Source organism: Anabas testudineus, chromosome 6, assembly GCF_900324465.2.
Source record: "Anabas testudineus chromosome 6, fAnaTes1.2, whole genome shotgun sequence".
Taxonomy (NCBI): domain Eukaryota; kingdom Metazoa; phylum Chordata; class Actinopteri; order Anabantiformes; family Anabantidae; genus Anabas; species Anabas testudineus.
In genome coordinates this window covers 16,020,221-16,128,664 of record NC_046615.1, presented here as the reverse complement: position 1 = coordinate 16,128,664, position 108,444 = coordinate 16,020,221, and the positions used below count along the sequence as shown (strand labels likewise).

General features: G+C 39.0%; 4 protein-coding genes across 8 annotated transcripts; all 4 read left to right on the top strand.

Moving 5' to 3' along the window:
* The first annotated feature begins 5,531 nt into the window (after nucleotides 1-5,531).
* LOC113165989 (LHFPL tetraspan subfamily member 3 protein-like) lies at nucleotides 5,532-26,797 on the top strand. The gene is made up of 4 exons (XM_026365849.1): nucleotides 5,532-6,591; nucleotides 22,924-23,160; nucleotides 24,810-24,838; nucleotides 25,393-26,797. The coding sequence occupies exons 1-3, from the start codon at nucleotides 6,165-6,167 to the stop codon at nucleotides 24,824-24,826; spliced, it is 681 nt and encodes a 226-aa protein (XP_026221634.1). The 5' UTR covers nucleotides 5,532-6,164; the 3' UTR covers nucleotides 24,827-24,838; nucleotides 25,393-26,797.
* A 1,601-nt stretch (nucleotides 26,798-28,398) lies between these two features.
* si:dkey-29p10.4 (E3 ubiquitin/ISG15 ligase TRIM25) lies at nucleotides 28,399-33,837 on the top strand. The gene is made up of 7 exons (XM_026366571.1): nucleotides 28,399-28,690; nucleotides 29,974-30,926; nucleotides 31,072-31,167; nucleotides 31,556-31,804; nucleotides 31,923-31,945; nucleotides 32,175-32,329; nucleotides 32,558-33,837. Exons 1-7 carry the CDS (start codon nucleotides 28,441-28,443, stop codon nucleotides 33,100-33,102), a joined length of 2,271 nt encoding a protein of 756 aa, XP_026222356.1. The 5' UTR covers nucleotides 28,399-28,440; the 3' UTR covers nucleotides 33,103-33,837.
* A 15,374-nt stretch (nucleotides 33,838-49,211) lies between these two features.
* LOC113166071 (tumor protein p53-inducible protein 11) lies at nucleotides 49,212-81,268 on the top strand. 4 transcript variants are annotated; one of them, XM_026366004.1, is made up of 8 exons: nucleotides 49,212-49,354; nucleotides 52,848-52,957; nucleotides 70,451-70,590; nucleotides 75,464-75,522; nucleotides 75,657-75,705; nucleotides 76,049-76,145; nucleotides 77,792-77,893; nucleotides 78,644-81,268. In XM_026366004.1, the coding sequence occupies exons 3-8, from the start codon at nucleotides 70,462-70,464 to the stop codon at nucleotides 78,775-78,777; spliced, it is 570 nt and encodes a 189-aa protein (XP_026221789.1). In that variant the 5' UTR covers nucleotides 49,212-49,354; nucleotides 52,848-52,957; nucleotides 70,451-70,461; the 3' UTR covers nucleotides 78,778-81,268. The 4 variants fall into 4 exon arrangements, with proteins under 4 accessions (XP_026221789.1, XP_026221791.1, XP_026221790.1 ...); XM_026366006.1 differs by having other exon boundaries at nucleotides 52,848-52,926; nucleotides 78,644-78,777; XM_026366005.1 differs by having other exon boundaries at nucleotides 52,848-52,940; nucleotides 78,644-78,777.
* A 900-nt stretch (nucleotides 81,269-82,168) lies between these two features.
* Nucleotides 82,169-100,596, top strand: cd82b (CD82 molecule b). Of its 2 annotated transcripts, none has more exons than XM_026366435.1 (9): nucleotides 82,169-82,357; nucleotides 87,140-87,209; nucleotides 88,854-88,926; nucleotides 93,600-93,724; nucleotides 95,143-95,217; nucleotides 96,846-96,941; nucleotides 97,557-97,730; nucleotides 98,955-99,038; nucleotides 99,498-100,596. In XM_026366435.1, the coding sequence occupies exons 2-9, from the start codon at nucleotides 87,147-87,149 to the stop codon at nucleotides 99,573-99,575; spliced, it is 768 nt and encodes a 255-aa protein (XP_026222220.1). In that variant the 5' UTR covers nucleotides 82,169-82,357; nucleotides 87,140-87,146; the 3' UTR covers nucleotides 99,576-100,596. The 2 variants fall into 2 exon arrangements, with proteins under 2 accessions (XP_026222220.1, XP_026222219.1); XM_026366434.1 differs by having other exon boundaries at nucleotides 82,171-82,357; nucleotides 87,137-87,209.
* The last annotated feature ends 7,848 nt before the right edge of the window (nucleotides 100,597-108,444 follow it).

Genomic DNA, 108,444 nt, shown 5'->3' with positions numbered 1-108,444 from the left:
TAGAGTCTCACAGCAAAAATACAATCCAAAATCATGAATAATGTGGCCTCCTCTCTTTAACAATATGAAACTTGTGGAGCACCACAACATAATAAAGTTTCTAACAAATGCTAAGAATTTGCCAGGATTTGTTTTTCTAAAAGCGACTAACTGGACTATTTGTCAGTTCAGGCTTTCCAAACATTGCAGATAATTCTACTAAACTGTAGATGGTCTAAACACTCACAAACATCAAGAGACACACATTCTCCCTCTGTAATCAACAAATTGTGACACCAGCCAGCATCAGACAACACAGTACCCCCGCTACTATTCAACAACCCCTCTCATTGTGTTGATTTTGTTCCCTCTCCAGCTTTTATTTGGGTGTTTTATCTTTTGTTTACTGGTGGGTTTTATTCTCAGTGGCTCGAGGAAGCAGTGCGTTGGCAGTAGCTCAGTTTGATCTGCGGTTGTGGATGGAAAGCACCAGTGGGGGAATACAAGGGCATTTTGGAAATATGAAAACACTGCCATGTAATTACAATGAAAATACATAAATATGAGTCCTCCTGACAGCGAGGGAAAGTGCCAGTGTCAGCATTGTGATGGTAAACAGTCTGCAAGGGAGTGTTTGTGTGACTCAGTGGGGGTCACCTCTACAATAGACAAGCCTGAGTTTCAACTGGGAAAAAAAAGTCCGGAAACTTCTTCACAATCCAACCAGCCCTTTCAGCTGTTGATGCTGCGAGTCGGCACTCAGCAGGCTAGTGTGATCTAGTGATCTAGTGATCTAGTATCAACAACACCCTGAGACAACTTTGATTTCCAGGGGAAAACCAGAAAAACAAAGCAAACAGGACAATGATTTGCCAAAATAATAATAATAACACAATTTTCTGAACGGTTTTCCGCACAGACTGGATAAAAGAAAGTCTGATTTGATTATTATACGATACATTTTCATATTTATCTCAGAAACAAGACTTATAGGGATAACTTTGATGTGTTACATCTTATTTCTGTTAGATTTGTCTAAATCAAATACAGTTTACATTTAAATATTCTGTCATGAATTCATATAGGGACAGCTGGGTGACTAAATGGACTCATAGATGAAAAACTCAAATTTTATTGTTGTCTTTATTGTTGTCTAATTTTGGACTGTTGGATTTCTCATTGTGCTTTTGCAACGAGTAATTGTTGTGTGATTTGTTTACTAAATTAAACATAAAAAACATGAATTCATGAATAATGACAATAATTTGTATCCGCCCATGTTGGCCGAACACTTGACTTGTTGCTTTTGTAAATTTGAGTCTATTAATTTATTTCTGTTTTAGGAAAAGTTAAGTCTGCAGTTTTCAATAAATTTCTGTACACAAATTTGATTTGATGTCCCCAGAGTGAATTAAGTACCCATCAACAGATGGCCAAACCCCGATGTTCTGACATCCACCATTACAGAGCACAAATTCAGTTTTACCACAGAGTTTATTCAACGCAATGGGCCTTGAAGCAGTGATTTCAGCAGCTAAAGAAGAAAATAAGAGACACTTTTGGCTACATTAAAATGTATACAACATTGCAGATACTTCAAAACACGCAATCAATATATATTTTGAGAGAAGAAACTGCATTTGGCAAAAGCAGCAAACCAAAAGAGAGAGAGGAAGACGGCGTCGCTTTACAAAGTGGCGCCAGTGCAGGTCAACATTTGAAAAAGGACTGTGTGTAGTCCACAATCACTAATCAACAACTAGTTAAAACATTTATGTGTACGTTTACAGACAACCGCTTACATAAGCACAGGCACACAGGCACATATGCACAGTGTGCATGGAAAACAACAACCTCCCAACGACCCGTGCTTATCTCAACACACCCAGGCTTTCTCTCTTTGGCATTCACTCCCTCGCTCCCTCAAACATACAAACATATGCACACACACATAAACACAAGCCTATCTTTCATCCCAACATTCATGGAGGCAAATCTCTCTTATCCTCTACCAACCATTCATTTCCTTCAACTCTCACAGGCACTGTTCCCTCTTCTGTCCCAGTGTTGCCTCTGAAATCTCTTCATTTTCCTGGCAAACGCTGACCAAGTCGCAGTCATAGCACACTCTGCACCCTTCGATTTTTGGCCCTCTCTCAGCCCAGTGGCTTTTCTTCTCCTGAAATAATCTAGTTCAAGCTAAAGTGACTATAGTTATCAGCCAACACTGGGCAAGACGGACTATTCAGGCATCGTGTGGCACAGGTTTGTTGGGGTACAGCTTAGATGATGCAACAACAATTGCTCCAAATTAAATTATTGTGCATAGTGACTTTCTACTTCAGCTGGGCACATTATTATCGGCTCTGTGTCACTCGTTGTTTTAATGCAGAACAACAAAGCTAAAGCTGGCTCTCAGTTTTTTGCACAGCACCAGACTTAGTCAGGGTTTTAGTCCAAACTCCAGAGAGTATGAGAGACATGGCCTTTATATGTGGATCATGACTCTCAAAGGGATCCAATGATAGATTACAAGAGATTAGTGACGTCATAAATCATCTTCCGGAGCATTTGGCATCTTTTAAAAATTAAAATGAAACATGTGAGCATTCTAAAATACTAAATTAGAGTGGAAATTGATGCTTTTTGATATGTTAAATGCAATAATATAAAATTTATGGTAGAGAGTCATCCTGAAATCCTATCCTGTACCCTACAACACGGTCTACTGTTATGTTATACTGGTCCTTGGTGGTCAGATAAAGTACTACAATGGCTGAGTTCAGGTGGGTTTACAGTGAGGTCCGTATGAAGCACTAACAATAAAAAAGCCTGGTTGGCACAAGTCATCAAAATGTGTATTAAAATTGTAACATTTACAATTATAAAATGTAATAGTAAATAAATTCTTACAGCGTACAGTTTATAGTGTACATCACTACTGTTGTGCACTGAATGTTTTGTAAATGTGAAGAAGGCCTGCTGTAAACAGTGGTATAGCGCCATCTACAGGTAAATATATGTATACTAAACATAAACTATAGTTTCTGCAAAAGTAAAATGCATAATTCATTATTAAATCATCATCTTTAAACAAACTAAAATAGTCAGATAGACCTGCAGTAAAAAATGTAACTAAAGACTGTTATAACCAGTAGAATAAAGGATTATTAGATTAAATTAAGTGGCAACTATATGAACGAACAAATTCAGTCCATTAAAAACAAATTGGCAAAAGTTTTTTGAATATGATTCCGACCAGCACATGGCTAATTTGCATTAAACTGCTAAACTCCCAACACTAAGGTTATTTAGCTACAATGGAGATGTTAGCTTAAGTTAAGTCAATTAGTTTGGAGGTGTTGACTAGAGCTACTTTAACTGACAAAAACCATTCAACCTTTTTGAGTTTGCTCCGCACGAGAAAAATACACTTATGTGAGCCATGTCTCGTCAACAGGAGCATTTAGAGAATGTACGATCAAAAATTGTTGATTTACAGAGACCTGGAAAGGGTTCGAAGTGATTTCAAAGACTTTAGAAATTCACCAGTCCACAGTTATGCAACAATCTACAAATGGAGACACTCTGGGACTGTGGCTACGCTACCAAGAAGTGAGCAGCCAGTTAAAATTCATTTAAACTGGCTAATCATTTTACCCATGAGGTAAAGAAACAACCCAGAGTGACAGCAAAAGATCTGAAGGCATCATTGGAACTAGCTAACTATCTGCGTTCATGCTGCTGTTTACTAAAATGAACATGATCATGATGTTTGGCAAAGAGCGCATGGATACTCAAAGCAGTATTGGCAAAATGTTTTGTGAACTATATTAAACTATGAACACAACCAGTTATTAATCAACCAGTTATTAATCAACCAGTTATTAATTCCAAGGGTTCACATAATGTTTCCACTAGCACTAGAGGTTTTTATGGTTGTTCTCAATAAAGACATGAAAGATCAGCATTTCTTTTGTGTTATTATTTTAGGCACATTATATTTGAACAGATCACATTTTATGACAAAGTAATGCAGAAAACTATGACATTTTAAAAGGTTCACATACTAAATACACAATGTCACACAACCAAATGTAAGAAAATGAAAATACAGTTACAGTAGAATGAAATGTTGAGTCATTCATGTCTACAGAGTGAAGACTGACAGGGAATATTATCTGTGTTTGTTTGTTTGATTATTATTTCCTACTCATGTAGTACAGAGAAGGTCCAGAGAGTGTCCACACAGTGATTTGACACTTACAACAGGCAGCAGAAGTTGATTGTTTTTGTCACTGCGTTCATCTTTGCAACAAATGAACAAAGACAAAGCTCAAAATAAGACTTGCTGCTAGTCCTTGTGGTCTGTGACCATAGCACTGACTGTTTGGTCCACACTTATTTATATAGCCTACAGTACATGGGCAAGGCAGGATTTTAGAAGCAACTCTCAATGTGCTGCAATGCATGCAACACCTCTTTATCATAGAGGACTATTAAAGTTTTCTGTTGTTCATGGTTGTATCACTCTTACTCTATACAGTATATGTTGCCTGTTATCTCCCAATAAGTGTTGTACTTTATTTGACTTTTCAGTCTGATTTACAAAAATGTTCCTACATTTGATTGTTCTTAAATGTTTCTGGCATCAGTACAAACGTCTGAATTAGGCTCATACATCTTTGTGTCGTGATAATGACACGATCTGTGTCACACAGAAACAAAACAAAGGAAACATCTGTTTTCAGTGTCGTGACACCAATGAAGCAGCAGCTGTACTTTCTTAAACCAGTGTTGAACTCGAACAACAATAAATTATCTGACCAATAATTTATAAATAACCTAAATTATACGGGACTAGGTCACACTAGGATTCATTGCTACCAGTGTGATTTGGTGAGAAATGATTATCAATGAATTAATCCAAGTAGATTATAACATATTAAAATCATAACCAAAAGTCAACAGCTGTCAAATTTATACTAGATTTAAAGGTGACACAGCTCTACCTGCTGGATTATCTATATGGACGGGTAGGATTAATTGCAAATTACAGTAGCTGCATTTTATATTTTACAGTTTATTGTAGTATTCTTGCAAAATAACTAATTATTAAATGTCATTTAATTAAAATAATCATCATCATGCTGCCACCACAAGGTTCTTATGTTGGAATGTGATTTGGTTGTGGTCAAATTTAATATTTAAGTAAGTTCCACATTCTCCTGTTTTTCAGGGCGTCATGTGCGCTTTCATGAAGTGTTACGTAACCTGGCTGCGCATCATGACGCCTGTCGGCTGCGCCTTTAACGCGGCAGGTGTCGCTCACACGGGACGGCCTGCTGTTGAAAAATCCAACTCTTCATGAGCGCTCCGATTTTTATTGATGGATTCACCGGCGAGATAGAAAAATCGCACCGATACTACGTCGTTCCTGCGCATGTTGACGCAGCGTTATCCAGAGGGAAGGTGTGTGCCACCGCACAGAGACGCGCATCACGGGCTTGCCTCTGCGTCTGCCGTCTGCGCCCCTCCCTCCCTGACTCCCAGCATCACTTGCAGCCCGGTGATGCTCTCATAAACCGGGGAATTAATCCCGCTTTTAACGATCCTCAGATGGCTCGTCGTGTTTTCTGAATGGTCCTAACAGTAGGCTGCCTGTAGTGTGCTGTTGGATCAGACTCCTTCATAGACACCTGCCTGTTATCGGCTGTTGCTGTTTGGGCTGGTGCGGATACGCGCGCGTCTTCTATTGCTGAACCCGACGTGAATCATAATCTGCATCTCCTTTATCAGCGGGAGCTTTTCCAAGGGCATCAGCCGGGCGATGTGCACGACTGAGGGCTAGAGAGCCAGCCTGTGCTCGTCCGAGTTATCGGTCATATCTAGGGTTCACACACACACACACACACACACACACACACACTCAGCTCCAGCTCCTCACTCGCTTCGCTGCCTGGCTTTAGGATGCGACGTCATGAGTTGATCGCGCCTGACAGATGCTGCTGTGTTGCAGTTGCACAGGCATAGATTCCTCCTTCTCCTGTTCTCGCCGTTTGTTTCCTTGGTGGGGGAGAGAAGAAGGATGGTTGTGAAGACGCTGTTCGTGTGCTAAATGTCTAGTGCTCGCGTTTGCGCTCGGACACATCGCAACATTCATTTAGTCTTCTGGTTTGCGTAAAATGATACCTGGATCTGCCGCATCAATGCTACCATCTGCAGAAGCTGCGAAATTGTACCAGACTAATTACGTCCGCAACTCCCGTGTCATCGGACTTTTATGGGCCATCTTCACTATTCTGTTCGGTATTGTTAACGTGACCATCTTCTCACAGCCCTATTGGATCGGAGATGGCGTGGATACGCCGCAGGCTGGTTACTTCGGCCTTTTTCACTATTGCATTGGAGACGGACTCTCGAGAGAACTGGCCTGCCAGGGCAGCTTCACCGAGTTCTCCGCTATCCCCTCCGGTGCGTTCAAGGCCGCCTCCTTCTTCATTGGAATGTCCATGATGCTGGTTGTCACCTGCATCGGCTGCTTCAGTCTCTTCTTCCTTCTCAGCACCTCCACTGTGTACAAGATCTGTGGCTGGATGCAAGCAGCATCAGGTAAATAAGAGTTTATTCTAATTGTTTTCTCAAAAAACAAGAAGAGCATGTACAAATGTGACATATGTCAACTCTGGATGAGTACACTAAAAGGAAAATCAGGACAGTGTTGAAAGATGAGCTGGGGCCTTTTTGCAAACACTTTCATTTCCGAACATTTTGACTGAGCAGTTGAGAAGATCAACTAATGAAGAGAGCCCAGGATCTTATTATGTTCCAGACTGAACCTGTGATATTAATTACAGATATGATCAAACCTTTACCACAGGACACGTGAGGACATTAGTTACCTCAGGAGTGACTTTTCTAATAGTCTGGTAACAAATAGTTTGTTTGGATTTATTTTTCTAACACTGCCCAAACACACAAACACTATTAAGTTACAATGGAACTTGATGTAAACTCCCTTTAGTACTTTATAATCTGCTGTCTGTGTGCTGATGTTGTTTAAATGTTGCAGAGGTCAGTGGATCGACTGCTGGCAACATTTTGTCACTGAAGCTGTGAGTTAATGTTATGTAGTGTGAGCGGAGACCTCTATCGTCTGAATACATCAGTCCTCCCAGCTGTACCAGTTGCTGAAGCAGCCGGATTTGCAACAAACAGAAATGAGGGGGATTATTTGGAAAAACTCCAGCTCAGTGTGTTATGTTGGGCCGAATTAACGAAATAAGTCTGTCTAATGAGGAGACCGATGGGCTTTGAGCTTCTGCGGCGAAGAGATGAAAGAGAAAGCCAAGAGGAGAGGCCCTGACCACAGCAAGCTGGCAAAGGGACGCCTAATGAGCAAGCCTGGCTGCTTAGCGCTGTCAAACTTTATTACACTTAGCTGAAGGTTAAACTCATGCTGCCTTCACTTACCAGCTCTGTGGAGGACAGGTGGCCCAGTAGCATCTTTAATGAGCCCCTTACTGTCAGCTAATGTTTTGATAGGGAGGCAAAAAAAAAAAAAAATCACCACTGTAATGATGGTGATAAATAGCCGGCCAGGATTTGGCTTGCTTGTGTTTGCAGGAGGAGGCAGTGGAGGGAGTTCGAAATAATTGCATTAATTTCTTTAGTGCATCCTTTTCTTTTATTGATTGTTTAAACATCTTGGCAACACAAAGTATACCCCATCTCAGTCCAATAAAGCAAACTGTGGGTCACACAGTAATCCAGCACTAGCTTGTCGTCACCGATCTCTGCTGCTAGACTGGTCCAAGGACGTGAATGACACAGTCAGTATTCAGAGCAGTGCTCCCTGCTCTGTGGCACCCATCCTTCTGTCTGCTACAGCAGCCATTGTCAAGTTTTTGTTTTTTTTTTTTCTAAATGGGAGGCCACAGGTGACCGCTTTGTCTTGTTTATGGTTCCTTTGTACAATGATCATATACCACTACCATGGCTCATTGACTAAAAGGCTATTCAGATACACCAATATCAAGGTCATACTGTGTTTTTAGAGGCTGTGTAAATACACGTTCATACCGACTGTGGCCAAGTACACGTACAGTACTTTAAGTGATGTACTGCATGCTACACATCTCCCATGGGCTGAAGTTAGAAGGTTGTGGATAAACAGTGTACAAATGCACACGGTGCAGTCAATCGGTTAGCGAAAGCACATCTCTAGGCATCTTCTTGACGAGAGTTTTCCGTGAAGCCCAGGTAAAATCCTGAATGTTTGATGAGAAAGCAAACTAACTATAGGACACATTAGAACTGTGGTAGAAATGTCCGCCACAGCCAAATGAAGCTGCGTGCTGACCTGCTCCTGCAGCCGGCCTGCCCTAAATGGACTGGTATCCTTCTCTAACCTCACTCTCCAGAGCTATTTCCATCTGTGCATCTGTTCAAATCCATAACATGCAGATGTAAGTGCCTGTTTTTTTTTTCTGCTGAGCCGAGCACAGAAAAACACCTGACATGCACACACCTTATAAATTTCTGTCACCTTCGCACATTTCTTTGATCATTTTGACCCATTTCTTTCGTTAGGTTCTGTTCTTTAATTCTTTTCGTCTTCGCTCTTCTTTCCTCCTCACAACCTTGTGTGAGTCCAGTACTGTACTATATGTGCTGTCCATTTCTGTCTGCAGACTTTCTGTCTTGGTTAATTGGTGTGCAGACCTTCAGAGGTCTGCACACCAATTAACTAAAAAGTCTTTGAGGTCAATAATAATTACTTCAGTGATTTATACCCAGTCTATCTACTCCGTCATGTCGGCTGCCAGGTTTTCTCTACATTTGATATTTCTTTTCAAAAACAGACATGAGTCACGCACGAGGTGTGAGCTTTGTTAGTCACAAGGGTAGACTAAGGGTAGCCTATTTGGAAATACTCACTTATATCTCTTAAATACACACGTTTACTTAGGGTCAGACTTTTATTTTCCTCCTTGTGCTCTATCGAATCAGGTCTATTATATTCTTTGTTTGTTCTGTGTGGGGATGTTTTTTCTTCTGAAGGCAAAAGCTTGCACTATTCACTGGTGAATCTTGTGTCATTGAATCGTGTCTTTCCCTCATGAGAAAAGACGCTTCAAACTAAACATTCATTTTATGTACATACTGTACGTCCAATGAGAATAATCAGCAGATCAAAAATGTAAACTGTTACTGTCCGAGAGAAAATAAAAACAGCAAGAAGGTGAAAGAGAAATGGCGATGACAATGATGGTAAAAAAGGAAGATATGATTTGACAGAACTGTGTGAGGTTTGAAGGTAAAAAGAAAGACAAATCAGTAGAGACAAAAGGCCGAAAGCAAAGTTCAATGAATGCATACTCATCCTCTAGGTCACCTCTCTCTCTCTCTCTCTTTCCATGTCCTCTGTTTTCTCTGTGGCTGGCTTTCACTCCCTTGGTCCATTAGCTCTATTGAGAGGCTGTTCTGAAAGGAGCATTAAAGCCTAGTTGAATGCAGAGGTGGAAAGTGGTGAAGCTCTGCATGAGAGCAGCTGTTACAGAGCAGACCCGTGTGCTCCAGTTCTCCAGAGTTAATGCTTTTGTCTGGATACCTTTCAGGCCTTCAAGAGTAGATTAATGCTTGACTCTGGAAAACACAGACTCTTTTGCGTTTGCCTGTTGATTTGCTTCCTCTTTGTGTTTGTGCATGCTTCAAATAGCACCATCAGTTCCTTTGCTAGACATAATAGATGCACATCCTTTGTCTGCACGCTAATGCATGATCATCTCTCTGCCCAGGGCTTGATGAACGTTTTTGGCCACATGCATCTTTGTTGAGAAATAACTTCCTCGTGTTGCTCATTTCAAACAGCATTAAGCTGTAGCAGAAAATTAGCATATAAATTAACTACATTTCTATTAAAATGCACAAACAAGTTAACTTTATTTTGATGATATGCCGTTAAGCTTTGTCCATAATTGCTGTAATCATCATTCAGGAGTAAAACAAATAAAAAGAAAACTTGTTCCCGACCTTTCAACACATTCAGAGATTTTAGGTTCAACTTTGCAGTTTTTTCAATCCTTGAACGACCTCCTGCATCTTAACTGAAAGTCTCTTTGAGTTCAAGTGAGTGAAACTGAGACATTACAAACATTATAGTTGTACTGCTCCATCGCCTCCAGTAAATTATTATTTATTCATGGTTCAGTTCACCCCAGTCTGGTTTGACATTGTAATGTGGACTTACCTTGCAAAACGGAGCTAGTGCACTAAAAGAAGGCTCAACACTATTGACTGAGGAAGCTCCATGGATGAGTAGTGAAACAGTCCAGCTGTTATGACTCAAAGTCCAGATGACACCACCTTGACTGAGAATCTTCCCCGACCAACTTACTATCTAAAGGAACACAGAAACATCAGGTTAAAAACAACCTTTTGTTTTATGCACCATTAAAAGCAGCCAATTTATTAGTGTTTCCCCTTTTTTCTGTCTTTTCTCTTTTAAAAGGTTTAAATGACTATTAATGATTGAGTAACTGTGTAGTGTAGAAAGTATTAAAAAATCATGAGTTGGTTAGCTCCTGGGGGTCAATAAGATGCCAACGCAATGGAAACTCTCGTAGTGAAAGTACTGTAGCTTCCTGAAATCCTTGTGGAAGTCAAAGTGTATTTATTTATTTTTATTACCTGGCAATTGTTCAGTCATGAGAGTTTTCCATCAAGAAAATGAATACTTGTCTTTGGACAAAATGTACAATACCTCATGTAACTGAGCAACAAAGAAACAAAACAAACCTGTTTTATATTTGCACAAAGCAATGCAATGTATATAAACCTATGTTGTAGAAGTAGGCCAGTCATAAATATGTCAACATGCATCAATAACCTGTGTCCTGTTCATCAATAACGTGCACCTCCTCTCTGAACCGTCTATGAAAACTGAATTTGTCCAATTGTAAGAGGTAAGAGTAGGACTGTAGCTTATGACAGGAGGCCACTCTTAACTTAGATCTTTTTGTCTGTGGGAGCTGACAGTGACTATCACCATGTTACAATCAGTCTGATGTATTCAGTCACTTGCGCTGCTGCAGCTACATACAGAGTGGGGAGCAGTGTCTCTCTGTAGCACATCAAGTCAGATACTGAGTGGAGCAGATTTGTGTAACAGAGATAGTGAACAACATGGGAGAGGACTGTCTGCTGTTATTACAGTAAGGTGTGTTAGAGCTTTTAAGCATCAAATACAAGTGAGAAATGCAAACTGTTTCTGTCCATATGACAAACTGCACTATTGAGTTAAGTGGCAGAACAAACTGGAGAAAGCTATGTGAGATTTTGAAGCAACAGAAATATGAATTTTCTGAAGAATGTGTCCTAAATAGGCTTCAGAAATCTTTGGCGCATATCCATGCTTGGTTGCGTAGGGGGAGTCAATCTGTATTCTCACTGGGTCTTTTGAGAGCATCACTGAAACTAAATGTGCTGACCCACAACACTTTTTGATCAGCTCAAAGCACAACGCTTCCTTGTGCAGTAGTCCACACACGAGACCTTCACAGCAGGAAGCCATACATTCAAAGGAGGGATAGTGATGATTGCTAGAGTACAGGCTGATCAACAGTGTCTGTCTTTTCTCTCACAATTCCCTTTGTTTTAATAATTGATTACGCTGCAAGGTTTTTGCTTTCTTGTTTGTTTTCAGTGCATCTCTGCCTCACCACCATTAAACCTCTGTGTTTTTCTAATAAACTATCACACACAGTCGTGTGAACCATCTAATTACAGTCAGTGGGGGACGCTAGGGAACAACCATATATTGCAGCTCTATGTCCTGATGATAGTGGTCTACAAGAGGAGAGGATGGAAGAATTTATTAAGTGTGGAATGAACCCATGTTTTTAAAGGTCCCATAATATAACCCCCTGTTAAGGATTAAAAACTAGGATTTACATGTGCCTGTAAATTTCTAGGCTGAAAAACAATGAAGATAATAATTACTATCCTGTCTTTAAATCTGTGTGAGCAGACTCTCTCAGAAATGAGAGGTCAGTGTTAGTTTGATTCATGGCTGGTTGTCCTGAACAACCAATGCCCTATTACTGCGCAAATACACCCTCTGGAGTTGGAGATACCACTTCCCAAGCCCTTGATAACATATTTCGCCATTCAACAAATACAAATCATTTCATATCCTTTGCAGAGAACTGTCCTGGTTATAGCTGCTGCAGATCTCAGTTGTAAAGCAATAAAAGGGAACTCGTCTGCATCAACTAAAGCCAGTGAGGGCTGGTCGGGGTCCACTGATATGAGAAGCAGAAGGAGAGAGGGCAGAATACAGGAAAAGAAAGAGGAGGAGGAATAGAGAGTGCAGGTCTGTCTGCTCCTCCGGTGTGACTGATAGCATTTAACATTGGCGTGACAGTGCTAGCCAGCGGTAGTCGGGATCACTTCACCAACTGTGTCTCAAATACGTGCTGCCCTGATAAACCGTTTGCACATGGACCAAAGAGTATGAATACCACAACCTGAACTTTTTAGTTACTTCAAATAACCTTCCATACAAGCTGTAATAAATTAAAGTTAGCCAGCCTTAGGTAAAGCTCAGTGCTTACCCAGAAGAAAATCTGTCAACTCTGTGTCCATCTTAAAACCAGTCTGGGCTCTAAGCTGTTTCTTTTCTGGCAACTTCTTGTTCCTGTTGTTCCACAGAGGCTGTATCATTGTTGTCTGAGAAGGTTTTCTTCTCTCTGGCAAGACATCATGGTCATTTTTATCATTAGCACAGTAAATATATTAGATATTGTTCCTTTAATTACATACTACAGACTATTGTTTTCAACACAGCATTGCATTTAAATTCCTGACAGTGAGCTGTTTTGCAATGCATACTTGTTGATTTCATGCTTATTTATGAATACAGAACAGTGCAGAGCCGGACCCTGAGGTCATGTTTTAGACATCAAACCAAACAGATCAATGCTGATTAATTAGCCCACATTTTGTGACTTTATGGAATACAAACACTAAATGTCAGCCCAGTCATTGTCCTAACTCCCCAGCGTTAAGTGTCTCTGTAGGCCTGCAGGGAGTCAACTATAGATTTGCCAGAGTTAATCCCTATGATCTCAGAATTGGCCTGACTCAGGCCCGAGCTCAGGCAGGAGAGGCTACTGATGTATTTCACAGAGGGAGGGATGAGGAGGGACAGCAAGGACACTGTGACCCGTTACAAAACTTTCCACCCTGTACTGAAAATAATGGTAGACATGTATATTTAGAGAGAGAGATATGCACATATAAAGATGCAGTAGAGGGAAACAAACTCAGTACTCAAGTATATGTGCAATTACTTGCCTAGAAATGTACTCCACTACAGGTAAGGACATGTACTCAAATTGATGCTGTTGATGGTAAATGTGCAAAATAGTTTGACAAACATTAAAAGGTAAAAATGATGGCAAAGAAAAATTATAGTTATTTGCTGTGGAGGTGGCGCTGATTGTAACCACTTTACATACCGACAGGTACTTTTACTCAGGTAATCCAAACCTTTCTTCCACTCATGTATATGCAACACACACACTGCACAAAACTTGAATGCATTTATTTGTGTTACTTTGTGCTTAAGTCAGTCTTACCCTTAAGCACTATTAGAAAGCGGTTTAGCTGCAGGCAGCAGTTATAAAACATAGCTTTTTTAATTTCATTTAATATTTAATTTATGATTTTCACAGAATATGCTAATATAACTATATAACTGCAGCCTCTCAGTCCTATGTTTTCTGTCAAAACAAGCACAGTCCTGCCTCCATCGTCCCTGAATCAGTGGCTCAGTCAATATTTTCACAGAAAATTTAAAAGTCTCTTTTGATTACTGCTCTTGCCTATCTTTATCCTCTTTGGAGGTACAGCCTGCAGCTGGACCTGTTACATAAGCCCTCCACCCCATCCTGACTGCCTCCTGCTCTGTTCACTGCAGTTGACGGTGCACTCCTCCCTCCACCCTCACCGCCGTTTTTATATAATTGGTATCATGTTATATCTATTATAAAGGTGCACGTTTCACTCCAGTGTCAGTGTTAGGTGGCTTGATATACACTGCCTGTACAAAAAAAAAAAATCACACACTGTAATATTTTGTTGAACTAGCTTTAGCTGAGATTACAGCACACATTCACCGTGGCATCATGTCGATAAGCTTCTGCAATGTCTCATCATTTATTCCCACTCAGAGTTGCAATAATTTTTTACCAATATCTTGTATTGATGATGGGAGAGTTGGACTGCTGCACAAAGTCTTCTCCAGCACATCCTGAAGATGGGATTAAGGTCTGTGGTGGTCAATCCATGTGTGATCATGATGTGTTATGTTCCCTGAACCACTCTTTTACAATTTGAGCCTGATGAATCCTAGCATTGTCATCTTCCATTCCAAAAGTCCATTGATGGAATAACCTGGTCATTCAGTATGTTCAGGTAGTCAGCTGACCTCATTCTTTGGGCACATAACATTGCTGAACCAAGACCTGCAGCAACCCCAGATCATAGCACTGCCCCCACAAGCTTGTACAGTAGGCACTAGACATAATGGGTGCATCACTTCATCCACCTCTCTTCTTACTCTGATGCACCCATCACTCTGGAACAGGCCACACATCAGACCACATGACCTTCTTCCATTGGACAGTTCTTAACCCAGTTTTAGTAGTTTTTATCAATCTCCTTAGATGTTTTCTTTGCTTGATTCACGTCAATAATTTGATTAATAATAATCTTTTCCACAACCACAGGATGTGCCTTCAGACATGGTTGTTTAGGAAATGAGAAGCTACTCACTGCATCAGTTAGAGTTAAATAACTTGTTACCAGCTGAAACATAATCATCCATGCAGTAATCATCTTACGGGAGGCTCTTACCTATTTGCTTAGTTAAATCCAGGTGGTGACTTTGGACAGGCAGTGTATTTGATCATACACCATACACATATAAATATACACCTTACCATATGCAGTAAAGTGAATGAATACATAATAGTGATGCAGCCTGGGCCAAACCAGATGTAGGTAAAAGTATATTTCATCTACCCTCCATTAAAAAATATCACTCAGAAAGCAGTATGTATCACTTGAGTGATTCTGAAAGGTCTCACCCTTACTATGTAAAGAGAGAATGGTGTTGTGATTCGGCACTATATGAATAAACTGAATTGAACTGAATTGACTATAGTCATTCAATAGCTTAATTTCAAAGTACCCAATCTCCTCCAAGGAGGCATATGGCCGGTCGCTCTCTTCAACTTCAATAAATCTGTAATATTGCAGTGCCGTCTCACTGGACTGGTCTGTTTGGAGATTAGAAGTCAGAGCATACACTCTGTCTGAATATATAGCATTTTGCCAAAGTAGGCAGGATTTTATAGCTTTCAAAGATGCTGCTGATCATTAGCTCACTGTTGGTGTCTGTCTATACACTGTACATAGCTAGATGCTAGCTAAGATATTGATTTGCTTTAATTATGAAACCTGTTGAAGGGTTCTTGCAGGACTCTTTCTGGCACAAAACAGATTTGATATTTATTTGATAATTTGATGAAAAACCAATGTCTTGCTCGTTCTAATCCTTTGAATGGAATTGATATGTGAGCTGTGGGCATTATGTGCTTGTTGTGCAGAAATTTGCTGAAGATGTTGACAGGGTGGGATACAGAGGATGCCTGGAAGCTCTCTGCTTCCTTCTACCAAGAGTTTTGCACAACACACTTAAAAAACAGAAATAGATTTGGACTCCTGTTCTACATCTTCCTTGGGAGATAGTTGGACTCTGTTTTAAAAGTTTTTTTTGCTCCACTTTTCACTGAATCCTTGACACTTTATTTTTCAGAGACTTTAGAGTCTTGAGCCAACTGTCTAAAACTATGTTAATCTCCTAACTATGCCACATGAGTTGTGGTTAGAAATCCTTTGTATTTTTCATTATTTTTATCTTAATAAATATTATAAAAATAGCAACAAAACACGTTACAATCCTACACTTTCTGTAATAACTCTATTCCCTGCATTTATAACTGTCCTTCTCTTGTCACCTCATTAACCTGGACCATGAAACAGGCCTAAATGGTGACACATTTTCATAATTGATTTAGTCACACTATATAGATCACATACTCTGAATTACCCCATTTATCTGGATGCAATTATTTAGCATTATTGTTATAGTCTTCTTAGGCCATCTTTCTTGGGTACTCTTCTTTGGAGCAGGGGGAGCTAAATCTTAATTGTTCAGTGTGAAGAGGGAGTCAGTGCTGCCCACACTTCATTAGAGTCTGGACTGGTTATGGGAGAGACAGGATTAATCAGTCTTATTCAAAACCCTCATCAATGGACTACTCACTGATGTAACACTGTAGGTGAATTTTGACCCATATTTTCTTCATCATTAAGTTATGATAATTATAAAGACGAAAGCCATTCATCCTACAGCACATTATGGAAAACTGCATTCTATAGCAATGATAGTATTTAGGAACCCATTAGGACAAATACAATCTGAAATCCCCTGCAAAAAAATGCGGGAATATCCAATATAACACAGGAGCCTGCATCTATGTCTGTGGAGCATCAAACTGTAATGACAGGCTCGGATGAAAAAAGCCCAACTATAATAGTTCAGTTTTAACTATATTAAAATCGTCATTGGTACACAGTGGGTGCACACACAGAAACACACACAGTGGGTAGAACAGGTCCATTCTCTGTCCATTCAGGTCCATTATTTGCAACTTTCTGTCCACACATTAAATTGGCCCAGAGCAAAACACTTAACCTCATACTGTTCCCCATAGACAGGCCAGCGCCTTGTTTGGCACCCCCCCGGTGTGAGCATAGCTAATACTACAACTAAGATTTAGCATTGTTGCAGTCCATTTTGCAGTGCTACTGTATATTCACTGTAGACTTTGTTTGGACATGCCACTAAATAGCATAAATGTATGTCACTAGGACATGAAAAACAAACAGCATGAAGATGTGAACCAAGTTAACATTACCTTAACTTATGTTGCTTTATCTACTTATGTTTTTTTATGTTTTTCATGGTAATTAATGGTACTAAAATGCAGTTCACATGCTGTATCTTGAAAACTCATTTGCTGGTGCCAATAAAAGCTTGCCCAACATACAGTAGCGATTTGAACAAAGACCTGTAGAAAAGTACAACATAAGCAGTTTGTTGTCAAACCATTAAAACATGTAGAGACAACTGTGTGGTTTTTCAAACTTTAGGCTATTTCTACCACTCCCACCTCTCTCCCACAGTATGCTGGCCTTGGGCTGCCTGTCTCCAGTTTCAGCAATGTGAGTCATGCAAACACCCAGCCACCCTGTCATACCGTCCCTCAGCACCGGCAGGAGTCTCAATCTGCCTGGAGCTCGATGCTGAGAACAGCCACGTACACAACAAGCATCAGGGAGAACGTTGACGTGAGGGACGGTAGATCACATCACTTGCCAAAGAAGAAGAATCACAAGTTAATATGTTGTTCCACTTCGATGCAAGTAATAATGTTGCTGTCTCTTTGTAACTCATTTCTTGTGCTGCCAGCTCAGATCAGTTGCTTTCTTTAGGAAGGAAAGTAAAAGACTGTAGGTCATCTTTCAACTGAAGTGTGAAAGATTTCACATGCGTTCAGGTCAGTGTTTCACCTGTGGGAGTGTAACATTAAATTAAACATACATATTTTTTCGAAGCCCCGCTGGAATAAACAACATCTGCGCCAACTTTTCTTTTTTTAGCTGACTTTTAAGTTTAACCTTAAATGCCATTTTACCAGCCACAGGCTCATTCACCATGGAGGTTGATAGTTTAGTAAACCCACTCTTCTAATTATCACAACCAAGACGTGTCACTATGAAGAGTGACAGCTGAATAGGCAGTTAAACCACTGTATACATTACACAAAAAAGGGGCTTGTTATATGGTATTTATGTCTATGAATATGCGTGTTTGTGGTAGAACTGAATCCATACGCATGGGGATGTGTGTATGCATAATTCAGTTTGCTAAACCGATTTAAATGAGAGCAGATAATGGGATCCACAAAGGACTGTGGGAGTTGGAAAATGTGAATCCCTTTTCATGGCTGATTAGATGTGCTGCAGATGTGTAAGTGATGAAAGGAGCAGTGAATGCACAAAACTGTATTTTTCCATCTGCCACCCAGAGCAGTCAGTGGCATACCGAAACGCCGAAGACACACTCAGACGTGCAATTGCATTGATAGGGTTACAGTAAAACATGAGGCGGATATATGTGATTTATTTTCTTTGTATGCAAACCAGATACACAAATCCTGTCAAGCTGCTGCTTTGGAGGTCATGTTGGACCACCAGTCATATACACTACTTGCAAGTGGCACAGAGATTATAGCAGGAAATGGGATTCTTTCAGTGTCGATGGGATTTGGTAGTCTCTTTGGGAAAATGAGCCAATGTGCCTCTGACAAATCTACTGCCATCATAACGTTCTGTACCATCTGCCGGTCTGCCCCCAGACTTTCCTGTAGCGCTGTTCGCACCTAATCTGCCCTACCTAGGAACTCTTACATAAGCTGCTGTTTGCCAATAAGCATTTCTCAGTCCAGTTTCCCACTTGCAGAACCCCAGTGTTCTCAGGAAGAGGAAAAGACAACAAGAAAGAGTGTGTGTGTGTGTGTGTGTGTGTGTGTGTGTGTGTGTGTGTGTGTGTGTGTGTGTGTGTGTGTGTGTGTGTGTGTGTGTGTGTGCGCGCATAAAAGACAAAAACAAATAAATGCTGAGAATAGCTTCGCCAAGGGGCCCCAGCATATGGTAGCCAGTGCTTGTGACGTTAGTGTGGTGCTGGCGGCTGCACACAGGGCTGGAGCACGACACCCTACATAGGTTCTGTCTCTCACCACCTCCTGTCTCTCTCTTGCTCTCTGTATCTCTACATCTAGACCTCTCAGTGCCTTATAATCTGTCTCTCCTCCGTCTTTAGCTGCCTGTCTGCTGCTCTGTTCCTGCTCTCCAGAGACAGCAGAGAAAAGGGCAAAGCTGAGAGAAGAGGATAATGCAATCAGTTAATGTCCAGTATCTGCTCTGACTGACAGCTATATTTTGTCAGGTGTGCTGCTATTTCTGTGGCGAAGATTTGAAGCACACCATTTACAGTATTGGTGCAGTAAAAAGTCGTGCACTATAGCAATATGAATCAGTGAAGTCAGCAAATACTGAGACATACTGAGTTTTACTTTTTGCCCCCTGTTTAGGATTTATTAATAATATTTAAACATGTAATAATTGGGCTATAGCACACTATAATATCACAGTGGGCTTACATAAGGACATTTTTTACTGTCTATTAATTTGCAGCATTTGTCAACAAATATCCCATTTATATATGCTAGAAAGAGGATAATGTATTAAAATGTTTTTTTTTATCTTTATATACTGCTTACGATTAGGGAACTTAAAGTAAATTGTTCTGCTTTTTGACCCCAAGTAACAATTATTATTATTATTATTATTATTATTATTATTATTATATATATATTATTATATTATATATATATATATATATATATATATATATATATATATATATATATATATATATATGCTCTGTAGTATTAATATACTATAACATGTATGACTGTACTGTATTGAGAAAGGCAATTAACAGGAATGTTGTTTTTCTTTTGAGAAGCACACACAGTAAGTTGCGGACCAGAGTGGATCTCAAAGCAATCACACACTTCAACACTGGAGGAGAGTGACATACTTTAATATTGATAAATACACAGGAATGCTCGATTACATTTAGTGGTTTTGCAGTTACGGTCACAGTATTTCCTTTGGTAGTGTTAATGTGAGTATAGGTTGTGTAATGCTGTAGTTTCTGTTTCCTCTGTGAATTTTAATAAAGCCTCTCCTTATGTAAGTGGATGTAACTCTGTGATGCAATGGGTCTTCTGCACTGGGTTGTGCAGTTATGGATTAGCTGACTCCAGGCTTTGGCTTACTGCTACAGTATATAGAGGATACATGTGTTCCTCCTCTTACCACATGGTGCTTCTGGAAACAGGAGGGGCATATGTGGCACCCTCTGTTGGTATAATCCTGGCCACTGCATCACACATAGATATTCATCTGCAGGGATATTTTTACTGCACTTGTTCTCTTATGGTCTCTTGGCCTTGATGCTATCAGCGTTTGTTGGTGTACACCTCTTTCATCTGTCTTCTTCCTGTCCCCAAACTCTTCTTCGGTTTCTCTCTCACCCGGCTCCGTGGGCCTCTTCACTCTCCTCCTGAGTCACAATGTAATATTTATGATGGTGTTGAATCTAGCCAAAGGAACAAAGGAGACACCCAGAAGGATCAGGGAAAGTGTTTGTTACCTTTGTAGTAAATGCATGATGAGGAAGAGAATAGTAAGTGTACAAAGTCTCTCAGTATCAAATGGTATTTGGTGTTCTATGGAACGCTCTCAATTCATTTAATGTTGTCACATAAATTCCCATGATATGCATAGAATTTATACAGCTAGCAGAAGTGTGGTTGGTAGAAATTCACTATATCTACTAGGTGAAAAATGTTTATTTCAAATTTGTACTGTAAGGCTGCATGAATGAATAAAGCAAATAGCCCTTTCAAACCAATCGAATCTGCCGTTAAAGCTCCCACTGTTGAAAATGATCTGATTTATTCATGTATTTACTGAAATAAGAATAGAAAAATTTGCATATACACACACAGTCTAAGGGTTAACATGTTCAAATTATTTTAACATGGCCCCAAGGTATTTAAACATGTAGTTCACGCTCACTGCTCTCAAACTGAAAACAATCTACTGCTTCCCTAAGAACAAACCCTGGGTCATCAAGGACTTGAATGAGAACAAGAAGGCTTTCAGGTCATGTGGTAGATGCAGCTAAGGGGGTCCAGAGACTGCTGTCTGTCAGGTATCATGGATGTATATTCTAGAGCCAGAGACAGTACAAAGACAACCTGGCTTGACTTGAACCACTTTACAGATAATATTAAAAGGTGATTTGGTTCAATAACACTGTCACTGTGTAAATGTATTGCAAGCGTTGGGCCTGCTCTGCAGTATCTGCAGCCATGATTGACTTACTGCCAGTGTATCAGTGACAGGGACATCGGACACTTGTTGGCTGGCGAGAGGTGGACAGGCAGGGGGATTGTGTTTGGTTTCATCTGTTGCAGGCACAAGTGGACTTGTTCCCTCTCAATGGTCACGCTTGACATGAAGGCCTCAGTGACACTCATTCAAGAGCTGAATCATGTACTAGACTCTTGAGGATGTTTGACAGACGATAGACTGTGATGCTATACTGCAAACATCTCTTGCGTGGGATGAGTGACATAAGTCCTAGTGAGGCCCTATCACAGCCTGTCAAGGCCAAGTTGAGCCAGCAAGTGTGAAACGTTTGTCACTTGATTTAGTGGTAGATACCTGGAAACTACAAAAGACACAAACTATCTATTCATTCATAAAACAGACAGACACTGTAAAACCAAAATGTTATTTGCATACACTATATGTCAGTATGTTATGTTGCTCAATTATTTATATTTTTGCTCATGTAGCTGTTAAATAACAGTAGAGGACAGTTATTAGGCAGAAATGTCCTCCATCTGTGTATCTGAGTTTGAGCAAGTACCTAAGTCCTTGCTCTCTGTACCACTGTGTGCATATGAATTTGTTATGACAGCTGGAGCCACGGGGAAGGTAGAAGAGGAGTCGGGGGTATGCTCTGCTCTATCAGATATGCAGTTTGTCTGCAGCTTGTGTTGCTCTATAATTCCTGTCTTACTCACTTTCTCTCTCTAAAATGTCTCTCAACATCCCCTGGTATCTTTCAGAACTATTAAAGGCTGCAGTATTACTGTACGAAGCCGCAGTGTGTCAGCTTTATGCATCTGTGTGGGCAGTGTGTATGCATATGAGTACAGAAAATATTTTTGCTTTTGATTGTAAGACTGAGAGTAAGTGAGCAAGAAACTAAAAATATGAATAACATGTTATAGACATATTTCTTTATATTAAATTTGTGCAAATAAAAGCAGCTAATACACAAACATTCAGCATTCAGGGAGGAAATACAGTGAAAAGCGCTCTGGGGATAAAGAAATAAGGAGTATGTTTTATTATTAATGCGCTCTGTGCTTGATAATTGTGCAGTCAGCTTCTTTTTCCAGGTCTTCTGCTATTCTACTGCAGCATCACCTCAGAGGATAAGCTCATCCAGGCTGAAGACGAGGAGAGAGATCAGAGAGATTTTATCCTTTGGGCAAAAACTGAGAATTTGGAGTTATTTAAAACCCAAAGAGGGAGAAGGCTGTAAGGCTGCGCACCTTCTCTCTTGAGCTGTTCTGCTCCATCATCATCTCAGATAAAAAATTTTTTTGAACTGAACATGAGAGGGGTCCACATTGAAGATGAGAAAGGTTTCAACTGTAGGCCAAGGACCACTACATAAAATACAAGCTGCAGAGAGAAAGCAGAGTATGAATAACAAAGCATGAGGGAAATCTGGTCAGGAGATTTCATATTGTCAAAGCAGTAACTATAAATAATAATAACACATAGAAATCTTTTGGTATTCTTGTGTCTGGCAATGTGTGTTTGTAGTTGTTTACTGCTTTTTTCACAGACGCTCACTGTGTCTAGACGCTTATTTGCTGCCTAAGGCAGGGAATGAAAATCAATGTGACAGACAAAGATTAAAATCTCCAGAGAGGAGAATATAAGGGTATAGATTTATTTAAGCAACAATAACAATAATAATTCTTCTTTTTATTTCCCATTTTTCCACAAAACATCATCAGTTCCCAAAACTTATCCCTCTAATGATGCCACTTGTTTTTACTGAGTCTTCCCCTCTCTGCATCGCTCCAGGTGTCTGTCTGGTGCTGGGTTGCATGATCTATCCTGATGGCTGGGACAGCGATGAAGTCCGGCGGATGTGTGGAGAACAGACAGACAAATACAGCCTGGGGGCCTGCTCAGTGCGCTGGGCCTACATCTTGGCTATTATGGGCATCCTGGATGCACTCATCCTGTCCTTCCTGGCGTTTGTCTTAGGGAATCGGCAGGATGGTCTCATGTCAGAAGAGCTGCTGGCAGAAAGCAAGGGTGAGAATATAACATGTGATCTGATTTAAATGTGAAGATATGTTATTGCTCTCCTTTGGGAAAAATCTTTTATCACTTGTGAGTCATACTTCTTTAACTATTTAGCAAATATTCCCACCAAATCTATATTCTAGCGAAATAAGAATGAATATTTCCCCACATATTAATACAACTAAAATTGGGCAGTGATTCCCTGAAGGTGATAAATCATGTATTAGGTTATAATTGTAAGAGTCACTGATGAGGAATCGATCAGTTTCCTTTTTTAATGGCTAGGCGGTACCAGACAAATCTCTCGAAATGCACCGTCAATACAATTTGTTCCATAGTAGGCTGTCAAAAGCATATATTTAAAATAATTTAACACACAATAAAGCTAGCTTTAACAATAGACTCTTGATTTATCATGTAACTAGCTACAAGACTAAAAATAGAAAGTGCACATTCATAAAGGTAGTGAAGAAGCAAATAGCCTAATAATCTGGCAGACATATATTTATGACAAATGAAGGTTAAAGTTTTGATGTATTGATCTTTTTATGCAGACTCTGTAAAAGCAAATCTACATTCATCAAGCTCCAAATGAACAAAATAATAGGAAAGACATTGTTCAGATCTCTCTTTTTTTTTAAGATGCCTGTTTTTGACCCCTTTTGATGAAAAGTCATGATATCATCATAAAAGGAACTCTCTAGATCAACAATTAAAGAGACACAAATATTGCATTGTCATTAACAAACTGCAGTAATCAGATAATTGATATTTTCTGTCTTCTATATTTTCAACATAGTTTATGCAGAGTCATGGGACTCTTTGTTCATTCCAGTCATATACACGTTGAGGATTTGAACAGTTGGCATCAAAAATAAGGCAATAAACCTTTGCTGCATGTAATTTCCACTGTCTGTTCACATGTCTCCTGTTCCTGCTTGTACTCAAAAAAGGCACAAATGCATCCAAAATAAATTTTAAACCATAACTATCTTGAAAAACAAAATCTGGCTTCTGATTGCACAATGAGCAAAATACAGTAGAACGTTCACAGGGTCTTTTTTACTGACAGACGCTACTAGTCTAATCAGACATCTGCATTACATTCAGGAGAAGTGATGGTTTAGTCATGGAAATAACATGGCACTGCACCACTATTACATATTTATACATTCAGATGCCATGTTTAATCACATTTACCTGTAGCTGGTAATATTCTGCAAAGAGTAATGTAACAACTCTCACAGTAGATGCGTGCAGTTTTTGTTTTGTCATTGGAAACCCAGTGACCTTCAAGTGACAAATATGATCTACAGAGATTAGATGAAAGGCAACAACATAGAAGAGATATTAAATGGGATTATCAGTAACTTTACCAGTCGATAAATATCTTTATTTGCAGCCCCCAAAATGTGTCATTCTTTAGTTTAGAGCTCAGGAGAATCTGTCATTTATGAATAATTCATCAAAGCTCAGTAGCTTTTACCATTTAGCTCAGCCCTGCTGCTATCTGCTGGTGATTCTGTGCAGTACAGCCAGTCATTGTGAAGGACGCATGCATCTGGCAATGTGTGAACATAGAAGTCTATTAATAGCCTGACCTTGATAACCATGTTGCAGCACTATTATATATTTCTCTGTGATTCTGTTTTTTGCAGAGGGAGGCAATGCCTAATCAGATCTATAGGTAAGTAATACATCTTGGAATTTACTGAATTCTGAATGTACATGTTGATTTATTAAGTCAGCTCTGGTTATTTAAGCCATCATGAGCAATGTCATCATTCTTTTATATTTGACAGAGGTGAAATGTCACATCTATCCCTGTGGACACTAAACCCAAAGTATCTAACAGATTCAACACTATGTCTCATATTGTTATATCATCCAGTCCTCCCCAGATACAACAACAGTTCTATCAAAAGTACATACACTGTATTTATTATTAGGTCATGCATTGCATGTATATAAGGTATTGGATTGTTAATAAGTATAGTATTGTGTGAGCAGTATTTTCTATTCTGAGACAACTCATTGTTGTTTGCAATGGATCAGAATGCAATGACCTGACCTAATCTGACAATGCATTAAATTTTATACAGCAGATTCTTGTGTAAAACTTTAATCTGATAAGTAACTATAGCTGTCAAATAAATGTAGTTAAGTAGACTAAGTTGCATACAATGGCAATGCAGTAGTGCATCACACAAGTGCCTCAGAATTCTACTGTTTTTCTCTCAGGTTCCTGAATTTCCATGTGTCAGTTTTCATAAAGTACCAGCCCCTCATTATCAGCTTTGAAGAGGGAGACGGTGAAGGTCTGCAGAGGAGAGAAGTACTATTGAACCAGCCAGCCTGCCTTTCACATCTACCTGCCAGAAACCCAATGTAACCTATTCCATCCTGTTCACAGTCCCTACGCCACCCCCAGCACTTAGATGGAGCCCAATGCACTTTTATTCCAGTGTGTCTACAGAGCTAACATGTGAACATCATTGCATAGACCATGGCAGGGGCAGAGACTGTTATTCCATTGAGAAGTATATGGACTATCCACTACCTACCTGAGAAGGCACAGGGTTGACATTGTACACGTGCAGTACGAACACAGACACGCATACACACATGCCGCCTCATTCTTATACGCAAACACAACTCTGCACACGACATACAGTAGATTCAAACGAAACATTAACAAGCTGTAATTACAAGTATTAAACTATGTTAACACTTAGCTGTGTGTATCACCGCCAAAATGTGTTTCATGTTTTATTTGTGAAAAGAAGAAACTGCTCATTTTCAGATTATATTTGGATGCTGTAAATCTATTGTGTTTCATATGTGAGGTTTGACAATGAAATGAACATTTTAGTTTCTTCTTTGGCTCGTATGCCTCTTTGTTCCTCCTCATTTACTAGAAAAAAATATTTAAGACAGTTTTATAAGAATACTACTATCCAAAAAAAGAGAAAACCCCTTGTATTGCAAAGTATGTACAGTGAATATTAAAGATGTTCTAGGCATTTTAATTAAATCCATCCATTGCCCTGCTAGCTAACTTTGCACAGTGCTTCAGTTTGAGAAGAAGTTCAATAATTTATAGTCTTTGGTGTCTACACTGTGATGGAGCTATTAGGACTGTGTGCTGCAGGACTTGTAGCTGCTGTGTGAGTGAGCTTCTGTATGTGTGTGTATGTGTGTGGGAGGGGGGTTTAGGGAGGTCAGTTTGAGTGACTGCGAGTGCATGCACATATGTGTGTGTGTCAGTGTGAATGTGTTGCGTGTGATCTTTTGTCAGGCTAGTGAACCAATATGCCTGCCTCACACACAATCGTCCTGTTGTGTAGCTAAATCTGTTCCGGTCTTTGTCTCCAGCTTTCTCTTTATGTCTCTCTCTCTCTCACTGACTCCCATTATTTTGTTGGCACATACAGGGTAACACAATGAAGGTGGAGTAGTATCAATGTAAAGCAACTGGTGTGCCTGAGGATTGAACTCAAGCAGGGCCTGTCCCAGCCTCACCTGTGGATATGTTTCTGTGTAAATAGATATTCTATACATACCAGACAATTAGAAAATAAGGAGGAGGACAACTTAACAGCAATTAAAGAGATTCCTTTAAGAATATATGAACACTTAATAAAGGTTTTCACTGTAAAACATTGTTGTGTTTTTCTTTCTTTCTTCTAAGTTGTTTTGAAAAAGGCCAAAACCGTAGATGGATTATACTGAACGGGCCAACTGGGCACAGAGCCTGTTATGTTGTGACTGCTTATATTTATACTTGTATGGCATTGTAGCTGTCTGTGCCTACATACTGAAAAATAATTAAAACTGTTGGTCACAATCCAAGTAGTCAATTTACTATTATTATGAGCGAGAATTGACGTAGATATGAGGTCTAATATGAGGTTCAACGACAAGTCTAGTACAGAAATGAACCAATTTTAAAGTGTAATAGTCAAAAATAGAATTGCATGTGTCTGCACGTCAGATAACACGTAGCACTGAAAAGGGGGAAACAACGTAGATGAAGGAAAAAGGCTGAGAGGAACTCACTTTATCCATTTACATGTGTCTTGATTCTGCTAGACTAGTTATTAGATCTGAAATTTAAAATTTAAATAAGCTGGACAAAGATTGTGTTACACTAGTAAATATTTTTATACATAATTTATTATATTTTTCAAACATTTATTGTGTTCATCAAGCTCCAGGATTTCACAGGAAATCACATTATAATAGCCTTTTTGATCCAAATCACACGTCTAAACAAGAAAACAATGTTATAGAGTGATAAACATGAAACAAACTGAGACGATACCACTTCTAAACATTACTGCATTGTTCTCATGTGGTGATTTAACACAAACAGCACAACAAAACCCTTATTTTTTCTTGCAGCTCTGTTGGCTTTGTAATCAGGAAGAGAAAAGAATAGCTGAAAATCATAGTACTATGACTCACAACACTTAACACTGCCCTCTTGGGGAGTCTTTTAGAGAAACCAGAGGGTGGGAGAAGAATACCTTAATTTAGTTTGACCACAGCACAATGGGATGGAATTATATACACATTTCACTGAGTTAAAGAGCTGCAGTATTTTCACTTGAAGTTTCATTGGCAAGTAAAATATTAGTTATGGATCCTGTTATCAATCAATGAATCAATCAGATTTTATTTGTATAGATTTGCACAGGTTCATTCAAAGTTCTTTATAGATGATAAATTAAAAAAGTGGACAGAACATATAACATTAAAAACAAACTTAATGTAATGTATAACATGATATACACACATTAAATTTACAAAAAGCAATAAATGTGCAATAATTTGTATAAGAAAATAAGAAAATTTACTTTTGACAGTGAGAGATATAAATCATCCACATGTGCCAGAATGAAATCTTTTAAATAAAAATACCTTTTGTAACACAACGATAATGATGATGATGATAATGATGATGATGATAATGATGATGATGATAATGATGATGATAATGATGATGATGTGGCATCCAGAGTCCTGTCTGTGCAAAAACCTCAGAATTACTCACATTATGTGGATATAGTGATTTATCTATGCCACATATGATCAGGAACCAGCAGGACCTGTTTCTGATGAGTTTAATCTTTAATTGGGAACCGGTTTCTGCAGTGAGGACCTGCAGTTTTACAGAATGTCCCTTTAAGACCGGAACCTCGGGGAGGAAGCGGGATTCAAACCTTTAGCTCCGCCTTCGGCTGTTTGACATCGCGGAAACAGAAACTAAACATCGGCCACATCAACATGGGAGCATCGCTGGAAACTCCGGCCAAGTGTCCGCTGTGCAACGAGCTGACCCGGGAGCCTCTGACTCTGAGATGTAACCACCGCTTCTGCCGACGATGTATCGGAGACTTGTGGAGCGTTAGCCCGAACGGACCGTACCACTGTCCGGAGTGGAGGTGCAACACGGTGTACCAGTCTCTGCCGTTTGATAGCAGTTTGATTCCGCAGCCCGCCTCCAGTCCAGGGGCTCGGCCTCGCAGCTCCGCAGGTACCTCTACCTACAGTAAAAGATATTAGGTGTCGTTGAGATTATTTCCGGACAGGTAGAAATAACACTTTAATCAAAGTCACGCTGTCAGTGGCGGTTCATACAAGCTAAGGTACTGTTAGCTAACACCAGCAGTCTGCAGGTTAGCTAACACTCGTTAGAGTGCCGTTAAACGTGACACGATTTGTTTAACTTTATGTTTTTAATGATTATAATATCTGAACAGGCTTGTGTACATTTATTTAATCTCATTCTAACTCGGTGTAACGGGTATTGCTAGCTATCGTTATTCTGTAACCTATAGCTAGCTATAGCCCCAGCATCTACCGATTAACAAAACTTGAACAGCGACCTTTTCTAAATCCTGAACCCTCGTTTAACAACACTCAGCCCAGTTAAAGATGTTTCTACACTCAGCCTTAGTTCTTCTAACGATCCGGAATAAAACTGTATTTTTAAACTCAATATCAGTTTTTAAAAAACTCTGTTTCTCGGGAAGCAACTTTGGACAAACGTAGCATTAGATGATGCTAGTCAACAACTGACCACTGGCGGCGCTGCCATCGGTTTTAGATCTATCACTACCACTACTACTACTACTACTACTACTACTACTACTGCTGCTGCAACTACTACTACTACTACTACACAAAACAAACACCCTGGTACCGGTATATCATTTAATCATTTACAGGATAGGTACTGAAAAAAGTCAAAGAGATCCAGATAACCATTTTGTTAAAGTAGTATAAAATCAAAATACAGTAACTTAAATGTTGAAGTACAGAAAGAGAATTGTTGAATAAAAGTATATTGGCACTTTTCACCACTGTTCACACCCTTAACTCTTGTGTAATTGAATGTTGGATGTTTGTAGTGCCGTGTGTTTGTTTGCAGTATCAGGGGTTAAAGCTGATGTTTGTAGTCCAATTAGACAAATAGTCAGTAGTGAGACTGAAGATCTAACTATTTTATGTTTGTTCATACACATGTGCTCATGTATTCTTCCTGTGGTAGATGTAAATTAATGAGATCTTTTTATTTTTAGAGTTTTACCATTTTCACATGATACTACTTCTGTATAAGTCAGTCAGTCAAGGCAGCAAAGATCAGTAGTCACTGCTTGAACTGCTTCTGCTGCAGCTGCTCGGTGGTAGCACGTTGAATCCAGCTGTACGGGTTAGAAGAAAGCTTGCAGGTGTTAATGGGATGTGCTGATTAAAAAAAAAAGTGCTAAGCTCGCTTTTTCTCTGACCTGCTTTGCTTGTATGCTGTTTTTAAAGGCACATCCAGAAACAATGATCAAACTGCATTCGACTCAATACTGAGGAGGCCCTCACTCACCAGCAGACTGCTGGGGAAGAGAAAGGCGAGCACACCTGTAGCAGAGCAACCTGATAGAAAGCGATCAGCTGGGAAATTTCTACAAGAGCAGTCCAATGACACTGAGACTCCCAGCACTTCCTTCTCAGATAGACCTGAACAGTCAACTGGTGTGGAAAGATCTAAGAAAGCAGTGGACACTAAACCTACACAGTCTGAGTGTGGTGATGGCAAATCCTCTGACAGCAAGGCAGTACCTGCAGGTGACGTGCCACAAGACATCCCAAAACAGCAGAACCAGCGTAAATCAGAACAGCTCATCTCACTGGATGACTCTGACAGCTCCAATGAAGTAGATATTTGTGATGCACCACCTCCTGCAACCACCAGGAAAGACATACCAGTGACAGGAATCCATGCATCACCAGTTAAACCTGTCTCACCTGCCAACTCCAACCTCATTCCTGGCATCTCAACTCCAGGAAAAGATAAATATCCCGTACATCATGACAGAAAGTCACCTGTGAGCAACCTGAAACAGTACCCTGCTGCTGCTTCAGGTTCCCCAAGTAGCTTGATTGGCATCAGGTCAGGCAGCAAAAGCACCAGCCCTGTGCCCTGTCATTATTGCCCGAAAAGTGGCTACCAGCCTGCGGTGAAGACATGTCTGATTTGCGGCGCCTCCATGTGTACAGAGCATCTGCGTCCTCACCTGGACTCCCCTGTCTTTCAGAACCATACCCTTGTTCCTCCCATGGAGGATATTTCTCCATGGAGGTGTCAAGAGCACCAGGAGATAAATCGTATCTACTGTCGACAGTGTGGCGTCTGTGTGTGCACAGTGTGTACAGTCATAGGCTCCCATCGTGACCATGTGTGCATCAGCATCAGGGAGGCAGAGAGCGAGCTAAGAGTAAGTGAGAAATCATAGAGCAATGTAAACTGTAGATGCAAAGCAATTGTAGTTAAAGTTGAGATGGATCTAAATCTAACCAAAGCAATAAATTTGTGACTTTGAAGAAACATGTATTAGAGTTTCTGTTCACCTTTTTCTTAAGGGGAACCTGAAGGGAGAGATCAAACAACTGCAGGACACTGAACATCAAGTGAAGAATAGAGTGGCCGAACTGACAGAGAAGAAGGAGACTTTCACAGTAAGAAAGTTGACTTTTCTAATGACCTGCTACTTCCTACATTGGCTCATTGCTCAGGATTACATTATTATTTACGTAAGAAGCTGCTGCTTACTAAAAAGATGTTTGCCAAAGGGCACATTGACAACAAACAAACTGGTCAACCTGTTTTTAATTGATGATTCTGCTAGCACTATGAGGTTTGTATGGTTGTTCTCAATAAAGAAGAATTTTTTGTGTTATTATTTTAGGCACATTACATACACATTCACATACTTTTTCTTGCCACTGGATATCCTGCATGTATAAGAATGCATGGTCTTCAGTTCCCTAAGAGCAATGAAAAAAGCTTTTCATATAAACTGAAAATATCACATTACATGACTTGGTTTCCATTTTGTCTGCCCAGGTGGTTTTAAAAGAAGCACGAGAAGGGGTACAGCAGCAGTACACAGCCATCAGAGAGGCCCTGGAGCAGGAGGAACAATCAGTACTTAATTGTGTGAAAAAGGAGGAGAACAGTGTTCTGGGGGGACTAGAAGAGAAACTCGGTCAACTCCGGAGCTCCCTGCAGTCCATCCAGGAAGGCCTCCACACCTTGGAGGAACTGGCTGATGCCAGAGGAGACAAACGCATTCAGGACCAGGCCTTCATTATGGTGAGTTGGATATTAGAAGAGGATTTTTGTGTTATGTTTATTGGTAAAACAAAGTTTCCTCTTGGCTTATTAATACAAATATAAGAAATTGTTTGTTTTTTCCCCTTTCTTACAACAGGAGTACAACAAGATTGCCCAATTGTGAGTTAAACTTCTACCTTCTTGCATGGAAATCGGCAATTTACCACAATCTGCTTGTTTGTACGCTTGTATCCTTAATATAGCGTGTTCTTTTTTTATTCTGTTGTATTTTCAGTTAGTTTCTTTTTGATTCTAGCTTTGTCTTATACTTGACTATAAGGAATCATCAAGGAATGAGTCTGTAGGCTGAAGTTTTCATGCTGTCTAAATCTTCTGTTCCTTTTCCCAGGGCTAGTAAAGTGGGTAGCTGTGTGGACCGGTTTGAGGCTCCAGAAGAAGTGGATGAGGCCAAGCTGAAATGTTTGCAAAGGTGGACTGAGAAACGGCTGGACACAGTCGTCATCACTGTGCCAGGAAAAGACAGAGACCTCTACAGACTGTTCTGTGAGACATGATGTTTTTTGTTTTTTTTTAAAGCTGAACTTGTTTGTATCAATCACAGCTAATCAAATTAAAGCTTGTATAAATAAATACATCCTTTAGGCCTAAATGTGTAAGATACAATTTGTCAAAATGTCTTTCTAATTGTAATTATTATTTTTATTATTTCTATTATTATTATTATTATTATTATTTATTTATTTATTTTATAATTTCCTATCTTGTACACAGATGGTACCATCCCCCTCTTGGATGAAAATACCGCCCATCCCAAGCTGCAACTGTCTGATAACAACAGGAGGGTGGTGTACAGCGAGGCCCAGCAGTTCTACACAGACCACGAAGCTCGCTTCAGCTCCTTCCCACAGGTTCTGGCCACAAGTCCCATGGAGGGGGGCCGCTGGTACTGGGAAGTGAACGTGTCCGTTGATGACGGCCGCTGGAAAGTAGGGGTGTGTGAGGGTCAGATAGAGAGGAAGGGTCAAAAGGACAACTCTCGTCTGGGCTTCAACAGTTACTCCTGGTGCCTGGCGTGTGACAGGAGGAAGGTGGAAGCTCTGCATAACAAGGCGTCCGTTCCTGTGGATGCAGACAGGCTGCAGAGGGTAGGAGTGTTCCTCGACTTTGAAGAGGGTGTTTTGTCATTCTTTAATGTGACACCAGGGGGCAGTCTAGCTTTAATGCATTCTTACAAGCACAGCTTTACCGACCCTCTCTACCCGGCCTTGTCTGTGTCTAAGACTCACCTGGCCATTTGTGATCTCTTCCAGTCATAAATCACACAGTGCTGCCATGTCTATTCTGCTGAAGATTTTCCAAAACACAAAGCCCAGTGCCTTTTTTAATGTGTAATGTTTCTTAATTTAAAAATGTGCTATTGTGAATAATTCTCGGGGATGATAGTTCTGTCATGCTATACTTCAGGAAAACTCCTTTAATGTGATTTTATATCAGTCGATAGATCTAGAGTTGAATCATGCTAGAGTATTTTTGGCATTGGAATTTTTATTTTTATGTTTTTTACATGGAAAGTAAATTAGCACCGTCAATCATAAAACATTTCGTGGATTGTATTTCTATTGTGAATGTATGTGTAAATGTCTTTAACACCTCTTTGATCCTGTGGTGAATCATGTCTTATTACTGAACTAATGTTAACATTTCAAGTACATAAGTAAAACCTACAATAACTCTACCTTGACATTGTCTGTTTGCGTTTAAATCGAAACACAGGTGTGTGTGTATGTGTGTGTGTGTGTGTGAGTGGGTGGTATGTTTCCCCTCAGCAGGTGACAGTTGGTGTGCTAACTTTGAACTCTCACTGCCCCCACAGCATGTGAGCTTTACTGTCAACAAACATCGCCTTTGGCACAAACTCCTTATAGCATCACAGATCGCTACTGTTGCTGAATTGTCCTCCTCCTTGCGAGCTCTGAGCCTCATTTATTCTGACTAGAGGTCTGCTTGTTTGACGTCATAGTGAAGCGGTGTTTACACAGACTCCTCCCGGATGATTGGTAGAACATCAGCTTGCCAGTGGTTCCATGTGCAGCTGGCTTTGGATCAAGTGTGAATCAAACCTGATGGCCAAGAGTCTTAAAATCCTCAGGATCTAGAATTTCCAATTAAATGAAATTGAAGGGGACTGAATGAAACTGTTAATTGAGCTAGTACGAGAGAGCTCGTGGGAATAGAGCTTTGTAAGATCTAATCCCCCTCTGCAATTATTTTTTCACAGTTTAATAACTCCCTTCTTTTTTCATCTCCAACGTGGCTACTTCCCCTTTGAACAGACTTTTATTCCTCATAATTTCTGACACTTTAGACTCCATGCAGGTGCATTACTCAACTATGGCAGCAATTTCACACTTGCAGCCTGATCCAAAGGCAGTCAGAAACTCTCTATGGGCTTTGCCGTCTTTCTCTTCCCCAGCTGGCACATGGAGGCAGAATGAAAGACGTGTCTGAGAGGGAGAAAGGAGGAGGAGGGGACTTTAACAGTCAGGATAATTAAATTCTCCTCTCCTTGTCCATCTAGTGGTCTCTCGAACTCAGTCAGGCTCTCATGCTTCTCCAGACTTGTTACCATTAAATGAGATTACCTAAGGGCTCATAGTATGTAGGCAGTAGGGAGCTGTGTGTCAAATAGTTATCGAGGAATAAAATGTATGTGATGAAGTGTTGAAGGCACTGACAGCTTCATGGCTACCAACGTACATCGCTAAATCGTGGGACAAGGTCTTCATTAGTTACCCCATGAGCCTTTGTCCTGAAGGACTTAAGGGCCTGGATGTAAATTCAGACAAGACAGAGGTTATTTTTTTTGGTCCTAAAAATCTCAGAGACACTGTCTAATCGCATTCTTACCCTAGATGACTTGACATTGGCCTTAAGAAATACTGTAAGGAATCTGTTATCTTTGACTAGAATATCTCCTTTACATCGTACATAAAAGAAATATTGAAAATATATTAAAACATATAGAGAGGAATATTAATAAAATTAGAAGCATCCTGTCTCAAAATGATGCTGAAAAACGAGTCCATGTATTCATTACTTCCAGACTCGATTATTGTAATTCACTATTGATAAGATGTTTCAATAACTCTTCACTTAAAAAGCCTCCAGTTAATCCAAACTGCTGCAGTCAGAGTTCTGACTGGATTTAACAAAAGAGATCATATTGCTCCTACATTAGCTTCTCTCCATTGTCTCCCTGTTTAATCCAGAATAGAGTTTAAAAGACTCCTCTCGTCTATCCATTCAAATGCCACCATTGCATGTCATTAACTTTGTCTTCTCTCCCCCATAGTTGTGCTTCCTCCTCTCTCTTCCTCCTGTCTCCCTCTCTGTACTTTTCTGCAGGTATCCTCAGCCTTGGAGCTGTATATCTCCAGAGTGCAGCTACTGGTTCTACCGACGAACCCAATGTTTGTGCCGCTTCTTGTTGTGTTTTTGTTGCCTGCTGTTTTTTTCTCTCTCCTCTTTTCACTCACTCCCAACCAATCGAGGCAGATTGCTGCCCACCCTGAGCCCACTTCTGCTGGAGGTTTCTTTTTCTAAAGGGAGTTTTCCTCGTCACTGTTGCCTAGTGCTTGCTCAAGTGGGTTTTCTATATAATTCGGGATACAGTTATATTTTGTAAAGTTTTAAACTTAAACCTGGAGATGAGTCCTGTTGTGATTTGGCACTATACAAAAAAAATTGAATTGAATTGAAGGTAAGAGCCCAACTTGTCAAAATGTCCTCATGTAGTAAGATACACATAACTACTTCTGACTGCCGTGGTTAAATGCACATGGCACCATGTCAATAACATGACAGCGTGCACTGATACATTACTGAGTGGATGTAGTCTTGTCTTGCAGCTAAAAAGGCAGTGAATTACAAAGATGGTTACCTTCTGGGAAAATAATCAGATGTTGATTTATGGTAATATGTTATTCCTTTTCACAGCTGTTCTCTAAAGGCAAATAAACAAAAATCAAATACAGCTTGGAAGCAGAAAGGAGTCAATAGAAGGTGCTATTTGCTTTTAATCAATATTTAATTATAAGGAATCTACACTCATCCACTTATTGAGAACAGTGCTACATTAATGCCATTTGTTTATGTAAAAAATGCCTTTCTACCGCAGTCAATTCAGTCTGAAGAAGTACAGTAAGCGGTCTCATTTGCAAAGCTTTCCTTCTAAGTGCTCTCCTTTAGATTGCATGCTTTTACCTCTCATTATTGTTGTCACAAGGAAAGCGGAGTGGCATGAAATAACCAAGGTCATAGATTTTCAAACCAACAGGCAGCCAGTCTTCCTCTTAAACTGTCTTCTTAATGTCACAAAATGTCACCCTTCTTCACTTTTAGTATTTTTTTTGATTTGCGTTGATCTTGCGTTAGATTGCTGAGGTGATAACATTTCAGAGTTTGATATATGGTACCATTCAGTGCAGGCTTGTTCCTAGTGGTGTCTTTTATGTAATTTGTAAAGGAATTAGTGACTGACAGCACAGATTGTTGTTGCTCCTGGGCTGGGAACAGAAGCCGATTCCATTTCCATTCTTCCTTGGGAAAATCTCTCCTGAGTCAGTTCTCTCCGTTCTCAGATCAGTTAAACCCACTGTTTAGAGTCACAATAGGTTCAGTAAAATGCTTCTTTTATAGTCAGCCAACGAGTCATAATCAGGTGTCTTCACGGTCTATAGTTTGCACATCTCGTGTTACAGTACCTTTCTGGTAAAGTAACCCATATTATCATCTTTCACAGGATGCACAAAAGTAAAAATTTTATTGTGCAGCAATAAAAAAAATTTATTCAGGTGGTTAGAAGAGTCTTTGAGGATTGGAGTAATACATTTGGAATAGTAATATATGTTATTTCATCCCCTGAATAATTATTTTACAGATACTGTTTAGCTTGGTGACTCAAATGTAGTAATAATACAAAAAAAGACTAGGGCTAAATGTCTTCATAAAACTTGAGCTGACAATTAGTTTTCCAACGTACCCTCTCATTAACATAAAGCTTTATGTTTTTCTAGCAACACCAACAACACCATTTAAACTGCTCTGACAGCATACTGGTAAACAGGGTCTGGAACCTGAGCTATGAGGTAATTGGATGTATGCTAATTTGGGTTTTGTGCTCATTAGAAGGCATATTCTCATTAGATGTATGACATCTTCTTCCAGAAAGGGCAGAAATCAGTTCGCATGCAGCCCACTTTACCAGCTTGTCAACAGGCAGCCGAGGTGTGAGTGCTGATGCATAATGAACATGTTCACTGCCTCCTTGACTATTGACAGATACACTATGTATCAGCTGTTACTGATACGATTTATTGATAACTGGCTTGAAACCATAACGCCCGGGATTTAACACAAACCCCTTTAAAATAAGAAATTGATTAGTACCTTGGAGCAAAACACAAGGGATCCTCTGTGTGTTCCTGTTGTTAATGATCTTATTATATTTTTAGATTTAGTAAACCAAAACTAGCTATAATTTTTATTGTGCTATCAAGTGTTATGTGTGCTGACACAGCATGATACAAATCATATCTGTACGCTATAAAACTTCATTGTTTCACATTTCTCTCCTACAGAGGGAGAACTGTTGATAAATAAAAACACTGGAATATCACTTTAATATAATTATAGCATTAAAAGCTTCCAAACATATGAAACACTTACTGTATCCTATGGTTAGCTGAGCACCACTGTTTCATCTACACTATCTGTGATCATTTGTATCTTCAGTCGTATATTTGATTACATACTGTAATATTTACACAAGTGCCGTGTCTATGATGTGTAAGTATGACCAGAGGTTGGCACAGACTGTGGCCATATCTCCTGTTGGCATGGCAACAGTTGGCGAGCTCAGGTGTCTCACATGGCTGACCCAGTCACCTGCCAAGCTTGGCATGGTCCTTGGAAATCTGAGACAGAGGACGTGAGGGGCCTTTTGTTGAGTGACATGCTTATTCTCTTCCTTCACCTTTCCCCAAGCAATTCAATTCACTCCTGTCTGTTCCACTGACCACACCTCATGACTTTCATGAGCGAGTCTTAAAATAAAATTTCACGAAAACCAAATTCACATGTGTCTGTGTGGCTCTAATGTGCTTCTGTGCTTATGTACGTCTACTGTGGACACATCCATTGTCTAAATGCTTTCTTTCGGTATGTTTTCTTTGGAGAAGCACGCCCACTGCATCACTGTCTGCCGTTCAATTTAAACACTTGAATGGCAGATGATTATATCTTTCAGTGTCAATCTGTCTATTGCTAGATGTTATTTGGTGGCGTTGCCCTTCACCCATTAATGTGTCAGCACTTTAAGATTAGAAGGAAATAACAGCAGCATCTATTTCAAACACTCTGTTGTCAGCTACGGTGCCTGTCTGTCTCTGCCTCCTCCTACTCTTCCTCCATCCCTCATACTTTAGCCCATCTCCATCCCACCCCCATTTGTCATCTCTCAGAATATCTGCAGTGTCTGTAGCGTTGTTTATTTATTTGTCTGCCTTTTTGTCTTAGCCCTCTGCAGGAAGGTCGGTCCAAGGTCAGTGGCAGATGGAGCCTCAGAAGGTGGTTCAGATTAAATGTCTTGCTCAACATGTTAGCTGTTAGGTGAGGTGATTCAGGGGGGAGAGTCTTACCGTACTGTACTGTACAGTAGTCAATCCAGGCCTTCATTACGCCTTTCGATGTCTAGTCTTTGATCATTTCTAATTCTGGGAATACACACTGGGAGGCATAAACTAGTGTGAGCAGCAAAATTTAAAGATTTACAGTTCACCTAAATACACATGCAACCTCATTTTAATAAAATATCTTAGTTTATAATCATTTCATCTGATTTTCTCTAGTATCTCTCTTTTCTATGGCTTGAAATAACTCATAATATCCTAAGATGATCTACAGTAACTAGTATTTGCAAAAGATTAAGATTTGTCTTTTAAATGTCAAAAGCATTAGGTTTATTGTTTGAGGTTAATTCAAACATACCAAGCTGAGTAGTCAGTCAGTAAAGAGACAGCTAGATTTACACCATCTGTGCTTATTTCTGAACTTTTTGGCTTCTTTTAGTTGTCTTTTGGGGCTCCCTTATGGCCTTAGTAGGATTTAATGAAACAGTGTTTGCAGAGATCTGGGCTCTAATCATTCTGCACCTTCCTTTTCCAAATAGGCACATTTGGAGTTCTCTATTTCTCTGTTTGTACCTCAGAGAATGCAGGTTTCTCAGCACAGAGATCTTTATTGCTATCATGGACTCCTGTGAGCCTGGTATATCACACAGTATATGACTTACACAAGCACACATGAACACTGTTCTCAAGTCATTAAAGTCACTCTATTGAAAGGAATATTTTGACATTTTGGGAAAATGTGCTCAAATACCTGCTGAATCATCTGTGTGGCGACTGCGATAAACAGCTAACTTGCCTCTGTCTCACATCTGTCTCACAAACAAAATCTCTTTACCAGCACATATAAGAGCTGGGTTATGCTAGAAGAGACTTTGTTAGTGTTTATAGTTGTTGCGAATGGCCAAGCTTAAGCAGTAGAGTGAAAGATTGTTCATACGGGGGACACTGTACCTCTCTCCTGGAAGTGATTTATAATACTGGACTACTTCATATACATGAAAAGTGCCACACATATCTAAGCAACAAGGAAAAGCTAGAATGAGAAGTTCAAAGCCTGCTTACTTTCTCTGGTCATCCACTGTGTGCCGTGTGTGTGAATGACATCTCATCCGTTTCTGGGAGCTCTGGAGGTTGTTAAACACAGACCCCAACTCTGATGTCAGACGTGTCAAACACGTTTCAGAAGCTCTCCAACGTTCTGACAAGCATTTCTGAAATGTATACAGATGCCTTTAAACTAATACGTTACTGTTTCATCGGTACGTGCCAAACCCACCTCACACTTCATGAATGTTCTGAGAGACTGGTACTGACCCATTTGAAGCCTTAGCTTGAAACATCTTTAGACCCAGTACAGTTTGCCTATCACCCCGGGTTGGAGTAGATTTTAGCATCATATACCTGGTCCAGAGAACTCTCTCTTACCTGGACAGAGCAGGCAGCACTGTGAGGATCATGACTTCTCCAGAGCCTTTAATACTATTCAGCTTGTCCTGCTGAGAGAGAAGCTCCTGAACATGCAGGGGCCTGGTGGACTGTTTTGTAAAGTGGTGTGAAAAACAATCACCTGACCTTGAAAGTATCAAGGATCAAGCATATGTCAACTTTAGGAGAAGCAGAAACAGTTTAACATGTTCTTCATTTTGAGAGAGGAAGTCGAGGTGGTGTAGGGCTACAAATACCTGGACTTAAAATGCAACACAGAAGCAGTTTAAAGGAAGGGACAGACAAGCAAATCTTTTGAAGTCTATTGTAGCCAGGGCAATTTTCATTGCTGCTGTCTGCTTGGGGAGCGGCATCAGATCTAGGGACAAATCCAGCTCCAGCTGAGATAAGGAAAGGTACAGGAAGTCATTCCTGCCAACAGCCATCACCCTGTACAATGACTATATTCAGACAGTGGAGAGCTCTGCTCCAACTTAGCCAAACTTAGCTGGTGACAAATTTCCTTTATTATTGCACAATCATCTCAGCATACAACTGCACAGAAGGCTTAATAGTTGTTTGTTTTGTTCTGTAGATTTAACTGCGTGGACCTTAAGGTGCAATTTGTTTTCTGTTTAGTTCTATTAGATGTGTTTATTATTATATTGTTTATTGATGTATGTTTCTCTGTGTATTGGCTACTGCAACACCAGAATTTCTCTTCTAGGATTAATAAAGTTTATCTCTAACATAATCTAATCAAACTATTGCAGTCAAATGTGTCTTTTCAAATCTGTACTTTTTTAACTGAATTAAACACAAAATGAAATACGTTCGTTGTCCTCAGTGAGCTCTGGAGATGCTCATAGGTGAATTTTCCGGTAAAAAGGAATGACACACATTTCAGATCAACATTCTGGTATGTGCGGACAGATTTAATGTTTTGCTGTACCATAGGCAAAACATGAACAGTCATGATTCGAACTGTAAACAAAACCGTGAGGACAATTAACCTTCATCACTTGTTTGGCAAGTTAAGCTTTAATGATGATTATGGGAGATGTGTCATCACTTTTACCTTCCACCTACACTATTAAAATGCCATCCAGGAGAGCTCTTGACCCCGAGCAGGTGCTGAGGCACTGAACTATTGCGAATGACAAAGCGTTTGACATTTCCACATTCCAGCATTGTGACTGAAAGATAAACCAACCAGGCCTGAGACCATGAGCGCTGCATAGTGCAATCAGACCTTTTTGGTGTGAAAGCGTTGCATCCTCAATGTAATCACCAAGCGTTTTCATTTCCCCCTGCTTTCCTTCTCTGCCTACTTTCAGCTGTCTGGTACATTTTTCTGTCACTGATGCAGATTGGGGCTTTACAGTTTTCAAGGTAATTGGTGTGGTGCTGCTTGACCTCATAGATAGAAACGTTTTGGATAAATCATAACATTATTGCTATTTTTATGAACACTAATTACATGAATGCACATAATGCAGCCAGAGCATCTTAGGTCCACATATCACAGATCTCTCAGAAGCTAGAAATCATTATTGTATGGGCAGGCTGTTCTTTTACGGACCTACAGAAGACAGAAAACCTTGAGGTGTGCTATTTTTTCACACGTTCCCAAATCCCACAAACAATGCCAGCTCATTATAATGAAATTTCCACTGCTCTTGATATTTTTCTCCCTTTTATTTTGAACTTTTTCTTTTGGCACCTTATGAATGTCTGTATTTCTCTCCTTCTCATTTGTCTTCTCTGAGGTGACTTGAATGATTTATTCACCCAGCCTCATGGTGAAATTTGAATAACGTTTGTGTACCTGGGGCAGCTGGCTCCTGAATCCACTTTACCGTCGTCCCTGCCTATCATTTACGTCCTTATTTTACCTCAAAATCCGTAAAATGACATTGATAACCTTCTGCAAAAGATAAATACACGCTGACTCATATAACAACACATTCTTTACACCAGCAAGCTTCCTATGTTTCAATCATTTTAGTTTTGCAGACATATCAAAATGTTTCTTTCAGGCTACTTTGTTTGAAGATCAGTGTGTAGGTGGCCACAGTGGTCCATAAGTACCTTCAAAATGCATTAGGTGGAATATTTTATTTAAAAATAATACACTTCACAAAGCACTTATCAAACATAACATTCACTCTAACAATCGAAATCAGAAAGCGACACTATGATAGACAATGGTCTTTCTGTGTAGGTGCTGTAATCTGCTCCATACTGTGTACCCAAATAGCGTTCTGGTATCAGATATAGCTGGACAGATCCTGTTTTGTTAAATAAAAATTCAAGGAGGACATAATTTGTCTCCTTTTCACAACAAGCACTGTTCAATATTAGTTTTGATTTAATTTGCAAAAGTCATTTATGAACAGTGCTCGATGCGCCACTACCAGCACAATGATGTTGAGATATGTCATTTTTTATCAAAGTGGTGGACACATAACACTGTCATGCCACAAATAATAAAAAATGGAAATACAAATTTAAAAAAGAAGTTGGACTCACATTTCCTTTCCAATTTGTTTTAGCATAAAAACCTTTTAAAAATGATGACCTGAAAAAACTGCAGTAACATTTAGAAGCAGCTGAGCAAAATGACTTTGCTTTTAGTTTTAAGGCACATCGAAGGAGAACTTATCTTGATTCCCAGGTGGGGGGGAGTAGTGTAAATGTAAGAGAAGACGGCTGTCCTTCTGTGTCCTCAGAGAGAGCTGTCATATTTTCACTAGGCAGAGTGGAGACTTGGGGAGTCAGCAGTCTCGTCTTACCTCCTGTTGGAGAGGAACGGAGGATACAGTGCTCTCACTTCTCATCAACTCAACCAGCAGCCTGTCAGCAGGATGAGGGACAAATCAATGTGTGCCTTTACATGGGAACGTCTTTGATGAGCTGAGGTTGTCTAAACTACTTTGAACTTGATATCAATTCATGAGACAGGTTTGTTGCTGACTTGGAGATTTCTTTTCTTACTTTGACTTCTCTTAAATGTAAATCAATTGTGCCCATACATTTGAAAATGCCCTTTTTCTTTTATTTTGCTTGCTCCTGTTTTTCCTGCACCTGTGGGCCGTGGGGTGTTTGCCGAGGTGTGAACCCTGACAAAGACAACCCTGTTCACCCACTCACAGCCTCAGCTCTAATCTCTCAGCTTGCTATAGATTCAGTTTAAGAATCTTGTCCTTTATCACTGGCACTGAGCTGCAGTCTTCTCTAATCTATTTTTCACATTCTTCTGCACACATTAATTTCCCTGTGGACCACAGTGCAAGCTCCTTTTCAATTGCTGAATCATATTATATAAATATACATAATCTAAAAGGTGTTTTTCCAGATTTCTAGGACCGTGACTCATAGTAAATGTCAGAATATAATGTTATACATGATATATTGGAAACACTAATAGTACTAGTATCACAGTAATCACTGTTGCAATACTGAGAATCAGGTATTTTCTTTTTTTTTTTCATACATTTTACATTTCAGCAGCATATTAACTGTTACTGAAGTTATGTAATAACTCTATCCCTAGAGTTATCTTTGGCATATTTGGCAATACAAAGTACAGCTGATGCTAACCGAAATCTATGTTTTAGAAATATATATTTTAAATATATTTTATGGGCTAAATGACAAACTCAACCTGCTGGCACACACAAATGAAAATGAACTGAATCACCAAACTCATCAGGATTCATCCCCTCAGGACCATGGATAGTGGTGTAAAATGTCATGGAAATCCATCCAGCAGTCTATTTTGTTATGGGCCAAAGTGGCAGACCCACCAAATGACACCTCTATCCCTAGAGCCATGCTGCTAGCTTCACTAAAAAGACATTATTAACATGTCATAATGCAGTCAATAAACACATAAACACAGTGAAGCTAATTGTGCTTGGTAATAATTTAGCATTCTTAGATTTTGGCCATGTGAAACATTGCACGTGGTCATACTGTACTGCCCTTCCTGATCTTGTGACTTGTGACTATTATATCGCGATTCCTGTCATACTGTGAGATTCCCAGGCCTGCAATACGTAATGCTTGGCTATTAGGCGGATGGCAGTTTAAAATCGCTGTGATGCTTTCTGCTGTTGCAAATACCTCATTAAACACTCCTAGTCTGTGTAGTACCAACAAAACAAAGTGTCCTAATAAAATATTTAAAAAGTGTTCAGTTTCTGTGCATGCTGCAGTGTGAATGTGTTATGTGTATCTGCAGCTCTCAGGGTGGAGGAGAGAGAGAGAATCTATCCGACATCAATTATGAAGGTTTTCAACCTCTTACACGGTGTCGTTTTCTTGCCTGGTGATGAAACATCATGTAAATAGCAAATGCAGCTGTGTGCAGGAAGTCATATATTCATCCTCAAGGCTGACGTGTGTGTTGATCCCAAGGGATGTGAGTGTTGTAGGAGTGGTCAATTACACGTGCATGTGTGGGTTTATATGGTTCACACTGTGTTGGGGTTTTTAAAGCATACAGCCTTGTTTGTGCATCCAGTCAGCTGATGGCACAGTCAACACTGCATTTCATTAAAAAGGGAGTTAATTAGAATAATAATAATTTTTAATTAGGTTTTTAGCATTTATTTTACTTCATATCTGTCAACACCTTATATTAAAGCTTCCATTTCCCATTATGCTTTTTTTATTTCTTCCATAACACCCCTGGGACATTGTTTGAAACAAGCTTGTAAAACCTTTCATCATATAAAATCTTACCTTGGTCCTTTTTAATCAGCTGAGCCTCTGTTGTCAAAGCTGTAAGGTACAAAATGCCCCCAAATCTGAATGAGGTCCATGTTTGGGTTATTAATTTCCCCCTGTTTGGAGCTAACAAGAGCCAGGTTCTCAAATTAGCTGCTGGCTGCAGCAAAGAGGGCATTTAATTATAAATGAAAGAAGGGACACCATTGTTTTCATAAGACGACTGGCTTATGCGTGAAATATTTAGTTGGATCCCACATACTCTACAGTAGCAACACAGCGTGCCAAAACATATCAACAGACTATTTCCATTTACTTAATCGTTTTGAATATACTCAGTTGTGCAATCTGAATGCAATGCCGTAAGGAGTAGATTTCTACAAACACATTCTGCTCTGATTTTATTGTGTCATGTCATTCACTTTTTGTGAAAGTTATTCAATGGAAAGGCAATTCAGTCTGTGCCCCATTTGTTTGGACAAGTGGGTTTTCTGATTCTGTCTAGGACCGAATAGAGAAAATAATGATTAATCTCAAAGTAAAGGATGAACCAGGGAAATGATTAACTGGCTCAGCATTTGTCCAGTCTGGTGAAGGCCAGGTCAATATGCCTGCATGCAGATCAAGTGGAGAGAGGGGCTTTTGCTCGCAGCAGCATTTAACTAATACTTGACCTTGGCCTGCTTCCACTTTCGAGCAACAGCTGAAAGTGAGCCGCACAACAGATTCTCGCTGACAGCATCGGAGGGTAGTGAACTACATTTATGAACGAATGTCAATAGAGTTAGTTGCATGCTATTTTAGAAGTTACCTGGCAAAGTGAGTAATTCAGCCCCAGCTGGAATCTAGTTAAAAGAAGGCATGAGCGATGTTTACAAAAGAGACATTCTTGCACTTTCCCATGCATAGTGCAGCTTTGACCTGTAAACAAGCAGGCATTTTTTGCAATAACTCCATGCGTGGAATCTTTTGCTGTTCCTTATGTAGTTCAACTTCTTCCTGTGTGAAGTAATTGGTAGTCAGCAAAGCTTTCAAAGTAGCTTCCCGACCACTTCTCATTAAAAAATAAACAGCCGAACCTTCTCTTCATGTGCAACCCCTATCTTAGCCACAAAGACAGTCGTTGTCTTGATATAGTAAGTTCTATGGATAACAGCCACATTGGACAGTGTTTCCTGAGGGTGAATCTCCTTGTCACCATGTGATCAAAAGTTCAGAAATCCCTGTCCTCGTCTTGCTCTACTGTGTCTTCTTCACACGTCTTTTCACCTGTCATGACTGGCTGAGGAGAGTATTGGTTGATTCTTGTTCTTTTTCAGGAAGTCACTGTCCTCATTGATTTCCCACAGTCCTCCTGTTGTGATGATTGGTTTCAGTTTTTTAACCCCCTTGGCAGCAAGCCGAAATAATCCTGTCCCTAACATGAAACAAATATCACAATCTTGCTCTTAAACATCACATCCTGCTGCCTCGGGGCAGGGAAGGATTAAGAGGATAAGATTATTTAGTGCTCTTAATACATTTTTAGGGGCACATTATTAAAATATGCAGGAGTTATCACATGCTTTAAAAACATCCTGGAATCCTGGAAGTGAGATGAAGCAGGCGGGATGTAAGCCTGGAAGGCTGTTCAACGAGATTCCCTGAAGGGGTAGGATGTCTGGAAGTGAACTGATAACAAGACCATTGTGTCATCAAGGTCCACTGAGGTGTCTTGTATGTAACTCAATATCTGTGACTAGTCGATATCAACATTGCATGATAAAATGTTTTCTCCATTTTCACTGGAGTCAATACATTTTCATTTCCTCTTACAGAATTTTCACTTTCCAGCAGGCAAATATGACATGTGTTAGTGAAAAGTGAAAAAACAAGGTCATTGTTAACAAGGACTATCTGAGACAATTATTCAAATTCTACATTACAGTAAAAACCTGCAAATTAATTAAGTATTGCTTCACTCTCCTCTTGTTTTGTTGACTAGTCATCTGAATAAAAAATCATGCCTGAGCACTTCTACTCCTTTGTTCACAATAATCAAACACCATTTTCTAGAAAATGTTCTTTGTAAAAGACTGGACAAGAGGCAAGAAATTGAGGTTTGTGCTATTAAAACCCGATTGGTTGCTGCAGGTTGGGGGTGGAAGAAGAACGTTGTTTGTTTGACAGGTTTGAGTGTGAGTGAAGACAAAGCACATATGCCTCCCACATACCAGCCCCTTTCTTAGAGCCCATGTTTTCTCTCATTGCTCAAATTGCACACAGAACATGAGCATGTTCCTCTTGTCTGCAGGCTAAAAATGGTACGCATTGAAAAGTCTTACGATAAACAAAAGAAAGTGAACGCATTGCTCTCTCTCAGTCCCTCGTGTATTTCCATCCAAACCCTGTCTTCTCGCTTGTAAGAGGGAGAAGACAGATCATTGCTTCCCTCACAACGGTCGACTGAGACACCTGCCATCTCCTGCACTTCTTATCTCTTAAAAACTGCCCCTGCCTGTCAGTCGCCTGTAACCTCCACCCACTGCTATCATCCCTTGCTCTCTCAAATGGCACTGTTTCCCTTGAATGTCCAATATCCTGATGATGTGGCATGTATACAGGTGGGTGAAAAAGCTGCTGAAACATGAGTTTCAAACGTTCTTCATTATCCTTATATACTGTACGTTATTCCCACCACTGAGATTATTAATTAACACAAAGTCCCATCTGTGGTGAAAAGAAAGACATTTAGAGGTAAATAATTAACTATTACTGGAAACAGACTTCTTCAGCAATGCTTAAGTTTTAACACCGACAAAACTGATAAGTTGCTAAATCTGTGTTTTATCTTTGTAAATTTGCTTTTTCACTGATCTCACATATTATTGATTAATCTTTTACTAACCTACATGTGCAAAAGAACAACAACAAAGACAAATTAAATAAGAATGTGAACCGTGTCATGTCATCGTGTACCGCTGCTGACTCATGGGTAAAATATTGTCAAACTAAATAAACCTGCCTTTTATATGTTTAATCCTCTCTTACAGTTTGTGGAGGGCTTGAAGCAACATCCTTCATAATTACAGTAGAGTTTTAGGTTTCTTGTACCGGAGTAAAATTGTGACATGACTGCTCAGCCACAGATGTGATGTGATGTTGTTATTTTTAGCTTGAGGTATCAAACAGGACTACACGAAAACTGCCTCATTCAGGTTCTAAAAAAATAATCAGTGTGACTTTCCTTTGGTCATGGCAGAGGAAAAAATAGACTTGTCCCACTTCAACCTGTAGTACAAATGTACAGCAGCCTCTGTGATGTTTCTTTCAGAAAAAATGTGTGTGTGTTGCCATAAAGCAGTTCTATTTAATGTGTGCTACTCCTGCCAACCTCTGTGTACCTTTTCCCTCCCACGTGTTTCATTCTGCCTTTGCCAGCGAATCCACAGAGATCCTTCCTCCAATACTAATTCGGCACCCCTATTCAAAGCTGAGGAACTTGTTTTATTAGCACCTGCATGAGTATGCTTGATGCTGTTACAAAAGCAATTAAAGACAAATAACCCTGCTTTTTTCAGCCAGCCTCGGAAGAAAAAATGTGGAAATAGATGGCTGTTGAGCTGTAACTGTTTTGCAATATTGGAAAAGGATTTATGCTGAAATACCACACAGGCACTAAGGAAGCAGGAGTAAAATAATACCAACTGTACATTTGGTTTCTGAAAACACAAGTTGTTGTTGAGAGAGAGCAATATGTTCAAGCATTACCTTTAAAGAACCAAATGAAAAGCTTATTCATAAGACACTGTGCCAAATTCTGCTAATTTTCTCACAGTCATGTGCTTCTTGTAGCTGTCTTGTAGAAATATATCTGAAGATAAAAGGAAGTTGCCCACTTTGCTCAGTTGGCTGAAGTACGTAGTTCTTTTATTTAAGTAAAAGTAGCAAAACTACAGTGAAGATATGCTTCATTACAAGTAAAAGATTTGGGTTAATTTTAATTTAATTTTGGATTGATACAAATGTTGTTTTGGAAGAAAGGCAGATTTTAAAACATCAAGTCAATCGGAAGTACAATGTTGACATTTTTAATGTTGTAAAAGTTTTTAGTTGCTATTATGTTGACAGACACATAATATATATGATCACATAAAATGAGTATCACAAGATCTATAGCTATCCATGGTGGTCCTAGGTGGTGGAAATTAAACAGCCTTAGTGTGTGACGTAGTGTGTGAATTTCCCAAAAGATTAATAAAGTCTCATATTACTTTAAAAACAATACATAATGTGTTATTTTATTTATTGATTATGATTTATTTTGTGGCGTAATGCTCAAAGTGAAACGTAACTGAAATTACAAAGCAAATGTAGTGCAGTAACAAGTATGATGTTGTCCTCTAAACTGTATGGTCACCAATACTCATGTAAAGTAAATCAAATGTGCACTGTACTTGAGTAAATGTACTTAGTTACACTCCACCATCACTGAGGATGATATTCACTGTGTTCTGCTTGTCCACACTTTACGGTAGAGGCAATCGGGCGTGCGCCGCGCGCTGAGCCCGCGTCATTACGGTGAGCGGCAGCCTCAGCGGAGTGTTCGCTGCTCCGGGTTTGTGAGAGCACGGAGCTGCGATGAGCCACTAACGATACACGCTCCTTTTTGTTCATTCCGCTTTTTAACGGCGAGTATTTCATCCCGAAACTAAGTCTGGACATCGGTCTGCTTCCCAGTGTAAGTTACACCTTTATTATCTTCACTGCTGCCTTTTACACGAACTACAGTTTTACTTTGAGCTGTGTTTTCTATCTGCCAACGTCTTGGAGAGTTAACAGTCAGTAACTGCTAGCTAAAAAATAAGTCACTTCGCGCCGCTAGTTCTGTTAGAGATTTTTTTTATTTGTAATCGTTACTTATTTTATAGCAGTGTTTTGTCTGAATGATTTTGGTTAATAGCACAAAAGCTGGGGAAGAAGTTGAACCAGACCGCAGTTCAATAAATCGTAAAAACTGTAGCATTAACGTTGCTAACATTAGGAGATGGAGCCATTCATTTTTATCTGTCTGTAAATCCAATTAGCCTCATAAGTGTATTTACAGTGTGCTATAACCTCCTATTAGCAGCCGAAGGTCATCAGATTATAAACCCTCTAAAAAAATGTGTTGTCTATAGTCAACAAGACAAACTACGATGTTTCACAGTTAATGACTTACTCAAAAGTCTCCACCTTTTTGTATTACAGTAATAAACTGTGTTTGTTCTGATTAAAAGTAGGCTGTCAAGTTGGATTTGTGTTTAGTTTTTCAAATGAGGTGGCAGAGATGATTGCCTAACAGGTGGAAGAGGAATATCCGATGTGGTGAGATAGCTGTGAGAGTCATACCACACCAGAATCTGGTTATATGAGTGATGGAAATTGCACATTCACTCAGGAAAACACTTGAGAGGAAACAAAAGGAAATGGCATGGTGCAAGCCATTCATCAGAAGAAGACAGGAGACATACATTGTGGTGAGCTGTGCTGTCATATTTAAATCTTTTATTTTGCTTTACATTTTTATTAAGATTAAGTGGTATAATCAAATGACACTGACTGCAAAGGTAATGAGGTGCGGTGGAGATGGTGCCTAGGAGATGCATATTATTCAGTGTGAGTCTTAGCACTTTGGGATCGTGGTGTGTCAAGACTTGTCTCCTGAAGTGCAGTTAGGCAACGCTGCAGCACACTCAGAATAAACAGTCATGTTGCCAGTGGTGTGAACTGAGTTACAGCATAGGGTTGAGCAGTCTGTTGGGAAAAGACTCAGCCTTTTTTGTCTGTATTTCCCATGAGGTTTGTTTATTGGGTGACTGAAGTGTAAGCTTAACATCTTTAACAACGCCTAGCTGCTGAGTGTTTTAAGTGAAAGAACAGACAATCAACTGATGTACATTTCCCTCAAAATGACAACACTGCCCAGTGCATGATTGTGCATCGACATGCCCACATTTGTAATGCTGCAAGTGATTCAACACACAACACCACCTGACCCAAGAGAAGACAGGTTAAACAGAAGCCAGTAACATTAGTGAAGCAACATGGTGGCTCATACATAACTAATATCTCAAAATGTAGAGTGAGGGGGAAAAATGGAGGATTTTAATCCTCAGCATGAAGCCTTGTAAATTGCTTATTTGCTTTGTCTTTTTCATGAATCAAGCCTTTTCCCACGGCAGCAGTCGCACAGTCTTTCTCTAATTGCCTTCTGATCAGGAATCAACATTTCATCCAGGGTTTGTGGGCGGGCGGGGGTTTCTAATTGGCTGAGGACAGTGGAAATATGGAACGGGGCTTCCTTCTGTGTGCGTTGTGCCTGTGGTGACAAAGTTTTTATCTTTGTGGAAAAATAATAAAATTCAAGTGGAGTGGGCTTTAGCTGATGTCTGTTGAAGATACTGCTACTGTGTTGATGTAGCCATCAGCTATTTTTTCTCAGTTACGTGTTACATCTGTGTTTTCTTAACCAAAGAAGCTATTTTCAAACCATTAGATATTTTCACTGTTGACATGCTAGTACCCTGTCTGAATACAGAAGTGGCTCTAGTAAATGGGTCAGATCCGGCCTGATGATGACCTTTTAGACTGTTTTCTTTTTCCATGAACGGTTGTGACTGCAGGATATCGTCACCTCAGTCAACCCTTTTTTTTGCTTTTGTTACGAGCTCTTCTCACTAATGGCTCTCCTGCAGAACAGCAGTGTGGCTTTTTGTGTCACATAGAAGTAGTACACATTGTCCTGTAACTGTATCACAATACCTGTCTGACTAATGGAGGTACTATATTATATCATGACCTTCCTCTTCAAAGGGGCCAGATTGACTGCACAAGTACTATTCATGGACGTACTAGCAAACTAAGTGAAAAATAAGAGGTGTTTCTCTTTGGAAGTTTTGAACGTGTCCCAATGCTCTCCACCAGACTGGATAGAGTGTTAAGCAAGGTCTCAGTGGAGTCTGGCTATGGGGCTGAAATGCTCCTTGGAGACGTAAGCAGTAGCATATGTAGATGGTTATGTGTCATGGTGTAGTTTTTGTGAAGAGGCATTGAGGCAGGCAGTAGCACTCTGTACAGCCCTGGGCAGTCCCACAGGTCCTTCACCCACTCTTGGCATGCTGCATGCCGTGTAGCCAAAGCAGATGGTGACCTCTTTTTTTGTTTTAACCCCTCAGTGATTAATTAACACTTCCATCACAGCCCTTCAATGACACAACTATAGGTATTATAATTGTTATGGTTATTTTAAGTTCTGCTGTACCAGTGTGCCTTTGCAGACCATTGGGCTGTCAGGAGTAGTATTTATGCCGCCTGAGGTACTTGAGAGATCAAACACAGCAAGACAAGGTGATTTTTCTCTGTACAGCTGCTGTGAAGCATCTTTGCCTCAATACCTTTTTATTATTATATTTTTGATACTGAGACAAAATCCACAAAGGGTGGATTAGTCTGCATGATTTACAAGCGGAGGTCTCAGTATGACTATTGTTGCTTTTCTAATTGTCTCTATAGATTTATTCTTAGAACACCAACAGATATGATTTACTTCAGTTATACACTGGTAAGCTATATTTAGTTTCATCTTTCACTGCTGGCTTCTGTTGTGTCTCTAGGGACCAAAGTACTGTGTACCAGCATTATTGCACTTTCAGCCAATGCTTTCGTCCTTGCATCCTTGCTTTTAATTTCCTATTTTCTGGTTTGGCTGTGGGTTAACCATACAGTAGGTTTTAATAACAGTCCTACGACAGATATGCTTCTGTTCATTTAGAGTGGACAAGATTAGAAAAAACAAAGTACATGTTGCTTCAGACCTTGCTGTTTTATGGCAACGAAAGGTTGCTTAACTCATTGATTTCATCTGGGAAAGACAGAAAAGCAATTCCATTGTTGAATGGTGGCGAAATATTATGGCCATTTTCTGTGTATATTTGGCAAGTCATTTCCCTCAGGCATTTTCAGTTGTCTGCTCAGACCCATGGAAATCTCATTTTGAATTCATTATCTTTGATAACCACTCTCACTTTTGTAATGTTGTGTAATCTGGAGCTATCTTTAGGTACTTTTATCTTCTTTTTTTTTGTCTTTAAAATTGTTTCATGGGTTTTATGAAACTATTCTCATGTTTGAAATTTGCGAAAATCATTCCAAACTGTACATTTATTCTTAAAACATACCATAATTTTCAACAGGTTAACTACAAGGGATCCTACAGGAGGAAGAACGGAGTATTGGCAGCAGCAGCAGCATCCTGTTAGTGTTAGGAACAAGGTGTGGATTCCACTGTTAGTATCTGTATTCAGTAAGTATTATTTTTATCTGATGTCACAGATGTATATATTTTCCAGTAACTGACACTCTGCTAAAAGGCTTGGAGTCACTTGAAATGAAGAACATGTCAGGCTGTGCTAGTCCACTTTTCATAAAGTTGTGCCTTGGAGACTTGTTATTCTTGGTCACAGTGGAGCATTGTGCTTATATTGGCAACTTATGTGTGTGCGTGCGCATTGAGTTTATTATAGGGTTTCACATTTCCCCTATGCACTTTGGACAAAGTTGCCTTTCAGGTCTCCTCAGCAGCACTCGTCCACCACATCTAATATTTTGAATGCTTGCATAGCGTGTCTGGTAGGCTGACCTCAACTGATTTGAGCTGAACTGATAGTTGTTGCTAGTTCATTGGATTTTAGATCACTTAATGCATCCTGAGGGTCCTGGTTTCATTAGGAGTTTCTATGTTATTTAAAGAGAAAATGAGAAATTTTGGTACACAAGAAGAAAGTAAACAGTGCCTTTTGAGCTTCACTTTTTATTAATAAGTCTAATTACTTTCTTCTCTGCTTAATTGTTAAGTCTAGAAATTAATGAAAAATTAAAGAACATACAGTGATGTATTAATTTAGCTTCTCTCAACTGACCAACAGTCCAATACCAATACGCTGATTATAGCTTATATTATTATAGCTAGTCTCAGCTCTAAATTAATATTGATATTGCTTATTTTAACATTAAAATGCACCAATATCTTGAAATAGAATAAAGATTTGATAGATTACTGAAACTAGACCGGAAGCAGCTGTGTTTGTGAGCAACATAGATATCCTCCGCCCAAATGGGCTGACCACTGTTCAACAATATGTTTTTAGATGACATTTACTTGTGATGGTTTAGATAAGGATGGAATCTCATTCTTATGACGCAGTTCTTAAATAGTTTTTTGTCTGTGTAATGTACTCTGACTCTGATGATAAAATTACCAATATGTCTAGCCAGACTGGTCAGCAGTGCCTTCTCAAAGCTAGTTCAGTGCCGTTTTTATGAATGACCTGTGTAATTTCATGTGATATTTCAAATGAATTAGAACTTTACCTGATTCTTTGTCTTATCCACAAAGAATAATTGTAACTACACTGAATTTGAAAAGCAAATATGAACATAGTGGAAATATTAGTAATATCAGGGGCTCTTGTTTTGCACCATTTCACTTTTGACATGCTGCGCAGAATGACACACATTTTTAGTTCCAATACAAAATGTGCTCTTTGGCAAACTTCAGGCATGCAGCAATGTTTCTTTTAGTAAGCAGCGGCTTCTTTTGTGGTGTCCTGCCATAGACACCCTGGTTGTTCAATGTTTTACGTACTGTAGACTCAGCACAGATGTTAGCCACTTCCAATGACACCTTCAGATCTTTGGCTGTCACTCTGAGTTGCTTCTTTATCTCATTAATGAGTGTTTGTTGTGCTCTTGGGGTCATTTTGATTCGCCACCCACTTCTTGGTAGAGTAGCCGAAATGCCAAAGTAGTCCCATTTGTAGATTGTTTGCTTAACTGTGGACTGGTGAATTTCTAAAATCTTTGAAATCACTTTGTAACCCTTTCCAGCTCTATGTAAATCAACAATTCGTGATTGTAGATCCTCTGAAAGCTCCTTGTGGTGAGGCATGGCTCACATAAGCACATTATTTTTGTGCAGAGCAAGCGCAAAACAGTGTTTTTTGTCTGCCAAATTAGCTGTAGTCAACACTTCCAAACTCATTTTCTTAACAAGACTCCAGGTATGCTAGCATCTGATTTCAGTTTTTTGAGGTCATTATTCCGATACTACATACAATATACTTTTTCTTCTAGGTTTTTTATGATTGTTCTCAATAAAGTTAAATAAGTGTTGATACTCTTGACTTAGATGAAGATCAGATCACATTTTTTTGACAAATTAATGCAGAAAACCACAACAATACTTTTTGTACCTAGCTCCCCATTGTGCAAAATTACTGGAACTCAATGTCATGCACCCAAGGCACACACTCTACTGACACATAAACACATACAGTCATTTCTTTGTGGGTGTGTTAGTGTGGGTATGGGTGTGTTAGTGTGCCAGACTCTCAAACACTGTTGCTTGACATTGCTACAAAGAGCCCTTTTCCTGTTTTAATAGGACACCTTAGGTAACAGCTTTGATTCTTAACTTCCTCTCCTTGATGATAGAGCTCAACAACCGTAACACAGTGACTTTGTTAAGACTGCTTTATGGTCAAAACATAAGGGTTTTTTTTCTTAATTTTGTTTCAAAAGAACCCCCAAATGTCCATTCTTTAAAAAAAACAAAAAACCTTGGTGAGTTATGTTATTTTTAAAACTGCATCCATTAGATTTGTCAGTGATACTAGTGTTTTATGAAAGGTTTTCAGCACTTAGCGCAACAATGCTTCACAAGATTCCCCAAAGTGTTTCATTGTTGAGGTGTCTCTCTTTGTCAGAAATAAAGAGCGCATCTGCTAAGAAATTATTATATCTTCAAGAGATGATATAACATGTGAGGGAGAACAAAAAATGTATCGCTGCAGTGTAGATAAGATAGCAGGCTGCTTACCACCTCTACTAACCAATTTCCTGGGAGGAACCTTTTTTTTTCTTTGGGCTGCATGTTTCATCACATACTATTTTTGTGTTTAAAGAAAAACTGCTCACTGGTTTATTTGCATGCTTACATGTAACAAATCTTTATGCTGGGACACTAAGTTCATATTGTTTACTTTAACTGTAGCTTTGACCTTTAGTGAAATAATAACAAATTTTTATAAACCAAAATTAATATTTTGTTGGACCGGCTTTAGCTTTGGCTACGGCACACATTCACCGTGGCATAGTTCCGATAAGCGTCTGCAGTGTCACCACATTTATTCCAGTCCAGAGTTGCATTAATTTTTCTCCAATATCTATGTATCGATGATGTGAGAGTCGGACCACTGTGCAAAGTCTTCTCTAGCACTTGACAAAAATTCTCAGTGAATGAGTCAGTATATTCAGGTAGTCAGCTGACCTCATTCTTTGGGTACATAACAATGCTGAACCTAGACCTGACCAACTGCAACAACCCCAGATCATAGCACTGCCCCCACAGGCTTGTACGGTAGGCACTAAGCATGATATGTGCATCACTTCAACCATTAACATCTTTTCCACCACCACAGGATTTGTCTTTCGACATGTTTGTTTAAGAAATGAGAAGCTACTCGATGCATCAGTTGGGGTTAACTTGTTGCCAGCTAAAACGTAATCATCCATGCAGTAGAGCCAATGAGAGGCTCTTACCTATTTGCTTATTTAAATCGGGGGGGTGACTTTTTTGTGTACAGACGGTTTATATCTGAAGGAAAATATTAATAGAATGATTTCCACAATTATATGGACCAACCTTAATAGTATTTTTATATTCTATTGATATTTTGTTTGTTTGATGAGGCAGAGAAATTAGAAACTTTTTGCTATTGAAAAGTAAAATGTTTTTCTAAATGGATTAAAAACACAACCAGGCTTTTCCAAGGGAATAAATAGAATCTAATAGGGCCAGGAGACAAATGCAGCCTTTTCTCTGATTAGATATCCACCTCATTGTGCTTGAACATTAGCCATCGTGTGCAGGCATTGATCGCCACTGGCTAAGGTTGATTCCTCATTTATTTCTGCGTAAACTCAGCTGAGCCCTCATGGCATTTGCAGTGTTTAGTGAAAACCTGATTAGCAAGCAGCGTGGGTGTATTCACATTTACCAAGAGGCAGCTTTGGCATATCTGAAGATGAGTTAACAATATAGACTATGACAAAAATTGATGACCCAGTGGTAGGAATATTTTTAAGCATATAAGTTGGAAGTATCAGCTTTACATGTGTACATATTCAGAGCAAGCATCAAACATATTATTCAGCAACAGTTCCGATTTACTGGCTATGGCCTTACTGTTCATTATACTGTATAACCAACATGTGATCAAATTAGCTTCAGGTCTTCACAGAGACCGACTACTCAGCAGAGCAAAGTTCACCCACAATTTAAGTAACAGACTGTCTGAGCCTCCTTTGGCAATTAAATTTGGTTAAATATGCCTTAAATGCATTTAGGACAAAAGGGTGATTTTCCCTACATCAAAAGCCTTACACACACACACACACACACACACACACACACACACACACACACACACACACGAACAAATACCCAGACAAACCTTAGAGATATTTTGGAGAGTTAGAGCTGCTTTGGTGCTTTGGTGCAGAAAAAAAACAGTACCTCTTATAAACAAAGACTTTATTAAAACCTGTCTGCCAATCTTTAAAGTTGGCTATGTGTACTACTCCCATCAAGCTGTAGGGCATGCTACACGTCCTGAACAAGTACAAAACATTTCAGAGAAGAGATGTAATGACTTCTTAATGAAAATCACTGAAATTTTGTTGTCTGTCACCTGATTGTTTTGCACATTTATTGCTGCTCACCGTCAAACTAAAACAACATAACTCCCCTATAATTACAATATATTTGTGTTGAATGATATGCTATTTAGAAGTACTTCACATTATTATGGATTTTCTGTGTAAGGCAGAAAGTCAAGATTGAAGTTTCGGGGAGGTTACAACATGCTGCGTTCCTATTATTGATTTTCTGTCACAGAACCTTTATTTTTTGTGCTCTGTCTGCAGTGTGAGTGAAAGGCAAAACAGACACCGAATAGTAATAAAGATGGTATGTGCCTGTGTTGGAATGGATGATACTGCTGTATGTTTATGGAAGGTGCTTTGCTTACCGATGGGGGAATGGATTCAAGTGTTTCTATCATTGCATCAGAGCAGTAACTGAATATATGGTTTTGCACAGTGTGTAAAAATTGCAATGTGATAGGCTGTGTTGAATTTTATGGTTATTCCAGACTACTATTTCATCCATCCATCCATAATTTAAATAGCATATTCTGTTAAGCAGGCCTCTAGTTATTTTTGCTTCATTTAAGACACAATAAGACAAGTCTCCTAAAATGAACAACCAATTGGTTTTCTTTTTAAAAAAGAGATGGCATTCTGAGTTTTAAGGAAACATTTTCTAAAATGGAAATACAGCTACTACTAATATAAATTAATAATGTCTTGAGTTGTGCAACTTTCCGAATTACAAGTTTCAACCTAACTACAGCTCAGGGATGACATCCTCATTTACTGCATTCTTGGAGGATTTCTGGCATTTGAAGTAGGCTAAAATTGGCAGGTATAAGGGATAAAAACAAGAATCCACACGGACCAGAGTCCTCAATGGTGCAATGGCCAACCCAGTAAGTCTTCTTACTGAGTTTGTTGCTTGTAAAGTCTGAGTGGGTATTTTCATTGCTTTTACAAGCTCTAAGTGAGCTGTAAAAACGGGTAAATGTTTCTAACTGAACAACAGGCAAAAGCTGTCATTCAGTTTGCAAATCAACATCAGTCCTGATGTCTACTTGATCTACTAAAATCAGTAAGTACAATGAAATCTGTACTGAAATTTGTTCAATGTGAGTAGAAAATGAACAACCTGAGTAGCATTTCACTGTTTGCTTACCCTGTTTCTCTGTGCATGCCATCTGTAATGTAAACTTCTTTTTTTTTTTTTTTTTAAAGGCAGATCATTATGTATACACAGTCACTTATCATGTAAAGGGTCAGTCCACACTGTTGCTAAATATTCAAGTGTCTGACAGCAGAAGGTTTACTCGGTCTAGTGCCCTGAAGTTGCAACCACAAACAAATGTAGATGTTGGTGGGTTTTATTGCGCAACCCTCTTGTTTCCTCATTTAAACATTATAGGCAATATAAGTGTGTTTATTGCTGCCTGCCGTGCGTGTATTATAGCCTCTGAGATGGTGAGAACAGGATTATATGACAAGCTCTATTACACATGTTCAAGAGAGATAATGAGATACCAGAAATGCAAACGTATAACAAAATGAACTGAGTTGCTAGAGGCCAAAATATATTACATGTTGGAAACTTTAAGGATTTCTTTTTGACTTATACTGAGCAATTAATTCCACGTGAAGAGATCCTTAGTGACGCAAATTGAGCCATCAGATGAGTACTCTTCGTCATTCGGCAGAGCTGCTTAGCAACCAGGTAGGACTTTAGCAATGAAGACAAGCTGAATAAGGAGGGTCCAAGTCGAAGGCTTTAAATAGCCATATTGTGGTACCTCAGATCAATCTTCTGAGAAATCAACATAGTTTTATTTCAAGATTCAAAAGGTTATTTATCCCAGAGGGAAATTGTTTAAATGTAATGTGATTTGTGCTAATGGTAGTATAATTCTAGTAAGAAAGGTCAATCAATAATGTAGCACATACTAATATATTTTTATGTGTCATGACTTCAGAAATCAGCAGATATTGCTCTTTAATTGCTGTTCACAGCCTCTGGCTTCAGGAGGTGGGCAACCACACAGCCACACTGTTTCAGTTGCTTTATCACTGACTCATTGGCTTGGAAAGAAAGTAAATGTCCCAAGCCCTGTGGGTTTCCTTAGGAACACAGAAACAGATCTGCTTTAGTTTTAGTAATTGAAGAATTTTTTTTTCCTTCAGCATGATGATCAGCGAGATCAGAAAAGCAGAAAAATGTAAACAAGACAGTTAGAAATATGGAGGAAAAAAGGAGAACAAGACAGATGAAGGTGATTTTTCCCATTCTACAAATATGTGCCGTATTTGGACGTATTTAGTATTGGAATATAATATACTTCATATGCAAAAGAAGTAAGCTACATAATGTGAAATTATTTTGCGCGTGTGTGTGTGTAAGAAAGCACGAGACAAACCACTGGTAACCACTGCCGTAATTTTTAAATGCCACAATTACCAATTATTACCCATTACTAAAATACTTAATACTTAATACAAAGCAAAGCTTAAATAATTTTTAAAGTTTACACCACAGTTGCCTGGTTCTATTTTGAGTTGATTGTTAACACACAACTTATAAAGAGTTTAGCATAAGCTTGTAGTAATGTAATTCACTTTAAGCCAGAAAGCTGCAGTCACACTACCCTTTTTACTGTAATCGTGTTTTGTATTGTGAAAAATCTGTAGAGTTTTATTCACTAATAACCATTTGCTGTGCGTCATTAAAGCCTGCCTCATTAGATCATTTAATTAGTCTTGGTTAACAGTTACCCTGGACAACAAGCATTTGACATCTGGTATTTCTAGCTACCTGTGACTCTAAAACACCAACAGGGCCTTTATTTTCTGACTTAACTCTGCAGAGACATGTAACATTAGCAATGAACCATCCCTTTATAGTTTTAAAGTGAAAAGTTTTGTTTGAATTTTTTTAAAGCTGTAGTTTGTGCTACTTTTGAACTGACTGGATTACACATAAAGGCGTTTCTGACTAGGCTACAGTATTTATTCTAGTCTTATTGTTATAAATAGGGTTGACAAAGTACTAGAAATAGAAATACTAGTATATTGCAACACAAATTAACAGCACCACAAACTACGTCTTCCAAAATTATCAGTTTAACACAACTGAAAATCTTCAGTAAAAGTTTTGCTGCTTGCTATGCAATTATAATTATTGCATATCTTAAAATCATAGTGACAATGAAATTATATACCACTGTAGAGATGAGCAAATCAATAATAACCCTGTTAGTCACTGGGTAACAGTAAAAATAATAATTATATATAAGTAGTAATAATTATGGGTTGGCTGTTTCTCACAGCATGAGTACAGCCGAGACAGAGCTTCGAAGCTTTGTGTCAGCTTTGATGGTGTGCACATTTGAAGGCAGGACGTTTTTCTTGTCTTTTGTTCTCCATGTGTGCTGGATCTCCTCTGATTATTTAGCTTCTTGGAGAAGATTATTCACCTCCCAGCTGCGTGTGCATTAGGTGTCAAATCTGCTTTACTGCATTTTTGCAATTTCTGTATTATCCTGTCAGCGAGCCTGCTGTGTCAAGATGCCTCCAGAGGTCCCAAACGCTTTCTGGCAGTGACTACTACAGCCTTCCTACATTAATCCCCCACATGGGCCTTTTATAGCACCACCTGTCTTTAATGCACCCTATTATATATTATAATAGGGTATATATATATATATATATATATATATATATATATAAAACGCAACACCGATGCAGCGGTGGTTGTTGTATACCGAAGATGCGGGTTTAAGATCAGAAGATAGATTAATATGAGACAGAGGTTCAAAATCTTCAACTTTTATTTGATGGCTTTTATATCTACATATCATAAATAACATAGCACTGTGATCTTTTTTATCAGATCACCCAAATGTTAAGTGAACAAAAGTACTGGAACATATAACTGACAGATATTTTTGTAACTCAGCAACAAATAGCTCTAAATGACTACTCTTGTTTTTGGCCTTGCATTTGTTGTTGAAAATGATGAATAAACATAAAAATTAGAGAGATGTCTGTAGGTGAAAAGCAGGCTATTTTAAATCTGAAAAAAAAAAAACAGATGACAGAAGGATTGTGAGAGCTGTAAAAAAAAACCCAAAAAAAACAAAAAAACATAACAACTTCCACAGAATAGGGGTAAAGGTATCACAATACTCTATTCGAAGAAGACTTCATAAGCAGATATATAGGGCGTCACACAAAGAGTTGCAAACCCCATTTGGGCGAGCCACAGGGGGCCAGGGACGGCCATCCAGATATCTGAACTTCACATATAAAATCAGAATTATTAATTAAGATTAATGATTATTTATTATAATACAGTGCTTCTGTCCTCACACCAGTATACAGGTTATGGCCTAGCAGCGAGGCTTGCATAGTGTCTGTCTGGCCTTACTCACCACTGAAACGCCCATGTTTTTTTGTACGCTCCAGGGATATTTTTTCCGTCCTGGTCCGTTTGAAAAAGCGTTAACTCCTCAGCTGTTTAAATCTGTGTAAAAGCTGATGCAAACTTTATAACAGTATATGCAATAACTGATCTTATTCCCTGTGTCACGATGAGCTTTCTGGCTTCACAGAGAATAGAATAAGTAATTAATGAAATCTGACATAAAACATCCCAGATTTCTTTCTGCTGAGCAGACACGAAGGCTACGTCGAATAAATGTCTGCTGTCAGTCAGTTTGTGCATCTGCTGTCTTTTTGTCCTGCTGACAGACTGACACATCACAGTTCTGATGACAGGGACGCTTAACACAGGTTGGAGGTGGTTTAGATTGAATGCGGTGGTGCTTAAGTAGCGCTTAAGTGCCACACACATTTCAGTGTGAATTCTCAGTAACAGTTCTGTAGATTGTAATGGGAACTAGTATTAATGATATTGCCAAACTAGCAACAACAACATGAATGAATAAAGCTGGCACTGTACCATCTCTCCCACTTTCTCCAGTGGCTGGTGTGATGCGAGTTAGGAGGATCATCTTGCAGCAAAACAAAGATACAAAACACATTGCCAAACCAACAAAGCACTTTATCAGAGAGTAAAAAATGGATTATTGGCTGGCAAAGTCACTCATCAGACCTTATTTCAGCTGCTTAAGAGAAGATTAAAGGACGCTGCAATAAGAGCCTGGAAATGGCATGTGGAAAGGAGAAACCAATAATTTAATGATGTCAATGATTCAGAGGCCTGATTGCAAACAAGACATTTGCAAACAAATATTAAAGTTTTACATCAATTTACTTTAAAACTACCTATTCCTATACTTGATCTGATACGAAGGTTTCTATGGTCTGTGTTTTTATAAAAGTATCTAGATGTTAATATCATCAAATAAAAACTGAAATTCTGAACTTTTGTCTTATATAATATAAGTAATCTTTTAATCTTACACATTAATGTCTATAGCAAAAACAAATTAATTGATGTAGCCAATCCCTCTTGTAAGGGACTGTGTATGACATCTACTCACTCAAAAATATTTTAGAGGAAAACAGAGTTTCATACAGTAACTCCACATTTAACCACAAAAACAAACCGTTACTACAGTTATGACTTTGTACGCCTCATGAGTTTCTAGTGTATTTCTAGGTGTTTAGAGGAAGCTGTTTGATGTCTTGTGTAATGTGATTTTTTTTTTTTCTTTTTTTTTTTTACTCCTAGCACCTATTGCTTGCTAGGACTAAGAGTTGATACAACAGTGCTCAAACCAACCCTGCAAAAATAATGTATTCCAGCTTATTTCCCTCTTTGTATTTATGAAGGAGTAGTTATAATGCATGGAGGATACATGGGTGCCTGCCTCGACCAAAATGAGGGACCAGCAGGGAGTCAACAGAAAGCCAGCTGGACCTCTATACTGTGAACTCAGTTATTATCCACAGTGGGAATGGCTGAGGACAGTCATAGGACAGTGCCTGGAATTATTCAGAGATTGATATCCCACTTTATAAGGAGGGCTAAATGTAGAAATCACAACTGTAATACCAATAAATTTGAAACTGGTTTTTGAAACAGATTTGCAAAAACATTTCCCTAACAGATGTAGTACTACCATCTCATTACTGTGTCACTGTCTACAGGGATTCTCAACTTTGTAGGTAATTGTGACTCCCCAAAGAGCTTCAGTACCCAGACTGGCAAAACTCTTACATAATCACATTGGAGAAGGTCAGTCAACAAGAGGGTAAATTCCTTTGCTGCGTGATGTAATAAATTAATATTAGTTAGGGAAACTCCAAGTCCCAGGAATCATTAGGACTTCTTCATTCCATGTTTACTGTCCCTAGATAATTTAACAGTATTAATCTGTTCAGCTCGGTACAATAATCCATTGACAGTAACTGAGGAGCAGTTCTCTCTTCAGACCACAGACGTGGACAGATTGCCTCTGTGTTGTGTAGAGTACAGTTTCCAAGTCATGCATTGCTGGCCTGATCTGAATCAAGATAGGAATTCACTGGCTTCTCCACTGCCATTTGTTTATCACTAGCTGTCATAAACACTGCTTTCTGTGTTCATCTTTTTTCTCTGCCCCTTTGCCACAACTGAACGTCATTTGTAATTTCCACTACATCAGAACTACTATAGCATCTTTCAGGCAGCAGAACCATTACTTTTGGTGATTTGCGTTTCAAGCACCCGTGGATAGTTGGGTGCATCTACAAGATCTATCTCTCCACTTACACAATCTAATCTCTGTTGTATCTCTGTGGCCAGTACTGGAGCTTTACTGACGTCACAGTCAACTGAGTGTGTCAAATGTGTGATCGCACAGACCACAGGAAGAGAAATGGCTCAATTTAAGACTTGTCATGTTCATCTGTCAGTTGTGGTGCGTCTGTATAACATGAGGTGTTTCTGATCTTACAGTTCATTTAACAAATTCAATGGGTGACACCTGTATAAAATTACAATCATTATAGTATAACTGCACCTTACTTACAGTGTTATTTCTTTCTTCCGTAGTATTCTTCTGTGGTTTATTCAACTCTATAATAAAATGTGTTTTGCCATCCACTGTGGGCAGACAAATGAACACTAGATAATGCTAAAACACTACTGTATACATAGCATGATACACAAACACTAGAGTTATGAGGGTATTACAGCAGCCAGTGTGTCACCACCTTGTATGAGTCTTAATATTTAAGCTTCTGCTCTTAGCAGTGCCTAATTGGAGCTATAATGACTTTGTTGAAGCTGTAATGAGGTCCATTCTTCCCTTGCTGTCTAAATTGACTGTTAATGAAGCACAGAACACACTAAAAGCCTTCCACTAGCACTCTTTTGTTGTTCCTGCAGGCATTTTGTTCTATTTAATTCAGTGTTAGACAAAATAGGAATATTGTGGAATTGGTTTATACAGCAATGACAGAGCCATACAAGAGTTTTATCTACAGAATCAAATACTTTAAAATGACTAAAAGCAGTGTTGTGTTCGTCACCAGTGTATGTATTGCTTGATAAAAGTTCTTGATGTGAGTATTGTTTTTGTACTTCTTGTCTGTCACTTTTAAACTTTGCAAGGAAAAACATGCCTTTAGTTCAGTTCTGACAGATACAGACCTTTTTCTGTTGCATGAATAGTAAGAACTGGAATGCAGGGGTATAACAACATAAGATATAACATATTATTCTCTAAGTAGTTGGGACAGTTTGGGGTTTTGAAATAGAAATATTTAATTGAATATTAAAGATTTTAGAGAAATATATGTTGGATTGAGAAAACCATTTGGGACAAATCTTTATTCATAATATTGCAAAGTACAATCATATATTTTCTCCTGCATTTCTATTCTGTGGTAACTCTACTGGTGCTGCAGATAGATATATCTATCCATAAACAGATATTGTAAGAATTTCCTGGAGGTTGTGGGAGTGATTCAGTTTATTATTGCTGAGTATGTATCTGAGGTTGTTGAAGAGATTTCGAGCTCAGTGATTTCAGAGTGGAGTTATCACAGTAACCCAGCTTCACCTACCCTGGGGCACTAGACAGTCATGTTGGCCTGCATCAAGGAAAACTTGTACTCTTGTCTTCCGCAGTGATTAGACGTGGTGACGCATAATCAGAGATGAAGTGATTTGGTAACACAGCTCCAAGTTCTCTTCAGAATAATTTTCCAACTGCTTTGCCCAGCAACAAACACGTTAACTAGATCGCTGATGACTGCTTTTCACTGCATAGTAATGATGCAGTAGTAATGGCAAGACATGATTTGGTCCTTGTTTACAACTCCAGCCTCAGCGGCAGAGGCATGGCTTAGTCTGTTGCACAGACAACACAAACAAGCACCTCTTAACACTGTTAGGACATCTGGAATCCAATAAGTGTCAGAGATGCTAGCTCTAATTCCATCAGAATATGGGAGACTGGATCCTCATGTCGTCAGCTTAAAGTTATACTGCGCTGAAGCTCCAATATTCCTCAGGACAGTGAGAAATCCAAACCATTAATAGTAACCATTAGAGGTAGTACATTCACTAAGGTCAGCAGATTATGGACAGGAGACAAACATTTAATTGAGGATTATCGGTTTGCGATTGTTTCTTGCAATTGTTGAGTAAAGGTGTTGCTTTGTGTGTTATCTCCTCTCAGCACTTTGGTGCTGCTAGATATCTCGAACATGGTTGCGAAGGGATTTAGAGACTATTGGGCAACTGTGTCTCGTTATTTATGGCAAAGAGGAGGAGATGAGCAGGCCGTAGAGTGTGCTTCTTATTTTGAGTAACACATTTGTTCACAGTTGCTCCATCACACCCACTCTCTGCTTTGTTCGTATGATACAATTAATTTTTACACAATGTCTTTCTAGTCACTGACCAGATTTCTCTAGGAGTTCACACCTTTTTTACAATGTCTTTTTCCTATGTTTAGCAGCTTTTCATTTCCAAAGCACATGTTCTCTCACAAAAACTGCAGAAGGAGCAGAGAGATTGTTGTTTGTTACTGTTATTGCTGACTCAACTCCTGGTTCACTCTTCACTCCAGGTGGACTAACCTGGCAATTTTCTCTCACACATCAATTAACATATAAGTTCTTCTATGACTCTTTTCCTTGCTTGTTTATCCCACAGGGAGGTCAATGCAGTGATATTCTGCAAAGACATTCTTACACATTGAAAGTGAAAGGCAACTGTCTCCTTACACGAATAACAGGCTTTCCAGAATACATACTGTACATCTGTATTTTTTCTGTTTTAGTTGGGATATTACTGTTAAGTGTTTTAGTTCTTTCAACAAATGTATGATGGAAATGGAAAATAGGATTTCTCAAATAGAAATTGCATATAGAAACTATCCTATTTTCCCCAAAAAAGCTGGAACTAAATAGTGTTTGACACTTGCATCGTAAGTTAAGAGACTACCCCACAGCTGTAGAGGACTTTATGACTGGAATTTACAGGAATATTTGTGCTGTCACTGGAGAAACATATCTCTTCTAGTAATCACAAAGACTATAGATATCAAGATTTTAACCATTTAAGGCCTTTTTGCATTGTAACAACAAACCAACCCTGCAGACAGCTCCCAATCCTTTGCACACTTAATAAGGTCTATCTGGATAGCATCTCGATATATTTTCCATGACTTCCATAACAATAGTTAAAGATTGGACTGCTTCAATTCAGCTTCTCTTTATTCATCCTCTACAGCTCACTCAATAATTCATAATTACCAAAATTATACCTTGTTCTCTTTTTAACTCTCTTTCCAGGCGAGAAAGTAGTTTGGTTCACACATACTGTATACACTGTTACTTTTAATTGTAGTAGTTATTAAAACGACCAGCTAAATGTCTATATTTGAACTTTAAAGAGCTACTTAGTCCCTTTTATTAGTCTTATTAGAAAAGCATTTACCTACTTCACTTGAATGAATACAGATCAAAGTCTCCTAATTTGTCCTAAAACGTCAGCTCTGACAGCAAGGAGAACGACAGCCGAGTCCCAGTGGCTCTTAGCAGAGACCTCATTATCAAAGGTGGTTTCAATCATGAAAGGTGCTTTCAATAATGAAGAAGCAGTTGGTCCATTGGTAGTTGCTAGGCAACTGCATCAGCATTACGTTGGCAAGTCAAGAAGCACTGGTGGGGAGATTCAAAGGGAGAAACATGCAAGGGTATTTTAGCATGTGGGAGAAATATGTGATTTACCAGTGCATGCAGTGAGGTGTATTATTTATTGCTTTATCAAAGATATTGATGGGGTCATGGTGGGGAAGTGCATTGTGCATCCATTTTTAAGGGACTACAGTGTCATTTATGTAGTTTGGTATCATCTATAGAGATTTAATACAATGCATGTTTGTGCCTCAGACAAGCTTGCTTGTTGTGACTATTCTAATAGATGGGCATGATTTCACCTAATAATTAGCCTATTTTAGCCTGAGAAAAATCTATCATGACAATTTTTCTGCAAGTGCATATATATTAGGCATATAAACAATCATATAAATGTGTCATGAAATGCTTCATTACCTTAAATTTAGTGAAAACTAAACTTTTCATATTTTGTTGTGAAGTGCTTTTTGTTGTGTTTGCTTTTTTAAAGCAAAAAGTTTTGCCTATTTTTCTTTGATAATTGAGTTTAAAAAGTATTAAGTTCATACTGAACTTCTAGTGAGACTATATACCTTTTTAAAAACATACATTGTAAAAAAAAAAAATGGAAATGAATTCTCTGCCCCAGTTGTGAGAAATAGGCTTGACTGCATATTTACTGGTTTCCCTTCACTTTTCTTTTTACTTCTGAAGTCCATGTTCCTGCTGATAGTTACAGAAAAGGGACAGCCTAGTGTTGCATGCACTGTGTGGGCATCCATGTGGAATGGTTGACAACAGAAGCCTGAACACATATTCTGTAACCTTAACTGACCTCTGCAATCCCATCTATGCATGCTACTACATGGGAATGTTGCCAAGCTTTCCAATGGGTTTCTGAGACAGAAGTGTCCTAGCAGACATTGTAGTTCCCACCTGTTTTCCCTCTCAAACACATATGGGATGGCAGGAAGAGTGTAATAAAAGGAAAAAGCTATAAAATTGTTACAGTCAGCAAATCATCACATTTGAGATACTGAAACCAGCATGTTCGATAAAATTTATCTGTCAGTTGGATAAATTATATTAAGTTAAACTAGCTTTTCAAAAAATAATGTAATTAAATTGTAAACAACTAGTGGAATTAAATCCCCTCTGTCTGATATTATAGCTATAATAGATATCATCCACTATTACGTTTTTATTATTTTCTGTTCTCTAATAAAGCACAGCTCTTAAACATTATTTGTTTATTCTTACTCACTATGTGCCTCTAACTGTGACGATACACTTCCCATTTGGCACTTTGATTTGTTTCCTGGTAACACTGATTGTTTTTTTCCCTTTCCTGGGGACAAGCCTCTCAGTTATTGGTGCTGTCCTCATCCTTGGGAGAGAAGTTCAATAATTGCTCTTGTTTTATTCCTCTAGAGAATTGCCCTGTGGAGTACCATCAATTTTTAGACAGGCTGCCCCATTATTAGAGTGCGTGCGTGCGAACACATTTTTGGAGGCCTTTTTGCTTCCAGTTGAACCACAGTAGAGGTTACATGTCGATGATGATCTCACTTGATTTGACTATTGCCTCTCCCCATTGAATTCACAGGCACCATTCATTAACACTGATCAATAGGACCATCACATAGTATCATGCTATCACAGTTAACAAGCAACATAGACAGAAAAATACAAAAGACATGCATAAAGTTGGTATTTATGTTAATTTACTTTATTATTTCTAGTTTTATGCACTCTAATAAATACTGGAGGACATGAACCACTGAAGCTTATGCAAGAGAATGTTGGAATCAAAGCTCTATTGTTCAGGTTTTAGAAAATGTATGATTTATGAAGTACAACAAGAGTTCCTTTCTCTACAGTTCAGGTTTTTTTTTATTACACTAAAGCTATCAAAGGTCACTGGCTGAACTACAGAACTTTTAAACATCACTCTGTGTCAAAAATAAGAAGAAAATATATGATGAAATCATTATTGTAGTAAAGGTTCACGTCTGGTTAGAACATGTTGGTGTGTTGACTGTGCAGTCGTTATCAGTTTAGCTCATCTCTGGTTGCATACGGTGAATCCAGAAAGGATTCACAGTGCTTAACTTTTTCCACATTTTGTTATGTTACAGCGTTATTCTAAAATAGATAAAATCCATTATTTTCCTCAAAATTCTACAAAAATACTACATAATGTCAAAGTGAAAAATGTTTTTATTGTTGCAATTTTATTCAAAATAAAAAAACAAAAAATCACTTGCACATAAGTATTCACAGTCTTTGCTCAATATTTTGTTAAAGCACCTCTAGCACCAATTACTGCCTCAAGTCTTTTTGAGTATGATTGTACAAGCTTGGCACACCTATTTTTGGGCAGTTTCTCCCAATGTTTTTTTTTTTTTGCAGTACCTCTCAAGCTCCATGAGGTTGGATGGGGTAATTGAGCATTGGTGCAAACCCATTTTCAGATCTATCCAGAAAAGATCTATCAGGTTTACGTCTGGGCTCTGGCTGGGCTACTCAAAGGCAGAATGTTTTTTGTGCCCTTCCCTACATTTGTGCCTTGATACAATCCTGTCTCGGAGTTCTACAGGCAATTCCTTGGACTTCATGGCTTGGTTTGTGCTCTGACATGACCTGTTAACCAAGGGATCTTATATAGACAGGTGTTTATCAAAATGCCTGGCTGGCCTACAGGACATGTGGCTTCTAGTCTGACTTAAGAGGAAGGCTTTATGGGTTGTCTGTTTTTGCTATACTGGTGGTATGTAATTGAATTACATAAGTCAAGTTTTTAAGGGGATTATTTGTAGATTGGCAGGTACCTTCCATTAGAATTGTGTTTTCTTTTGAGAGAAGGGTAAAAACAGAGGAAAAAAAAAAAAAAAAACATGGTTTTACTTGGTCTGGAAACTCTGAATGAATATCTTAATATTTTTATTTTTGTATTTTCTTTCCCTTTCTCTTTCTGTTTAAATAATTGAACCATTTCCATCCATTTCTATGTCAGGTGTATGTGCAATGGCATCAAAACCTCATCCTCCTCTGATGAAGAAACACAGTCAGACAGACTTGATAAGCCGTCTGAAGAGCCGGAAGATCCTGGGAGTTGGCGGCGAGGATGACGATGGTGAAGTGCACCGCTCAAAGGTCAGATCACTTTACATATTCCAGTCATTTGTATGCAGTATGGGGAGTATTGCAGACAACAAAGTCAACTTATTAATTATAAAATTACATAGCACCATACTTATTAATGTTATTCTATTCTGTATTATTTTACAAAATTTCCCTGAAGACATAAATAAAGGGTTATCAAACAAAACCAAACAGCAGAGTTATAAATTTATAACTCAGCTGAAACCATGTAAGTGCATGTGTTAAACCATTATCAGGCAAATTGATTAAATTGCAGCATTATCAACCACATATGCATTCATAAACCCAGAGAGGAGCTTTGGATTGCTTTTAAAAGCTACAATGGGCATCTAATTGGCTCATCACTCTCATAGTGTCCCATTGTGTGCATTTGCTCCCTATGCATCAGTGAATCTAGATCACGTAATCCTTTCAGCTCCTGCAGCTCTACTGAGATATGACTGGCTCCCCAGGAAGATTCGTTGCCTCTTGCATCTTATATATTACATTCTGCACGTTCATATGGATAGTTCACAGTGATTTATAAACCAAATCACGACAGCATACATGCTGGTTCACGCAAATAGACAAAGAACATGCTAAACTCGCCATATTCTCATATTCATGCATCTCAAGCTCCACAGACTGACAGTTTCTTGTTTCATTTAACAAGGATCAATATCAAGATACCAGTCCTTTTCTTTCTTTATCAGATTGCATTAGAATGAGCATAGGCAGAGCACACTGTTCCTCACTGAAATATTAATCAGGCAAGTGGGAGAGGGGAAAAGAACAGAAGAACGCAGGCATACGGTTGGTGGCTGATGGCTTGTGATGAGATGTCTGCCCCCTTTTCTCAGCCCTCCTGAGTGTTTGTTTTCTCTCTGTGTGTTTTAGCAAGGAGCCTAACCTAGACATCTACCACACAGGTCCCTTTCCCAAAGCATTCGGATTCAGACAAGATATATAAACTGATAAAGAGACGCACGTAAAAAAGATTTGTTGTGATGTGAACATTCTTGGGGTTAGACACTGACTCTACAGATAGAATGGTGATCCATCATCTGCATCTAACACAATACTTTGGTAATTGTGGTATATTGTGTGTGGTGTTTTGAATAATAGATTTCCCTATTTAACTGTGACATTGACCCTAATTTAGAAATTAAATTGTTGCTCTTACAATGTAATTGTTCCCTTGCCCCTCCAGTATTGTGTTGTTACTCTTGAGTTGTTCCATTTATCCTTGTTTGTGTAAAAGAGTCCCATGGGATCAAACTGTAAGTCTTGCTGCATAGTAAGAGTTGGTTAGGAAGGGAAACGGTTGTCTTTATCCCTGTGGTCCCTGTAAACAAAGGAGGGAAGTGCTCCTGTAGTCCACTGACTCTCTCTTCCTGCTTCTTTTCCTGCTTAGAGATAAGAATGCAGTTCCTATTACTCATATTCCAGCAAGGCATTGTGTGCCAAGACATATTACCTTTTTTGCCTGTTGTGTTACTGACAGCATATTTATGCCATATTTAACTAACTTGTACATTACTTAGTCAGCTAAGGCCATGTAGCAGTAACTAAGCTCTGGCAACAGGAGGTTAGCCCTTCATAAATAAGACGTACCACAATGTTACATGTATATATTTATGTTCCATGAAATTAATACTGAGACAAATGAAATGGTGATTACTATCTCCTTAAACTGACATCACAAACTGTTAACATTCATCAAAAGGATAAACAGTAATTTTCAAATTAATAATACAGCTTAACAGATCATAGTTGCTGATCATTTTTATTGCTAAAAACTCTTTTAAAAAAAACTGGAGTAAACACCTGTCCGTGTCTGTGAAAGTGGACAAAGAAAGTTCCACAAACAAACAAATAGCGTAAGAGTTAATCTATCACTCCATGGATTTAAGGCCAAGGTGAAGATGCTGAACATGGGTTGTGACAGTCTTACCTCCATACAGTAGTCCCAGAATGTTTCAGAGCATATTCAGTAATACAGAGAACCACAAGAGAAAAAACTCAAAAACTGCAAACTAAATCACAATATTGCTCCAACGAAATTTAGGTATTTTCCCATATTGTTTGTTCAATGTGCAGCCATCATATGACAGCGATACAGATAGGTTACAAATTTCAGGTTGGTGGATAATAGGTTACACTATACTCCTAAATATTCTTCATGCTTTCTGGCTGGAAATGACTCATTGTTTGCTCAGTTTAGCTGACTGATAGACGACATAGTCAGGCCACAGCAGCTGTGATTAAGCTTCTGTCTCCAAAAACAATATTGTATATTTCTTCCTTTTCCTATTGCTCTCTCTCTCCCAAACTTCCTTCCACTGTATTCCACCCCAAGCCAGCTACGTGCCATCAGTTGACGCTCAGTTCCCTATGAGTATTTCTCATGCCGGTCATGAATATTTATGCTTTCCTGTCAAATAACAGCCCCCGAAACCATGGCAAAGGAAGGCCGATTCACCTGGTCATGTGATCACAGCTGGCAGGATCACATTCATGTACAAGAAGTAACTTCACATATGTTGTTGTGTATTGTAAACATAGCATATGTTTTGCAGAAATCAGTGGAGAGTATATTTGATGTAGATGAACCATTGTAGCATTAGCGAGTTAGCAGCTGGCAGCCTTTTATCACTGTGTGTTTGGTGCATTCAGAGACGGTGCGAAATGTAGGTCATTCGTGTTTCAGAACTGTCAGAGCCTAAAGGTCTGCACTTTCAATAAGACCCTCTGTCCAACTCCCCAGAATGGCAAAAAATAACACCTTTCTTAATTAAGTCCACTATGGTTTTTATTTACTGGTAAGTTAACCAAATAATTAATAATCTCATCAAAAAATAACCAATAGATTAAACTGATAAACTGTTAGATTAATTGACTAATTAACAAAATAATAGATTCATTAGTAGCAGTAGTAGTTTTTTAATGTGTAAAGTAAAACTTTCATCAACTTCTTTCCTTTTAATTTACATCTTTCTTGTGACATCATCAGAAATTATTTATATTTATATTTATATTTATATTTATATTTTAGATCTTTCCCTCTCTAAAATACATAATGATATTTCTCATTTCATGATTTGATGGAGGCACTTTTTGAAAACAGTTTTTGAAAAGGCTTACTAATACTTGCATGATAGAGAATGATCAAAAGACAAAATGATTGTCAACCCTTGAATTTTTCTAGTATTTAACATTAATCATTTTGTTTCATTCACTCTGAGATTCCGCAGGCTTATCAAGCAGAAAACTACTTTCCAATTGGTAGTGAGATCTCCGTAAACACTGCTAGTCAGAAAAATGATTCATCTTCCTTGGATGAGGGGTTTTCATGCTTCAGTGTATTTTTAGTTTCAGTAATGCTATGTCTAACTGCAACACAGCAGTGTTTGGGGGAAGGCTGTTAAATGATGAAGAGAAATCATTGATGCTAGAGAATTGTGATACTGTAAGACCTGAAGGCTTTCTATGAAGGAGTTCAACTTCTCAGCCAGCCAAAAATTTTAATTTTTCCGTCTGTTCAGGCAGAAAACTGGATTCATTTTTCCAGTTTACGTCCCTGCCCATGTGTATTTAAAGTCTTAATCTGAATTTGTCAGCAATATCTCTAAGCTTTTATCACCCATTAACATTACTGTACATAGACTTACATCCGTACAGATAGATTTATGTATTGTATCTCTACACGTACAGATCTACATACAGTAGATTGGATTATGGAACCTGTTAACTGTGCCATTGATAGAGTTTTTAAAGAAAATTTCTTAAATACACCTTCCTTATGCATATACACAGAGCGTATTAAATAGTACATTGCTTTACCCCACTGATTTTAAGTGGTGTAAAGGCCAAAAACAATCCATTAATCTTTTGCTTATTTTTAAATGAGATAATTGTGATCTAATAAAATGATAGATTGTTTTTCAAATTGTTTGTTTTGTATGGATAGTGACATAAAGTCCTCACATTTTTTTAACTGAAACCAGCATATGTTTGACATTTTTGCTTGATAAATAACTGATTTTCCTTGATGAAGTATTTCAATTCAACCATGCCAGCATACTAAACTACATTTGCCATGCTGCCAATATGAGACTGAACAGAACAACAACATACAAACATACTAATAAATACATTTGGAAGCTTTAAATTTGTGTTTTGAGAGACATTTGCTTTATTAGTATTCCAGTATCTTCTAGCATCAGCGATAAGAGATGCTTATCCTAATAGATAGATTACAAGGTAAAACATTTCAGTGTCTCTTTTCAGTATTGCTGTATGATAACATTCATTCTGTACGCCATTTCATGAAATATTAACATCCTTTTTTGTGTTGAACTGAAATAAACAGTCACTAATAGACAGAGTAGCACACTTATACCTTTGAATTTGTCAGAATGTTCTCCCACTTACTGCTTCAGGCTTTCAGGATGATAAATTAGGTATTGTGTGGTTCTCGTGTTTTTAAGATTAAGTTCATTTGGAGCAAATATTTTTTTCTTCTGGCATAGAGTTGGTAATTCACTGCAAGATGTTGTTATGACATACCCTCTTAATCTTCAGGGGTTGATTAAGGAGGTGAAGACATTTACGGTCTCTAATTAACATATTAATGGGTCCTTCTATGACACTCTGCCTCTTTTCTTTCTCTTCACCACTTTGTTTAATGTTCTTCTTTCCAGTAAGTTGCTGCAGATGTGTTGGCAACATCAAATACACCTGTACGATAGAGTGCTTTGGTCTTTATGTGGTGCTTTGTTGAGGGCTGTTGGAATAGATGTGTTAAGATAACATGATTGCTATTACATTTCCCTTATCATAACTCATTTCCTGCTTCTTTTGTCTTGGCCCTGTTCCCTCACAGATCAGTCAGATGCTCGGAAATGAGATGAAGTTTGCAGTGCGAGAGCCCATTGGGCTGAGGTGAGATTTTAACTGATCTGTGCAGCTCACAGTTAACATCTGTGTATCCATTCCAGTTCTAGAAAAAACAAATTTGCAATCAATTTTTGGTTACAGGAAGGCTATAATATGTCCTATAATGTCTCTCTTCTCAGGGTGTGGATACTCCTCTCAGCAGTGGGTTTCACAGTTATGGCCCTGATGGTAAGTGCACAGTAGAGTTGAGAGGTTTTTCAACATCTGAATACATAATAATTTATTAGAGTAAAATTGTGTTTTGCACATTGAGCAAGTATGCATGCATGTACTGTAGATTCTTTTACAAACCTATCAGTTAAAGGCATTTTGAGAAACAGGTCTTTGTCAGCAGTACCACCTAAATACTCAATGTCTTCAGTGTTCAGATTGTTTTTAAAAGTTTTATTTATTTATTTATTAGGTTTTTGCTATTTTTTAACTCACAAACAGGAAGTCTTTGCCAATGGAAGACAGAATGCTGTTGTATGGATATGACACAGCTGTGTTGTGCTTTTGTTTTCCAACACAGGCCCTGGTGTTTCCCAACCAGCTATATGAGCTTGTTTTTGAGGAGGAACTGTCCACAACTAGCATCTCAGTTCGCCTGTATGGAGGAGCACTACTCAGTACGTCTTCAACAACCACACAGATAATAAATACAAAAAAACTATTCATGCTTCCTCATGCAAGACTGCACTACAGTGGATTTACTGCTGCTATGCATGAAGGATTGCATTCACAGTACTGCAATGATGCTGACACACAATGTTCTAAGATTTATTTATATGCAGGCTAAAAATATACACCGCTGTACTGCACGTGGTCTCTTATGATAATGCTTTCCGATGTATTCATTATAGTTCACACACAAACATTGAAATTGTGTACAAGAAGCTTTATTCCTGCTGCAGAATCTGTCCTTTAGGCTACGAACAGAGGCTTTATAATTCAGTTCCATATCTACAGTTCACTATGAGGGCGTGACAGGGATACAGAGACCCAATTCTCTTTCAGTGGCTCGAGTCACTTCTGTTGCTTCATATATTGGGTCTAAATCCAGAGGGAACAGGGTGTAGGGATGGCAGGACAATGTATGTACTGTATGTGTGTGTCTGTGTGTGTATAGGGGGGTTGCCTGTAAGTGAGAGGAGGCAATGTATTACTCTTCATTGTAGTTTTACAGCTTCCTCAATCAATCACGCATTAAATTAAGCCTTTTTTGCTCTTCCATGCATTACTATCCACAGAAGACAATCGATGCCCATAAATATTCCAGGTAATTATGGCATTTGCGCTTTGCTCCCCTCTTACAGAGAAATTATATTGGAAATGCAAGTGATTATTTTAATGGCCTTAGTTTGAGACCAGGCTGTCAAGCAAGTCAGTGAGTCACTCACTCAGTGATTACAGGGTTTGTTGATGGCTCTGTAAAGAGGCACAGTGTGACTGTGACAGCGAAGCAGGTAGCACACGGGTCACTTCTTGACGGAAAAGGCAAAGAAAAGGCAAAGAAAAGAGCAAAGGCTGGGAGCAAAGGCTGGACATATATTCAGTCAAGTCTCACACTGAGCTGAGCACTTTGATCAGGCTGTAACGTATGTCAGAAATTTAGCACCTAGACCTTAGACACTCAGAAGCACAAAATACTCCATCTATCTGTTTACTCCTCTTCCTTCATAAGAAGAAACTACGTACTGTACACTAACAGATTTCTTTTATTGATAAATTTGAACTAATCGAAAGTAACCTTCTGTATGATAACAACATTGAATGAGGAGAGATAAAACCTTAAACAAATGGAACTGTGGAGGAAGATACGATACGAACCAGACTTCAGTCTCCTAAGGCCAACAAAAGATTGGCTTCTTTATTTTAAATGTCAGCATGACAGTGGGGATTAGCAAAGAAAAAAGGTGATGTCTTACAAGACAAGCATACAGTCCATCAGTCCACCCACCTTTCCGCCCACTGCTGCTCGTCTCCATACACTTATCGGTGTGTGTCTAAAAAACAAGAGAATGACCAGGAAGAATGGAGGGGATTGAAACATTTGGACACAGGCTTTTGTTAGAATCAATAAGTGAAAGCTTTCAACCCAATAAATAGGGCAATTATCCCCTTGTGTGTATACGGTGCAGCTGCAAGTAAATTGTTCTAGTAGTAGTTTTGTTGGTGCCGAACATGTAGGAGTCTTCTCTGCTGAGCCTCCTCCTCTGTTTTCCTTCCCATGCCCCTGAACCTATAAATTCTCTTTTATCACATCCTTTTCCAGGCCTGGCCCTCATCATGTGGAATGGTTTGTACACAGCTGAGAAGATAATCATCCAGTGGACTCTACTCAGTGAAGCCTGCTACTTTGCTGTGCAGTTTCTAGGTGAGTACATTCTTCCAACTTTAAGTTATGTCCTCTTGTCTGTAGTTGCTTAAATCACTGTTTTAGAGACGCTCCTTTTCTCTGCAGCTTTGACAGCTACTGGGTTTAGTCAGAATCGATTTTTCCAGTCCTTGTGTTTATGTGTTGACACTGCCCTCTAGTGTTCAGTGTGTGGAGTCACAGCCTTACATTTATATAAGGATATGTTCCCAGTATTTCAAGTCTGTACAATATGATCATGCCTGTATACTCTGGTAGATAGTTTAAGTGAACCAAGGTAAAATTAATACAACAGTCCTACAGTAAATTCTGCCTTCACTAAGGTCATAACATTATGAAACAATTTATAGAGATGTTGATTTAACTGTATGATTATTTGGCAACGTGTTTCTGTTGTGTCTACTCATCGCAGAGACCAGGCTAAATAACACCTAAACATCTCTCTGTAAAATGTAGTACAGCTCATGGTCATCAGCGGCATAAACTAGAGCCTCCAGTACAATCGTACAGCTGAATCAAGACCTCAGTAATAAAATGACAACTAACTGAGCTGTATGAGACATATTGACTATTTCATACTGAGACACAGCCCAGATGAGCCTCATGTGACATGGGTCTGATGAAATATACCTGTTTATGTAAATATCTTTTTAAATGTTAAGAGAAACTTTTAAGGTCATTTGTCATGGGTATATAAAACCAGATTTCCGTGTGCAATTAGTAATACAAAGTTTTCCTTGATTGTTTCAGTGACATCTGTAACCTTAATCGAGATGGGCACCCTGCCCAACCCTGCCATGCTCCTGCTCCTCAGTCGAGTGCTCTTTCTGGTGGTCACCATGGCTTACTACTACCACCTGGGCCGTAAGCCAAAGAAGATCTGAGCTTTCTATGTGATACTTCCAGGGAGGGGACAGCTAAGCGCAGATTACAAATGTGGGGTCAGAATGTTTGGATTATTATTTGACTGGGGCTTGGAGCATTACTTGGCTCATGAATGCTCCCTGCCCCCTTCCATGGGACCTAACCTATTACACCCCCAGTATTCAACAAATGAGCACATTCCAGACTCTCCAACAAGAACGATTAACCTTATGGTGGAAGTGAATTACACTTTCTATAGGCTGTAAGGTGAAGCCCCTGTTGACACACATTCCTCCTTTGTGCAGTTCTGAGTGCTGTCATTACGAAGAAGGAAGTTAGAGTGTATTGTATTTTTGTGTCACCTAGTTCTGTTATTTAAAATGTACAGTACAAAGTAATATCAGACATCATGTCTGTATCATTCATGTACAGCTACATAATATCCAGATTCAGTATTTAGTGTTATCTGTTTGATTAAAAAGTTGTATCTTGTTTGTTAATCACAGTCAAGGACCAAGAGTTTGTGTTATAATTTGTTTCCTGTTTGATGATGTCACTCATACTGTTTATATGCTTAATTGACTGAACTCTTGCATGATTCTGGGACAGCTATTCAGTGATGACACTGATTAGACAAGAAAAAAACCATCAACTTTACTCAGTATTAGATTTAGGTGCAGTCAAATAAGCTAAATGTGATGAGTGACAATGAACCTTTTATTACACCTCTGACAGCTTTATTTATCAGCATACCTTATAAAAAAAATCATAAAGGCTAGTTTTTACTCTCAATTATGCCCATCATTTAGACTACCAAGAAAACAAAAATACTGAATCACAACAATTTTCAGGGACAAAGTGATCTCTTTTTATTCATTGAGGCATCAGTCATGAGGTTTTACCAAAGTGAATTGTACTTGTTTTGTACTGAAAAATTATACTAGTGAGATAAGTATGTAATGCTGATAAATGCATATATGAAGTGATGTAAAATAGAGAGACAGTTGTCTCCTGGTTGTCTGTGCACTGTTAGGCAGGAATTTAGTCTTAGTGATCCTACAGGAAGTATCTAACCTTTTGATCTTTACTGTAAAGTGTGTCACAAGCTGAGCATGTAAGTGTGCAGGGTAAACAAACCTGAGCGGGTTCCTCTTTAGTGATGTAGCACAGTTTTTTTACACACACCATATCCTTAGTCTTGCCTTAAAACTACTTTAAAGAACAGTCACCAACACTGCATCATTATTGTTGTATAAATGTAAATAAACGTATTTACTATGTGGTATTCTTGTGAAACGAACAGGGAAGTTCTTCAGTATTAGTTAAATGATTTTCCAATCTCTTCTTGTTGTGTTGTATTTTGTACCTATTTAAGTGATATTTGTGTTCTGACATCATGCATGCGAAATAATCCACCAAAAGAAATTGCTTGAACTGTGCAAGACGTGTAGCAAGCTGCAGCTAACTAGAACACAAAGCTGATAAAGATGTTAGTGGCAGTGAATGGATGCATAAACCAAAAGTGGCATAAAAGGAAATGTTGATTTATAAGGTATTAAATCTACATGTGCTTTAAATTAGAGACAAGCCAACACTTGACTGTTTTCACCCAAATAATTTGTTCAGTATATTTTCTACCTCCCAAAACTTGGCTGCCTTCAGGTACGTCACATCCAAGCCCAGATTCTCTAATTTGTCAGCTCTGCTCTCTGCAGCACCTAAGGCCAGTCAGAAAGACACTCTAAAGATAGTTGACTTTTTCTGTAAATTTAACTTGAAACATCTCTTTGAAACAAATGGCAGTCCTCCTTCAAAGGTGGTCCATATTGTTGCAAATGACCATGTGGAGTCCTGCTTTGGAAGGGAGTGGTCTTGAGGTGACAGTGATTGTGGGTTTGCAGTTGCGAGTCCAGTACTGAAGGCAGATGTGCTTGTTACTACTTAGGGAATGTGAAACATGGGTGAGGTCTCCTGTATGCCCGAAAGGTAGTAATTATCGTTTTCCAGTTTTTAATTAGATGTAGCTCTCTTGAGTGACATTGTGTGCCCCAACCTACTACCCTAGCCTAACTAGCATAGTAATTATGGAGTTCAAGAAAACTGTCATTCAATTTACGTTGATACTACAAGCCACAAATCATCAGCCTTGTGAGACGTTCAAAAGGTCTGCAATGTGGGTTATTTTAGGAGAGAAGGTCAGTTTTAAGGGGGACAGACAGAAGAAGGGAGGCACACAGCTCTTTCATCCTCCTTGTTCCCTGACATAAATTATTCGAAATATTACATTGCTTAGTTGTGTCCTTGGAATTTGATATGAATAGTAAGTTAAACAATTCATCTTATGTAGACTCATATATTGTATGGTTTTGTATAACACTGCAGGTTCAACTGTTTCAAGTTGTAGCATTGTGTTTTTATGTATATATGTGTGATATTGTACCTCAAAAATGAATTGATATGGATTTCCACTATATAGTTTGAAATAAAGAACACTATGGCTTATTTTGAAGACTTCCAAAGTGATGCAGTCAACTTTGTTCCTTCATGTACTCATTATTTTCAGTCAGTGCTCAATATTTTCTCTATTAATTAAATAATTGTGTGGCACAAAAAAGTAAAAATCACAAGTTCAATCACAGCTTACAGCAGCCCGGCACAGAATAAATCCTGCCCACAGTACCTGCAGTAAACTTGAGAGTCTTCAGCATTCGTCCTTTTCCATTCAACAAACCTTAACGCACAACAACCTGCAGCTCTGTTGCAGCATGTTTCAACAATGAAGGAGCTGTTATGTAATCGTGGCCTCTGTTTAGTGTTTTTCTGTTTTCAAGGTTTGAACATGTGAAGACAGGATCACCTTAAGTTGTCTACTAAATTCTTTTCTGTAATTTTAAATGAATGTACAAGGTGTAGTCTAGCACACGGTCCAGGTTTTCTCATCTTCTTTGCTCTAACACACACACACACACACACACACACACACACACACACACACACACACACATTAGGCAAGGGGTGAAAAGGGGGATTGTGTGGCACAGGAAGTGTGTGTGTGTGTGTGTGTGTTTAAGGTTGTTTATAGGCAAAAAGCTGCCATGTGTCCCTGTGTGTTGGCATTCTCTCCATACTTTCCACTTAATTTAACTGAGTCCTGGTTTATTGCTTAGGACATGGTGGTAAACAATAAGTCATTATTCCTCACATGAAGTAATTTAAAAGTTTTAACACAATGTTGTATTTCATTGAACAGAAGTAAAAAAAAAATAAAATAAAACTATATTTTCCTTCTGGAATTTGGTTGAGTAAGAGTAGAAAGTGACATTAATAGAAGTAGAAGGAGAAATGCGTTGGATTTATACAGCACTTGGGGAAACAGACTCTCCAGCACTGCCTGGGTGGCCCACGGAGGAAAAGCGCTGTGGCCTGCGAACACCTACTCCAGCTTGGCCGCACTCGTAGCCGGGGTAGGAGGGGGTTAAAGGCGGCTCAGCGGGGGTGTGCACGGTCTCCCACAGCAGCAGACGGAGACACTGAAGTCAGTGAGCAGGCAGCAGCAGCACCGGAGACAGCGGACCTCAGCCAACTGTTAACCACCTCTCTGTAAGTAGAAATACGTTTTTATCTCGTTTAACGTTACCACAGAATATAACGTAGTCAATTGTTCGATTTTAATTTTATAAAAACCTTTCGTGTAGCCTGAGGATGAGTTAGTCATCGCTAAAGTTAAACTTAACTGAGGATTGACTGTGTTGGTTTAGCTAACTGGATGAAACGTTAGCTTACTTTACAGTTGACGGTCCCGCAACGTTTTGACGCCAGATGACTTTACACGAAGTGTCAAAACCTGTGAAATTAGTTGTTTGAGTTCCCTTTAATAATAAGTAATTGGCTAAAAATAACTTTAGAGAAGCGGTTTGCGAAGTTACGGGACGAACTTGAACGCGACGTTCAGCTCACGTTTTGTTTGTTTGTTAGTTGCCTCCTAAATGATGTGTCCGCAGTTTCTCAATAATGTCTTAAAACTGTGGTAAAAACGTGTCTGAGTTCACATGTTTAGCATGTTGCACTCGTTCCTCTTGTGTCATAATGGTTATTTTACGCTTTGTAAGTGATGGAGGACTAAACTCTACAGTTGTTCATCGTGACCTTAGTGTGTATGTAACGTTCAAGTTCACAGTTTCAGCCCATTTAGTCTGAAGTAAAAATACTTGTGTGTATACTTTCAACATGCTCACTTGATTCGTCTGTGCTTTATATTAACTTCAGATAATCTTTCAAATGCATTTGGATTTTGGATTTGGGCCCCATCACTTCAATGAAAACATAAGAAGGGATCTCATATAATCTAGTCAGGTCCACAAAATGAAGGACGAACAGGATTAATGTCACTGGGACCCATATGGGGTGTTTTATTATAGAGGGGTATTTGTCCAATTAGTGAATGTCAGGATAAGCAGATCCTCATCACAGACTTCAGTGTGTGAGCTTTAAAGTGTATTTTAGCACTTTGCATTTTAATTGCAATATTATGGATGACTGAGAATGCTGCAAAACGTTATGAAAGTGCAACCCCGTTGTTGCATTGTTTGGTAAAAGCCCGGCTTGTAGCTACCTTGTAGTTCCCTGCACTATTGTCAGAGATATCTTGCAGCTGTCTTGCATTAGGTGCAAGCAATCTTGTGCCTTTGAGCGTGATATGAGTTGGCAGTTGAGCAAGCTAAGTTCTCATTCAGTTACTTGGTGATCTCCTACAACTTATTCCGTGCTTGGCTGTGGGAAGTATTAGTCAATTACTTTTGGAACAAATGCCCAAATTTGCTACTGTCACCATTTAGATTTCAGTCAAAAAGACGTGCACTGTTGCTAAAAGTTGATGTTTTTGCCATATTGCCACATTTACATATTTGTCTTCTTTCTGTTGATAATGAAATGCTTGGTTTAACAAGCCAGAGTAAGAAGGTAGTTTTAAGGCTTTTTATATCTGATAACTTGTTTGCAATGTTGTAACTTTTGTATATTCATCGTTTGCATCTACATTCATTTATTAAAAAGATGATCTAATATATCTGTTAGTATTCGTTATGCCTCATCATTTCCACTGAATGGTGGGAAGTCACCTGGCAGTGAACTCGTTCTGGGGGGATTTTACTCTGTTATGTCATAACGGAGTGTAGTGAAAGTCTGAGACTGGAGATTCCTATTACCATCTCACACAGTGAGATACTTGATGACCTCAAGTTTTACAGTTTTCATGACTAAGATGAATTAAAAAAAAAATAGACATTAGCAAATATTTGATAAGCCCTAATACTCTTTTGCAAAGTTCAGTCTTACTCACAAAGCTGAACTGACACAAATGGCAGTTTGTAAAAATGTATATACATTAAAGCCATTTCCTGTTGCGCAAACAAAAATGCTCTTTGCTTTAGTCATCAAAACACCAGTGTAGCCTATGAGCTACATCCTGTCTGCACAGAGGGATAAATGCAGATGTTAAGCCAGGATTCTGGCATTAAAGGATTTTGTACCAGGATAGTGTAGGCAGGTTGATGCCAGCATGACGGGCTCACAGATATGTAAATGGGTCATATAGGAATATGATAGGAGGAGGTGGTAGTTGGAGGTTGGCACACAGCGTGAACCTTTTGTGTGTACTACAGGGCTGTAGTTGATCCATGCTGGGTCCATTACAGACACAGTCGCTGCCATCTGCCACTCACGCTGTCTTCGTAATCATCTCTGTTCTCCATGCTTCTGAGCTGGCTCTTTGTACAACAGCACCCCTTAACCAAAAGACAGTATGATAGTGATCACACCTTTGCCAGACCATCCAGAAAACAGGGGGGCTGCAAAGTGGAAGAAATGACTGCGTGAGGTGAGGAGTTAGGAAAGGATTTATTATTTTTTTTTAATGGTTTATGTGCCATGTTCTCGAGCCTCATATCATCCTTTTTCTAGTGTCCCATTATAATTTATAAACTATATTGATAAAGTATGTGGTCTTCCCATTTCAGCTTAAAATGGTGCTGTTCCTTGAATTTCCATTGTACTTTCCTGTGTTTATTTTCTCTTTGGCGCAGATTTGTCATTCACTTTAAGGGAATTCCATGTCATTATGTTTTCTCTAAAGGCACTAAGGAAAAAAAAAAATTAAATGGCCCCAAGGTTTGCATAAAAATTCAACAAAAAATGTGTATGTATTTATGGTTTGGCTGCTAACCTCAATGTAGTCGGTTGGCTGCTTTAACATAAATTGGGGTGGGCCTCCTAGCCTACTAAAGTTATTGTGTGAAAAATGTAACTAGCACTGAGGGAAATTTTAGGAATTATTTTCGCATGGACAGAGCTCAGTCAGTAAACAGTGGTAGTCATAATTAAGCCCTTTTTAATCCACACTGCTGCTCACCATCGAGACATAAAGACCAACAATCTTCTTTAAGGATTATCTACTTTGTAGGGCTATCTTCTGTGGTGCTGAGTTTTGCAATGTAAAAGATGAAATCATGTTGATATTTAGGTTGTTTTTTTGTTTTTTTTTTAAGCGCCTAGTATAGTATAGTATAATATAGGTGCCTAGCAATGGAAATAGTAACCTCAGCTGTCGTTGGTAGACCTGCTCTACATGTTGTACCTTTCATATGAAGCTTTTTTTTTTTTTTTTTATTATTATTAAAACATTGGAATCTAGTATTGTTTAAATTGTGTTACTCGGTGCTAATGAGAAGAGAAGACAAAAAATATATCCCATTTCATACTGTAATTGAGATTTAGTCCAATTTTCCATTACTATGATAAACAGGCTGCTAACTGTAATGTTGTTGTTTCACTTGCACTCACAGAGTCAAGGGCAAGATAGGAAAGATAAAAGTCAAGTCGACAGACGTGACAGAGAGCTGTTAGCGAAGTAAATAATCTTTATCTACAAGTCATTTGACTGTTGTTGACAACTGTCATTCGACAACATTAGTTGTTGTGAAATGGGTTTGTGTTTTGTGAAACTTTTTGCTATTATTGACGGTAACCAAGTGCCTGCTCTGCCATAGCACAACCTTTATTTTAAGTACCATGTACTTGTCATAGTAATTAAATAATCAAAGTTAAGGAATTTAGTTTGGCAGTTGTTAGTAACTTGATCCTAAGTATTTCATGCACACTAAACTGCAGATGATGTTTGTGCTTTCAAAACTAAATACACAGTATTACAGGCTTTGAGGAAAACCTACAGTTTGGGTTTTCAAAGACACAGAGAGAAGAGAATAGTGTGTCATCTGATACACAGGGTGTTGTCTTTATGATATATTTTTAGACTCCTCAAATAACCACAGTGCCTGGTTGTACTATATTTTCAGTTCTTAGAGTAAAGGAAGAGGTCTGGTTATGGTAAATATCTTCACTGGACATGTGCAGCACAGGTCGAATCGTGTTGCCAGAGAGCTTCATCAAGTGTCCCTACTGAATGTGTGGTGCTGGCTTGGCCCACCAATGTTTCCTAAAGGAAAGTGTGACTCACAGAACAGTCACTAAATACAGCATTATGTGTCAGAAACAAGATTATACTGTATATGTATGAGTGTGAGGTGAACAGTGCAGATGTAGCTGTAAAATGTCAGACAGGGACAGATCTCAGCTTGTGTTGAAGTTCTGATCATCTCTAATGTGGTCATGTGACATCTATCAGGCCCATCGAATAGGGCTGGATATGGTTGTCAATGAGTTGAATATTTGGCTTGAAATTTACTTTAAAAACATAGTTACTAAATCTGTCGGTTAAGATTCTCAGTCATCATCAACGCTTCACTACTCATCCAAGACTGAAGGAGCAACTTAAAGTAGTAGTAGAACTGCCTAATATACCTAACCACATGTGCTGTCATGGCCTCCACACAGTAATCATGACCTCACAACCAATTTGTGGTGGTCTTTCCTCCAAGCTGTCTCTCCAGGGTGGTTCATCTTGTTTGTTAAGAAGAAATCAAGATTCATTAACAAACATGCTTTCAAAAGCAGATAATATTGTCATAAAATCTAACATTTTGCAGCAGCGGGCCAGTTGTTGTCCAATAAAAGAACAGATTAGAGCAGTTTGGGCTGTTTAAGAGTAGAGAACTGGAACTGCTGAAAATTAATTAGCCTAATGTTGTTTTGCAAATTAAAGCTTTGCTTAATCATGACCCAAACTGTGCAGATTGTTCTGATTCTGTAGCTATATACCATCTTATTAAAGCAAGATTATCTCAAGGCAAGGCTGTCTGATTTGTTATGTCTTTTCTCCATCTTGTGTCTTCTTATTGCACAGTATCTAATACAACCACACTAAACTGTGATATTTCCTTCGAATGTTTAACTTAACCACTACTTTTGCTTTACTTTTGCTTCCAGAAGTGCAACAATGGGAAACGGCTGCATCACAGTCACCAAGTACTTTCTATTCCTTTTCAACCTTCTGTTCTTTGTAAGTATACAAATTTTTTTCATCACTCTTTGATAACCATGCTGCAATAACTGCACATACACTGTGTGCACTGCCAGACTTGTGTCAGATGACATCCACTTTCTCAGAAACTGTGTTTACCTAAGATAAAGAGATAGGTGTGCTGTGCTCTTTCAGTTGAATCAATGCTTACGATGCATACACCTTAATATGGCTTCAGGTTCTCATGTGAATAACTGTCCTTAGTCAGATATTTGTGGTAGGAAAGTGTTGCTGTATATCTGCCCCGAGGAGAAAACCTCCAGTATTCCTCAACCAGGTATAAAGAAGCAGATGGATTGTGTTTATTTCCTCCTCTTTTAAACTAGCCACAGAATAGAGTCCAGAGGTTGTTAAAACCCCAGACTCCAAACACTGACTCTGCAATGGTGTGCAGATCTTTCCAACGAGTCTGTTGCTATAAACCTGACAAAGGACAGATCAAAACAGGGGAGTCTAGGGTAAGCCAGGAAGTGGTGGGCTAATGATGGCTGCCTGAAGCTTAATAGTTCTAAATGAACTTTTAACCAGAGCTCTAATTACTGTTGTGGGGTTAGGCTAGGGTGGCAGTACAAAGGGGAAGCTGGGGAATCAACAGAACCTCTCATCTATGGATTTTGCCATCTCTACAATTCCCCACAACTCCTAAACTTAGGCCCTCTTAATTACATAGAAAATGTGAATTACACACAGTAATCTCATTAGAAGGGCACATGCCGTTTTTGACTTTCACAAACAAAGAAAATGTTCCTGTTTAGAAATAATTTCTGATTGCAGTGGGCATTTCATCCACAATTAACACTACTCAATTCTTTGTTCAAGATGGGTTATTAAAGACAGAGTATGACTGCTAGGTCTCTGTCTGTATGGGGAAAGAGGGTCTATTTACATAATAATTTCCAAGTAAAAACGGACGGAGTGGTAGTGGTTTTCCCATCTTTCAGTTTTACAATAAATCCATCATTAGGTGGCAGATAAGTACATTCAGGTGAAAAAGTGTTGTCCCCCTTCCTGATTTCTAGTGTTTTGCATTTCACATTTAAATATTTGAGCTCATCAAACAAATTCAAATATTAGTCAAAGATAACACAAGTAAACACAACATGCACTTTTTAAATGAAGGTTTTTTTTACTGGATCAAAATTCTTCCACAGCGCTGCAACAGACTCATTGCAAGTTATTGCAAATGCTTGATTGCAGTTGTTGCTGCTAACTTTTTTTTTTTTAAACGGCATGTTGTGTTTACTTGTATTATCTTTGACTTATATTTTAATAGGTTTGATGATCTAAAACATTAAAGTGTGACAAACGTGCAAAATTATGCAAAACTAAGAACTCAGGTAGGGGGCCAACACTTTTTTGAACCACTGTATAACTAAAAGCTTGAAAAATCTGCCTCTGATCTCTTTTGTAGTAACTTTTACTCTTGGATACTCTTTACTGCTTCATGTTACTGTGAGAAAAAGAGATAATGGGACAGAGAGAAGAGTTAGGAACTGATTAATCCCAGATGTGATACACAGAGGAAGCAAAAGCAAGGCCATCAGTTGAAGGCATATCATTGTAGCTTCTGCGTTTTACTCTCACGTGAGATGGGGCCTGATGTTTTCTGTTTCCTCTCTACAGGTTTTTGGAGCACTGATTGCAGGCTTTGGACTATGGGTTCTTTTTGATAACCAGAGCTTTATTGCTGTTCTGCGTAAGTGTTTTAACACTCAGACACCCACAGTCCTACTGTTGCATGCTTAAGTGATAACACATCAGCAAACATTCAGCACTTTTGAATGCTGACAGTTCAGCTGGTCTGAGCACATTGGCAGAGTGAATACATATTGGAGAGTGTTTGTCAGATCTTAAAACCCTTGGCCTCCTCTGCACAGCTTATGTGGACTTTATCCCATAGGGCTCATTCCCAAAAAGCCACAAGGGATGTTCACACCACACCAAAAATGTGAGTCACAGATGAAACTTTATGACTTTCTCAGCCACTCAAAAGCTTCCCTGTAGACACACAGACACCCACTGACATACATCTGTTGAGATCCACAAGAGTAGGTCAGTCAGTTTATTGTCAGGGTGTCTGAAGTTGTTTTGTTTTTTTGGTGGAAAACTGCAACTTTATTTTCTCATAGTTTCCACTGAGCTATACTTTAAACTCGCCTTCCCCAGATGGCAGAGGCGTACAGACAGAATCTCCTAACTTTTCCTACCCACCCTTTACTGTATAGATACTGTGTCGTAAGAAAGCAACCAAGCCCCAGTGGTACAGTATGGTGTAAGTTATCAGGTTTGACATAGACAGTGATGTATCTCAGTTAGTTTATCTCCTGTGAAGACACTAGAGAAAGCATAATGAATCCCAGTTCTAGTCTTGCCTGAATAGAACTGGGAACGAAGGATGGAAAGTCTTAGTTGCCATAAATCGTGTTATAAATACTTGCAGTGTATTCATCCCAGATGGAGAGCTGCCGAGAGCAGCAGTGAAGGTTTCTCCCTCTTTATAAAGAATCTTTCAATATGTTAACTGGAGACCTAACACATGCTCAGAGATAAATACAGTATTTCTTTCAATTAGGATTATATTAGATACCCCTTTCCAATAGACAATAAACATTATGCCATGGGTGTGAAACCGCCTGTGATGACACATAATACTATAATATAATACTTTTAGGTGAATGTAATCATTTTAGTCTTTTTATACAGACACTATTTTACCAGAACATGTGAAGCTTTTGTTCAAGCTGAAACAATTTGATCTTTATCGAGTAGTTTATTAAGTATTTTTGATCTTTCATTATTGATATGAATGATTCTAGCTTTGCAGATGTGAGGATTAGCTGTTCTTAAAGGGCCTTAAACCAAATATGTTTTGGACTGTCAGTGAGACAGAAGTCTGTTTTGTAGTTAACAAACAAGTAAAAAAAAACGTTCAAACATACAAATGGTATGAAACACTGAGAGCCCGCCATTCTTAGACAAAATAAAAAACTGATCACAGATGAAAATAATATGCAGATTAGTGAAAATAATGTTACTGTGAATGCTGAAGACAACTGAAGAAATCAGTTATTTAGGCTGGAAATCTGTGCTGCTTAGACTAGTGAGATGGCAAAATACTGCAGTTTTAATAAAAAAACTATACGGAACTGACCTTCAGTCTTCAAACGGTCAGACTGAGTCACTACAAGGTTATTACGGAGTTTCCTTATCTTAACACAAAGGCAGTACAGTGTTCGTCATCCTTGAGAGGCCCTGTCCCATTGTTATGATATTCCAGCTGTTCCTCCAGAGATAGAGGAGACCCTGCTCCGCTGAGGATATCCCTTCCTGTGCAGAGCTAGATGACCTTTGTGTATTTTTGTTCCCTCTACCCAGTGTGGGTCAACCTCAGCTTCTCTCTGGCTCCCTGGATTTCTAACTTTACTGGAAGCCTTTTAACACTTTGTAGAGAAACAAAAGCCAAAGCTGCAGGCAACTCTGTTTATTGACACACTGTGTTTTCTTCATTTGTACCGTTGCCTGACCATAAACAGGATCTCTATGTTCTCAGTTTCCATTCTTTAGGATCTTTATTAATAGAGACTTTAAAGCTGCCCACGTGACTAGGGAACTTTGAGAATGTTTTGGTTTAGGTCCCCTACTTTTGCAGATAAAAGGATCTTCCTCTCAGTGTATACCCCTTTTATATCAGCAAAGTGCTGTTAATAATTTACCCCCAAAATGATGTCTGGAGTTTATCTTGCTTGCATTTTACTGAACACAGCTTGTCTAAACACAAGTCAGCCTTGGAATGGAGGTTTTTGAGTCAGACAATGTGCCAAAGTACTATTTGGAAATATGGTGCAGATTAATTCAGAAGCTTTCCAAAGTCATAAGAGAGAGAAGAGAATGTGGTTGGCAAATATTTTTACATCGCTCAAATTCAGATTATGCCTACTGTATGTTAAAATTTCAAATCTGTAAATAATGTCAACATTATTATTATTTATTTATTATTTTTCCCGAGTTGTGTGACTGTGGTCAACAGTCCTCCCTCCACTCTCAGCCTTACCTCTTTAAATGGAAAGTTCCATGAAACTCTTTTACTTCAGGGTCTATTTTAGAAAATGTAGCAGAGACTTACATGGAAACAGGCTATGGTACATGCTGACTTCAGGAGAAGTTATGTTTTACTATTGCCACAGATGAACACAGGTGCTAGTTTCAAAGCTGTAGGAGTATAAAGAATCTGTAGTTCTGCAAATCTGACAGACTTAGGAATTGGCCCAAGAGGTCGCTTGTCATTTGAACAAGATTTAGGATAGTTTGATAGGATAGATGCTGCAGCTGAAATATAAAAGTCACTGTGCAGCATAGGTTTACTGTAAACTGATGCATGATGCTGCATAGGAAACAGCCCATGCAAACAAATAATGTATTAGAAAACTGCTTAGTTGAAAGCAGTCAACATGGAGCATTGTTTTGGTTGAGTAGTGCTGTATGTTCTTTAACTCTGAGGTGTACAGTATTTTTACTGGAACAAGTGTCTGTTTAACCACTGGGCTACAGGGAAACCACACACACATCTATCCTAACTTTAGTTCCGTCAGCTAATCAAAATACTGGTTTACGATCTCAGCAGAAAATAAGCTAATGGTCCTCTGAAGCTAAATATATCTCTGTTTCACTATGCCTTGAAATAGTTATGATTCCAGTAACAATTCATACCACCTACTAATTGTATCTAGCAGAGTGACTAAATAACCTGTATTATATGCTGCCAAGTTAGCACTGAAATCTTTGCGTCACTGTTACCTCACTTCTGTCTGTGCTCTATATATTTCCCTCATTTGCCAGAGTTTACAGTTTAACAGACTGTTACAGTAGCACCAGGACTTACATTTCATACATTACCCAAAATTCTCCATGTACTTTTTGTTTTGGATGAAGGATGCCATGGACATCTGTTGACTTTACAAACACTGCTTGTGTGTGTATCTGTGTGGGTGTGTGAATGAGAGAAACTAAAATAACATGCTTCAGAATTCTGCTGAATATGGAACATAGAGTGTGCTTGTCTGTTTCCCTTTAAATGCTACCCTCTAGCCACATAAACACACTGCATATAGCTCAATTCTCAAACCACCATGACATGTGCTCCTCTGGTCACCCGTGTACAGCCAACCATGTACATGCATGTAATGATGTATTTGAAGACTTGTTTATATCAGTGGTGTTTCAGTGTATTACAAAATCTATGTTAAACATATCAAGTATAGAAAATATGTTTTTGTGTCAAGGCTGCATCAACAAAGTTGCAGATACCTTTTTTTTTTTTTTTTTTTTTTTTGGTCATTTTATCAAAATGAGCATGGTGCCTTATTCCAAAGAATTCAAGCAAAGTAGGCAAGGCTAAATTATCATAAGGATTCAGCCTTCATCCTGTGATGATGTATAGTCATTACATTTTACACAGTGTAGTTGTATGTAGCACAAACAACAGCTTGTTTCTTTAGTCTGTGGGATAATCCATTGTCATTGTGCATCTGCTAAGGCATATAGTTATAATCGCTGCATGGAGCGTCAGCACCTAACAAGATAAGAGAAAATTGAATATTCAGCTTTCTTATGAGCAACTTAAGAAGTAAGAAGAAGTACCAAAGTAACAAAGTTGAGCAAGTGAGTTCATAGAACAGTGGTGGAGGAGTTGCTCTTTACCAAATGGATGGGAGTGAGTTCTCCAACAGTTCTGGCTGGTTTATTTGGCTCAGGAATCTGTAGGAGCTGGAGCCACTTCACAGAGCTCATATTCCGGCTTCATCTGCAGACCGAGCTCTGACTCTCTGAAACTCCTCCAGTCCAGATAATACACAATCATAAAATGGCTCCAGTTTATCTCTTCTCTAACCTTCCAATCTTCAACTTCAGTCCTAGCACCTCCACCCCCACCTCCTCCTGTGGTTCTCCTGCTCCACATACCAAAGAGGAAATCAATTAATCTCACCACACAGTGACTTGTCTTGGTCCAACTGTCTTTCTCTTTCTCTGCTGGCCTATTAAAATAATATGTGGTGGGAGTAAAACACTAGAATACTCTAAACGTTTTTTTGCAGCCATCTGCGTCAAAGTAGTTTTGCATGCAAGCAACATATTCATTTGAGCTGCATTTGTTTTTTGCAAGCACACGCTGTGGTTAAAGTAGAAAAGAGATCATATGTTTGATTCTGTCACTTTATCATGAATCAGCATGAATGTGATAAATAAGCTGGGTTTAACTAAGAAACTGTTGCTATAAAGTTTTATAGTGGATGTGTAGTTTTCAGTGCCCATTCAGTTTATTAATTTGTTCTTGGTAAGATGATATATTACTGTCTTGTCTGTTTTCTCCAGAGGAATCATCAGACACGGTGAAAGGAGCTTCCTACATCCTCATTGGAGTGGGTTCCCTGTCAATGGTCATGGGCTTCTTTGGCTGGATAGGAGCAATCTGTGAAATACGGTGTATGCTGGGGCTGGTGAGGAACTTCAATCCTAACCAATACAGCTTGGTTTAATTTTCTCAAGTGGCAGATATAGGGTTAACATGCTCAACTTGGTGAGATGTGAAAGTATAAACCTAAACATGCATCAGAATTTCATGTACCGTAAAAGCTCACACATGACCATATAACTCAACCACACAGGAGTTTATGTTGTCACCTCACGCTAATTTTAAACCACTGTATAAAATGTCTTTAGAGTGAGGCTCTGTGGTTGCTAGAGGTTAGGGTACTAACCATGGCACCCCACGGCCTGACTTTGTGACTTGTTGTTTCTCATCTCTCTTTCTCTGTCTCCATTTCTAATGTCCTCACTCTGCTGTTGTAGTCATACTAAAGACAAGAATAACAACCATAATTCATCAACAGTTCTTAGTGTTTAACCATTTAAATAGCCGTTAGAAGTTTACTTTACTTTACTATTAAGGATTTAATGCTTTCTGTACCATTATTAAACTAAAAGCTACACTTAATGTTTGCATTAGGATGACTGAAAACACCTGCTTAAAATCTTAGACTTGGTTAAGAACACCTGATAGATTCCCTCTGACAGTAAAGCCTTTGTGCTGATGGTTTGCAGCATGTGTGGATTTACTGAAGGAAGGGGGTGATGGGGATAAAGCCAATGAGATGCAGAGGGTACAACAAGAGTGGGGATGGGTACATGACCTTTTCAGTGTTAAACCTGTGAGGGGTTAACTGAAGAACCGCTGTGACCTACTTTCTCAGTGACAACGGCCAGCTGGCAATAGACTGTCATCAACACCACACACACAAACACAGAGTGCCTTACATTGGAAGTGCACAAAAATAAGTCTGAGGAAGGATCTTTTCTGACTTTCATTATTCTTAGAGATTGTGTTTAACATGTACATTTTTCAAAATAGACAGTTTAAATAAATTCTGCTCAAGAGATTTTCTTTTGTAATTGTTTTGTTATATAATAGTGAAGGCATGTTGATTTTTAAATCCTACAAAACAGATTTCTGACACGATATAAGGTGATAGATCAAATATTATTATTTCTCTCACTTTTTGGTCTCTACCATCTCTTCAAGGAAATATCTCTATGCTAAGTACTCTATGTTCACCAGTTACACTCTAGTGTACAGTGGTTTGTTAGAGCGTTTCTGTGGAAGCGGCTGCTTGCTGCAGCCAACATTGTGAGAGTGAACCTGAACAGCAAAGTTGTGGGTTTAACAGCTAAACTCACTATACATTTTCTTAAGAGCAGAAGAGCTGCAGATTCAGTTAATTCTTTGTAAATATGACCCATTGCACATGGTTAAATATTTAATATAGCTGTTTTTTTTTCTTAATTTAATCTTCTTTTATTTATACTGTTAAGATTTTTTATTCTTAAATGTTGTCATACTTTTTTTTATTGCCCACAGTACTTCACCTGCCTCCTGCTCATCCTCATCGCCCAGGTCACAGCAGGAGTTCTCATTTACTTCCAAAGAGACCGGGTAAGACACAAGCTCCAGTGTAGTTTACCAGCCTGTTTTCTCCATTTGTATTTTATTTTAACTTCTTCATAATTTATCCATCTGTCTCTGTGCTTTTTTATGTTCTGCCCTAACTGTGACCTTCTGTTAGTCTTTTCACCCCCTCACCACTATTTCCTCCACTGGTACAGCTGCAGTATAATAGATATTTGTCCTGCCTCTCTTGACAGCTAAGTCTGGCCACATTTGCAGGTCTTACCTGAACCTGTTAGGACCTCTTTATCCTGTGTTATTACAATATTTCGTAATTCAGCAAATGGGAAGTGACAGGATGTTGGTTTGTGATTGATGTGACGATGAGATAAAGCAGGTGGTCTGAATGAAGTGCATGACAGCTGTAGAGGAAGTAGAAGGCAGACTATTGCAGTGTTTCCTTTGTCGTCTCAGTTCTCCATTTGGGTATTTTTGTGTTTTGTGTTAGATAAAGCTAGAGAGCAAACAAAATATTCGTGAAGGAGTGTTGCTAAAGGTGCTTTTATATATGCTGACATAAAAATTTGGTATGTCTGAAACTACCTCACCTATGCCAATAAATCATCACCTCAGGGATAGAAACTGCTCTGTGCTGAAGTTGTTAATGAGACAGTGCCCCCTGCAGGGGAGACCACCAACTCATCAGAGTTGATTGAAAATCAACTTGGCCTCGTAGTTGAGTGTCAGCCAGTTTTGTGAAAACTAACAAGTTAACAAGTCTTTAATAAATATCAAAATATGTGGCGTCAACCTTAGACGTCAATAGTCGTGGGAGAACAAATAAAATGAATCATATTTAGGGTGAACAGTTTAAGGCCTTTTGGAGTCTCCGTTCTAACTTTAACAGTTTCAGGTTTTGAAATGCTGCCAAATATCACACATTGCTTTTGGGTTTTAAATCTGTAGACCATTTTAGTCCCTAAACACATTATTTAAAAAAAACACTATGTTTGCAATGTTTTGTTTTTTTCTCTACAATCTTTCAAACAGGTGATCACACAAGTTACAATGCAAAATATCCAAAAAGAAGAACCAGCCTTGTGTGTTTGATTTCTCTGTGTGTGTAAAAGGAGTGGAGTATCAGCCAGTCACATTAATTTAATGCTTTGACATTCCCTCCCAGCATATCAGGGTTAGGATTGATTTATTGATATATTTAATCCCTGGAGGACCCAGGATAGGAGGAGCCTGCCTTTGCCTTTTCAGCTGTTTCAGCAGTGCTCCAGCATGTTTGTATGTGTTTCTCTACACTGAGACACACTCCCTGTGTTTAGGGCTCACCACATGGCAGGGTGGTGCCCCTTCTCAGAATAGGCCAGTGCTCTCACTGATCTCCAGTAGAGCTCTGAAGCTGAATCGCTGCCTCTGATTTGTGGTGTTACACACATAAACACAGTCTTGCTACTGCTGTCCTGTGTTTGGTCAATGATTTAACTCAGCACAAGACTTCTCAGGGCAGTACCACCTGAGATGTCGCATCGGTACAGGCGTACTGTATATTTAAACATACACATTTACACCTATCTACTGTGGTGCATCAGTTAAAAAGTGACCAGTATTTGAGTGATGCATAAATCTTTCAGTTTTATAATGATATGTTTTGATCAACTTTCTAGTTGAAACACGAGATGGCCAACATTATGCGTGGTATGATAATCAACTACACTGGCAACAGGACCACAGAGCACACCTGGGACTACATTCAGAGAACAGTGAGTTGTTTTTTTTTTTTTTTTCTTTTCAACCTACAATGCACAAATGTAAACAGCTTTAATATTAATGCTCTTTTATTTAAACAGTGCTGATAATAAAATGTATAAACCAGTTTGACAGTTTGCACAGCAAACAAGATGAAAACACTGCTGCTGTCATAAAAATATATGCCACCCTAAAGACTGACTTTCTGACTTAGCTGTCACAAAATCCTGATATCTCAGACTGGGAATTACTCCGTAAGCAGATTAAGCAGTTTTTCTCACTCACTTGCTTTTATTTACCATCTAAATCATATGATGTGAACACAGCTTATTATACAGTGCAATGCTATGCTGTCACCAAATTACAAGAACACTGTTTTTTATGTATCCATGGTGATATTAAGCCATTGTTTTTTCATGTGCTAAGGTTTCGAAATCAGTCTGTGGGTTTCCTGCCACTGCTGTAATGCAATAATTACAAGAGATTGTTCTCAAACACCACAGTAGTAATGCTCATTCTGAGACTAAAACATTTTCCGTGTTCTTTTTCACTCTATTCTCTATTGTTGTTTTTTTCCTCTTGATCTCCCAGTCTTTGACTCACATGTTCTTCCTCTTTTATATCACCAGATGAAGTGTTGTGGATGGACTGGTTCAGGAAACTGGACAGAGAACATTTTGATCAGGAACAGCTCCCAAAACCTCTACCCATGTTCCTGTCGCAATGAGTCCCTGCCTGGCACTGACATCAGGGCAGTGGGCCTGTGTGACCACCTGTCCACAGATTTGCCCATCTTTGAAACGGTACATAACACTTCTCAAATCTTTAGGCCTATATCTACCTTATAGATGAAAGTTCAGTTTCAGCTGTGCATTTATTGGTCACAGCTTGCCTGCAGTAGCCGTTATCCTGTTGAACCAGCTATTTTCCTTGAAGTTACTTTTTCCTTTAAAGCATGTTTCTACTTTGTTGTCAGTGTTTTACATAGACATGCTTTTGCGTTCACAATGTCAAGAAGTGATACACAGGTGAACATAACATGTATATTATTGTCATCTGGCCTTCTGTATGCTTTCCATTTAAATGCCATGGTTGGGTCATTATCATATAGTAGGACAGGAAGTATTGGCTAAAAACATTTTCACAGTAACAGTGGGTGTCATGTTCTTAAGCTCACAATAAAGTGAGAAATATTGAGCTTTTCTTCATTTAATTAAAAGTCCTGCATTCAAATTTTCATTTTCAGAAAACTACTAAACAATAGTATCAAAAGCAAAGTAAGTGCACAAAATTGCCCAATTTATCTTATACTGTTACTGTATTACTGGAATAGAGTTACCACTTCATTAACATATAAAAAAGCATTTTAATGTAGTTGGGTGCCAGCTCCAGTACTTATCTATGACATTATACTTTACAGTAATCTTAAACACATTATCAAACTATAAAAATTACAAGATAAAGTATAAAAGATCCTTTTTTTTTTTTTTTTTGTCAAGTACAGCAATTATAACATTTACCACTTTCTTCTTGTGACATAGTCTGAACTTCTGTAATAATTGCTGGAAACATTGTGATTATCTTTCAGGCCAGACCTATAGTCCATGTCTTCTGCTGGGTGAACAGCATGCTGTCATTTATCTGACACCTCACACCTTTACTTATGATTACATAAGTCGGTTTGGCCAGTGTTGTGTAACTCTGGTTGGCAGATCAGTACAGCATTGGAGTTGCACTTCAGCACAGTGAATACCAACAGCTGAGGCGTGTTTGGTCTGCATGTTTTCAAAACTTATCTCTCTCTATCTCTCCACTGTTTCCCTCAGCTCAGCTTAGCTGTGTTATTCTTCCCCTCACTGACCCGGTCCAAAGCCAATAGTTGTGTTTTGAAAAGGCTCTTGTTCATGTCCGGATGGGATCACGTAGTCATTCATTTCTCGTCTGCACTTCAGCTCACGGTCCCACATTTTCAATGTGTTTCTCAACCACACTCTCTTTCTTTGTCCTCCTCTTGTTTTCTCCTTTAGGGTTGTATAACCAGTGTGGAGAAATGGCTCATGGACAACTGTGGAGTTATTTTGGGAATCTGTGCCTGTGTGGCAGTAGTAGAGGTACAGTATCCACCTCTCCTTCACATTAGTACTAAAGGATAGTCCTCAGTCTTCTAATATTAAATTAAGCTTCTACCCACATCTGCACGCTCAGCAGCCTCATTCCCAGTTTTGAAAAACCTGCTGAAAACAGGACTCCTCCGCAACTTACTCTGTACTTAAATCTTATAAAAAGAAAAAAATCTTGCACTAGAAACTGATTTTTACATAAAACTGTCTGCTCTTTTCTGTTTCACTTTAGCACCTGTACAATTAAAAGCCTGATTTGTTCATTCGTGAGCTTTGTGAACTGAATTTATTTAGTTTGGACAAAATAATCAATTTCATCTGTCATCCTGTGCCTCAGGAAATAGTGATAGCTGTACTTTAATGTCTCATAATATAAACTACATAACATCAATTTGGACTTTACTGGTCACTTTCAACTCTCATAATTAACATAACAACTCTGTCCAACAGCTCCTCGGAATGATCCTCTCCATGTGTCTCTGCAAGAATGTTGTCCAGGAGGATTATACCAAAGTACCAAAGTACTGAGCTGAAGACAGAGTCGCAGCTGGATGAACTCTTCCCTTGTCCTTGTCCCACATTGTTATGTACACACACTCACATACATGCAAAATACGATGGCTGTCTTCACCATTTAAACTTCTTTTTCCTTGACAGCTGTGCAAATTTCTCACCCCCTGTGTGTCTCCCACATACACACACACGCACACACACACACACACACACCTCTGAGTCAAGCTTGACGTACTTGGTGGACAAGTTCGCAGCCTTTGTGTCTTATCATTTGTGTTTTTAAGTATACATTTATAAAATTTTAATGGAAGCCTGAGAATTTCAGTTTGTTCGTATACAATTGTTCAGGTATGTATAATATTTTCTTTCGCTGACCTCAATGAAGCGCTTAACATGTTAGTAGAGAGAGCACTTTAGTGGCGTTTGGTGAGCTGAAAACCAGACCATCTTCTGACTCTGGTGCAGGGAGATGAGAAGGAGGCAGGAGGGTGTGGGTGTGCACGTGGTAGACGCTCTCAAGGATTAATGCCACCCTCTGATCTTGCAGCTGGTATTTTTGGTGGAAAGGGTGGAGGAAATGTCAAAAGTACGGCCGCTGTGGTCGAGGTCTTGGTTTCCATCTCAAGCTCCTTGTACGAAGTAACCCTGATATTAACCTCTGTTTACACCCACCACCTCCTCCTCCTACCTCTCACTATTCATCATCTGTTAGCGACTCTAAATCACATCTGTCCTGGGTGTGTCTTCACTGGTAACCAGTAGCTTTCCAAAATGACTAGTTTAGCATGACGCAAGTGTGCGTATGATGTGTTGAGTGAGTATTTTATTTCTCTTTGTTCTTTTGTTATATTCTCATGTCATCTGTTTTTTGTTTTTACAACTGTATATATGACTTTAGTGCTATAATGTATGATCAGCATTTTTATGTGGGAACTCTGTCGCCCACAGGCTCTTGTTTCAAGAGTCCTATTGTTCTTTATTTCCTTTCTATTGTTTATGATGTACAGAATGTGTCTGCCACAGCAGCTCGTCAGCACTATGTTGATCAGAGGAAGTGGATCCTTTAAAGTGGATCTATCGTCACTCTTTAAACCATTTTATTTCTTTAGCATAACATCAGTTGTGAGCACACATGCTGCTGCAGTATTGGCCCCAAGCATCACTATTTTAAGCAGAGCTCATTGTGCTATAATTTAGAAAAATATGGTTTGTTTTGTTCATTGTAGCGGTAATATATGAAAGCGTCTGCTGTTTTTCCACAATGTATTTTTCCTTTTCTAGACGATTTTTAAGATGGGCAGACATACAAGTAAGTAAGGCAAAATACTGTTCATCAACTCATAATTTCTTTGCTGAAGATGTAGCGTTAGGTTTCCTCATCCCACTCATTATCCATCGCATCATGTCACTCACTTAATTCCAAACACACTATTATACCAGAACCTGCGGACACTTTTTCATGCCATCTCACACGAGCCATTTCACCTCCTTTTCATCATGATGAAGCCTCTATTTTTATGATCTGCCAAATTGAAATATTAATTTAAACATAATGAAAGATGAAGGTTTTTGTTCTTTAAAATATTTTTTTATTCGTTTATATAAAAAAACAAGCGATTTTGTAAAGTAAAAGAAATAGTTGTGGACTATTAAGGTTTAAAAACAAATTAAGAATTTCTTTTTATGGAAAACTATTAATAAATTTAAATTCACTAGAATTTTCTGAACACTCCTTTTATTTGTGTTATTTAAGTGTAATTAATTAAAAACTGAAACAATGGGAACAGAACTTCTTTCAAATATATCTATTTTTTTATGAGGGTTTTATTCTTGTTTCCCCTGTAGTGAGGTTTTATACTTGGAGCAACCAGATGATGGCAGTATGGCAGTATATACGCAGCTCTATTAACGGTCTCACACAGACCAAGAACAAGATGAGCAAGATTAGTAGGTTACATCAGAATACGAACAAAATAAGAGATTATTCATCAATGGATTAATTTTGGTTTAGAAAACCCAATTTATATAGACTGCAGCTGATTGTGGGCTTCATGCAAATTCTTAAGAAACTGGTTATTTCACTGCTACTACTCCCCAGTTCTACTCCTTTGTGGATGTCTTTGTACTTTCTTGTTAATTTAGTTTGACTATCCTGTGGCGGAGTAGAACAAAGAGCTCTACATCCATTCATTTTAGTGCGATAACAGGATTTGTTTTTCCTCTGCTATAAACGCAAAAGAGCTCCTCTCTTAAGGTTTCAGTGCAGTGACTCTTATCAGGCAAAGGGAGGCTCATGATGTCATGTCATGCCAGAAGCTAATACCTCACCACTGACTCGCCAGCACAGCTTTTAAGCAAAATAACACAGTCATAGCACAGACCTTAGTGCTCTAATCTCCTATTGTCTAAGACACTTAACCTCAGTATAATGAGTACAGCTTAGTGTTCTGTCAGGAGACGGTTTTCAAGTAACTCAACCGGGCCACATCTCATCAGGGAGCTCTGTCCATGCAGAGTTCAAGTGCCAAACATCAGCTTCTCATTTAAAACACGTTATGGAAGAACAGAAGATGTGGGCTACGTTTGAGTATAAAAACCTCCCAAGACTTTAGTGGTAAGAACAATGGCAACATTTTGACTTTGCTGGACGTTTATCAGGCAAATTATGAGGTGTATGACACCCGTTTGTCCTGTCTGCCTCTTCACAATCAACTGCTCAAACATCCTCCAAAAGGCATATGCAACATGGTGCGTTTAGCACTGCATATCATCTTTTCTTATAACTTCACTTTTCAATAGTTTGTGAACTGAGGATAGACATTTAAACAGTTTTGAAAGTAGAACTTTCAGGTAATGAACTGATAATAATCTATTTGAAGGGTTTGTGCAGGAAACAAATCACTATATTCATCAGAAATAAACGTAGCAGTTGCAGTGTGTGTGTGATTTAGATTGTTTTTACGTAGGCTGTGAAAAACCAAGTGGGTCCACAGTCAGGAAAAGCATCCTGATGCTAGAGTCATCAGCTCACGCGAACACACACCCGTCCATGACAAACTGGGAAAAAAGCTTCCTCTGTTTTTTCCACCTATCTGTCAGTCGGTGAGTCTAGAGCAGAGGAAGCGGGACGGATGATGACCCCTCCGAGACTGAATGAAATAAACGGATGAATAATGGAGATGTCGTGTTCAGTGAGCACTGAGCAATCTGGACCGGTTTAAAAAGTTGATGTATGTCATGCTTTCAACGCCACTTCATAGAACTCATACATGCAAATGAGGCGTGTCTTTACCGGGGGGGGGGCTCTCTCTGCTGCACAGTCAGGGGGAGGTTTAAGTTAAATCAGTGCTGATCCAACTCAGTAAATGACGGTGAAGGTCTCTCTGCGACTGCCCCACTGCCCACCAAGCTTCCTTTCTGCATCCTGTTTACACTGGACATGTTGAGGCGGCACCCCCACGTTCCCCTCACTCTCTCCACACTGGACCCCACCTCCACCTGCAGATTGATCTGTTTCCACGGTCTCTTCCTCCCACACAGACCCTCGCTGGCTTTCCTGTTTTTAATCTCTCTGAGGGATCATACATATACAAACAAAGTGTGCGCTCCGTCTGTCACACACATCAGCCTGATAGATATGTATAATTACATAACTAGCTGAATCCATCCCCTGTCTGGTGCAGATTACTTTTAAGCCCGAGGAGCTCTAATCAGAAATGAGCAGTATGAGTCACAGTGTCCCTGTATGAGATGGAAAGAGGATCAGTCTAGTTCCATTAGCTGTTTAAATGGTTTCTATGATAGGCTGAGAGGCAGCAAGTGGCTGCAGGTCAGTGGGTGTCCTCCGCCTCATTTCCTGCCCAGCGGCTTGCAGAATCCAGCACCACAGAAGAATGATATACTGAGTCACACTCAGCACCACCTTCCTTTGTCTCCTGCCCTTTACACCCCTCTCTCTCTCTTCTCTTGCGGGATACTCCAGTATGATAGGGGCAAGCTCTTTTCTCGATGTGGCCTCTTTGACCCTCTGAGAGTAAAGACCTCTAAACCCACTCCGGCACAGCTCTACTGCCTTTCCAAACACCAGTGAACATCAGCAACATGAGTCTGTAAAATAGACACTGTTTGTACTTGAACCCAGTGAGTCGGAGGAGAGACATAGACACAATAACAGAGGGGGAAAGATACTATAATCGGGTGCCAGTTGAGCTGTCTTCGTGTTACGTTTCTGGAGCCGTGTGTGCTCTTTTTAAATTAGCTGAATGGATTGGATGAGTATTTAATCTAACTGCCAGCTTTATGTTTTTTCTTGACATGTCTTTTTCCCAGGGAAGGAAATTGTCGCCAGAGTTTCCCAAAATGTCCAAATTGTGTTAAATTTATGGTAACGATATTAATGTAGCCTCATCCGTCACAGTTCTTTTATTATTTATTCCGTCGTTCATTCTATCCGTCTCCAGTAACAGTCCTGTTATCCCAGACCTTTCAACACTCACCTGCAGTTATCCCATTTTCCCTGTCACCTGATTCCCTCTTGCTTTTCCATTCCCCTGTGAGCCTGTTAGTCTGTAACTTCCCCAGCTTTTGTCCTCATTTTTACGTCCTGTCTTTTTCTTTGCGGCCTTTTTTGACCTCTTGCCTGTTGTTTGCTTATACTTTGCTCTGTTCACCTGGTATTTTCGTGCCTGCTGTGGACCTCTGCCTCCGACTTAGTCCTTTACCATTTCCCTTTGTCTGCTTTGCCTCCATTTCCCTGTGAGTAGAAAACCATATTTCTGAGTTGTACTCAAATCCAGTGATTTCTAAACCATGACCGTTACTTATAGAAGCGTATAGGGTATAGGTAAAGGAGTTTTTGTGGTTTGGTGTGCTGCCGATGATCAGGATGCTATCCTACTATATGTTAGCACTTGTAGTCAAATACCTTTATTTGTAATGCATTAAAATACCTCTAAACGGGTTTTTAAATCTTCCTATAGTATTTAAAAATATTAATATTTAGTTGAATAAGCAAAATGCTAAGTAAGTTAAGCACGTCCTCACACTCATGACTGATGTGATTTGACATCCATGCGTTGACCTGCAGCTTTCTGGCTCTGGTACTGTCTACCAGCACAGTTCTGGACAATTCGAATACCAGAAAACACCAAACGTTTGTGCTGCATTTTGACGTTTTATCATTTTTCCTTGTAATTTAAAATGAAAATGTGTGCATAAATTAGAAAGATGTAATTAAAACAGAATTAGACGCTTCAGAAGAAAACCTGTTTAATTTAGGATTAAACAAGGATTTCTTGTAATCACAGTACGTCTTTTATTACCTGCCTTTTTTATTTTCAAAATTCTAAACAAAACTATATTGTGGCAACCATTTTACAGTAAGTGACAAAATAAAAATGCTGAAATATCCTCTGAGAAAACGAACTAAACAATCTGAAGACGTTTTTTTCACCACTGCCTGTTTCTGCAGAGATCAGACTGCAGTACCAGCTGTGGTTAACATCTTTAGATTATACACCTGTGCCTGAGGCGCTAATTATCTCTCATTGTGCTTGTAAATACCTTATAATCACACTGTAATCTTTTGTCCCAAATTGCAGCCACAGTATTGTACCCCACAAGCTGTGTTTCTCTGCCTCTGCACTGAGGGTGTTTGTATGTGTTGTTCTGTACGTGCGGCTCTACTGTACCTGGGTGTTTGTGAGTGTGTGCTTTGTGCTTGAGTGGGAGTTTATGTCTGATCTGATTGATGGAGGTGCTAGTGGAGGCAGCGCTCTCCTGATTGCAGCTACAGGCAGCACTAGTCTTCTCATTAACCTATGATAATGCACCTGTCACCCCAATACAAAAGCCTTCCAGCACATTTGTTGCGGATGGCTGTTCTCGCTTCTTCTTGGCTCTCGCTCTCTCTCTCTCACTTTTTTTCTTTACTTTGTCTGATTTTCCTTGCGGCTCCATCCATCTCATTCTGTTCTCTCCCTCAATTTTCTTCTGCACTCCTCTACATTAACACACATTAAGTATGTTTGGAGAGTATCACAGCTGACCACAGCAGATGGAGGTTAGCGCATGTGTTTTGTCCTTACTGAATGCAGCAGCAGCCACAGTAATTCATAAGATCTGTGTTCACTAACCCTCTGGGACCACGGTTGATGTAGGATCAAGCGTTCCAGCTTTTGTGTCTGCGCTTGTGTATGGACTACAAATGTGGCTGGCTATCACACAACATAAGCCCTCTGAGTTGACTCATTTTGTGGCTGACAGCGATGTGATCTCTCCTTCTGGTCAGGCGTTCAGTTGATCAGACAGTATGAAGACTGTTGCAGTTGGATTGCTCCAATCCAGTAATGCTTCATTTTACAGCTCCACTATTTCCTAATGGTCCGTGTAGTTTACAGAGTACAAGTACACAGCAGAGGGCCAGATGTAGCAAAGATGTAAGATAAATAAGAAATTAAAAATATAAAAAATATGAAGTGGATCAAAACTATAAAAATATATATATAGGATTACAGCAGGTGGACGCTAAATGTACAGTGTTAGTAATGTTTGTTGTCTGACTGCAGCCAGAAGAAAAGATCTGCAGAATCTCTCCGTCACAGAGTCAGTCTGTCACTGCAGGGCAGACAGGTCGTCCTGCAGGGGGTGAGACTCAGGGTCCACCATAGATGCTAGTTTGACTTTGGATTTTAGTTTAAATATTACACTAATCTGGCATGGTAGCATGGTGGATATTTCGGACGTAACGTGATCTCTTTGCCAGCTAATGTGGTCATGCAACAGTTACCTGTGATGGAAAACATATGAAGGACATTTACATAAGTAAAAATTTTTGGTCGAAGTTGAAGTGCAAGTACTCGAACAAGTTCAAGAACTTCAAAGTCTTTAGCTTAAAGAGTAGAAATAAAGAGCACACTGGTAGCTGCACCACCTAAAGGGATGGAGGAATCACACCCTTAAACAACCAACCCTAAAAAATGTAGGAGAGTAAAATCTCACAGACTCATTGTACAATAGTAAGTGATAACTGCAAGATGGAGGCTTTTGTAAAAACGTCTGATAACAGCTAATATGAACTCTCGAAGAGATGCTCCAGTCTATCTTATCATCACGTCTTTCTATAAGTCATTTTCTTGTCACCAAAAAGGCTCCAACTCCTCCACCAGATGTCTTCTTTTATCCCCTGTAGCCGGTTCCAGTCCCAGCTCTCTGAGGGTCTGTGCGTGATTTATTTTTCCTATCTGCACATTCAGTGCCAGGAACACACCCTGAGCACACGGGACTATGGGAAAGCTGCCTCGAGCCGCTGGAGAGTGTCGAGAAAGAGAGGCGACTCAGAGGACAGATGGTAAATCAGTCTGGACCTAAAGATGTGTGTAAAAGTCAGCGTGCTCCAGAAGATGTAAAGTCAGAGTCTATGAGAGGCTGTGAGTGTGTTGAGGGTGTTTAGAGTTGGGGCTTTGAAGGAGTGAAGCCCCAGTAGCTCACATTAGTCATTTTGTCAGATGACACAGAGATAGACGGGGCTGTTGGTCCCGTTTGATGCCAAACTGCTTTTGGAATTCAGATTTTCCAGTGTGGGCAGGACTTGATCATGATTAAAGAATGAGCATGTGTGGTGTTGGGAACGTCTCTGGCACGACAGTTTGCTTCCAACCTCTAATCTCCTCTGTTTCATCTTGTGCCATGCAGATCCTTCCAAGGGCAATCAAATATTACTGTTTTTAATGTCTCTGGACAATAGCTGGAGTTTGTTTTTGTCAGCTGATCTTATGACGGAAATGCATGAAGCAAATAAAAATTTTTGGAATCTGGGTTTCCTGTTAAACAACTGGCCTCAGCTACAGCTTCCTGCTGGGGCCTATAGTGTGACACACGTGACCGCCAGCTCATTGACACCTCTTCTATTCCTTTTCATTCACACATTCAACATAAAAAGGAATTCACAAGTAACACCGTTAAGTCAACAAATCAGAAAAGAGAAAGTTAAGAACCCTCTCATCGGCATCTCAGAAAATACTGTCACCGACGCCAAAGGTTATACCAAAGTTGTGTGACTGTATTTATCTAGTATGCTGTCATCGGGAAAATATAAGCTTTCAGCATGAGTGCCCATTTATGTCCACTGCTTATTGAGTGGAGCTGAAATGGTGGAAAAACAAGTCTCTCCTGATGTGACAAGGACAGCCTGCTGTGTTTCTCATGTGAAAACAGGCCACTGGACATAATAACACGAATACATTTATTTTGGAAGCAAAGAACTACAGGCGCCGCTTTCTTAAGGAGTTCAATAAATGTAAGAAGAGAAGAGGAAAAGGAGGAAAAAGGGTAATGGTAAATTTATGCATCGGTGTAATCAACATGAGAGGAAGGAGGCGGGGAGCCGAGCGGATGGCCTTCAGTGGAATATTCACCGATGCTGATTAGAGAAGTCACGTTAATGAGATTCACTGACAGTCTAATACGAAGAGCAGCATGCTGTGGCTGTTAGTGCCGTCCCTTTGTCTCGGTTCCCTTCTTCGTTCTCATATTTAGCTTTTTTTTTTTTTCTCTGTTTCTTCCTCTCTGGCTGTCTTTTCTCACACGAGGAGCCATGTTTACACTGCTCTAAAGCTGCAGGGGATCTGGCCCTTTCCATCAAACGCTGCAACGATCACAGCCGACGAGTCGTCCCTTTAACATCACACACTTTGCACAGCCCTGCACTCTCTTCTTCCTGAGGGGCTCCAAGCAGGAGGAGCAGCCAGCCAAGACAGACATGCTCACACACACACTAAGCACCTTGGGATTTGGGTATGTGCGGCTCCACGTGACAGGCAGGCGGCTGGGCATCATTACTACATTACAAACGGGCCACTGCTGTCACGTCTCTCACCTACACTCT

Coding starts and splice junctions, on each gene's coding strand:
- LOC113166071 (XM_026366004.1), top strand. CDS start 70,462: ATGGCATCAAAACCTCATCCTCCTCTGATGAAGAAACACAGTCAGACA. Junction 75,706..76,048: donor TCACAGTTATGGCCCTGATG/GTAAGTGCACAG, acceptor TTTCCAACACAG/GCCCTGGTGTTTCCCAACCA. Junction 76,146..77,791: donor GTATGGAGGAGCACTACTCA/GTACGTCTTCAA, acceptor ATCCTTTTCCAG/GCCTGGCCCTCATCATGTGG.
- cd82b (XM_026366435.1), top strand. CDS start 87,147: ATGGGAAACGGCTGCATCACAGTCACCAAGTACTTTCTATTCCTTTTC. Junction 87,210..88,853: donor TTTTCAACCTTCTGTTCTTT/GTAAGTATACAA, acceptor TCCTCTCTACAG/GTTTTTGGAGCACTGATTGC. Junction 95,218..96,845: donor TTTACTTCCAAAGAGACCGG/GTAAGACACAAG, acceptor TCAACTTTCTAG/TTGAAACACGAGATGGCCAA.
- LOC113165989 (XM_026365849.1), top strand. CDS start 6,165: ATGATACCTGGATCTGCCGCATCAATGCTACCATCTGCAGAAGCTGCG. Junction 6,592..22,923: donor CTGGATGCAAGCAGCATCAG/GTAAATAAGAGT, acceptor GCATCGCTCCAG/GTGTCTGTCTGGTGCTGGGT.
- si:dkey-29p10.4 (XM_026366571.1), top strand. CDS start 28,441: ATGGGAGCATCGCTGGAAACTCCGGCCAAGTGTCCGCTGTGCAACGAG. Junction 31,168..31,555: donor AGAAGAAGGAGACTTTCACA/GTAAGAAAGTTG, acceptor TTGTCTGCCCAG/GTGGTTTTAAAAGAAGCACG. Junction 32,330..32,557: donor AGACCTCTACAGACTGTTCT/GTGAGACATGAT, acceptor TCTTGTACACAG/ATGGTACCATCCCCCTCTTG.